General features: G+C 47.6%; 1 protein-coding gene across 1 annotated transcript; it reads left to right on the forward strand.

Moving 5' to 3' along the window:
• Positions 1-13548: 13548 nt before the first annotated feature.
• On the forward strand, positions 13549-86190 carry ADRA1D (adrenoceptor alpha 1D). Its single transcript, XM_005291501.4, has 2 exons — positions 13549-15530; positions 77756-86190. Exons 1-2 carry the CDS (start codon positions 14567-14569, stop codon positions 78319-78321), a joined length of 1530 nt encoding a protein of 509 aa, XP_005291558.2. The 5' UTR covers positions 13549-14566; the 3' UTR covers positions 78322-86190.
• The last annotated feature ends 27286 nt before the right edge of the window (positions 86191-113476 follow it).

Raw genomic sequence — 113476 nt, forward strand, 5'->3', positions numbered from 1 at the left:
TTATAATCAAACACTCCATGGTCAACCTCCTCTTTGTTTGAGCTGTGGACAATTTGATCTCTGAACTAGAGCCATTTGTTCTCTCCTCTCTATTCAAGAACGGCCTGACCCAAAGCCCATTGAAGTCAATGGGATCAGGTCCGAAAACACCATCTTAAGAACATAAGAATGGCTGTACTGGGACAGACCAATGATCCATTTAGCCCGGTATCCTGTTTTCCAATAGGGGCTGGTACCAGATGCTTCAGAAGTCATGAACAGAACATGGTAATTATCAAGTAATCCATCCCCGGTTGTCCAGTCACAGCTTCCAGCAATCAGAGACTTAGGGACACCCAGAAGAAGGGGTTGCATCCCTGACCATCTTGGCTAAAGCCATTGAGAGACCTATCCTCCATGAACTTCTCTAATTCTTTTTGGAACCCAGTTATACTTTTGGCCTTCACAATATCCCCTGGCAATGAGTTGACAGGTTGACTGAGTGATGTGTGAAGAAATACTTCATTTTGTTTGTTGTAAACCTGCTACCTATTAACATCATTGGGTGCCTCCTAGTTCTTGTGTTATATGAAAGGGCAAATAACACTTCCCTATTCATTTTCTCCATACCACTCATTATTTTATAAACCTTTATCATATCCCCTCTTAGTCATCTGGTTTCTAAACTAAACAGTCCCAGTCTTTTTAATTTCTCCTTATATGGAAGGTGGTCCATAGCCCTTGACTAATAGTTCTGAAAGTATTTACTAGAATTCATCCCACTCTCCTGTCCTTTCTTGCTTGTGTTAAGGTTCTCCCATTCATCTTTGTCAGCCCAGTGGAATTGTCTGGATTTACAAGGCTAATTGTGCCCTGTATTGAGAACCTAGATTTATTTATCTTGTGCTAGTATTAAGAAGACAACTACCATAGAAAGTCGTGTCAGTGCCTGGGTGCTCTTTGGGGTTCCTTGTTTCCCTACCACATTGATAATTATATGCTGAGAATTGGGTGTATTCCCAATAAGACAAAACAGTATTTATTTCCTTCTCTGCCATTCCCATCCACTAAAAACAATCCTTGAACTTTAACTGATTTTTTAAATTACATTACTGATGTTTGTGAAAGCCACATTCTCATTCCGTAGCAAAGCGGTAGTAGAAAGTACTAATCTCTAATCACAATCATTTCCAGGACACTGAAAAACTGTTGTCAAAATGTGGGATTCACTGGCTGCTAAAACACCTGTCCTGGATTATGGTAATTCTCTGATTGCTATGCCAATACAAGCTGTGATCAACACAACACTAAACTAGGAATCGGGCAGTATGCAGATGACAACTTCAGAAGGTCCCATAGCTTCTCAGTCTAGAAGACCTCCTACAAACTTCCGATCCAGAACTCAAATTTTATTAATGCGTCCTCTTTCAAACCCTACACAACATATAGTATATCCAAGTTCTTCCTAGGGATAAGGACTGTCTAGTCACTCCACCACTGGCCTAGGACTTGGGAAGTCAGATCAGTTCTTACCTCTGCCATAAACTCTGTCATCTTCAGCAAATCCTCACTTTCTAATCCTTGGCAGGCTGTACCTTTTCCTCCCACTGTCTGTTTACATTGTAAGCTCTTCTGGGCAGGGCATGTGTATCTTAACGCTGTGTGTACAGTGTCTATCACATTAGGGCTTCTTGATGCCACTAAACATAATAGTAATAATTAACTGAGCTCTAGATGATCCAACCAAGCTGTTTTTCCTGCCAATGCAGGGATGATATTGTCTTCTCGGAAATGGTTTCCATGAGTCATTTGGAAGGAGCGCTTGTGCCTGGTTGACTCATTAGCTTTTGAGATCCTCATTAGCTGAAATTAGAAAGATAGAGTCAGATAATGCCTTTCAGGACATGTCGGCTCGGATTTTCTCCTGACAAATAGTCATGGACAGGGACCCTCTGGACGTCAACCCAGCTGCATGCATTCTTACAGCAGGCGTGCTGATGCTTTTAGATACCTGGCTGGCATTTGGACAAGCAGCCCCATTTTCGCCAGCTTTTAGTGCCGCTGTTGTACAGACTGTCTGATCCCAAACATCTTTAAAAGAAAAGGTGTGTTTGAATAGGAACAGCGTGGCCATCTAATGAGGTGAGAGCCACAGGAAAACAAGCTTATTAAAATGTTAGCCATTTACACAGTGTAATCATTAGACTTTTAACAGGATATAGGTAAACACAGACGAGTTCTTTTATTCTCATCAATACAAAGTGAATGAGCTGGGGATTGCTAGCCTAATTAACGTGTCTTTGATACCCATGCATGAGTGGATTGGCTTGATTACAATTGTAATGCCTCTTGTTAAGTTGTTATGGGTCATACACAGGTTGGCTGGTCTGCCAGTGTCACAAGTATCTCCATGGAGAACAAATATTTGATAATGGGCTCTTCAATCTAGCTGAGAAAAGCAGATTCCACGGCTGGAAGTTGAAGCCAGACAAATTCAGACTGGACGTAAGGTGTACATTTTTAACAGTGAGGGTAATTAACCATTGGAAATGTCACCTTTCTGTCATGTGGAGGCGGCAGCATCAAGGGCCCAAGTTCAATATCTGGGGGCTCCTCTTAACGCTACAAAACAGAACCGGCTCGAGCCCCACCCAGTAATCTGGGAAAATTTAAACACAAGCATTGGGTGCCTCTAAGAGGCAATACTTCCCCTCTCAAAAGCACAGCCTGTGAATAGCAAAGAAAACTTTTAATAAGAAAGGAAAAGGAACCTAGTATTAATTTGGGAAAAACACCACAACCACAATTCAAAAGCATATCGCCATGAGCAAAACCCCAGCATACATTCAGCAGCGTCCGTTGCCTCTGTTTCTCACCGTGCAGTGTGAAAGTCTGACCACCAAATGTTCCTTTAACGCGCCACTTCCCCCTCCCTCCACTGCACCCCACTTGCAGTTGCTGTCCTTGGCCAGTGAAGACCCAGAGTTCACAAGGGCGTTCACAGGGGCGGGGCAGAAGACTTCAAGCAGTGCCTCAGTGCAGTGGCCACTGCTACACTGGCTCACAGCTGCTGCCATTCATTCTGCCATCGCTGCTGGCTGACACTGCCTTCTGCTACTGCTGTCTCTCTGCTGCAACCTCACGTTCTGAGGTTCCACCACTAACGCAGCTCTCGGTGATTTCAGCAGACAGTGGGGAACCTCACTGCTAGTGCAGGCTGTGCAGTCTCTTTCACTGCAACACTGTCCCACAGCGGGCATAAGGCTCAGCACCTGGTTATCAGTGATTTCAGCTCTAGAGATCACTGAACAAAACTAGGACTCTCAAATGAAACTTATCAGCTCTGTCTTTAAACAATGCGTAGGGAAGGATCAAATGATGTCTAGGGATTCTTAGACAGAATCCACACCACCATGCAGGAACACCCATCCCACACCCTTTCTTCTCTTCCCTGGGATTTGGCAGGCCTACTCTCTGCTTAGCAAATGAGGTTAAGTGTAGGGTGACCCCTCAATCAGGGTAGGCTACATACAGTTCTTTACTCATTCAGTAAGAAGAACAATGTTTCATTAACCCTGCACTCAATATTAAAGTGTTTTGTAACCCAGCACCAGCCAAAATTGATGACTTTGGCAAAGCGGTTCTATCATGCGGCGCGCGTAGGCAGAGTAGGTGTGTTTATGCAAATATGGTCTGTTCCTGAAATCTTTCCCCCCCTCCCCCCAGTGCATTACTAGATGTCAGGGGAGAGCTCCTTCAGACCCTGTTTCCAGAACAATTTACTAAGGGTTGTGGGGAATTCTTCATCACTGGCCATTTTTTAAATGAAGATAGGATGTTTTTCTAAAAGCTCTGCTCTAGGGATTATCTTGGGGAAGCTCTCCGGCCTGTGTTATACAGGAGGTCAGACTAGATGATCACAATGGTCCCTCTGGCCTTGGAATCTGTGAATCTATAACACGGTCTGCTAAATTAATTACCAGTGTAACTTCAGTAGGATTAGCCCAGGGATATCTGGCCCAGTGTGTTTGTATATGGCTCAATTCTTTTTATAACTGTTTTTTTTACACTTTTTTTTTTTTTTGCTTTGGAAAAGTGATGATAATGAATTAACCTGCAGTCACACTGAAGGGCAAAAGCTAATAGAGATTTTAGTGGAAACACCAGGAGCAGTGTTGGGAGACATACGTGCTAACTAACAGCAGCCACTGGACACATCACTCTGTGACTTGGCGTTAACACAGGGAGAATTGACAGGTTAAATTAAGCGAGCAGAGGATTCCAAGAGAGGAAAATAGAAACACGTTGGCTATTTAAAAAGGAAGAAAAGCTCCTGTTGTGGCTAAGGCATTGAAGTGGGAACAAGAAGATGTGAGTATAAGTCTTACTTCTACCAGATGTCTTCTGCAGCCTCAATATCACATTCATAGAATAGAATATCAGGCTTGAAGGGACTTCAGGAGGTCATCTAATCCAACCCCCTGCTCAAAGCAGGGGCAATCCCCAGACAGATTTTTGCCCTGATACCTAAATGGCCCCCTCAGGGATTGAGCTCACAACCCTGGGTTTAGCAGGCCAATGCTCAAACCACTGAGCTATCCCTCCCCTGCTCAGGGCTCAGTTTTCCTATCAGTAAAAATGGATAATAATGGGACTACTCATGCCTCCCAACACACCTGTGAGGGAGATTTTTCATTAATATTTGAAACACACTTTTGAGATTTTGAAACAGAAGGCCTGACATCCCCAATCCTGTATCCACTGACTTCAATAGAGCAAGAGCCACAGAAATGCAAAACATTGCCATTGTTCTGAAATATCCATAGCTTGGACTAGAAGCAGCTTGGTGAACCAGGAACGAAGATTGGGTTGCGTTTATGGGTCATCATTAGCGGTAAGAATACCTGATAAACTTAGGGTTCTTTTAGATTTGTAAAATACAAACTCGGTTAGTGCAGCAACCTGCATGGAACTTGGAGGGCGGAGCACAGGTTGCAGGAGGGAAGAATTTAGAGGAGGTGCTGGGAAGTCAGCCTGTGGGCACATGGCTAGAATGCTAGTTACAGTTGCAGCATCTCTGTAAATAGTTCTCTTAATAAAAAGCCACTTTAGTTTTACAAGCACGTAATCCTTTATATCACTTCCCAGCATGTGGTACAAGAAACAGATCCTCAGCATGTCTAAATTAACATAGGCTAGGTCTACACTACCCGCCTGAATCGGCGGGTAGAAATCGATCTCTCGGGGATCGAATTATCGGGTCTCGTCGGGACGCGACAATCGATCCCCGAATCGACGCGCTTACTCCACCAGCGGAGGTGGGAGTAAGCGCCGTCGACGGGGAGCCGCGGAGGTCGATTTTGCCGCCGTCCTCACAGGGGGGTAAGTCGGCTCCGATACGTTGAATTCAGCTACGCTATTCGCGTAGCTGAATTTGTGTATCTTAAATCGACACACACATCCTGTAGTGAAGACCTGCCCATAGCTCCATTGATTTCAACAGGAGTAAGAAGAGCAGAATCTGGTCCCAAGAGAGGCCAGTAGAAACCATCTGAAGGATTCTAGTGGAGTCTACTGGGATTTCCATTGAGGATAGCCACTTATTGTTGGTATTCTGAGCAGCAAGAGTAATATATGATGCTTTATCATGGCATTGCTTTTCAGACACCACTAGAGATGCAGGTAACTCCAGTGTAACTTGCACCAGGGCAATATTTGACCCACATCATTTTTAATGGCTATGACATTAAATGGAAAGGACAGAGATGAAGGGGGAAGATAGTAACAAAAGTGGTGAATAGTGCTATTAATGCGGGACAGTTTTCACTTTGGATCAGAGCCCTATTCACAGTTGGTACTGCCTTACTCCAGGAATATCCCATTGATATTTGCCAAATACTTGCCAAATCAGAGTGAGAGGGACAGCGTCTGGCCCTTTGTGACCAACAAATGCAGGCTTTGCCCCTCGTCAGCATGGCTGTGGCCAAGGCAATCCGTTCAGTCCAGGCAGGGGCATTAATGCTGCTCCGGGGGGCTGTAGTGGGGAGGAGGTACAGCCTGCAATTGTGGTTAACAACACCACAGGAGCTGTGTTTTCTGATCACGCTGACAGTTACCTTCAGTTTCACTCCATTATTTCCTGTTGGCTGCTAATTCGTTTGATCAGCAGCTAGACCTTCCCCTGCCCACTCTTTGCCAGCCTGCTCTGTGTCAATACCGCTCTGGTGGAAGCTCTACAAGTAGCTTGAAAACATTCTCCTTTCCCTGGCCTTGTGTACATTTTCCATCGTCCAGCTCTTCAGACCTTGGGATGCAGTCTCATCCGTACACAGGACAGGACCACTGAAATATTATCTTCATCAGCACTGCCTAGTATGTAAGGGCTTACCCTGACTTACACCTCTATGGCTGCATTAGCTTCAGTGAGCTTCCATCCGTTATAACTCAGCAGAGAATTTGGCCCTAATTCGCTAATAGTTTAGCCAAGTTCTACTGAATACCTGCATATTTCTTTTGCAATGGAGGTAAAACCAAAAAGGAAACCCAGACATCTCTTTTCCCAGGGTGGACTGATCAGAATTTTGACCCATCATAGGATAAGTGTAGAGTTAATTTTGCTTACTCCTAGAAGAAAGGACAGCAAATGTACAGAATCCAGATTGCGGTGGTTAATTATAGCCTAGGTCTCTGCCTCCTGTTTTCATGTTGTTTGTTTACGTGTGTTTGCATCTAATGTATGTTACATTAAATATTCACCATCTGAAATATCCTTATGTCTTCATGAGGAAGTGAAACTAAGTTAAGGGAACCTGTAAAATGTATACACGACAGCTTTATTTTAGGTAGGGTCTATGATGCAAACTGTATCTCCAAATGTCTTAGGACCCAATCTAAAATCCATTAAAGTCAATGAAAGGACTCCCATTGACTGCATCGGGCTTTGGATTGGGGACTTAAAGAGCTAGAAAAATCCATGCTTTGCCCAAGGCGTTAACAGAATCAGGATCATTGTCCCTTTAAGTAATGGCATGAAGAAAAAGAAATGAAGAGTTGGAGGCAAGGAAGCAAGGGAGAGAAGACAGTCTTTATTTAGATGGTAAGATTTGGGGAACTGTGAATGCTGTGAAGCAATGATGCCATTACTATTCCAGAGCCATAATGCAAATCTCTGGGCCAGATTCTGATTCGGCATCTTTTCTCAAAGCCTGAGGCTACATCACTGATTTTGGTGCAGACCGTTAAAGGTAGAAGGGCCAGCCATGAGCTTTCCAAAGTCCAAGAGTGTTCAAGATCCAGGCTTCTACGGTATCTATCCATTAGAGCGGGTCAAATCTCCAAACTTCCCAAGAAACAGACATTTCAACATTCTGAAAACTAAACAGAACTCATTCTGAATTGGAACAAAAAGTCAAGCTTTTGAAATTTCCTGTGAAATGAAATTTCTGGTCAATCATTTATATTTTGACATTTTCACACACACACACATATATGTATATTGTTTCTCTCTCTCTCTACAAAATATTTGATATATATATAAACTTGATAAGTGGTATCCTAATTGGTAATTGATTTGCTCAACCAGTATTCTACTTGGTAATTAGTAATTGGTATCGTAAATGATACAATATATGATTTTTGAAACAAGGCATTTCAGAACATTACTGCTTTATTTCTATTATCTTCTGTAGAATAGTTTGTGAAAATCAGCATGTTCCTGTGAAACATTTTGATTCCAACAAATCGTCATTTTCAAATAGAAAAGTTTCCCGTTGGAAAATTTTCAGCCAGCTCTTCTATTCATTTTATCTATCTCAGCATTGATAGGACACTCATCCCTGCATTGTGTGAGCTTCTTACGGAAACCCAAAAAACACACCAGTAGATCCTAATTTCTTGGTTCTCTTCCATTCTAGAACATATTCAAGGTTTTAGGTTTGGGGTTGGTAGTTTTCCCTACACTAGACTCTATCCCACCTATAGCAAGAGCTGATGATTTCCAACACAGCCACACTTCACTTTGGTTTATGTTACTTATTGGACAAGCTGAGTTCAGAAGCCTCTTTGCAAACTAATCCTGTTCTGTGCAGTGTCATGTTGCTGTCCTGGTTGTTTTATCCAAACTAATTCCTATTCAAGAGTATCTTAACTGTTAGTCCAGAGCTGGCTTAATACCGCAGTCTTCTAGGCTGCACTAAGAATGCAGCTTGAAAGTGTAATACCTCCATAGGCACCGTCTCCATAGGTACTCCAGGGCAGGAGCACCCACGGAAAAAAATGAGCAGGTGCTTAACACCCACTGGCAGCCAAGCACCCGCCCTCCCCTCAGTGCTTCCTGCCCACCGGCAGCCCCACTGATCAACTACTCCCCTCCCTCCGAGCGCCTCTTGCACGCTGCGGAAAAGCTGTTGTTCCCCAGTGTGCAGGAGGCACTGGGAGGGGAGGGGTAGGAGTGAACGGGGTGTGCTTCGTGGAAGGGGTGGGAAGATGTGGGACAGGGACAGGAAGAGGCAGAGCGGGGATGGGGCCTGGGGGGGGAAGGTGTGGAGTGGGGGCGAGGACAGAGCAGTTTTTTCAGTCTTCCCTCATAGGTCATGTTTTCTAGACCTTTAATCATTTTTGTTGCTCTTCTCTGGACTCTCTCCAATTTGTCCACATCCTTCCTGAAATGTGGCGCCCAGAACTGGACACAATACTTTGAAGGGTTGGGTCAAGGAAACCCTTGGGACTGTCAACTGATGTGCTGAGACTACCTCTGAGCCCGTTTTCTTTGCCAGTTTGGGCCTCCAGAACCCTGCCTTGTTGAGCCAGACTCAACACAGACTCAACTCTGCTTCAACACAGACCCAGGGTCTGAGCCACGCACCCCAAAGCTGTAGACTTAACTGAAAACGGCTTAGCAAGTGCTCCTGTCTCTAGCACCCAGACACCCAGCTCCCAATGGGATCCAAACCCCAAATAAATCTGTTTTATTCTGTATAAAGCTTATACAGGGTAAACTCATAAATTGTCCACCTTCTATAACACTGATAGAGAGAGATGCACAGCTGTTTGCTCGCCCAGGTATTAATTGCTTACTCTGGGTTAATTAATAAGCAAAAGTGATTTTATTAAGTATAAAAAGTAGAATTTAAGTGGTTCCAAGTAATAGACAGAACAAAGTAAGTTACCAAACAAAATAAAATAAAACACACAAGTCTAAGCCTAATACAATAGGAAACTGAATACAGATGAAATCTCACCCACAGAGATGTTCCAATAAGCTTCTTTCATAGACTGGACTCCTTCGTAGTCTGGGTCCAGCAATCACTCACACCCCCGTAGTTATTGTCCTTTGTTCCAGTTTCTTTCAGGCATCTCTTTGGGGCGGAGAGGCCATCTCTTAAGCCAGCTGAAGACAAAATGGAGGGGTTTCCAGGGCCTTTTATATTCTTTCTCTTGTGGGCTGAAACCCCTTTGTTCTCCTGTGCAAAATCACAGCAACAAGATGGAGTTTGTAGCCACCTGGGCAAGTCACATGTCCAGGAATGATTCAGCTTTCTGCAGGCCGACACCATTGTTTAGATGTTAGTTTGAATGTTACCAGGAAAGCTCAGATGTGGATTGGCATCTCCCAAAGTCCATTGTCCGTTAAGTGTTTCTTGATAGGACTATTCTCAGTAAATGCCCATTCTCAAGAAGCTGACCAAATGCTTCACTGAGGCTACTTAGAATCAAACACATTGAGATACAAGTACATAGCCAATATTCATAACTTCAAATACAAAAATGATATACACATACAGACACCATAATTATAACCAGCAAACTACAACCTTTCCATAGACACCCCACTTTACCTCCTCTGTACAAGACCTGGTGCAACCATAGGACCCTGGTTGCAATAATACGGTCTATACGGTCACAGTTCATTTCACTAACATCACAAATACAATACATGTTCAGCCCTATGTATTGTACATAGAAAAAACTGTATTCCCTTTTTAAAAATATGTGTCTGCTTTGTTTCCTCCTGTGGTGTAACTACAATACTAATGTTAATAGCAAATAATACCAATCACTTGGTGGTTTACAATTTCTTATTTTAATTTTAAAAGTTACCCTGTGCTCAAGAGTGCATTTAGCACTATGGCTCCATAAAATTCCAAATGTTATCAACAAAATCAACAGAAAGCTAGAGGAGGCTGAGGAAGTGTGAGACAACAGCCTTAAATGTCAAAGGAGGAAGCAATTGTCATTAAAACTGATCAAAACTCAGCATTTCTGTTTCACGGGATATTCTGACATTTCAGAATTTGTTTTCGTTAATTTCATCCATTCGCAATCAAAATGAAAACACATATTTTCAAATTTCCTGCAAAATAGAAATTCCAAAATAAAGTTTGTTTAGAAAATTTTGTTTTGAAAAAAGCTGAGAAATTTGTTTCAAAATGAAATGTTTGTTTCAATTTTTATTTTATTTTTTAATTTTCCCATTATTTTACATTATTTTATGTCATGCGAGTAATAGTAGTGAATGATGTCATATCATAATATGACATAATACAGTAGCTGAAATATTTTATTTATTTTGTATTTTATTTTTATTTAATTTCATTTAAAAATAAGCATTAAGGGAAACAGCTATTTAGTACAGATTGAAATATCTTAATTTCTAGATTAAAGTATCTTCTGTTTGTGTTATAATGAAACAATTTGACACTTTCGATAAGCACTCAATGTATTAATTAGCTGAGCTGCTGTTTTCAAGGTCCTTGTGTTAGCCTAAAATCATTTTTTCTAAGATAATAAAAACAGCTGCTCCTCTATAACAGTGGTCTCCAAACTTTTTTGATCATGCACCCCTATCAGTAAAAAATTTTTGAGCATGCACCCCCTGCCGCGCCAGCTCTACCATTTTCGCAAATTAAAAAAAAAAACGCTCGGACTCCCGCCCAAACTGACGAAGCGGAAAAAAAAAAGCGCTCCTCCTGCCGTGCACCCCCAAGGATCCTCTTGTGCACCCTCTGGGGTGCGCGCACCCCACTTTGGAGACCACTGCTCTATAATGTAACACATATATTACATACATTTCAAAATGTTTTGGTGCAGGACATTTTATCATACCTGTACGATGTTGCAGAAAAAATCACTTTCATTGATACGGCATTTTCTGACAGAAAACTGTTTCAACAAAAAATTTCCAACCAGCTGCAGTTGCAACTCCTTTGAATTCTTAAACAGAACAGATTGACTTGCACAGTGTTATGTACACACAAAGTGGCACCTGTTTAGTTAAATCAATTGAGTTTAACCAGTGGAAAACCCAATGTAGACACTCTTTTCTCTGCTAAAGAGTGGCTTATTTGGTTTTAGCTCAAACCTGTTGCTAATCAATTTAAATGAAACCAAATAATCCTGGTTTAAATTGAAATAAGTGGCCACACAGCCATTTGCTCCCGTTTAACTAAATTGGTCTTAAATCAAACATTCAGTTTAACCATTGCAACTCTGTATAACAACAAGCACCAAGGCCCACATCCACAAAGGTATTTAGGTTCCTAACGTCCATACCTTTGTAGATCAGGGCCACAAAATCCAGAAAATTAAATAATTTTAGGGTAAAGATTTAGTGTCATTTTGATTGTGAGCAACATTCTATTCTCTTCTGCTCTATGTAGGTTTTTAGACCACACCCACCACCGTAGTATCAGAGCACTGTCCAGTAGTACATTAAGCAGTCTGTCTACACATTCAAAAGGAAATTTAAATACTGCTTTACATAAAAAGTCAAGTCCTTAACTATGGGAGAATGTAGGGTTTTCATCTCTGTGCATACACATAGATTAGATTAGATATATTTATCGCGCGCAATAGACACAGTGAGATCTAGCTAAAGCTGTACAAATATAGCTACAAAATTTGTTGGGCTAAGATGATAGCGAACTAAACTAAAGGGAGAGCTCAGTGGTTTGAGCATTAGCCTGCTAAACCCAGGGTTGTGAGTTCAATCCTTGAGGGGGCCACCTAGGGTGCTCTGGGGCAAAATCAGTAGTTGGTCCTGCTAGTGAAGGCAGGGGCCTGGCTGGGGGGAGGGATAACTCAGTGGTTTGAGCATTGGCCTGCTAAACCCACAGTTCTGAGTTCAATCCTTGAGGGGGCCACCTAGGGTGCTCTGGGGCAAAATCAGTACTTGGTCCTGCTAGTGAAGGCAGGGGCCTGGCTGGGGGGAGGGATAGCTCAGTGGTTGTGAGTTCAATCCTTGAGGGGGCAAAAATCTGTGTGGGAATTGGTCCTGCTTTGAGCAGGGGGTTGGACTAGATGACCTCCTGAGGTCCTTTCCAACCCTGTTATTCTAGGATTCTATAAACTTGGCTTCTCAGGAAGAAACAAAAATAAATAGGACAGGTTGAAATATTTTCCTCAAAACATTTTCTTTTAATGAAAATGGCTTTTTGATGAGAACAGAAAACTGTCATTTTGCTTGAAAGGTTTTGTTCTTACCAAATAAATAAATAAATTATTAAATAAAAATCAGTTTGGGCATGTTGGGGGGGGGGGTTCAGGTTTTTGCCCTTGCCCCCTTCTTCTCCATTGGGGGAAAAAAGCTGGAATGTAAAGGAAGGAGGATGAAAATCTCCCTTTCAAAAATAAAACTTACACACACACACACACATACACAACATTCAAATGGAAGGAATTGTGGGGTTGTTGGTTTTTTTTTCATTCCCTTCAGAAAAACACACAACATTTTTGACCACTTCTGCTCATAACATGAATCAGCAGCCTCTGCTCAGGCTGGAGTTAAATCACTTCGCTACAAATGTTTGCGGCCACTGGGGGAGGGGGGGGAATAGTTGTTAAAATGCAAGATAAACATAATTGAAAGCAAATATTTCCTGTGTACAGTAGGAACTAGCTTTGGAACCATGCCAGCGAAACATACAGGTCACTGCCCTGCCATAATGTATGGAGGCAGGAGGGGCAGAAGGCTCGTTAGAAACAAATCCCTGGAAACGGGGCTTGGGTTTATCCGTGGGGAAAGTGACTGGATCAACAAGCCCCCAGGCAATGCCTAGACATTTTAACCACAAGCTGTCTTGCAAAACGCTTTACAGCACCGGGGGCGATTTCCTGGTCGCGCAATAGCCCTGCCCAAGTGCCTTTCTCCTGCCCTATACTTTTGGGGGGTTGGAGCTTTGAAGGCAGTGCTGCCTAGGTAGGCTTGCGCTCCGGCACCTGGCTGCAGAGGGAGGGAGGGCGCTCCTAGGGGGTTGGTTAAAGGAAGGCTGGGCAATACCTGGGGGTCAAGGGGAGTGGTGGATGGGAGGCAGCCGGGCTGGGAGCTCCCGGCAGGATGGGGAGGAGATGAGAGAAGCAGGGGGCGGTTATGGGGAGGTGGCAGTGCCAGGTAGGGGAGGAAAGGGGGCTGCCTGGCAGGGGGGGCTGCTGGATCGAGGCTAATGGGCAGGGGGCGCTAGCTGGAGGAGGCAGCGATGCTTGGGGCAGGAAGGGGAGCAGCAGGAGGGGGCAGAAGCCAAGCCTGCGTCAGCAGCCCTCCCCCGGGAAGGGGGTGTTCCCCCAAAGGGGCTCGGGACCGCTCCGCAGCGAGCCACGGGCACCACTCGTGTCTAGGGAGACTGGGGCAGGCCCCGAGCGGCAACCCCCCTGCAGAAGCCTGGCGCTGGGCTCGATCCTCCGACTCCCTCCCCTGGAGTCTGAGCCCAGGTGGCTCTGGCGGGAGAGGATTCCAGCCGTTTGCTGCCCCCTAGCGTTGGACAGGGGCCTCTCTCCTGCCTCGGTAAACGCTGAGCGTCGACTCGGTGCAGCTGCAGCAGGGGGTAGCGCGGTATATATTTAGCGGTGTGGTTGCCTCTTTCTTTAAAAATGCCCCGGAGTGGCTCCTTCCCCCAGCGCTTGCCCTGCAGAGAAGGAGTTTTTTGCATCCTCCTGGCGTGGAGCTGGACCGGATCCTCGTGGATGTCAGGCTCTGGGATCCCTTTTCTTTCCAAAGTAACAACTCCCTCCTCTTCCTCCTGCTCCTCCAGCATCCCCCCCTCCCCGATCAGCAAGGGAATGCAACAGAAGCGTTAGGAGGAGTTTGGAGAACTGAGGTTGCCACCACCCCGGGAAGCGAGGCACAGAGCTCGCTCTCTCGCTCTCTCTCAGCCGTGCCACCAATTGAATGCAAAGTTTGAGCATCCGAGGAGCTGGTACTTTCCGCCCCTCCCTCCGCCTTAGAGCTGGGTTTTCCTTTCTGCCTCCTGGACTGGGAAGGGAGGGGAGGATGGACGTGAAATTTACAAGCGCTCTCTTGTTGCATCCATCCGGCCAACTCCTGCATCCTCAACCGAGGCATCTTCTCGGATGAAGGCGAACCAAGGGTACCCCATGCTCTTCCTTTCCTTTTGCTCCCCCCATCGCTTCCCGGGAGACTTGCCCGTCTGGGGTGGGCTGGAAAGCTGAGACACAACCTCCCGGCTGGGGACTTGACTGGGGGTGAGTGGGGGAGGAAGAAACTCTTTGCGGTGCAAGGGAGGGCGGCGGGGGAACATCCCCGGCGTCCCTTTCACAGTGGAGCCATCCTCCATGGAGACCGGACCCTTTTAAAATGACTTTCCCTGATCTGATCAATGCCAGCTTGAATGGGAACCGGACGGGACAGGGCAGCGCTAACCGGTCCTGGAGGGAGTGGGGGCTGCCGGGGGAGGACGCGGAGACCAATGGCACCTCCCTGCCTTTGGCCCTGGATCTCCAGGCGGTGGGCGTGGGGGTCTTCCTGGCCCTCTTCATCCTTTCGGCCATCGTGGGCAACATCCTGGTCATCCTCTCGGTGGCCTGCAACCGGCACCTGCAGACGGTCACCAACTACTTCATCGTCAACCTGGCCATCGCGGACCTGCTACTCAGTACCACCGTGCTGCCCTTCTCGGCCACCCTGGAGGTGCTGGGCTCGTGGGCTTTCGGGCGCATCTTCTGCGACATCTGGGCGGCGGTGGATGTCCTGTGCTGCTCCGCCTCCATTATGAGCCTGTGCATCATCTCGGTGGACAGGTACATCGGGGTCAAGTACTCCCTCAAGTACCCCACCATCATGACCGAGAAGAAGGCGGTGGTCATCCTCGGGGTGGTCTGGCTCTCCTCCATGGTCATCTCCATCGGGCCCCTGCTGGGATGGAAGGAGCCGCCTCCCCCGGACGAAAGCATCTGCAGCATCACCGAGGAGCCGGGCTATGCCCTCTTCTCCTCCCTCTTCTCCTTCTACCTGCCCCTCATGGTCATCCTGGTGATGTATTTCAGGATCTACGTGGTGGCCCGGCGGACCACCAAGAGCCTGGAGGCGGGGGTCAAGAAGGAGAGGGGCAAGTCCATGGAAGTGGTGTTGCGGATCCACTGTCGCAGCGTGGTGGAGGACTCGCTCTCCAGCGCCCGGAGCAAAGGGCACAACTTCAGGAGCTCGCTTTCCGTGCGCCTCCTGAAGTTCTCCCGGGAGAAGAAAGCGGCCAAGACCCTGGCCATCGTCGTGGGGGTTTTCATTCTCTGCTGGTTCCCTTTCTTTTTCGTCCTGCCTTTCGGTAAGTGAACCCCGGCACTGCGCTGTCGTGTCCTCCCCAGCTAGGTGGAGGAGCGCGACCCCTCTCGCTCTTCGCGGTTGCTCTCTGCCATGAGTAAACTTCCAGGCTTCATTTCAAGCGCTGGTTGCAATGAAAGGGGGGCGGGGTCCTTCTCAAGGGCGGAATAATAATGCTCCTCGCCAAAGAACTTCGCAATCTCTGCGCGCCCTGTTCCCCACCGCCGTGGAGTGTCCATCAGCAGCTGGCGCTAGTCTGGGTCAGACATTGACCTAAGGGAGTGGTAAAGGGGGGGGGGGGATAACACGCGTTTTATGCTGTGATCCTTCTGAAACTGCCCAAACTGCCCGGAGAGCGCCGCATCATTTTGGCAAAGAGATACTGAGAGAATCAAGTTCTTTAACATGGTCTGGTCAGGAGCATCAGTGGTTACTTTGGTGTATTTCTCCCAAGTTTTGTGCTCTTGGATTGGGTTGTCCTGGTAAAGCCCTCCGGGATCAAACCTAGGACCTCTGTTGCATGAGCTAAAAGCCATATGGCCCTGAGCTAAGGCTGTGGCCGACTCATTTAACTCTAAGTGGTCTCGGTGTCACTAGATAGGACAGAACATCACACCCAGGAGGGGTGTGGGTTACACTGGTCCTTTCTCAGTTCCCCATGAGTCAGGCTCCTGATTGGCAGCCCTGAGCCTCATCACAATAAGTTGCCAAAGACTAGAGCCCCTGAGCCAATGTCCGCACAGGTCAGTGGGAAGCCGCTCCTTGACTTGGCTGGGCTTTGGATTGGGCACCACATTTGCAAATGAAGAGGGCAGACATGGGCAGAAGGCATCCTCCTCTTGACTATGGCTGCAAAAATATTGGGCTAAACCCGTGTCTGGTGTAACTCCATTGCCTTCAACGGAGTGTGATGCCAGGGGGGTATTTTGGACCATGAGCCAAAGTCTTCTCTAGAATGATAGCATTTTTCTGGGCGATTTCCCATGGCTGCTACCAGTCTCTATGCTGATTGCTGAGAGACGAAACTCTTGTTTTGTCTGCATTTCGCCGAGACCTTGTGATGGGCCATACTATTTATCAGGGCCTATTGAGTTCCTCATTCTCTAGCCTAGTGGTAGGAACTCCTAGATTCTATTCCTGAGTCTGCTTCTGGCTTATTCTGGTGCATTTGGCAAGTGATTCCACCTTTCCGTGCCTCAGTTTACCATCTGTAAAATGAATATAGTATAGACCCACCTACCTTAACCGGAAGATGTGAGGCTTAGTTCTGAGTGTCTGGGAAGCACTTTGAAATCCTCCAATGAAAGGTGCTGTAAAATGCAAAGCAGTATTAAGATTATCATCCCTGTGCCGCTTAGTGCATTTCCCCAGCCAGTATTCTAAGGGTTAAAATCTTTGTGCCAATATTGCTCTGGCATGCAGGCAGCCTCTGTAGTTTTGGGAAGAAGAGCTGGCAACCCCCTGCTCCAAAGCCAGGTTTCATTACCTTGGTTAGAAACACAAGTACTAGTTCACAAGGTAGGACAGAGGCATCTAGGCCATGCCAGCAGATCTTCCCCTTGGAGCAGCATAGTTAGTTCATAAAGAAAAGGGAGTTTAAATACCCCTTATTCTCTTTCAGACCCCCCAAAATATAGTTAGTGGGACAGCTCCTCAGCTAATGGAAATCAAAATAGCTCCTAGAAGTCAGTGTAGACTATCTACACCAGCTGAGATCTGACGCCGCATCGTCAACCATCCCTCTCCAGTCACAGACAACTCATTAAATAAACAGCTTTAGGGAAGTCCTAAGGGCCAGGAAATCTTACAGCCATTCTGCATCGGATTTTCTCATGCCCTTAGTTATTGTTGAGGGGGTGCTGGAGGGGTCAGAATACATCCTCTTGACACTAGCCAGACCTTTTTCCCATCCTGTTGTCATCTGAGCCTACAGGGAGGTGTCACGTGATCAAAGGCTGTGTAGCTGAGATTCAGATGACACGAAACGCCTCATTGCTTATTGTAGGCAACATAATAGCCAGATTTGTTTAATCCATTGGAAAAATCAATTACAAAAAGCATGCAGGGACACAGCCGCCCCGTCGGAACACTTTTAGAAGATATTTGTGGTGGTGGGTTTGTCCCTTTTAAAAATCATTTCTGGACTTACCGTTCCTAACAGCACTTTGAAAAATTGAGATTTAGTTGAGTAACTCATGGTTTAAGGTCATAGCAGGGAGCCAAGAACTTGTGAGCTCTAATCCTGCCTCTGGCCATGTGGCCTTGGCCAAGTCACTTATCTGCTTTGCCTCAGTTTCTCTTTTGTGATGATGATGGTGCTATTTTCTCTACCTCATCAGGATGTTGTAAGGATTAATTAGCTATATTTAAGAGCCAGTTCTCACCCTAAGTAAAAGAAGAAGTATAAGAACATAAGAACAGCCATATTGGGTCAGACCAATGGTCCATCTAGCCCAGTACCCTGTCTTCCAACAGTGGCCAGTGCCAGATGCTTCAGAGAGAATGAACAGAAAAGGGCAATTCGAGAGATCCATCCCCCTTTCATCCAGTCCCACATTCTGACAATCAAAGATTTAGCATGGGGTTGTGTCCCTGACCACCTTGGCTAACAGCCATTGACAGACCTATCCTCCATGAACTTAACTAATTCTTTTTTCACCCACTTTTGTCCTTCACAACATCCCCTGGCAAGGAGTTCCACAGGCTGACTGTGCGCTGTGTGAAGAAATACTTCCTTTGGTTTGTTTTAAACCTGCTGCCTCTTGATTTCATTGGGTGGCCACCAGTTCTTGTGTTATGTGAAGGGGCAAATAGCACTTCCCTATTCACTTTCTCTGCACCGTTCATGATTTTACAGAGCTTTATCATATCTCCCCTTAGTCACATATTGCATGTTGCTCAGAGCATGGGACCGGGAGCCAGGATTTTCATTCACTGTGTGACTTTAAGTAAGCCACTTAACCCTCTCTGTGCCTCAGTTTTCTATTGCACGAAATGGATATAATGTTATTGACCTACCTCCTGGGGAGTATTGTGAGGCTTCATAGTTTGTAAAGAGCTTTGAGACCATTGGACTCTGTGCTACGGAAATGAAAAGTTTGATTATAGAAACACGAGTGGAATAAATTCAATTGCTTTGTAGTTGACATGTGGTCACAACCTTATGCATGCCCCTTAGAAGGGCCCGGATGGTCGAAACTCCGGCATTAAATCCTACCCCAACTCTTTTGCATGCTGTTAATGAGCCTAGGAGATTGGAAGCTCTACTACAGAGTTATTTCAAATAGGAAACAGAAGGGAAAGATTGTCGAACAATATCTCTTTTTAATAAACATGTTTTCTATTTCCAGTTGGAAAGCTGGGCTAGATCCTCAGCGGGTGTAAATCATTGTCGTTCCATTGAAATCAACAGAGTGATGCCAATTTACACCCACTGAAATTCTGGCCCTTCTCCTTGGCGCGTATTTCCCAACTACGTTTGTCTTTCTCCGTTTGTGCAATTTGACAGTTTCAGTGTCAAAACGACTTTGGTGTCAGCTTCCCGGTGGCTTTTAGAGATGTTTTTCTAAATCGCACAAGTTCATTTATGGTTTGACTTTCAAAACCAGGCTGCCTTTGATTTCTTTTCATTGCGTTGCACCATTTCAAATGTGTGAATGCCTAAACAGTGCTTAGCAGGAGAGTTTTTGCAAACATACTGTGTGGCTTTACAGACACAAATATAGCTCCTCACTGGATATAGATCAGTAGAGCTCCATTGCATTCAATGCAGCTACACCATTTCCCACCAGCGGAGGATCGGTCCTCTGTGGAAAAGAGCAATTCTTAGTGATTAGCAGGAACCTCGCAATTAGGACTGGTAATTAACTTCCTGTGTGACCCTGGACATATCACTTGACCCTGCTGCTTACTCACCAGTGAAACAGGGATAATAGTTACCTAATTTGTTGGGGTTGGGAAGCTTAACTAATGAATATTTTAAAAGCACTGTGAGCGCTTTGATAACTCTGCATGTAAGTGCAGTGGTGTTATTCATTTTTTTGGTCCTAGACCGATCTGCAAAAATATTGCTTGAAATCGAAATGTATTCCCTAGTACCTCCATGGAGTTTTATCAGCTGAGTAACCTACACCCTTCTTGGTATTGTGATACATATCCCCAACCATACGATGCAATCGTCAAGAGTATTGGTGCAATTAATAAGAATATGTTTGCCTGGCTAATAAGGCACTTTAGGAAGCTGTTTGCCTAGCAAGGGACAAAACCCTAATCACACCCGGAGTGTATGTTTCCCTTTCTGGGCATGTGCAGCTCCTGTTGCTAGTAATAGGAGTTCTAGGTTCCGATGGAGAAGAGAATGCATGGACTCTGTGAAGTAAACCACTGGAGTTAAACTTACTCCCTGGCTGGATATGCCATAGCACCCTTCCCATTAGCAGAGATCCAGGTGAATGCCTTTTGAGGCTAGGGGCTGGATTTCTAAAGGTGTTTAGGCTCTAAAGATACAGATAGGCCCCTAAATACCTTTAAAACTCCAGCCCATAATCTGGATCTGATCTCAGGCCACCTGTGTAGTTCTGTATAGTTCTGATGCTCCCCGGGGTTTGGTTGAGGGGAGGCACCTCGCTACCACCTACCCTTAGCGTGAGGGAACCTTAGCTGCGTCCTGCAGAGGTCAGTTCCCTGACACCTCTGGGCACAGGCTGCACAAGCACGCCCCTCTGCAGGTAAGCAAGAGATATGCTCCACACACCCCAGCCCTCCAGCGTTCCCCTGGAGCGCACGTATTGCTCACCTGCAGCGGGACCATGGAGCCAGCCTGAGCTGAGAGGGGAAGGCTTCTGTTCCTGGGGCAGGGAGCTGACCCTGGGGCAGGCACAGACAAGGCTCCTTCAGGGCAGGTAGTACATTAGGCTCACATTAATTATCCTGCTTAAAGGGCAGCGTAGCCAGCTACCTTATCCTTCACGCGCGGAGAGGGCCCATTCCTGCTGTGTTTGTTTTCTAAAAGGAATGTCCCAAAATCAGTTGCAGGGTAGAGGTTAGAGATGGGACCAAACTGAACACAGGATCCAGTTGTCGGCCCCCACTCCAGGCCAGAGCAAAACGTGTCAACTGGGCCGATGTCTGTTTTTACCAGTAAAGGGCTAGATTCTTACCCAGGCTATGCACCCATTCAGGGGAGAGTAAGAATGCCCCTGCCCCCTTACATCCCTGCTCTATCTGGACCTTGGGTCTCTGTGCATAGAAGTAAATGGGTAGGGTTACCATATTTTGTGCCTCCAAAAGGAGGACACTCCACGGGGCCCCGGCCCCGCCCCAACTCCGCCCCTTCCCCAAAGTCTCCGCCCCCTCCCCTGCTTCCCCCGAACATTTGATTCGCGGGAAGCCTGAAGCAAGTAAGGGGGGTGTGACCGGTCCCCAGCCCGTCCCCGCACCGCCGGCCCGTCCCCCAAGTCCCCGGCTCGGCCCCGCACCGCCGGCCCATCCCCCAAACCCCCGGCCCGGCACCGCACCGCCGGCCCGTCCCCCGAGCCCCCGGCCCAGCACCGCACCGCACCGCCGGCCCAGCCTGATTTTCCCGGACATGTCTGGCTTTTTGGGATTTCCCCCCGGACGGGGATTTGGAGCCCAAAAAGCCGGACATGTCCGGGAAAATCCGGACGTATGGTAACCCTATAAATGGGGCCTGTCACCTGCTTACTCCAGCCCCGGGGCACATGGGCAGAGAGGGAGGGAATGGGCGGAGCCTTGTCTCCTACTCATTGGGCAGACTGGCTGATCCAGCACGGGTACTCTGCCAGCAGTACATTGCTACCTCCTGAGAGCAAGGACGGAGCGGGGTCAGGATCAGAGGCGTCTCTCTGAGGGCTTGGCTACACTTGCGAGTTACAGTGCATTAAAGCAGCCCCGGGCGCCCTAGCTCACTCCCCGTCCACACTGGCAAGGCACGTAGAGCACTTTGATTCTGCGCCTAGAGCGCTCCTGGTACTCCACCTCAGCGAGTAGAATAACGTTTGCTGTGCCCCCGCTGGAGCGCCCCAGCATCAGTGTGAACGAGGTGTTGCATTACTGCGCTCTGATCAGCCTCCGGAAACGTCCCATAATCCCCTTAAGTCAAGTGGCCACTCTTGTCATTGTTTTGGATATGCCCTTTGAAAGCTCCATTTGACAGCCGGCTTCTTATCTGCTCCGAGAAAAGCAACATTACTGTGGAATACTGGGTGTGAGAGAGAGCGAGGCGGGGGGGGGGAGGGGGGGTCTGTTGCTGTCTGAACTTACAAGACAGCATGCTAATATGCTCTCACCCCGCCCCCCAAAACCCACTCTTTCTCCCCCCACATACACACAACACACTCCCTGTCATACTCCACCCCACCCCCATTTGAAAAGCACGTTGCAGCCATTTGCATGCTGGGATAGCCACCACAATGCACTGCTCTCTGTGACCATTGCAAGAGCTGCTAATGTGGCCACGCCAGTGCGCTGTCAGCTGTCAGTGTGGACAGATTGCAGCACTTTCCCTGCTGCGCTCTATGAAAGCTGGTTTAACTCAAAGCGCTCTACATCTGCAAGTGTAGCCATGCCCTGAGTCACAAAGCTTCCAGGTGCTACCTCCAGGCTGTGTCTACCCTTACGGCAGCATTTAGAGTACAGGCACTACACATGGAGCTAAACACTGCAGGGAAAGACTCCAGCAGCAGAGAGGTAACAGGACCCTGTACTGCTAAAAATAGCACAGTAGACATGGGAGGCGCTGCTTGGGTGTGTAGAGAGCCCATGTAAGTGTTGGCCCTGGGCATTCAGGCATGTAGGGCACTGTACTCTACTCACCTAACCCGCGGCTCATTGTCTACACTGCTCTTTATACCCGTGCTCGCTGGGCTTGACATATCTGTACTCTACGCACAGCTGTAATGTAGGCGTACCTCTAGCATGATGCACATTATTCACTCTGCATTGCTCAAATCTGTGTCTAGAGCCACAGCCTAGCCCTAAATTTTAAACCATCTCAGTCCAAGTCAGGTTTTAGATTGTCATGTGTATTCTTTGGGTTGTTTCTCGATGGATTAAAAATCTACATATGTATATTAGACTGCTTTCCCAAGGGGTTTTGCAGAAAATCCAGGTTTATGGCACCCACGACTGTGGCTCTGACTTCAGTGATTACATCATTTGTAAATTATGTGACAGGGAAAAGGTATTTGTTTTGCAGCAAATCCGAGAAGGATCCTGTCAGTTTTGTCATGAAGGGGGGACATAAATCTATATTGGATGCCTGGAGGATTGTTTTTAATGGGGTTCAGGAAGGCTGTGGGAAAGGATGTATAGTTAGTATCATTAAGTATTACTCCGGTTTTATTCCCTTTTATATAAGGTGGTCATCAGTCCTAGAGATGGCAGAACTGGTATGGAAAACACAATGCACTAAGCTGAACCCTGGTGTAAATCAACTGGGCCAAATACATCCGTGATGTAACTCCACTGGCTGAATTGGGTTTATACCGGGGAAGAATTTGGACTGCTCCTTTGTCTAAATTAGAATCAAACCATTTTATGGACGCTATTGTAACTTACAGTCAAGTCTGCTATATGACCTCTTCCGTGCCTGATCCAGGGAGGATATAAGTCTGCTAGAGATACAGCTGGGGACTTAAGGTACATCTACACTGCAAAAAAAGGCCGCCAGCAACGAGTCTCAGAGCCCGAGTCAAGTGATTCAGGCTCACACGATGGGGCTAAAAACAACAGTATAGATGTTCCCACTGAGGCAAGGTGGGGCGGGTCTCAGAGCCCAGGCGCCAGCCCAAGTGGGAATGACTACACTGCTATTTTTAGCCCCAAAGCGTGAGTCCCCGAACCCACATCAGTTGACCCAGCCGCTGGGACTCTCTGCTGAGGGCTTTTGGTTTTTGCAGCGTAGATGTACCCTCAATCCTTCAACTCATGCTGTTGAAGTTCATACTTTAGCCCTCAGTTCGGTCCCTGATGAGGATTGAGGTGATGTTTGTTACAGCAGATCACTTGGACTTATATTTATGTATTTTGTTCCTGAAGGGGGGCTCCAAAGAGGATGGAGCTAGGCTGTTCTCAGTGGTGACAGATAACAGAACAAGGAGCAATGGTCTCAAGTTGCAATGAGGGAGGTCTAGGTTGAATATTAGGAGAAACTATTTCACTATGGGGGTGGTGAAGCACTGGAATGGGTTACCTAGGGAGGTGGTGGAATCTCCATCCTTAGAGGTTTTTAAGGCCCGGCTTGACAAAGCCCTGGCTGGGATGATTTAGTTGGGGTTGGTCCTGCTTTTAGCAGGAGATTGGACTAGATGACCTCCTAAGGTCTCTTCCACCCCTAATCTTCTATGATTCTATGATCATGAGAACAGCCATTGAGTCAGAGGGTATTTCTGCCTGGGAGCGAAAGAGGAGATGCCGAGAAGCCCATGAGAAACCCCCTTCTCTTGAGTTTTCCTGCTCCATTTTTCAGAAGCAGGAGGCTTGGATAGTATGGCTCAGCTCTAGACCTCTGGAGTCTGATCTGAACCAACCCCATCAAGACCTTGTAAACTTTTTGGAGGTTTATCCCACAATAAGGGCCTGTTGGTATAAGGCGTTGAACGTCCTTGATTCCCATTGACTTCAGTGGGAACTGAGGGCAAAGCTAGGCGAATAACTGATTGTTCAGTTCATTGGCCATTCAGAAAAACTGAAAAACAGTCTTTTTTGGGTCAACATGAAAATGATTTTTTTTTTCAAATTTCTGAAAGATCGAAAAGTTTAAAAAAATAGTTTTGGATTGAATTAAATGCTTCATTTGACCCAACACAAAACATTCTGGTTTGATTTGAGCAGGGTTTTTTGAACGTTTAGGGGGTTTTTTTTACATAAAATTGAAGGAAATTTCTAAACATAAAGTCATTTTGAACAAAATGTTGCATTTAAAAATATCAAAATGAAACTTTTTTTCAGAACTTTTTTAAAGTTTGTTTTTTTCCAACCAAAATAGATTGGCAAAAATCAACACAAAGTCACAAAAAGTTTACGCAAACCTGAATAGGCATTTTTTGCCAGAAAAAAAGTTTAGGTTAAAAAATTTTACCGAGCTCTAATTGAGGGTGCTGAACACTTTATGGGATCAGTTCCTAAAGGAGATACACCCAAGCCCTAAAAGCCTGGATCTGAACATACCTACCCAGTGCTTGAAACCTAAACTGAATGTTGCAAATAGACCTATTAATTCCATACCCAAACTCTGACAAACAAGGATGTTTGAAATCTGGATCAGAATCCCGCTCTTTCCTTCAGTTTCACTGAGTTCTCCTAGGCTGAAGCTGAGGATTGGCCCTGCATGAATGTCTTACACTTCACTTTTGAAACGGCAAATTGCCCTTTGTCCTTTTAGTAACTCATTTGGGCCTTCCCAAATAAAGAACGAACCCACTGAAAATCACCAGGCTTATTTCATATCTCCTGGCTGAAGGTTGGGAAAGAAAGAGCACCAGATGTTCTTGCTAAGGTTAGAACAGTCTGGGATACATTTCCCATGTGAAAACTCCCTGATAGTATTAAAAAAACAAAAGGGTTGTCATATATTTAATTATAGGAGTTTTGATATAAGGCATTCGTAAATGGTTTTTTTTTTCAATTTCCTTTTAGAGGGAAGGAGTATATAGCGCATAAGAATTGAGTATCATCTCTTTAAATAGTTTGGGGTCCATCCAGCGGTCCTCTGTTGTCGTCTGTCACATAAGCCACCGGAATCTAACAGAGCGGTGGTGTGTATATATATATATATATATATATATATGTAGTTAGGTTTTGTATGTTTGCGTATGGTTAGTAAAAATTATGTATTGTAAACCAGCTATATCCGTGTGCTTTCCTCCAATCATAATGTTGTGTAGAGCAGTGGGTCTCAACTTTTTTTTTCATTTGAGGATCCCCCTACAAAATTTTGAACGGAGCTGTGGGCCCCTTTGGAAATCTATTGTCTGTATAGATAGACTGGAAACTGAATGAACAGAATTCAACTAAGTCTTTTGTGGACCCCTTAGACATAGGGTCTGTGGACCACAGGTTGAGAGCTACTGGTGTAGAGAGCCAAGCTACAGCAAGGGTCCTAGTGGTTTTTATGGTCTCTGATTCTGCATAAAAGACTTGGCATTTAGGTGCCTAAAATGGACATTTATAATTTTGCCCAACTCTAGTTGGAACCAGGCTGGGTTGGGGACCTTGATAACAAGAATCCAGTGATTATGAACTATTTATAGTCCCTGTGCCCTGTCTAGTCCCCTGAACCATAGGGTGGTAGCCATTTTGCCTGAGGACATGGCTTTGATCTCATTGAAAACAGCGGGAGATAGCAGCCAACTTTATTAAGGGCAGCTTCACTTCCACATGCGGAGAGACTGTAGGGAAATGGCAGCCATCTTGCTGGCTTGAGCCCCATTGACAGTAATAAGAGATGGTGGCCATCTTGAATTTGGGAAAATTCATGAGTTGGCAACTTTCATCATATTTTCTTGAGGCAGATAAATAAACACCACAAAATTCCTAGAGTTGTGAGGACATCGCAAGAGTTGGCAATAAACTCCATCAGATGGCATGCACTGTGGTCCCATCCCCCACTGCAGGCCACTGGCTGGAAGAGCAGCAGTAGAAGGGCTGGGGAAATGGTAGTCTCTCTCTCCCAAACATCCAGTTTAGGCACCCCAGGTTGAACATTGGGTCTGCTTTGGCTTGTCCTAAGTGAGGCGCTGAGGCAGTGACAGAACTGGGCGTGGAAACCATCGAGTTATTCTGCCACCAGACCGCAGCAGCCAATTGCCAAACTGTCCCAAAGAGAGACAGTTAAAGCCAAATGGCAGTTTTAGGTTGGTGCCTGTCACTGACTCTGAATACAGTTTCTGTAATGGGAAATGCTGTACAAACAGGGAAAAATATAGAACCTGAAAGATTTAAAATGACTGATTCAGTGAGCAAAATCCCATAAACCTCTAGACAAACTCTATGAAACCATGGAAAAATGTACTCTGTTAAATAAACTATCTGAAGCCTGGATTATGCAGCACTCTGGACTCAACAAGCAGCAATAGAGCGGTTTTGCAGTATATAGGGTTATATGGGCATATATCAATTTAATTCATTTCTGCACCGGAATCTATAATGTCAGGCAACACTAGGGTTACCATTCATCCAGATTCTGCTGGACATATCCGGCTTTTTTGAGTTAAAAATAGCGTCCGGGGGGAATTTGTAAATGTCCGGATTTTCTCCCCCCCCCCCCCCCGATGCAGAGCGCGCACGGCTGACAGGGCAGCCAGCCGGATCGTGCCACTCGCACGGGGCTCTGACAGCCAGAGCCCCTCCTCCACTTCCTCCTCCTCTCCCCTGCAACTTGAGACCACTCCCCTCCTCTCTCTCCCTCCCTGCCCCTCCCTGCATTCGCAGATCGCCGGCCGGCCATTCGCCTTGGCCTCCGGCAGTCTGGAGCTCCTCCCCCTGCTCCCCTCCCCTGCTGCCCAGCGCGCCGCCCGGTGGCACTCTGTTCTGAGCGGCACGGTAAGGGGGCCAGGGGGTCAGAGAAGGGGCAGGGAGGTTCTGGAGGGGGCAGTCAAGAGACAGGGAGCAGGGTTGGATGAGTCGGGAGTTCGGGGGGGGCTGTCTGGGGGTGTTGATAAGATTTTGGGCAGTCAGGGTACAGGTAGGGGGTAGGGTCCTAGGGGGGCAGTTAGGGTGGGGGGGGTCTCAGGAGGGGGCAGTTAGGGGACAAGGAACAGGGAGGCTTAGGTAGGGGGTGGGGTTCTTGGAGGGCAGTTAGGAGCAGGGGTCCCAGGACGGGGCAGTCAAGGGACAGGGAGCAGAGGGGTTTAGATGGGTCAGGAGTTCTGGGGGGGGCTGTCAGGGGGCAGGAGTGGGGAGAGGGATCGGAGCAGTCAGGGGACAGGGAGCAGAGGGGTTTAGATGGGTCGGGAGTTCTGGGGGGGGGCTGTCAGGGGGTGGGGAGTGGTTGGATGGGGCGTGGGAGTCCCTGGTGTCTGTCTGGGGGTGGGGGTGTGGATAAGGGTTGAAGCAGTCAGGGGACAGGTAGGGGGTAGAGTCCTAGGGGGCCAGTTAGGATGGGGGGAAGGTCTCAGGAGGGAGCAGTCAGGGGACAGGTAGGGGATAGGGTCCTAGGGGGCCAGTTAGGATGGGGGGAAGGTCTCAGGAAGGGGCAGTCAGGGGACAAGGAGCAGGGAGGCTTAGGTAGGGGTTGGAGTCCTGGGGGGCAGTTAGGGGCAGGGGTCCCAGGAGGGGGCAGTCAGGGGACAAGGAGTGGGGGGGAGGGTTGGGAGTTCTGAGGGGGGCGGGAAGTGGGAGGGAGTGGAAGGGGCAGGGGCGGGGCTAGGGCAGGACAGGGGCGGGGCTAGGGCGGGGCTCCTCCCGTCCTCTTTTTTGGTTGTTGATATATGGTAACCCTAGACAACACACAGTTTCGATAGGTAGTATATTTGTTTCAGCAGGGTGTATTGGTTAACACTATCACATGTAATAGTATCAAGGACAAGGGCTAACGTAAATAATATGAAGTAAGAGCAAGACATGGGGCTGAAGCCTTAGCTGTGTATATTAAAGGCCCATCTGAGATAGGAAATAGAAAAGGTGGCTTTAAGTCACTTTTACATTTCCAGATCCTGTGACTGTCCAGGAGCCACTCTGGTCCCTTTGTAATCTAGAACAGCCTCAAGATTGTATCAGGCTGTTCTAAATTATGTCTAGTTGCCTTATGGACTGCTGCCATATGGACACCCTGTCAATGTTGTCTTTCTCCTGGGAAATCCCCAGGTAGAGGAGTCTGGAAAAGGGTGGCATACAGCCACAAGGGGGCTGCTCAGGGACCCACTGAAGCTGGCTTTCTGGCTGCTTTTTGCTGACAAAGTGTTGCAGAGGAGCTGGAGTAGACCTGAGAATCAGACCCATAGCTGAGTGAACTGTACACACGATTGGAAGTGAGAAATTCTCATTTTGCCTCGCAGACCTCAGCTAACCTCCCAGGAGTGTTTTGTAGATATATTTATTAATGCCTGTGATGTGCTTTGAAAATAAGGGTTGCTATTATTGGGCCAGACTCTCTGTTGACGTACAGATAGTGATGCTGTGACAGTTTACAGCAACAGAGACGTTTGCCCAGGGTAGCTAGTTTGACATTTTGCAGGGGAATTGCTTTGACACTTAACATTTCTTTGTTCCTGATCTTTCACCCTAAATATTTTGGATTTCTTATAAGGGGCAAAAAGTGATGAATTAAAACCAAACTGTGCTGCATAATAAATAGATTTTTTTTTAAACTGGCCCCGTGGCCTTGTTACATTCAAATGCATAGAGTTTTGTCCATGAGTTCATGGGCAGTCGGTGACCCGGCCGCCCAGGGAGACTAGCCCCCGGCCATCCCCTTCTGCCTGAGGCCCTGCCCCTCCCCATCTACCCCCTCCCCCACAGGAGCCCAAAGCACCCCCACAACAACCACCTGGCCAGTGCCAGGCAGCCACGGGGGGCAGGCCCCAGCTCCGGTGCACCGGACGGTGCAGTCTCAGTGCCCCCAGCCTCTGGGCGGTTTGGCCGCAGTGCTCCCAGCCCCAGTGCTGCAGGCAGCATGGCTGCAGTACCCCCAGCCCCATGGTTCCGAGCAGCCAGTCCCAGGGCTCTGGGCGGCCCCAGAACCAGCTGCCCTGAGTCCCTGCAGGAGGCGAGCTGGCCAGCCCCAGCCAACCTGGCCCAGCCAGGGCAGAGCGTTGGGAACAGCAGGAAGGGGGCCTGGCCTGGGGGCGGCACATGGGCGGGGCCACAATAGCCTGTTTGGGGAGGCACAGCCTCTCCCTTCCTGCCAGAGTTCTAGAATGGAGCAGTTAATGACCCGTTCCTTTTCCATTAACCCAAATTTGGGCCAATATTTGCTGATCACATCTTGTAATGTGGTTAATGAGACATGATATAAGCTTGATGCAACGTTAAACCTGGGTGCAGATGCACTTTTGAATGATATTACAGTGCAGCTACTTAATCATCTTTTATCGGCTTGTTTTGAATTGATTCTGCCAGAACAAATAGAATTATCTACAGCTACTAACGATGTTGTGGTGATAACAAGCCATGTAATAAAGGCATCAAGTGATGCTGTCTATAGCGCTGTAATTTTGGAAAAATTCAGCTAGCATGGCTAAAATTGCTCAGCCACTTTTGAGAATGAGGCTAGGAAAAAATTACATTGTTTTGCCCATGTTAAATTCTGGTGACTGTTTTAAAAAAAAAAAGACTTCAGTGCTACCATGCTTTGGCGCAGGGACTTGACATTTTGCAGAGGGGTGGCTGTTATGTCAGGGATGTGCCTTTTGCCATCCCCATGAAAATCCACTCAATTGTAGCCAGATTACAAGCCTTTGAAAAATTGCATTGTGCACTTGTTCAGTAAAGACTTCTTAGAGCGAAAATCTCGGAAGAGTCCATGTGCACTACGCATACTCCCGGGGGTGAGCAGGACTTTCCCAGCAATTGCTCATCTGGAATGTTTTGGGTTGTGCTGGGTCTGGGTCCCGGCACCAGAACTGAAGACAGGGTGTCTTTCTCTCCTTTGCTTTCAATGACTCCCTTGCTGGGCCCAGGCAGCTCGGAGGAGGAAGCTGCCTGATTTGACTGCAGAGTGGACAAGAGACAGACTTATAGGGCAGATGGAATAGATTGAGACCAGGAACTGAGGGAAGCAGGGCGGGGGACACTGAGGCTGGACAAAGAAGCCAGGGAGGGAGACTGGGAACCAGTAGGACTGAGAAGTATGGGCAGGGCACAACTGGAGGGCAGGGGGAAAGCAGAGAAACAGATCAGATGAGGAGCTGAGAGATGGGAAACTGGGACTAGATTGGGACTGGCTGCGTGAAGGGGGAAATCTGGGATAGCAGGGTGGGAACTGAGTCTTGGACAACTTGTCCAGAGAGGGAGATTAGGACTGGCTAGGCAAGGAGACTGGGACTGGGTTAAGAAACTTGAGGAGTGGGGAATTGGACTGGCTAGGTGAAGAGAATGGGAGTCAGATGAGGAGCAATAGGTTGGGAAGACACGAGCCTCTCCTAGGCAGGTTGGAGGGGACACAAGAGAAGGGGACAAGTTTGGGGGAAGGAGCAGAAGAGGTTGTGCCTCGTAGAGAATATTCCCCTCTAGAGCCTAAAATGGAATCCAAGATTCCAGAGTCTCATCATTCCCCTGCAGTCAGCAATTATCTGTGAAGCCTACTGGAAGTGTGTGTCTCATTCCCCTCTAGTGCTGGTCCACATAGAGGATAACAACTTACTACTGCTGTCCGTTACTCCCTAAGCTCAAGTGGCAGGTGTCTGTGAGGTAGATCTAAAGGTTTCAGCCTTGCTGTTGATCCATGTGGGCATGGGTTTGCTTTTTTAAACACCTAAGAAATTACACACACAAAAAGCTACACAAAAAGAACTTTATTAAGGTTGCAAAGTCAAGCACTTAGAAGTTAGGACATGTCAGAATTAATGTTTCCCAAGTAACCTTGGAAAGGGGAAAATGGTACATCATGAAAGTCTGGCTGTGGTGCATTATGGGAGGTGTAGTCCAATTGGGGAACCCATTCTATAGAGGAGAATGAGGAGCATGAGGCACTCAAACCACAACTCTCATAAGACACCATGGCAGAATTTCCAGATTGAAACATTGAAGCTGTTTGGGAAAATATCGACATTTTCACAGAAAGTGGACACTTTTCATACAAAATTTCACTTTTGACAGAAACCCAATTTTCTGTCAAATACAAGTTTTGATGGGAAGTTTTTGCCCAGCCCTAGTAAGCATGTCCCAGCGTTCTCCTCTCCACCCCTTTCACACAAAGTTTAGTCACCTTCTACCTTGGTAAGCTGCAGCAATTGACAAAGGCCCCAATTCAGTAAGGCACGTAACCTTGTTTTCACTTCAGTGGGGCTGCTGGCATGCTGAAAGTTGGGAACGTGCTTAATTACTTTGCTGAATCAGGGCCCAGATGGAGTGAGTTGTGATTAATATGATTTCTACTGCTGAGAAAACAAGCAGGCTTGATTTTCCCTTGCCTGGCATCTTGTGTCACCACGTGAATATAAAATGCTCCCATCATTGTAAACGAGTGGAGAATTCTTACTGGGTGGGTAATGCTAGCAGAGCAAGCGCCAACTCATGCCAAGGCCCATCCTCACTGAACACTGACAAATGCATAGCTGGAAACCAGTCTGGCTCACCTGTTGGTTAGTATGGTTAAAATGGATATTAGTGTTATAAGAACGTGTTTAGTTGTTAGACTTTATGGAATCCTTGTAGGATGCTGCATATATGAATCTCACTTATTGTGGTATCACAGGGTATAAAGTTATATTGAGCATTTGCATTGTAAACCTCTGTAACCGTGTAACTCACCAAACAGGAAAAGAAGTATTGATTAAGGTAAAGTGCTTGTCTGCACGCAAGATGGCCCATTGAAGGCAAACGAGGCATTGTGTAGCATCAAAGGACAGAGATCTTGTTGATTGTATTCCGAACTCCCTCCAGGAAAGGGAGACCTGCTCATAAACTCATCCCATCATCTTGGATTCTGCGGTGAAGGGAATTTAAAATCCCTGACAAGGAGAAACTGAGATCTTTATGCTGTCTGGACTCTGAGGGGGCAAAGATTCCTGAACGTAAGCAAGAGATCCCCCTGCTGCTTGGCCTGGGTCAGCCTTCAAGGACATATAGACCTGCTAATTATAGAAGGTTATATTACCTTTTTTAATCTAACACTGTAACTCATTTGTGTGTGTATGCTTCCTGTTTTAACATTGTAAATAACTCTCATTCCTTTTCTTAGTTAATAAATCTTTCATTAGTTTATTGCAGGATTGGCTACAGGTATTGTCTTTGGTGTGAGATCTGAGTACATAGTGCCTGGTCCTTTGGGACTGGGAGTAACCTGAATATTGTTGTAATTTGTGATGTCAAGTGACCATTCATCCCATAGTCCAGCTTGCCCTGGTGGCAAGATAGACTGGAATGCCCATGGGGACTGTCTGTGACTCCAAGGCTGTTACAGTCTTTAGGAGTTCACACTCACACTGGGTTGGTGAAATCTAATGATAGAACATACAACCAGTTTGGCGTGTCTGCCCTGCTTTTTGACAGTCTACCCTCAGGTTGGCAGTCATGGTCATGAGCCACTTCCAACAGCGTGACGGGGTGGTGTTTTGTGAGTGGAGAATTCTCATTGGGTGGTGTTTTATGTTGACTCTGCGTAGCTGTAGATGACCATATGAGGTACAAAGGCAGTGGAGAATCAGGTCCGTTCTGTCTCAGTGTCCACATCTGTAAAACAGGGATGAGGATACCAAAACATCTCTCTAGCAGGGTGGGAGATGCTGGGGGGAGGGGAGGAGTTGATCGGGGGGCTGCTGGTGTTCAGCACCCACCCTTTTTTCCCCATGGGCGCTCCAGCCCCAGAGCACCCACCAAGTCGGCGCCTATGTCTCCAAGCCTTTAACAGATATTAATGAATTATTAAGCTTCTCAGACACCCCTAGAAACTTCACTATTGTCACTTTGCAACTTGAAGTCTTTAGGTGATCATGGATTTGTGGCAACATTTAACTGCCTTGCAAGGATGTTGTTGTAGTGGTGTTGGTCCCAGGATATTGGAGAGACAAGGTGGGTAAGGTAATATTTGTTTATTGGACCAACTTCTGTTGGTGAAAGAGACATGCTTTTGAGCTTGCATGGAACTTTTCAAAAACGTGTCTCTTTCACCAACAGAAGTCGGTCCAATAAACAAATATTACCTCACCCACCTTGTCTCTCTTACAGGAAGGTTGTCAGGCTGTTCTGAATTTCATGGTGATAGAATTCAAATCTTCCTGCTCACAAAGAATGGGGCTTTACTGTTTGCGTTGAAGAAGAACTTCTGCTAGTGAGACCGGTTCTAGGATTAAAAGCATGCAGCACAAGGAAGAGGTACACATGCATGTGATTAATGTGCATAAGTCTTGTCAAGTACTGTTAGGCCTCAACCTTCCGGAAGTTGTAAGAAGCGGGTACAGTTGAATTCTGCAAGCATAAGCATAATCTATCTAGGAAGCTTTATAGACTAAAAAGGAAACTCTGTAAAGGTAGATACAGACTTGTGGTTACTATGCTCTGCAACCAAATACCTCCTTAAGCTTACTCGAGCATTTCTGAGTCTAGCAAATTGACCACAATTAGCCGCATAGAGAAGAGGTGAGCTGAGTACGGGTGCACAGTTCATAAGATCAAGACAACCGCAAATACCACCCTAGAACATTTGGCCACCTTGATTGGTTGACTTGTTTTGAAACATGGCCAGCAAATACTGTATAAAATAGGTGTAAAGACACAAGCGTGTGTGTGCGTGTTGACCTAAAAGAGATCACTCTTTGTCAGGCTCACATACACCCGCTTCACCAACTATCTGTGCCTGGCCAGTGCAGGAAACGGTCGACTGAAAGATAATGTATCTTTGGAAGAATGCAGGGTAAGATTTTGTACTGAAGAGGTCTGGTTGTGCTCGAGCTGGTTAATCTTAAGTCTGTATTAATACTATAGTTTAAGTATATTAGTAAATTGTTTAAGTTGTTTAAAAATAGTAGTAGTCAATAGTTAATCAATATATAGTAACTGTATATGTTTTGTGCCTTGCTGGAAGCAGGTACAGCACTAATAAAGTCAGTAGTTTATAAATCATAGTGGCTTTACAAGTCGCTGTGCCTGTCTTCAGTATAAGTTAACATCAAGTTTATCATAAAAGTCAGTAAAAGTTTATAAGTTGTTAAATAAGTTAATAGGTAGGTTAAAATTAGTAAACTATAGTTGATTAATGTATCAGTATTGCATATGAATTTGTGTTGGTTGGGGATGGTTACAGTACACATGAAGTCGCTAGGCACTTTCTGTCTGTGTTGCCTCTATGGTCATAAGTCATTAAAAACCTTTCTTGAGGAATAATTAGTTGTTTAGTTTCTCTTTTGCGGACACTACTCAACCTCATTACATCTGTGTTGGGTAGTGGGAAGTAGCAATCACCCAGAGCCCCATTAGGGTCCTGACGCGTGCCTCCTTCTTCCATTAATCTCCACAATGCAGACCAGCCAGATCTTTACAGCTTTTACTGTACGTAGTTTGCATCAGGGGAAACTGAGGCACGGCACGATTATTAGGTCACTGACGAAGTCAGCAGCAGAGCTGGGGCTAGCCCACGCCTCAGCAACCTCACATTCCCATGCCTTAACCACAAAGTGGTTCCCATATAAAAGTTGCCCTGCTGACACAGAATGCTGTATTTTATCATATCCGATATTCATTGGCATGGTTAGTGCAAGAATGGAATTACTGGAGTGGCTGGAGGATATGGCTCTTTAGCTAATCCTAATGAATAGCTTTTTGTTGATAAGAGTCCTTTGCTAATGCATTTGGTATGAAGCCAGAAAGCCGTAGGCTCCCATAGCAAAAATTTCCCTGCCAGCTCACAGAAGAGAGGTCATTTCTGATGCCTGTGATGTCCTAAATGGGCTGCCTGTCACAGATGAGGCATTAGAGGCTTGAACTGATCCTTTTCGCACTGTGAGAAAAATCCCGGCTGCTTTTAGAGCATTTTAGGGGAAGATTTACAACAGCACAATGAGCAGGTAGGGACACAATTCCCGCTGCCTTTGAAAATCTACCCCTTAAACATTGGGATGGCACAATACAAGACCGGGAGTCAGGAAGCAAAGGTTCTAGTCCCCTCGCTTGATGTTGAGCAAGTCATTTTGCCAGTCTGTGCCTCAGTTTCCCCCTATATAAAATGCAGATAATGAGACTCATCTTTGTAAAGTGCTGTAAGATCTATGGATTCAGCTAGTGAACAGGAGCAGCAAACGGGGGAGTTTGGCGAGGCAGTTCTCTGGGGGAAGGAGAAGCGACTATGTGACCCTTGTGGTGAGTTTGTTGTCTGTTGTTGTGTGCTTCTTTGCATGCCCTCTGCCTGCTTGTTGAAGTATATAGTGTGGTCTGCTAGGGGCATAGGCCCAGGAGTGGTCAACCTCCTGCTCTGCCCCACCTGACCCCTTCTCCCAAGCCTTCGACCCGCCTCTTCCCTGCCTCTTCCCACTCAGTTCCGCCCTGTCCCCTGAGCGTGCCTTGTCCCTGCTCCTCCCGCTTCCTCCCAGAGCCTCCTGCATGCCGTGGAACAGCTGATCACAGCAGCCAGGAGGTGCTGGAAGGGAGGGGGAGAAGTTGATCAGCGGGGCCACCGGTGGGCACGAGGTGCTGGAGGGGAGGGGGAGTGCTGGCTGCTAGTGTGTGATAAGCACCATTAATTTTTTTCCGCGGATGCTCCAGGGTGGGCACATGTCACCTCAGGATGGGCTGCAGAGATAAAATTTCTGGACATTGTTAATGACTATTTCTTGGAGCAACTAGTCCTGCAATCCAGGGGAGAGGCAATTCTTAATTTAGTCATAAGTGGAGCACAGGATCTGGTCCAAGAGGTGGCTATAACTGAACAGCTCGGTAATAGCAACTGTAATGTAATTAAATTTAACATCCTTATAAAAACCCACCACAGTAGCATTTAACTTCAAAAAGGGACTTACACAACATGAGAAGGATAGTTAAACAGAAATTAAAAGGAACAGTCACAAGAGTAAAATGCCTGCAAGCTTCATAGAAACTAATTAAAAACAACATAATAGAGACTCAAACTATATATATATATATATATATATATATATATATATATATATATATATATACCTCAAATCAAATAAACAGCAAGAGGACCAAAAAAATCCACCATAGCTAAACAATAGATTAAAAGAGAACATAAGAACGGCCATACTGGGTCAGACCAAAGGTCCATCCAGCCCAGTATCCTGTCTTCTGACAGTGGCCAATGCCAGGTGCCCCAGAGGGAATGAACAGAACAGGTAATCATCAAGTGATCCATCCCCTGTTGCCCATTCCCATCCCAGCTTCTGGCAAACAGAGGCTAAAGACACCATCCCTGCCCATCCTGGCTAATAGCCATTGATGGACCTATCCGCCATGGATTTATCTAGTTGTTTTTTGAACCCTGTTATAATCTTGGCCTTCACAACATCCTCTGGCAAGGAGTTCCACAGGTTGACTGTGCGTTGTGTGAAAAAATACTTCCTTTTGTTTGTTTTAAACCTTCTGCCTATTAATTTTAAACCTGCTGCCTATTAAAAAGGCCTCAGTGGGTCCTGGATTTCACTCATAGACTTTAAGATCTGCAGGGACCATTACGATCATCCAATCTGACCTCGTCCATCACACAGGCCGGCAGCTATGGTCCCATCCTAGGGGTGGTAACTCGATGGGGGCGGGGAGGGAGATGCAGCAGCACAGGACTGTAGGTATTCAGTATTGCTATTGTTAAAGAGTGACTGGTTGGACTACCTCAAATGTCACAATCCTGCCACCTATTATAGATTCACAGATTATACGGCCAGAAGGGACCACTGTGATCATCCAGTCTGACCCACAGTATAAAGGCCCTGGGACTTCCCTGAATTAATAACCAGGAAACAAAGAGATCATTATCAGAGGAGTAGCCGTGTTAGTCTGGATCTGTAAAAAGCAACAGAGAGTCCTGTGGCACCTTTAAGACTAACAGAGGTATTGGAGCATAAGCTGTCGTGAGTGAATGCCATTTCATCAGACGCATTAAAGAGATCATTCTAACTTTCCCCTCTAGCAATTTGCTCCTGCTTGATGCAGGCTTTGATCTCAGGCTTTGTGCTTCTGTAACCCAAAGGTTGGGAGGGGGGACTCTAGTACCAACATCAGTACTAAAAATAAAAATAAATAAAAATAAAGAAAGGTTAGCCTCTTTTTGCGGATACAGACTAACACGGCTGCTACTCTGAAAAATAACTTTGTGTGCATGCGTGCGTGCGTGGTGGGGTGAACCTCAGCTTGGAGTTATTCCCCAAAGTAGTTAGATGGTCTGATCCTTTGTGTAAAGGGATCCAGACACAACAGTGATGGGCACGCAAGGACTACAAGTCATACATCACCAGAGTGATATACTAAAGCACTGTAGAAAGGTTCTGGATGAGGAGATGAAAGGTGCATTGTAAATGTAGGCTATCATTTCCAGGTAATAAAAGTAACTGAGAAAAATGAATCTGACCCATATCAGGAATGGATGCATTATCAGCTCTCAGGCAAAGAGACATCCCTGCTGGTTAGTGCCAGAATCAGGTATGCGTGCAGCAGGGCAGCAGGGATGAATTATAAAAGGTATAGCTCAGGTCTCATTTCTGCCACTTACAATGGAGTCCAGTGGTTAGAGCACTAGGCTTGGCTGTGGGAGACCTGGGCTCAAATCTTGCTTTACCACAGACATCCTGTGTGACCTTGGCCAAGTCACTTAGCCTCTCTGTGCCTTAGTTCCTCGTCTGTAACAGGGGGACAATAGTAGTGCCCGACCCCGCAGCTTTTGTTGTTTTCCAAAGATCTGTAACTCTCTGGTGTGCTTTGTTACGAGTGAACAGCCTGTGGCTAACAAACTCCTTTGCTAGGCCTTGCTTTCCTGCCATGTTGTCACTGAAGGGGTTACTTGAGAAACCAGAGTTCCCCCAGGCGGATGGACTCTGGGGAAGTGTGTATGAGTGGCAGGAGGCTTAGGAGGACTGTGGCACTGGTTTTGGGATCTAGATGGCTGGGCTGTGGGATCTCGCTGCCCAAGGAGGGTGTCAGATACAGGAACTGCACCCGAGAATGCATCTGAGAGACCCAAAAGCTAGGAACAGTGACCAGTCACTGCTCAGACCTAGGGGGCTTAGAAGCATGTGAGATCTAGTCTACTCACAACAGATGGATGTCTGTCCAGACAGGGGCACCAGGCCAAGTTGTGACAGGAGCTATAGAAGTACCTTAGATAGATGGATAGCTATAGACACTTGGACATATTTCCTGTGTGATCTTGTCTCTCCTATTGGTGCGGGTTGATTAGAAACAGAAAGCTGCAGCGTGGTTCCGTGGCATGAGATTCCAAGTCAGGGGGACTTCCAGTATTTGCAGGCAACATCGGCTTTCCTGCTATGGCAGATCCATGCAGCTTCCATAGGCTTGCATCAGAAATCAGTTGGCGCTCCGTTCTGAGTGACAGTCCTTTGTACATGTGTGATGTCTTCCCTCTGAGTCTGTTAATAGGACCTGGCCCCTTCAAACACACCCAGATTGAGTCTCACAACACCCCTGTGAGGCAGGTGCATTGCTATCCCTATTTTACAGATGGGGAAACTGAGACACGAGGCGTTTCCCTCCATGCTGACTGAGGCAGCGTCCCAGGGACAGTTCGACTGTTGGAAGGGAGAGTGCAGTGGCACAGGGCACCTGCAGCCCCCACTCCACTAGGGGGTCGAGAAGCAGTCAGTGCAGCCCAAAAAGTGGGCGGGGCTGGCTGGAGAAGGCTTGTGACCAGTGCACCAGACATAGGCACCGATTCATCCCTGGCTGCCTTCATCAGTAGCTTTTCAGAGCTGAATGAAGTCAAGGGAGATCTGTTCATTGACTTCACTGGGTTTGGGATCAGGCCATTCTAAAGCCCCTGCTATACATCCAGGCTTCTGGGGCCTGGTCCTAAACCCACTGAAGTCAATGAATAGACGAGGAGTACAGTGGCACCTTAAAGACTAACAGGTTTATTTGGGCATAAGCTTTCGTGGGTAAAGCTTATGCCCAAATAAATCTGTTAGTCTTTAAGGTGCCACTGTACTTCTTGTTGTTTTTGTGGATACAGACTAACACGGCTACCCCCTGAGACTTGACACAATGAATAGACGTTCATCAGCTTTCAGTCCCCACTCTCATCGCTACCCCATGGGGACGACTCAGGCTGAGACAGATTAATTGACTTGTCCAAGTCACACAATAATTCGACAGCAGAGCTGGGATATGAACCTAGGAGACCTGACCCCTAAATCCCTGGTTTCACTAGGCCTCCCTGTCTCACTTATGCTTAGCGAAACAAAGCAGGGTTAGACAGGGAATGCTCAAGGCACCAAAAAAAAAAGACACCTCAGAAACAAAGAACCCTGTCACTTGCTTGGTCTTGAGCCCTATCTGAGCACAGCCTGTGGCGGTCTTGGGTTCAAACCCCAGCAGGTAGCTGCCAAGGAATCTATGCTTTTAAAGTGAAATTAATTAGGAGCCACATTTACAAAATGCACCAGGAAAGTTCTCTGAACTCCTGCTATTTCTGTACCTGGGGTTCTTTCTGTAGGAATTAGCTTGAAGGCTGCGAGGCAGCGTTGTGAAGTCGGGCTGGCACACCGCCACAGGCTTGCCTGCCTTCTTTGCTAACAAGATCGGACGGCGGATTTGGGAAACAAAATCCATTAAAATACAGTGTTTGCCTTCAACGTGCTTGTCGCTGAGACCAGAATATGCCGAGGCTGTGGGACGGAGTTCATCGTGAGTCATGTCAAATCTGCTTCAGTGCCGGCTTCTCTCTGCCACCGCTCTGTACTGGAAAAGCCAGAATGTTCTAAAGTCAGTCAGACACAGGGCCTCATTTCAAGATATACTGTGCTACTTTAGCACCAGATCTTGCACACCCTTACGTGAGTAGCCCTTACTGCCTGAGGACCTGATCTATCTCAGGTACTTATAGGACCCCATGACTGAAGTCCCTGTACGCCACACACTTTTTAGTGTATTTATCCTCACGATGTCTCTGTGAGGAAGGGCAGTGCTATTCTCCCCTGTGTAAAACAGGCTATAGAGCAGGGGCGGGCAAACTTTTTGGCCTGAGGGCCACTTCGGGTTTCCAAAATTGAATGGAGGACCGGTTAGGGGAGACTGTGCCTCTCCAAACAGCCAGGTGTGGCCCGGCCCCTGACCCCTATCTGACCCCCCCCGCTTCTCACCCCCTGACAGCCCTCCGGGACTCTTACGCCATCCACCCAAGGGATCTAGTGAAACAGGTGTGGAAATCAGGCAATAAAACAGAAGGCTTGAGCCTTGTCTCACCAGCACTTCTATAAATCAGGAGTAAATCCACTAGATAATTACAAGTGAGACCAGACACCCTGCAAGAGGCATTTATGGGATAGCTTTCCCACAGGGAAAGCTTCTTTCAACTCTCCCATTAGTTACATGTTGTTTGTGCCCTAAAGCATGAGATTTTGGTACCTGAATAATATCCTGTGACAATGAGTCCCACAGGTTAATTTTGGAGCCGAGTCATGAACAGCCTGAAGGCATAACTGCTGCTTTCCTGCCAGGCTGCTTAAATCGTTACACTTGTACCGCTGTGAAAGGAAAAAAGCACTAGGACTAACGTCTTGATGTACTTAGCAGCATGACTGCAAATACAATGCCAGTATGCTTTAATCTGTGCTTGAAGATACAGATGTGTATGGGGAGGGGGGAATAAGAAAGGAAGAGAAAACCATGCATGATAATTTCCCTGGAGCTTGAATTCTGTCGGTCAGCTCCTCAGCTGGTGGCGTTCTAGTGGGGCTGGGTTGAGTCACATCGGCTGAGGCTCTGTGTTTAGCAATATTGGTTTCTTTGCTGAGAAATGGTACTGGGGCACAACACTAGCAAGTGCATATCCTTTGAAATAAGATTGTATTCCGCAGAGTCCAACTATCTTGCCCCGTTTACAGCTTTGCTGCACTCTGCACCTGGTAGCACTGAGATGTGGAAACTGGGCCAGGAACCAGAGGCAGCCAAATGGGGCACGAGGGGGCTTCTCTGGTTCCATTAGCATCACTGCTCTCCCGACACACAAGGCAAATCACTCGGATTGCACACTGCTTGGTTACTTTGTGTCTCTGTGTAGAGATGGGATCAGGGGAGGTCCCATTCCGAACAGCCTCAAAGCTCAGGGGTGGTTTGTGTTCAGATCAGAGCTTCCCCAAAGTTTGGTGCTGTTTGGACTGGGGCAGGGGAGGGGAGTTAATTCAAATCTCTCTCTACTATCTTGAATATGCTATTCACTACTGAAAGAATTATTCTGCATTTTCAACTGGAAAAGGACTGCTCCCTCATGTTCTCTCCTGCACTGTTGTGTGGTATTGCTGTTGTAATGCATGTGAGACCACATATTTAAAGCCATTGTGGTCACCAGCTAAACCACCCACCTGGAGCATGGCTGATAAAACCATCCAGCTCCAAAACCACAGGCATCTGCCTCTTGATCTAAAGGAGAAGCTCTTTAAATGGTAATAGTATTAAGACTAGCCTCTAGCAGTTGACATAACCACAAACACTTGGTGAGGTCTGATAGTCCACCATGTAGAGGACAGCAAGTGGAAACATGTACACTCTAGCAATACACTGGTAAAAAGCAGCAGCCGTCCACCCCAGAGATGGCTGCATTTCAGTACTGCGTGAAGCGATTCCTTTGTAACTCGTTGGTAGAGCGAGTGCTTTGGGGTCATTGCGAATGAAAGGCCCAATAAACAAGCAAGATATTATCCTCCTAGCTAGCAAAGTGGATAGAGACATTGCCAGCTGTGTTTTTGACCCTGACACAAGGGTTGTCACTCATTTTCATTCTGCACACCACTTCCTACGAGCCAGCCTCTCATGGTCCTCGCCTCTTAACCCACCAGCCCCTCACTGATCCTTGCTTCTCCACATGCTAACCGGCAGATCGCTGCTGCTCTGGCATACAGATACCAGTGGAAATCTTTAATTTGAGACTCGGTGCCTTTGTAAAAGGGATGCGGTCGGTCAACCATACATTTTGGGGGCTCACTTGTGTAGGAAGGGGGGCCAGTTCATGGAGTGGAGTTGTAAGGCTTGCGTTCTGCCAGAGGTCAGAGTAGATGTCCATAATGGTCCCTTCTGGCCTTACATTCTATGAATCTCTTGAGCCAAAGGGTTTTGATGACCTCTGGAACCTGGGGCTGTACGGGAGAACAGTCCGTCATGCTCTTGTTATGATGATTAGAGGACGGACTACGCTTGCCCTCCTGAAGAGGGCAGTGAATTATGGCATTGAGCCAGCTGCGAGGAATGGACAATTCCCCACAACTCAATATAAAAGACACTCTGGCATTTCAAGCTTGATGCTTGGCCAGCACCAGCTTCTGGTTCCTGAGAGTGTCATCAGCTCACCCACAAAGCCAGTTACAAATCCCAGAGTAGAGTCCCTCCAAAAAAGCATGCCACCGCCTACCCCCAACATATGTGCTTGGAGGGAGGGCTTCAGATTGTTTATTTCATATGATTGCCTCTGCTTCCTAGAGTCTATCTGCTTACTGGGGTCCAGGCTTGTCCAGTCAGCAGCATTCTGCCTCCCTCCAAAGTCAGGTTTAAAATAGCTCTGCAAATCGCACAACTGAAAATACATGTCGGGGGCTTTTTAAAGCCTTCCGACTCCACAACAGCCAACCGTGACGTGCAGTTCATGAGGGGGAGGTGGATGGGGGGGGAAAATACTTCACTGTGTCTGACTCCTGATGCCGCATCAGAAAGCTGCCAGATGGGCGTCATCTTGTCTCCAAATCTCATGGGTACAATCACCATGGCGACTGGGTCAAGTGGGTTGGAAATCTGAGCTGGGAAAGTCAATTTTATTTTCTCCTGATTTGTTTGTTTATTGTCACTTTCACGTCTCTTTTTCTTTCTCTTCCTCTTGGGAGTGCCCCGTCCACCAAGGATTGAGGTGCATTTAATCCTTTTGGAAAGGCACTCGCTGATTAGCCGTTCTCTGCTGTTCACATTCTCAATACCTGTTGCCTTCCAGAGAGCATCATAAGCAATTTGCTTCTGAAGGACAGAGTGGCAGAGGAATTGAGAGCGCAGGAGAGATCATCTCTCCCAGATTCTGTCTTTCTTTGCCCTCAGACGCACTTGTGATACATTTGCCAGGTTGCAGATAGGATGTGCCACACTAGGTGGATCCACCTAGGCTCCTATCTTGCCTCTCCCACTGTCCAAGCTCCGAAGTATCAAGGAAAAGCAGACATGCTCACAGAATGCACCAAGACAATTTGTCCAATGGTATGCATGAAGGAGATAGCAGACTGTAGCTTTAGGACTGACACCCTGAAGATTGATGGGCATCCTGCCATTGTTGATGGCACCTTAATAAAAAAGGACCCCTCTCTTTCAGCTTCAAAATAGTGATGAGACAAAAGCAGGCTGGGAAGGATGCTTTTGTGGCTAAGGCACTGGTTTGGCATTCAGGAGGGACAGGGTCAGTTCTCAGCTCTGCCACAGATTCCCCGTATGAGCTTGATCAAGTCACTCAATCTCTCTGTGCGTAGAGGTTCCCTATATGTAAAATGGCGATGCGAATACTCCCATCCCTCACAAGAATGAGATGAGGCGAAATCCATTAATGCCTGCGAGGCGCTTATGTGACCGCCGCCATCTTGGCTGAGGCGATGCAGATTAGACTGGGGATGTGGAGAGCTAAAAGCATGAGCCGTTAAAGCACCAAGATTCAGTAGATGGGTCTGTAACAGAGTCATATCCCCTGCAGATCAGGCACCTGTAACACCGGTGGTTTCCACTTACATACATCAGCCAGGAGGCTCATAGGAAAACCTATAAATAAAAAACAAAACCGTCTGTAAAATGAGGAAAGGGCGGTCTTGGCTAGTTGGACTAAGCTCCTCGAGGCAGGGACTGTCTCTTATTATGGGTGTGCAATGTCTAGCTCAGTGGGACCTGATATCAGGCAGAGGCATTCCTCTAGGTACAGTAACATAAAATATAACCCTGCATGTGTAATGCCATTTGATAGGGTTTGTTGGCTTGATTTCAGATCCCTGCCTGGGTGATTTTGGTCACTGGTGGAGGTGAATTTCTCTTTCCCAGTGTTGGTTCAAATGCAGCGGACATCTTTCCAACCCAGGAAAGGAGGAATCTCGTGCAAACAGCTGATTTCATGACAGCTCTACTACTCAAGGGGGTGGAAATCTGGTGAGAATAGACTGCAAGATCTCAGCGCCATTCAATCCAAGTCCTGATTTGGCCTGAACTCTGAACTTGACTGGATCTGGGCCCCTTTGTAGCTTAAAGTGATACAGTATTTATAGTACTGGCATTTATTTTTCATTCATTTAAACATAATGATAAGTGTTGGACTCCTAATCACAGAAACAGTGATGGAAAAGACCGATTCGGCCATCTCATCCTGCCACCACAAGGTTGTTCTTAACCGTACATTCTTCCAGTTTTAAACATCCCAAGCAATGAGGCTTACACGACTTCCCTCGGGAGACTATTCTGCAGTTTAGAAAGTTTCACAGTTAGGAAGTTTTTCCCTGATTTTCTTTTTAATTATTCAATTTCATCTCTTTAACTTAATTTCTAGTGCAGAACAAATTGCTGTCCCTTTGCAGCTTTTGTACAGACCTTAGAATTTGGATTCGGCACATTTTACCAGATCCTGCTATCGGCGTAAATCTGGAGTGCCTCCCCTGACTTTACTCCGTTTAGCACTGATGTCACTGGGAGCGCAATTTGTCCCTAGGCAAACGTTTGAGCTGAGCACTGGAATGGTGACAAAACCGAGGTAAAAAGGTCTAAGCAAGTGAAAGAAGGAAAAGGAATTTAGCAATGATCATTTATTAAAACACAGAGTGTGAAAAGGCGGATCATTGGAGAGTATTATTATTATTGTTATTATTTACTTGTAGTGTGGTAGTAGTGCCCAGGAGTCCCAGTCATTGACCAGCTCCCATGACGTGCAAGGTGCTGTACAAACAGAACAGAAAGATAGTTCCTGCCCAAAAGAGTTTACAATCTGAGGCCTGGTCTACACCAAAAAGTTAAATTGACCCAACTATATCACTCCGGGGTGTGAAAAATCCACACCCCTGAGTGAGATAGATAGAGAACCCAGCAGTTCTCAACCAGGAATCCGGGGGCCCCTGAGGGGCCACGAGGAAGTTTCAGGGGATCCTCCAAGCAAGGATGGCATTAGACTCACTGAGGCCCAGTGCAGAAAGCCAAAGCCCCACCGCGCAGGGCTGAAGCCCAGAGCCCTGAGCTCTGCCACCTGGGACTGAAGCCGAAGCCTGAGCAACTTAGCTTCATGGGACCCCCTCTGTCAGGGGGCCCCAGGCAATTGCCCTGTTTGCTGCCCCCTAACACTGACCCTGGATTTTATAGGCACAAGTGGGTCATGGAGTTTTTATAGCCTTTTGGGGGAAAGGGCTCAGAAAGAAAAAGGTGGAGAACCCCTGAGTTAAGCCAACCTAACCCCCAGTGTAGATAGCCCTAGGGCAAAGGACGAATTCTTCCCTAGACAAAGGGCTGGTCCACACTAACCCCCCAGTTCGAACTAAGATATGCAACTTCAGTCGAAGTATCTTAGTTCGAACTACAAGGTACTTACCGCGGGTCCACACGCGGCAGGCAGGCTCCCCCGTCAACTCCGCGTACTCCTCTCGCGGAGCAGGAGTACCGGTGTCGACGGCGAGCACTTCTGGGATCGATTTATCACGTTTAGACAAGACGCGATAAATCGATCCCAGAAGATCGATTGCTTACCACCGAACCCGGAGGTAAGTATAGACGTACCCACAGCTACCGCCTCTCGGGGAGACGGAATAACTATGCTGACAGAAGAGCCCTTCCCATCACTGCCGTGAGTGGCTACATTGAAGCACTACAGCAATTTAAGTGTAGACACAGTGTAGGTAATCCGGAGTAGTCTCTGTCTCTGCCAAGCTGTGTGAAGAGGTGATCTCTCTGTACACACCCGTCTGTAAAGCTCTTGGTATTCCTTCTGAGTAAAAGGTGCTATGCAAACACCTGTTATTCTTAGTAACAACCAGCCTGTGATGCAGTATTGTTGTGAAATTTTAAAAGTTCCTTCCCCTTGACCAGGCTGGAGAGCAGCCTTAGCGCTCGTAACCTCTCAGGGCGAGAGGACAAGTTGATGAGCTCTCCAGACTCTGAAGTCACGGGGGAAACGAGCGGTTGGCGCCTATCCCATGCTGATTGGCCATGGCATTTCATGAGAAGGAGGAGGATGTGGGGGGGGATATTTATCTGCATTTGCCTCCTGACACCACACCAGAAAGCTGCCAGATGGGCATCATCTCGCATTTGCACGCTCTGCTGCAAATCCAAACCTAGGAGCTGAAGGAGGGTTGTGGGCAATCATAAGAGGGTCTCTCGGCTTTTAGAATGAAATCCGTGCGCCATCCTGTTTGGAGGGGTCAATGTGACATTCTTGGCTTGTGATGTATCTGCCGTCTTGGCTGTAAGAGCCATGAGAAATGCCAAGGAAAGCAGCAGCAGTAACGGCAAAAGCCTGGGGCTAGCTGCGTTCTGTGGCTACGCAGGATTCCAAGCTCTCTGCCTCGGCCTCACGCATGCTGGACGGAGAGAGATGGGGCTAGACCCTCAGTTTTGTGTACATGGCTGAAATCAATAGAGCTATGTAAATGGAGCTTAGCTAGCCACTGGCGATTCCCCCCTTCGTAGTGCCACTACAGCGGCTCCTTTGCCATCCGCCCTTCAGCCGTTGGTATAGGGGACCTGACTTAAGGGGAAAGAAGGGAAAGGGTCATAGCCGGGGTGTCTGGACACCCTGCCAATCCCCAGCTGCTGGAATACCCTCAGGAATCCTCTAGCAGCAGCTGACATAAATTAGAGCAGCTCTCAGGCTGCTCTAGTTTATGCCAATGACCAGCCAGCTCAGGATCAGGGAGGTGGAAAGAGGACATTTGTGCCATCCGTCCCCCCGCACACACAGCTGTAACAAGCCCTCCCAAGCCACAGCTGGGGGGTCAGGATATTCTTGTTGTCCATAGTATGTCTAATTCCTAGGCCTCGGTCTCAATGATATATTGGGGAAAGGCTTTCAAAAAAGGAGCATGGCTGGTGTGGAGTTCCGGGGGCTAACCCTGTGTGGTGCAAGACAGTTCGAGACCTTGCACAGGACTGGCCTCTAAAGGGGAAAGACCAACTCTCATCCTCTTCTCGAAGCCCCGGATGGATGGATCATACAGAGAGCTTTGACACACACACACACCCCGCCTCCATATCACTTTATCGCAATTGAGTTGTTCCTTGTGTCTGACTGAGGAAAACAAGGCTCTTCTGTACAGGGCCAGCTCCAGGCACCAGCCCACCAAGCATGTGCTTGGGGCGGCGCCTGGAGGGCGGAGGCGCGGCGCTCCGGCCCGAGATCAGGGCCACGACTGGGCTCGCCGCCCTCCCCCCGGCGCTCCGGCCGGTCGGGGAGAGTGGGGCCCTGGCCGGGCTCGCCGCCCTCCCCCCGGCGCTCCGGCCGGTCAGGGAGAGCAGAGAGCCGCGCCGGGATCTCCGCCCTCCTCCCGGTGCTCTGGCCGCCGGAGAGAGCGGAGAACCCCGGCCGGGCTCGCCGACCTGCTCCCGGCGCTCTGGCCGCCGGGGAGAGCGGAGAGCCCAGGCCGGGCTCGCCGCCCTCCCCCTGGCGCTCTGGCCACCGGGGGCTCTCCACCCTGCTCCCGGCACTCTGGCCGCCGGGGAGAGCAGAGAGCCCCGGCCGGGCACTCCGCCCTGCTCCCAGCACTCTGGCCACCGGGGAGAGTGGAGCTGCAGCGGGCTCGCCGCCCTCCCCCGGTGCTCCGGCCAGTCGGGGATTGCGGGCCCATGGCCGGGCTCGGCGCCCTCCCCTGCCGCGCTGGGGGGAGGGGCAGCGGGTGGTTTTTTTGCCTAGGGCAAAAAAAAAGCCAGAGCCGGCCCTGCTTCTGTACAACAATTTCTTTTAGAGCCTTTCTTTCCATTTTCCATTCATGGTAACACAAACTAAAGTTGTGCATTAGGCATGATCTCGGATTCATACTGTAAAAAGAAAGATTTGGGGTTTTTTCTTTTCATTCGATTTTCCATTTTCAGAGAAGGTCTGTTTTCTTTCCAGGAATAGGAGGAAGTGATTCAGTTTGAATCTATAATGATGTGTGATGTGTAAGTCTGGGCCCATATGTTACGTTGACAGTTTGGTGCGGGAGGGGAGGTGGCATTTTTATTTTTGTAATGAAAAGGGCTTGTTGAAGGTTGTGCCTTATAAACTTGTTTCAGTGGTGGGCGCTCAAACATAAGCGGTCCTTACGGTATGCCAGCCAAGGGATTGTTGTGTCACCAGTTTAACTGTTGTACCATTACTTCTCCACATTGTAAAGCATGATACTTATCCCCGGTGGAGGACAGTGTATGGTCCAGGACAGTGGTTTACATTAGACAAATGCTCTGAGATGCTCAATGCCCATTAAATTCAGCTGCATTGAGGATGCTCCTCCCCTTGCAAAATTAGTCCCTCAGGGTTTTACACAATCTGATCCACCTGTCACCACTTGCACCCTCAGTCAGCTGCCGGCATGGGGCAAAGAGAGTCAGCCTGCAAGCTCTTTGGGGCGGGGAATGGCTTTCCATGTGTGGGGACAGTGGCCAGCACATTGCAGGGTATGAAAGATAATGGTGACGGGCTGAGCAAAGAGAGGTCCCGTGCTCAGCTCAATGGTATTTCTCTTGGGAGGGTTGGATGGAGTAGGAGGGGGTGGGGCGAGGGGCTTGGTTTGAGGGGATGGATGGATGGATGGAGTGTGGGAAAAGCTGGGGGGAGCTGGTCAGAGGGACCTTGCTGGTGGGGGCAGGGAAGCTGACTGGTGGGAGCTGCATTGAGCCTGGTCCTGCATTCCTTATTCAGACAGAATTCCCTTTGATTTTGATGGTGAATTTTACCTGAACATGGATTTCGCATCAGGTCTGTAGTGCCCCAGGGGAGTGGTCAGGAAGGTCAGTGACCCATTGCTGACTCTTAAAAGACCCACAGATGAACATCCCCGGTGATCATTACACGTGGGCATTCACAGGAGTGAATAAGTAAGGGGGGGGGACATACAGTAGTTGGCTTTGTGAGGAAGAACATGAGAATTTCTCCACAGAATTTGGTTTGTTTACTGCTGGTATTTACTAGCAAACCAAAGGATATTTGTTCTTGACATGAGAGTGCAGAGTGAGTTCACGATTTCAAAAGACAACATTAAATCTCACATGATCCCTAATGACCAAAACATTCATTATATGCAATTAAACCTCTTAGCAGGGACATTTGATTCATTGTAATTTCTTGCTCACACAGAGTACACCCTAGTGTAAGCACTGTGAAGAGAACACAGCAAAGGACCTTGTGGTGGATAATAAGGCTCTGTTGCTATATATAATTAGAGCAGTTTCAGTAATTCATCAGTTGTGGTGAGCTAGAGTGATTGTACCACACTGCTGTTTTCCACAACTACCTTCCACAGCTCTTTGAACTTTGAAGTCTTATCTGTACCAGTTCTGTTAATTCTGACCACTAGAAGGAGTGGTCTAGCCAAAGCCAGATTCAAGTATTTTAAGACCAAAAGGGACCATTATGATCATCTAGAACATAACATAAGAATATAAGAGCAGGCATACTGGGTCAGACCAAAGGTCCATCTAGCCCAGTATCCTGTCTTCTGACAGTGGCCAATGCCAGGTGCCCCAGAGGGAATGAACAGAATAGGTAATCATCAAGTGATCCATTCCCTGTTGCTCATTCCGAGCTTCTGGCAAACAGACTAGAAACACCATCCCTGCCCATCCTAGCTAATAGCCATTGATGGACCTATCCTCCATGAACTTATCTAGTTCTTTTTTGAATCCTGTTATAGTCTTGGCCTTCACAACATCCTCTGGCAAAGAGTTCCACAGGTTTACTGTGTGTTGTGTGAAAAAATATTTCCTTTTGTTTGTTTGTTTTAAATCTGCTGCCTATTTAATTTGGTGACCCCTAGCTCTTGTGTTATGAAAAGGAGTAAATAGCACTTCCTTATTTACTTTCTCCACACCAGTCATAATTTTATAGACCTCAATCATATCCTCCCTTAGTTGCCTCTTTTCCAAGCTGAAAGTCCCAGTCTTATTAATCTCTCCTCACACAGAAGCCGTTTCATACCCCTAATCATTTTTGTTGCCCTTTTCTGAGCCTTTTCCAATTCCAATATATCTTTTTTTGAGATGGGGCACCCACATCTGCATGCGGTATTCAAGATGTGGGCGTACCATGGATTTTTATAGAGTTAATATGATATTTTCTGTCTTATTATCTATCCCTTTCTTAATGATTCCCAATCTAGTCTGACCTTCTACATAACACAGGCCAAAGAGCTTCACTCAATAATTTCTGCACCAAGCCCATAACTTCTGTGTGAGTTGTTTCATATCCTTTAGAAATACATCCATCCATCCAGTCTTGACTTAAAAACTTCAAGTGATCGTGAATGGATAAGTTGCTCCAGTGGTTAATTACTGTCACTGTTAAAAATATGTGCTTTATTTCCAGTCTGAATTTGTCTAGCTTTAGCTTGCAGCCACTGGATCTCAATATAGCATTATCTGCTATGTTCAAGAGCCATCTACTATCAGAAATCCCTTGTCCATATAGGTACTCGTGCCCTGTGATCAAGCTACCTCTTAATCTTCTCTTGGATAAACTAAATAGATTGAGCTTCTTTAGTCTGCCACTATAAGGCAGGTTTTCCAAACTATGACTCAATCTCACGGCTCTTTTCTGAATCGATTCCAGTTGTTTAACCTCCTTTTTGAAGTGTGGGCTCTGAAATTGGACACCCATTCCAGATGAGGGGTTTCCATTTTGTCCTCTTCATTGGTCCTGTTCATCTGTTACCATTCTTGACTTGTTACACATTATTCTGTGCTTTGGTTGTTATTTGCCTTATATCTGTACCATCTTTTATATGTGGATGTCAAAGAGCTTTTATAAACATCACCAGAGCTGGGCAAGAAAGGGTTTTTCCTGTACCATAAGTGTTTTTGAGATTTCACATTTTTTCCCATCCCTAAATGGGGCAAATGTCAAAAATTTTAGTGAATAAGCTGGGGGGGGAAATCAGATAGGGTCAATCAAAACATTTTGAAACATCCTATTTTGTTTTTGACCTTTTATATTTATCATTTTTTAAAAGTAGAAATTAACTAACATTTCAAAACAAAATGTTTCAAAGCAAAAAAAAATGAAACCCTTCATTTTGAAAATTTCAAAATATCACGTTTCAGCAATTTTGGAACTCTTTTTGCTTCCAAAATTGTTTTTGACTTGGGAGATTTGTCAGAGTCCACCCTTTCCCACAAACAGTTCTAGTTTTGACAAATCAGCATTTTCCAACAAAAAAATGTTTTTGTCAGAAAATTCCAAATCTGCTCTAGTGCCTGTCTTTCTGTGAGGTAGTTAACAATAGTCATAGCATCAGTCAGTCAACAGAACCAGCATTCAAAGGCATTTCTCTGAAGTGCCATTTTGCCCCGAGTTGCAGTTGAGAGAAGCTGCGGCAGATAGCAGAGAGTTTGTTCATTTCTTTCTTCTGACAATTCCTGAGGACAGACAAGATTCCTGGGAACCAGGTACTGATGTGTGGGCTGGGATTTCTCAAAGAGGGTGTTTCCTGCATGTCATTTGTGACTGCCTCTGTCTGATGTATGTGTGTAGATAAAGCATATCTCCACGTCGTGGAACTTCCTCCAATGAGAAGCCAACCTGCGAGGTCCCAGAATTCTGCTGCCACTCATCAGGGTAGCAAGATTGTCAGGGGGAGGGATAGCTCAATGGTTTGAACATTGGCCTGCTAAACCCAGGGTTGTAAGCTCAATCCTTGAGGGGGCCATTTAGGGAAGTGGGGTAAAAAACTGTCTGGGGATTGGTCCTGCTTTGAGCAGGGGGTTGGACTAGATGATCTCCTGAGGTCCCTTTTAACCCTGATATTCTAGGATTCTAAGGGTACGTCTATACTTAGCTTCTGGTTCGGCGGCCAGCAATCGATCTTCTGGGATTGATTTATCGTGTCTTGTCTAGACACGATAAATCGATCCCGGAAGTGCTCGCCGTCGACACCAGTAATCCTGCTCTGCGAGAGGAGTCGACGGGGGAGCCTGCCTGCCGCGTGTGGACCCGCGGTAAGTACCTTTAAGTTCGAACTAAGATACTTCGACTTCAGCTACGTTATTCACGTAGCTGAAGTTGCGTATCTTAGTTCGAACTGGGGGCTTAGTGTGGACCAGGCCTCAGATTGGTATAAGAAGCAGGAGACTAATTTCAGAAGACAGGGCAATAGAAGTTATAAGATTATGATGTTTAATTTGTTATCTGCAGTATGAGAATTGTCACAGTCATCTGGCTTTTAATATGGATGACTCAAGAGGCTGGGGACTGTTCCTTTTGAGTATTCAAACACTAATTAACAACTGAGGACACTTAATGACATGAAAATGTAACATGGATGCCTTAAGCAACAGAGGGTCCTGTGGCACCTTTAAGATTAACAGAAGTTTTGGGAGCATAAGCTTTCGTGGGTAAGAACCTCACTTCTTCAGATGCAAGTGAATTAGAGAACAGAGTAGGCAAGAAGTCTTGAAAGCTTGAAAGGCAACCGTGAGGAAGGCAGCTACCACACAGGATGCATTTAAATTGGAGATGGGCCCATGCCCAGATATACTGATGGAGCTTTGACCCTGTTCTCCTCAAGAGCACAGAGTAAAAAAGGGGTGGGGCATAGACTGAGAATGAATGTGCCAGTGAAGAAAAAGGCTCCAGCCTGACCTCCTCATGATAACAAGGCACTTAGCTACACCTTGCTTTTAGGCCTAACTCTTGCTACGAGGCTGAATTAACACGGCAGCGGCAGAGCACCCCTCTCCTTGTCACAGCATCCCTATGCCCTGTACCTCGTGGAGCCATTTACACCAGCGCTCCAGGCTACCTCATGATCCTCCTTCAAATCCGTACCAAAAACTTGGCAACCGTGAGGCTGCTGGTGCACGGAGACCACTGCTGATCGTGCTGTCCCATGTCATCTCATTTTTCTCTCTTCTCTGTATCAATCTGTTGTCTCTTATCGGATACTTTGTAAGCCCGTTGGGGCAGGGACCGTCTCTTTGCTCTGTGTTTGTGGAGAACCTACCACAATGGGATCCTGGTCTATGACTGGTGCTCCTAGCACAGTTGCCAACGTTCACGCGGTAAACAGGCACCCCGACTTTCACAATAAGCCAAAAATTAAGCTAATCCCATTTCAAAACAAGGCCAAAACAAGCCAGTCCCTAAGAACCCCAACACTCTATGTGACTAGATCCCCCTGGGGTGCAGTCTGGGACTGGGGCGGGCCCGCTGTGCACCCCTGACTCTCTCCCTCCCTTGCCCCTGCTTTCCCCTTCTCAGGCTTGCCGGGAACCGATCGAAAAGAAAAAAGAAGCTACAAGCCAAACAAGCTACAAGCCAAAAACTAGCCAGTGAGCAACTCGGAAGCCAATTAAGCCAAAAATAAGCTCAATTTCTGCCTTTTCTTTTCATGGGTTTGGCATGTCTGGCTCCTAGGTGCCATTGTAATACAAATAATAAATAATAACAACTGGATGTAACCAGGCCTGGCCTTAGGGAAAATGGAACTCTGGGTGAACTAGTATTTTGGTGCTCCTGGCCCCCGCTGCCTCCCCAGGCCACCTACCCATCCCCTCTGGCCTTTGCTGCCTCCCCCCTACCATTGCCCTGAGCTCCCTTCTGCGGCCTCACACCCCAGGCCCACCCTGCTCCTTGCCTCTTGACCATGGTGCCCCCCTGACCTAGGCAGTCACCCACCGTAAGGCCAGTCCAGGAGGTAAAGCACTGCCCAATCAGAATGGTTATATACCACCACTCGTGTGAATATCTGCACAAGGTGCAATGGCAAAGTTGGGCCTGAAGGGCTTGTTCCTACTGAAGTCCATGGGAGCCTTTCCACTGACTTCAGTAAGAATTGGGTCAGGCCCTAAATAATAATTATTGTTGTTATTATTATTTATTTGTATTACAATAGCATTTAGGAGCCCTAGTTATGGACCAGGGCCCCATTGTGCTACGTGCTGTACAAATCGTGTTCCATACCTTCAAGAGGATGATATAAACCAAAGCAGGAAGTTATTCAGGGCCTCAGGAAGTGGTCAGAGGTGGTTCGTCTTCTTCTTATTATTATTGTTATTATTAATTGGGATCACCTCAGAGCCCCAGTTCTGATGTTGCTGTTGTTATTTTATTTGTGCATGGTAGAGAAGGCTGCAGAACAGCTTCGTTTATAGTGACCTGTGTTTTGCCTGCTCCTCGTTGTCTGGAAACGTCTCTTTTGGGGCTTTGCAGCCATGTTGGTCCCAGGATATTAGAGAGACAAGGTGGGCAAGGTCATATCTTTTATTGGACATGCTTCTGTTGATGAGAGAGACATGCTTTGAAGCCACACAGGGCTCTTCTTCAGGTCTGGGGAAGGAACTCCCAGCATCACCGCAAAAGGCAAGATGGAGCAGATTTTTTTGGCATAAGTAATATTGTAAGGGACTATTCAAGGTAGAGTGGCCCGTTAACACCTCAGCAGTCATAGGACAAAAAGAGGTGGTTAATGGGTTATAGAGTGTTGTAAAAAGCCGTAAATCCATAAATCTCTCTCACCAACAGAAGTTCGTCCAATAAAAAAGATTACCTCCACCACCTTGTCTCTCTTTGGGGCTGTAATTTTCAGGTCTTGGTCTCAGCCAAAAGATTAATATTTTTTGGCAGTTTGAGAAATCGTCGTCCCATCTTTTCTGAATTATACAAGGTTGGCAGGGGGAGTGGGGGTGGATGGAGGGGACCAAACCACCAACACTTTTCCCACTGCAAAAAATGATGGGAAATGATGCACATTTTTTCACACAGACTAACTCAGGAAGGGCTGAACTTTTAACCTTGGCGACTCACTAGTGCTCGTTTGGAGAATACCCAGGGCCATGAGGAATTGCTTGGCTGGTTCTAAATAACCACTCTTGAGCACGCTCAGTAGGGATCCGCTAAGAGGTTTAGCAGAGCCTCAAAGATCCCGCCCCCCCTTCCTTTGTGACATCACAATGCCCATTCCCTCTGCCCATACCCAGGGCTTGCTGCTCTCAAGCCACCTGGGTGAGAATTTTTGTGCTCTAGGGTGACCAAAGGTCCCGATTTTATAGGGACAGTCCCGATATTTGGGGCTTTGTCTTATATAGGTGCCTATTACCCCCCACCCTCTGTCCCGATTTTTCATACTTGCTCTTTGGTCAGCCTATTGTGCTCTTACGTGACATTTACAATCGAACCACGGTGAAGGTGCAGGAGTCGAACTGCACTGGGAGCAGGAGCTGGTGACGTTCTGGCTGTTGAATTCTGATGAAGGCAGAAAGCCCCAGTCATCGTTTTCAGGTGTGCAGTTCTCTGCCGTCAGTAGTTACTCAGGAAACATTCACCCTAGAGCAGAGAGCATGCTTGAGGCCATGTTAAGGGCTGAAGTGGGGCATGGGGGTCATATACACTGAGTGAATTTCATCCAGGAAAGGCAGGAGAGGGGGTGGAACTCACCCTTCTCTTGTGAAGCTAGGATCTGGCCCCAGAGCGTATAAATATGCACGGAGGATATCCCAGTGGGATTCAGATACTCCAAAGCTGATCCTGCAGCCAAGTCTAAACTTCATATTTATGAGTGTTTAAACAGGAGCGGGGAGGGGGGGGTCTCCAAGTTCACATTCTTAGAAAACCAAGAGAGAAGACAAGAACTTCTGAGTTAGAAAAACAAAGAGTCGACTTGGGACAGGCCCAGCAAACACAGAGATTTTTCCAAGCATCCTGCGACTTGTTTGAGAATCTTTTATTTCCTTTTCCCCAGGATTCCCCAAGCTCTCGCTTTAAAAAAAAAAATGTTCTCCCTATTTCTAGCAGCTGAGGAGAGAGCTTGATTGCAAGTTACCTTTTATCATGGAGGTATGTTGAAACCAGACTTCTTCTGGTCTTCTCCTCAGAAAAAGCAGTGGTTAAATGGGGAGGGAGGTTGAAGAGCGTGTTAGGACCTGCACAAAGGAAGCCATTTGCAGGGCACCGCACAAAGTTTTATTGGTCCTACAAAACCCAGGAGCTATGTGCCAGAGTCTTGAGTGTCACCAACTGGCACCTTATCCGTTATCTATTTATGCATATGCAGGCACAGAGCACTCTTGTAACAGGGTGTGCCAATGGTCTTCTCTCCAAAAACCTTTGATAGCTTTCCAATTTCCCCTTCATTAAAATATGACTTCTGGTAACAGGCTCATAGGAGAAATCTCCTAGCTCTGTCTACTTATCTATGGGCTTTCTATTGCAGCTGTTGTCATAGGATGTAAGCATTTCTCAAGTAATTTACATGGCATGGTGTGCTTCTAGTGGACTTCCTGGAGTCTTCCATTCTTTTCTTTTCCTAAGGGAGGTTCTGCTTGGTTAAATACATATTCAGCCTAGTTTCCCTTCCACCAGCCTATACACACACACACTTTCTTCCATCCTGGTCTTTATTTATTGTTGGTGGTTCAATTATTTTTAAAAATTTGAATCGTTCCAGTTGTGATGGGAACGTTTTCTCAGAGAGGAGGATCTGGCAAAAGGCCCTAATGCTGGTTAGGCTCTGGATTAGTCTGCCTTCCTCTGGGAGTTTCCTCCACAGCCAAACCCACTCAGCTGGGAACACTTCATCTCTGCCTTCCACACGTGTCACGCTGGGCTTTGCGAATGGCCTTTTCCCGAGGAATGCGGCTGCCTGAGGGTGTCACGGATGAAGATGAGGCAGTCACTGATGTCGCTGAGCTGATGACTTTGCAGATCAGGTCCAAGATCTGTTACTGGCACTGGAAGCAAGTTGGCAGCCCACAGGAGGAACTGTGAGCAAGGGTTATGAGCCTTCTCCCCCATGCAGTTGTAGGGGATCTCTGCAGAGAGATCACTGCCAGCAAGACCTTGATGTAGGGGACGGCTTGATGCTGGTAAACCACTACTCTCCCAAGCCCATAACAGCTGGAAGAGGCCAGTGTGGCTGACTTTGACTACTCGGGTAGTAAGGATTTGGGGGATTAAACTGCTGGTCCTGGCAATGCTCTGGCTCAACGCTGGTTAGCTTCAGAAATAGGAGAGGATCACAACACAAGGCGGTAGAGCTACCAATGAACTGCAAAACTGTTTGGCCGATTTGGCTGAACTCGATCTGGCGCTTTCTTGAAGGTCAGCTGCTGGGAGCTAATAAAAAACAACAGGATCTCCCAACCCCCAGCACACGGGTAGGATACAGGTAGCCAAAAAAGGCTATTTTTGCAGAAGCTGCTGTAGCCCACAGACAACTTAACCCCTCCTATCTCCCCCACACCCATCCTGAAAGCAACATATGGAATGGAAGTTGCTTTATATGGAATGGCAGCAAACAATCCAGTTGTCAAGGGTAAAGTTATTCAGTGTTCTGGGGGAAATACACCCCTAGGCAGAGAGCCAGAACAGGGCCTAGGCACCAACTGAATCACATGTCAGCTTAAATGGAACTTAAGTGGTTCAGAGGCCTTTTGCCAGCCCTCTGCATAAGAGTGGATTACCCCCATGGTGCATTTCATAGCTCACCCATTGCACTCTGTCACTGCTGCCAATCAGCTTTGAACTAAACGCTCCCTGTCCCACTAGAGTTGGCTACAGCATCCCAGGATGTGGTTGCAAAGGATCAGACAGTCATGTGTGCACAGCTTCTGTGATCAGATGCTGCGAGTTCTTCAAGCACCGATGCTTAAAAAACACCAGAGCTCGCACAATGGAAATCTGCAGGAGTTGTAATGGAACGCTAAACTGTATCATTCTGTTCACCCACGATATGGCACTGTGTGTAAAATACCTACCGGACAGAGCATTAAAAGATCTTATGATGAACACATCCGGTGTGTATAAGCAAGCTCTGTGACCAGTCCATATCTGGTGCAGGAACATGACATGGTGTCAGGAGTAAACTAAGAACAGCAACAAAGAGTACAGCCAGAAGGAACAAAGCAACAAAATTTGCATGATCTCATCAACATGCCAATGCCCCCAGAGAACTTCAGCTTCAACAAACCTACAGAATGGACAAGCTGGAAGCAGTATTTTGCAAGATTTCAATTTGCAAACAAATGCCACAAAGAAACTGGAGATATGCGGATATCTAATTTATGCTATGGGGAAGCAAGCAGGGTATAGCTTTAAATACTTTGACTTTACTGAAGACAGTCATAAAGATGACTACGAAAGGGTTCTGGCTATATTTGACCCATACTTTATACCCTTCATAAATGTGGTTTATGAAAGAGCATTTTTTCACCAGAGAATTCAAGAACTGGGGCAAAGTGTTGAATGGCTTATAAGAGCTCTGCGTACACTGGCTGAAAATTATGATTTGGGGAATGCAAAACATGAAAATATCAGAGGCGGGCTGGCTACCAGAAAAAAATCTTTCACAGCAGCTACAGTTGAAAAGTGATTTAACCTTACCCACACCTATACAGATAGAAAGCATTCAGAATTAGTCAAACAACCGAATAAAAGGCAGGAGCAACATGAAAAACCTACAGATACTTGAGTATTAAAAGTCATAATTGTAAAACCCCTAAGGAAGGAGAGAGAACTCCCAGGCAAGAGGGACAAAGTCCAGCCTACATGCACAAGGTGTGAACAAAGTCATATTCCAAGAGACAATGCATGTCCAGCTAGAGGCACACAGTATAATAAATGCATGAACTATGGACATTTTGCAGCTGTTTGCCATTCCAAAGCAATCAGGGAATTGACTCAGATCCCAGAAACAAGGGCTCTTGTTTTTCTGTAATATATCACCTGTGATGGCATAGATCCTTCATGACTCATTTATTCTGAATCATCCTTATGGGCTCCTGGGAACATCATGCATCACTTGTGTTTATTCAGCCCCTGATGCAGATGGAATTGTTCTGAAGACCATTGAGTGCTTGAAGCTCAAGGCTCTTTGGCGTCACCCGGTGTCATCTGAGCAGATGAAATACAAGCCATCCAAACAAAGATCTTATAATAATCTCTCTAGTGCATATTTACCTTATATTAGTTCCATCCAATGACTTCTGTTCTTCTAGCCCTGTGACCTCTAGCAAGATGTAAACACTAGAAGATAACTCAATTATCTTGACTGTTCCCTGTTCTCAAGAGACAAATTATGTCTTTTATTTGGAATCCCCCGTTTTTCTGCACAAATAACAGTCACCCTGAGGCCTTTCCACAGATTTCCAGGGTGGCCAATTCTCACAAGTCTAGTGACCCAAGGGTTTTTCTGGCCCATGACTCAGGCTGTTTCCTTAGAGTCTCAGCTTTCAGTTAAAAATAAAGTTTCTAATCCTCCTGGTTGTGAGGAGAAGTTTAAAAATGTGGCCCTTAAACGGCTCCAAAATCAGAACTCAAATAAAAGAACCTCATTTTAAAAAAAATCTCATGATTTTTTCAGGCAGTCTCATCATTTTGGGGGGAAGGGACTGATATGATTTTTGATAGTGTGGGATCAGCGATACTGGAGTTGGTCTTGGCCATTACTAATGCTGTGTAACTAAGCACGCAGTTGTGACTGTTCCATAAAGTTATTGTTATTGTATGTTATTTGTCTTCGGATACAGACCACAATGTGCTAGGGGCTGCCCATGCACACAGCAAGACACAGTCTCTGCCCTCAGGGGCATACAATCTATGATTCTGTGGGCCTGATTCTCTGCTGCCTGTTGTCATTTCCACCTGTGTAAAGTGCAAGGCAAGTGAGTATAAAAGGCTATCCCTGGTGTGAGTGTGTGGGTTAGTGATCCTGACTATGTAGCATTCTGCACCCTCTTTTTACTAGAGTAAATGACCAAGTGCAAGCCAGTGCGGTATCAGGCACTGTCTGTATTCTTTACCCATTTCAGCCTTAACCCTTTTTAATTGTTGACACAGTTCACAGCAAGGCTGTTGCACTCCACTGCACGTGGGAGCACAGGTGACGGGGGGCACAACTACGATTGCGTGTTATCTGTGGCCCACTGCACCGAGTTGGAGTAAATCGCAAGCCCCTTGCAGGCTGGCTCCATTACTCTCAAGAGCACACATTAAACAATGGGTGTGTCTGGGGAGACATGCTGTGATCCTCAGCACGCAAATGAGGCACTCACCTGTACACTGTCTCCCTGTGCATGATTCCTGCTATTAAGTGTTTCATGTACCACACACTGGGTAAGAATATGTGAGGACTTCATGCTTATAAACTAAACTGGCTTTTTATTAAGAGAACTACATACAGTGATTTTGCAACCGCAGCTAACAGTCTAGCCATGTGCACACAGACTGACTTCCCAGTGCCTCCTCCAAACTATTCCCTCCTGCAACTTGGGCTCCTCCCTCCAAGTTGCATGCAAGTTGCTACATTAAGTAAAAGTAACACAACAGCTGCAGAGCAATGATCTCATAAAAGACTTCATCCTACCCAGCATGGGTGCAGGATTGCATGTATAAGCACAAAGTAAGTAGTGCTAAGGAGGTACAAGAGCACAAGGAAACCCAACTCTGCACTGGGACCACTGCATTGCACCGAGGCCAATCACCTGCCTAATCTAGCCAAGATACTGACATTTATAAAGTTTATAACCCTAGTGTCCAAACTGCATAATTGCACTAGGTCTAAATACCAAGTAAGGTTACGCGATAGGCTTGGCCCTTGGCGCTGAGCTCGGTCTCAAAGCCCTCAAATACCTACTCTGGGGTGACCAGATGTCCCAATTTTATAGGAACAGTCCCGATTTTTGGGTCTTTTCCTTATATAGACTCCTATTACCCCCCCACCCCCGTCCCAATTTTTCACACTTGCTATCTGGTCACCCTAACCTACTCCCTTACTAACAAGAACACAGAGACCCTGCCTGAAACTTGGAAGGTGGAGCAGAGGTTGGAGGAGGTGACAAGACATCAGGTTGTGTATACATGGCTGGGAATGCTAACCTGCAGCTGAAGTAGCTGTGTAAATAATAGCTTTCATAGAAGAGCCAGGTGAGTTTAACAAGAATAGCATCCTCTCACGTCATTACCCAGCACATGGTACATGACACAGGGTAGAAAAGAGATGTGGGGGAGACATGAGTCAAAACAGTCATCACCCTGCTAATGAAGTGCTTGCCTATGCTGTCCCCTCTCAGATCTCACTCACTAAGTGGAGTGATCTGATGGCGGTTACAAGAGTTGCAGATAAAGCAGTAAAAAGCAACCGAGAGTCCTGTGGCACCTTTAAGACTAACAGATGTATTGGAGCATAAGCTTTCGTGGGTGAATGCCCACTTCGTCAGATGCGTGTCTGTCTGGCTATGTACATGGCGTCAGTATATGCAAAGAGCGCTATCTAGTGGCAAGTAAGAGTAACAGCATGTGTTGTATCATTCATAAGTTTGTCTATAAAGTTGTTGTTGTTGTTCTACATTGCAAACAGCTTCCTGTGTGCAGCTCTTGCTGATGGCCATGCAGCAGGTCTCTCTTGAAAGCCCTCTGTTTGTAAAGGGTTTCCAGATCCTACTGGATGAAAGGTGCTGTCCAAATATGAGACCCGGAAGTTCTACATACTAGAGAAAAGGGGCACTAAACCAGGTGCTAATGGGCGCTTTAACCTATGGGAGAAAGACATAACAAGAACCAATGGCTGGAAGTTAAAGTCAGACGAGAAATGTCACAATTTTTACCAGTCAGGGTGATTAACCATAGGAACAAACTGCCAAGGGAAACGATGAATTCTCCATCTCTTGATGTCTTCAGATCAAGACTGGATGGCTTTCTGGAAGACATGCTTTAGCCAAACGCAAGTTTTGGGGCTCACGTTAGAGGGAACTGTGTGAAATTCTGTGTCTTGTGTTATACCAGAGGTCAGGTGAGAGGAGCTAGTGATCCCATCTGGCCTTGCAATCTATGTTCTGGGAACAGTTAATTCACCATTACAGTCAGACCGGCTCTAACAGTTTGGAGCGGCATTGCGAATCACTGAATTCAGGTATGGTTACATAGCAAAAAAACACAGTCGCAAATTTGAGCCCGAGGCACCTGACTCAAGCTTGCGGGACATGCCCTGCAGGGCTAAAAATAGCAGTGTAGACATTCAAGCTTGGAGCCCAACGTCTGAAACTCAGCGGGGAGGAGGGAGCGTCTCAGAGCCTGGGCTCCAGCCTGACTCCTAACGTCGGCGCTGCTATTTTTAGCCCTGCAGCCCGAGCCCGGTGAGCCTGAGCCAATTGACCTGAGACTCAGTGCCACAAGGTTTGGTTTGGTTTTTTGTTGGTTTTTAGTTTTTTGGCTCTATAGCTGTAGCCTGAGCGACTCGCGCGTACAAATCAGAACAAGGACCAGGAATTACACAATTGCTTTTGACAGCTAGCGTTTCATTTTAAGTGTTTCTGACAGTTCCTCGCGCTGGCCCCGTAAATGCACGGTTTCAAAAGTAACCAATTCTTTTTAATGTGCGCCCTCACCGCCGCCCTCTGCTTCGTGAGATGGGGAGAAAGGCTGTCACGGCTCTGCGTGTGAAGCTTGCAGATTAATGGCATGTGTAATGGGGGAGGGATGGTTTTGTGGTCACACCGCAGGGCGGGAAACCAAGAAATGTTGGTTCTGTTCCTGGCTTTTATACAGACCCTGGGCCATATCCATCCCTGAAGTAACTCCCATGGAGTCAATGGCATTACAGCAGCGAGGCAAGTTGGCCCTTCCTCTGTTGCCTTGGTTGAGGCATTCACCATCTCTGTGGATTAGACTTTCCATTGCTAACATCAGGGCAATGATACGTCCCCACGGCACAGGGGTGGAATGAAGCTTAATGTGTTATCCCAGCATTGTGCTTTGAGATCCCCAGCTGACATGTGCTGTGGAAGTGCCTGGTATTATTAGTGCAGTATCTTTTTGGGCCCCTTCTGCTGCAGCTTTCAGATCTTTGTCCCCGTATAAGAGCTCTGGTGCTCATTGTTCTCACGGACCAGTTTCTTTGGCTTGCACCATCCATTGCCCTGGGAAGTGATGTATCACTAGGTGGCACTATTCCATCACTATGGCTTTTTCTACCCACAAGGAATTTGACACCCTGTTTGGTCCCTCTAGCCCCGCTCTAATATATCTCACACACACACACACTGATGCTGCCAGTAGTGCACAAGCCATCACAACACTGGGTTCAGAGGAAGGCTAACCACAGAGTTGTCCTCCACCGGGCCAACACCCACCAGCACTGGGCCAGTGTGGATGGAGACCTTGGTGGAGCAGCCCCGACAGGGAGAATGGTTCTCCCGCTACCCTCCGTAGTGCATCGGTCACAGCTTCGGAGGCCCGTCTGGCCTACTTTCTGCAGTCCATTGCATAGGGGTACAGTTTGCTGGAAGCCCCTGAGCTTTACAGATAGCCCTGCCCAGAACAGTGAGCAAGGACTCTAGAGATCTATGGCTACTGTTCTGGGCTGATGCCGGGTTAAACAGGATCACCCATGAGCTGGGTGAAGTGTGAGGAAATGGAAGACAGGGAACAGTCCTGCTCTGTGGGAGGAGTGAATAGTGTCCCCGAGCACATGCACATCGATAATGCCGTCCAGCTGCGGATCTCAGCAGGCTTTACAAGCATTCATCAGTTTAGCCTCAGCTCCCACCTGCGAGGCAGGTGTGTCTTATTAGTCCCATTTTTTGGATGAGGAAACGGAGGTGCAGAGCAATTGGAGGCCCAGTCCTGCAAGATACTGAGTGCCTCCTAGGAGGGCGTTGTGCACCTTCAATTCCCATTGAAATCACTAGACGGACAATTATCTGGTGATTTTCTGCTGTGGACGGGCATCAGCAGGGAACTAAACTAAACTGCTCTTCCCCTGTTACCTGTGCCTTGCAGCACATTTGAACCCAGCTCTTTGGCTGTCAGGAGCTGCAGTGAAGTGTGGGCAGCCAGTGGGAGACATTCTGGCTGAGGACCTGGGGACAAACCCCTACTTGTACCACACAGTGAGTCAGGACTTTTAATGTTCATGCAGAGCAGAGGTGGCCTCTTTTCTTTAAGGTGTCATCTGGAAACAACACACCTGCTAAGCTGCCCAGAAATCATATGACAACGAAGGGCTTTCCAGTGCCCCAGCTGCAATCTGAGCCCCTAGATCCATGGCATATGCTAAATCGGCAGATCCCAAAGCATCACCTTCAGGGATAAGGTGGGCTAGCGATTAGGGCAAGGTCAGGGGACCGGGAGACTGGAGTTCCGTTCTGGCCTCCACCACTGGCTAGCTGTGTGACGGTAAGCAATGCGTTTGAACTCTCCCTGTGAAAGGGGGATAGAGACACCTCCTTACCACGCCGGAGTGCTTTGAGATCCCCAGATCAAAACTGACCAGTGCCGCTGCTGATGGCAATTTACAAGCAGCCGCCCATGGCTGTGGACTTACAATCACTGGGGAAGAGTTACATGATCCATGCTTTCCCGCCTCACCACAGCACTGAATTCGGGGAACGTACCTCTTAAAAGCCTCTAGTAAATGCCATGGTGGTTGAGTTTGTGGTGGCATGATGGAAGCCGTTTGTTGTTGTTAGATTGTTTATGGGGGCTGAGCTGCATCTGGGACGTTTACAATCTTTGAGGAATTCCAGTGCTGGGCCACTTGAGAGCCTAGCGCCGCTACCTCCAGCGAGCAGCAGCTCTCACCACTGTATACATGCTGTCAGCTGCAGCTTCCCCTGTTCTTCTCTGCCCTAGACGAGACAACTCCCTACTGCCACCCTGACAGTGGAGTGACCGCCACAACCACCCCAGTAGAAACGACCATCCCTGTGCGCAGTGAAACATTGGCCCCTACCAATCCCGCCACTCTCACAGGAGCTGGGAGGAAGAGGTTTTTAGGGGTTGGAGCGGCAGGTCGGTCAGGGTCTCCCAACAGGCAGGCGGGAGAGTGTCGGGAATTTTGACTCACCCACACCTCCAGAAACCCTCACTGATTCCCTGCCCTTGTGCCCAATTCTTGACTTGAATGTCAAGCCGGTGGGATGCAGGTTGGTCTGGAGCTCACATCCAGTGGGGACCAGCAGGACAAGGTGAGGCAGGTGGATAGGGAGTGAGAGGCACAGCCAGGCCTCCTTGGGTTTGGGGGATTAATAGGGCTAAGGAAGTCAGAGCAGGGGCATAGCCTTGTGGGGGCGGGCCTTGTGGGGGGCGGATCTGGGCAGGGCTAACACTGGGGCTGGAGACAGGGTCAGCAGCACCCGGTGCCAGCAGGAGGGGGACACATCCGGGCTGACAGATACTGAGCTTGGGTCAGGAAAGGTGGGCGGAGCTTGAGCCCCAGCCGGGCCCCCATCTGCCCCATGGGCATGCCCCACAGCCTGTGCACCCAGGTGCCTACTGAGCAGTAAGGGGGAAAGAGGGGAGGCAGGCCCCCATCTCTTCTGTCCCTCTCCCCAGGGCCTCCCATCTTTCCTGCTCCCCCTCCTCCCCCATCAGTGCCCACCCACCCGAAAGCCAAGGACCACCCAGTTTTCCTGTCCTAGTTATGCCACTGAGTGAGAACGCCCTTGTTCTGTTGTGGGGAGGGCGTGGGGGAGATCAGAAGGTAAGGGAGGCCCTTTAAAGTCCCTCCAGACCATTATCTCACCTTTCTGCTGGCAGGGTCACGTCAACTGGTACTGGGTCAGTATGCAGGGTGCTGTCCACCTGGGACAAAGCCCCTGTGCAGTGGCGAAGTGTCGGTATCCCCACTGGGGAAACTGAGGTATAGAGAGAGAGGTCAGGGCCTCGACCCTGCTTGTCTAGATTCTGTGTTGTGTTATCTGAGCATCTCGATACCACGGTGAAGGGTGTGGGCTGGATGGACAGATAGAGCTGATTTACCCAAGGTCACACCGTGACTTAGTGTTAAGAAGCTGGGGTTCCCTCTCTGATGTCTTTAGTAGCTCTGGGTTTGGAGCTAACACCCACTTGTGAACAGCAGTCGTCACGTGCCTGCGCCTGGAGACACTGTGGCATTTCTCTTCCGCAGTTATTCAGGGCATGCTGTAACCAGTGTCCTTGTGACCAACCAGTGTCCCCGTACCAACTGCGTCAGGAAGGAAGCTGCTCAGAGATTCTGGCTGCATCCAGGGAGCTGAGGCCAGAATTCGATTGGAGTCAGTCCATTTCATTTGTGCATTTGTCATTTTCACTGAAAACCGTGACTGGCAACTTACAAAACAATCCAATGGTAGCACCTTAAACTGATTCACTGCCTGGGGGAGAAGCAAAGGCCATGGGATGGAGGCAGCATAGGAAGGGTCCTGGCTGGTCAGTGTGTGAATCATAGAATCATAGAATATCAGGGTTGGAAGGGACCTCAGGAGGTCATCTAGTCCAACCCCCAACTCAAAGCAGGACCAATTCCCAGCTAAATCAGATGGATGGGAGACCTCCATGCGGGGCTACATGGTGAGCCAGTGGGTGACGCTCTGCCCATACAGGGATGGGAAACTGTGGTTTATAACTAAGCTTCCCACAAGACATCCTGTGAGACAGCCAAGGGGTACCCCAGTTGGGAATGTCCGCATGAGGTGTCCTCAAAACCCCATGCTAAGCAGAAGGTGAGGGTGTTCACCCATAAGCCAGAAGAAAAGCTGCTGGTGAGAAGGAAAACTAACTGGCCTCCTGAATGCTCTGTGAACATAATTCAGCCAGGCCTCTATGATGTAGGAAAATATCAGCGTCCTGATGGACAACTGAGGGGGAAAGTGACTTACCCGAGGTCACAAAGTGAGCCAAAGTGACAGCCAGGACTGGAGCTCCTGGTTCATATTTCTACCTTTAACCCATAAGACTGCAGCATCTCCCATCCACGCAAATTCATTTCTCTAGAGCACATTTGTCCCATTGCCGTCCTATGTACCATGCAGCCCTATGCCCGAGGCCTCAACCTGGGAGAGGAGGAGGGGCTGGGGTCAGCTGTCACTTTTGAGGGAAAGGTTGCTGCCGATGTAGGTTTTAAAACCATGGCACATTTAAATCAGTGCCTTTCTCCGGGCATTTCACTATGCAGCCATCCCACACATGGGCGCCACATCCACTGTGTAAGATCAGCCCTTATAACTGAAGGCTGCAGGTACACCGCAGTGTATTTTCAAACATTCGTTACTTTCAGATTCTGCACCCACATAGTCTCAGACTCCCCAAAGTACATACTCAGGACAGGCCACACACACACACACACAAATGTGTTTTTTCGCCCTCTCCTGACCCCAAAACACTCCAAATTCACCTGCAGGCCGAATCCAAACATAGCCCAAAGGTGAATGGTTTGGACAGTTAGGAGCACAAAAACAAGAGGGTTTAATGGAAACTGTTCTGCGGTTTTATTTATGGCAGGTACTACTGGAGAATAGGATAATGATACATAATTATAATGTATCAGAGGGGTAGCCGTGTTAGTCTGAATCTGTAAAAAGCAACAGAGGGTCCTGTGGCACCTTTGAGACTAACAGAAGTACTGGGAGCATAAGCTTTCGTGGGTAAGAACCTCACTTCTTCAGATGCAAGTCATGCAAGATGACTTGCATCTGAAGAAGTGAGGTTCTTACCCACGAAAGCTTATGCTCCCAGTACTTCTGTTAGTCTCAAAGGTGCCACAGGACCCTCTGTTGCTTTTTATAATTATAATGGGATCCCATCCTGCTGTTCTTACTCATGCAAAACTCCATGTTTTGAAGGACTGTACAAGGGTTGCAAGATTTGGGGCAAAAACTTCAAAAATGCCTAAATGCCATAGGCAGTTAAGGGTCAAAATTTTTAAAGGTAGCTATTGATTTCAGTAACAGTTATTTGGCCTTTAGTTGCTCAGGTGCCTAAATCTCACTGAAAATTGTCGGGATTTTGACCTTTTAGTGCTTAAATCAGTTTTGAAAAGGAGACTATGGCTCCTAACTCACTTAAGTGCTTTTGGAAATTTTTATCCTGGGTCCTTAGTGTATTCAATATTCAGTGTTCTCACACCATGCCTGAATAGCATCTGCAGTGTAACTATTATATAACGTAGACCCAATCCTGAAAGCCCTCCCTCTCCATGTGGCTATGTGGGTGAGAGAGAGAGAAAGGTAGTTCTTTTTTACTAATGATTTTTCTGCCCTATCTAAGACTCAGCATTATTCCTCACTACCAGACTGATGAGTGCTTAAATGTATATAGTTACTAGCCAAGGACATAAAATATGAGCTGCATAATCACACTGCAAGTGGTGGGATGAATTATGGATGCACTCAATATGTGTCTCTTTAAGGGGCATGCATATTTGCATACTAATACCGCTGCTAATGAGCCCCTGGGTTTGGTATGTACACAAAATTCTGCTGGGAGAAAAACAACCAGTGTTAAACTTCAGTGAACTCTCCCACTGCTTTTAAAATGCACAGCTTTTCCAACACTGCAAGAACAAGGGATAAGCTACAGTAGCCACATAACACCAATAGGTGATAAGTGTGCGGGGACGTGTTTTTTCCCTAAAATGTGCTATTGTAAGCATGAATTGATCTCTTAGCTGGCATGACTCAAGACGTAGGTACAGGATGCATTTTTAAAGAGCCGCTCCTTTTTTCTCTATTGTTGTAGCTTTGTGTTCTTTTCCTCTTTTTTTCCTTTTAAATAAGAACACTTTGCACTTCTACCACTCCTTTCATCTACAGAACTCACTGCACTCAACAAACAGTCCTGAAATAAGCCTCACGACACTGCTGAGAAGTAGAAAAAGATTGTTATCCCCATTTTGCCTATGGGGAAACTGAGGCACAGACCTATCGGGTGATCTGCTGTCACACAGCAAGTCAACGGTGCAGTCAGGAGTAGACCCCCACAAGATCCAGCACACAGGCCTGAGCGCCGACCACTGGACTGTCCTCCTACTCTTTGTATTTAAGAAACAGACACACTCACTCCTACAGAACCACATTCAAATTAGAACTGGGTCTAAGCTGGAAAACATGGCTGGGGCTCGAGAATTCGAACCTTCCAGAGGTTAGGGCCATCCAGATCTGGGGTTTGATTCAGTGCACAATAATGATGAGAAGCAGTTGTGAAATTCAGAGCGGGATCTGGGTTTGGAGTCCAGTCACCCGCACCAGCACTGATGTATTTAAAATAAACTAAGTGCAGGTGAACCTGCCTATTTCTAGTAGCTGACCTCAGCCATCTCACACCTCCAATCCCAGCCGCCTTTCTGCCATCTTAGACTCATTCCTCAAACCTTCGCCTCCTCCTGCCTCCGCTGCTCTCTCGGCACAGGATACCACTGATGTCTTTCAAGAGAAAATTAACAACATATGACATGACCTTCCCCGACCCCACAGTTTGCCTTCCCTTCCCCTCCTACAACGGTCTCCTTCTCCCCGGTCACAGACGCAGAAGGTTCTCGTCTGCTCTCCTCTTCTAACTCCTTCACATCTACTGATGTCCCTCCTGCCCACTCGCATCCCCTCCTGGCTCCTTGACTCTTTCTTCTCTTTAACCACGCACTTCCCTCTGGCTCTGTCCTCTCACAACAGAGGCATAATATAAGTTTCTCCCATCTTGGGAAAAACACACCCTTGACCCACTTCCCTTCAACTACCCCCCACCCCATCTCCCTTCTGCCTTTCCATCTCTAAGCTCATTGAACATACTGTCTAAAATCACTGTCTGGAGTTCTTCTCCTCCAATCCCACCCTAGACCCTCTCCAGTCTGGCTTCCACTCCTTGCACTCCACTGAAACTGTTCTCAACAATGACCTCTTCCTAGCCTAAGCTCAGAACCAATACTCCATCGTCCTCCTCCTTCACCTGCCAGCCCCCTTTACCACCATGGAACATGCTCTTCTTCTTGAGACCTTGTCTTCTGTGGGCTTCAGTGACTCTGTGCTCTCCTCCTACCTCGAATCGTGCCGTCCGCCAGCCCTTCAAAGGATCCTCCTCGTTCCCCCTCCAGCTTCCTGTGAGGGTTCCCTGGGGCTCTGTCCTTGGTCCCCTTCTCTTCTCCCTCAACACCCAACACCTCTGGGTAATCTCATCCGCATGCACAAATACAGCTACCATGATTGATAGATCTACCTCACTACTCCAAACTCTTCCTGTCCAAACTACAATCTCGGCCTGTCTTTCTGACATCTCCTAGCCACCAGCTCAAGCTCAACATGGCTAAAACAGAACTCTTAATCTTCTTAATCTTCTCCCTAAACCCTTACTACTACCTCTGTTCTCAGTCACTGTGGAGAACACCACAATCCTCCCTCTTACTCAGGACTCTAACGTGGGCATGATCTTCAACTCGGGCCTCTCTCTAGGACCTCACATCCAAGCATCTTGCAGAGTCTGTCTATGTAACGTATCTAATAGGGCTGCTGAGCCCCAATTAAAGTATGTGGGAGGAAACCCAGATTTCTCCTCCTCTTCCCCTCTCAGGTACCCCAACACCACTACCAGCCTGTTCTCCGGCCCATGTGCCCCTACACCCACCCCTTCCAAATCTGAGTATCATTGCAACCCGGCGTGCAATGCCACTCAGACTTGGGTGCAGGAGCTCATGGGTCAGGAGGTTCGTGAGGGAGGAGGGAGTGGCTGAGCCAGATCAGAGTGAGTGGCTGCTTGGCCAAATTTGAGTGAGTGGTGTTGCAACCAGGCACATGGGGTCACAGTGCCACTCAGTTTTGGCCTGGCCAAAAGGTAGTAGTCAGACCATGGTCCAGGTGGTGTCCCCGGCTCTGCGGCCTATGTCTATGATACAGCCTTTCCTATCCATCTGCACAAAACTTTCTTCCGGGCTCCCATCATCTCACGTCTCGATCGCTGCAACATCCTTCTCTCTGGACTTGACAAATGCAGTCTTGCCCCACTCTCATCCATTCAGAAAACAGCTGCAATGATGATTTTCCCAGCCTGTCGCTTTCACCAGGACACCTCTCTCTCTGCATGCCTCCACTGGCGCCCCCTTCTGGTCATATCCAACATAAGCTGTTTTTGTTCACTTTCAAGGCCCTTCGCAATCAGCTCACATTCACTACAGAGATGTCAAATTCCCACTCTGATCGGCCTGTGATGCCAGCCTACAGCACCCACTTGTTACATTTTCAAACAGGCATCTTCTTGCTTTCTCTCAGGCTGCCCCTCATCCTTGGGGGCCATCCCCCAGAAACACCCACAAAGCCACTTCATTGTGCTCTTTTCCATTCCTCCTTAAAACACTCCTTTGCCAGGATACCTACAAAAACACTTGACAACAATTACGTCACTGGCATGCCAAGACCACTGCCTGTCGTGCTGACCAGCATTGTCTCTGTTTCCTTGTACTCCCCCATCAGTCTGCATCCAGCTGGTGCCTCTTGTCTTATATTTAGATTGTTTGCTCTTTTGGTGTTTGTACAGCCCCTAGCACAGTGGGGTGCTGGGCATGACTAGGGCGCCTATGTGCCACTGTATCACTCATAATTGTACCAGGGTAAAACCCGGCCATTTAATCATAGCTCAAGTGGTTTTGGTGCTGCACATCTCTATTGACAATAGCGTTGCTTGTTTCAAAGAGCAACAAAAGCCTAAAACGTTCAGAGTTAACCGCTGTAAATCGCCACTTGGCCCCGATTCCGCACAGGGTTTTGGTCTCAGTTGAAAGCCTCACTATTCAGGCTATCGCTTAAGCACATGGTTAACTTTAAGCACATGCTTAAGTCCCACTGAGGGCAACAGAACTTAAAAACATGCTTACATTTAAACACATGGCTTGAGTGCTTTCCTGGGGTCTTACGCACATCCTTAACTTTAAGAACACGCTTAAGTCCGGCCTTCCCTGTCACATCACTTAAACATGTGCCTAACTCCCCTGGGCTTCGATAGGATGTAAGCACATGCTTATAATTTCAGCATGCACTTAAGCACATGCCTAACTTTAAGCGTGTGCTTAAATCCATCCCTATTCTGCCCAGAACTTAAGTACTTTGCTGAATTAGGGCCCTGGGTTTTACAGAGTATATTTTCGTCTATCCGACGATTTGGGAAGCTCCTCACTGGGCCATGGAAGGTTTTCTCCTTAACGCTGAATTTCTGGATCTCTGTGGCTTCACGCCAGACTCTCAACACCCTTTCAACTGTTTTGACACCAGGGCTATGTGTGCAGATAAAATAATAATGATACCCAGAGCTAATGATATTTACTAAAATACAAATTAACGCTCAGTCACACAGTGTCGTGATTTGTCATCCAGAGCTAAAATTAAAAGAAATTAAGGCTGAGTCAGAAAGTTATTTCAGGCTTTTTTGTGTAATAGTGAGCAGCAGACGCTGCGGGTGCAACAGTGCCACCTGCTGGCTACGACGGGAAGTCCTGGTCTTTTGTGTCAAGAAAAACATTAAAAACCAAAAAGAAGAACAGGAGTACTTGGGGCACCTTAGAGGCTAACAAATTTATTTGAGCATAAGCTTTCGTGGGCTACAGCCCACTTCTTCGGATGCATAGAATGGAACATACATTGAGGAGATATATATACACACACATACAGAGAGCATGAAAAGGTGGGAGTTGTCTTACCAACTCTGAGAGGCCAATGAAGTAAGAGAAAAAAAACTTTTGAAGTGATAATCAAGCTAGCCCAGTACAGACAGGTTGATAAGAAGTGTGAGAATACTTACCAAAGCTGCAAAGCATAAAGCAGTTATCTGTTTGCATTCCTTTGCAGTGATGCTGGAATAATGTTTAATTTAATCATGCTAAATTAATTATTAAGATATGTTAAATTCATTAATATTACATTCCTGGTCGATTCAATAACATTAATTTAGAGAGTGGTTGTCACAAGTGCCTACCTGAATTGGGATTGAAAGTCACTGGGACTCATGTTCCTAAATCCCTTTGGCACTTGTGACAATCCCATCCTTAAGGCTCTTGCTCATTGCATTGTATTTTTTTTTTTTTTTTGCTTGTGTGTTTCTTCTAAAGTTAATAAAGCAAACAGCAAGCAAAAAAATAACTGGGAAGATTTGAGAGGTTATATTTTGTTTGAATTTTTTTAAAAAAAGCTCAAGAGTGAATAACAGTCAGCACTTAAGTTGCAATTTTATATCTGCAGCTCTCCAAACGCTTTGCAAAGAAAGATCCGTACCATTTTGCCCCTTTTACAGATGGGGAAACAGAGGCACAGAAAGGTGAACTGAGTTGCACAAGGACAGTGCCAGAGCTGAGAATAGAAGCCAGGACCAGTGACTTATCAACTGCTTCCAGGTCCAAAAAGCACTCCAATAAGTTTAATTAATATCCAGTTCAAAAGACAATAGTGATGCTATGAAGATGGACGCCTAGAATCACAGCTGCTGTTGCAGGGAATTATCTCTCTCTGAATTACGCTGGAACTTAGACTGCACCCCGGTCTATAATACCACCACTCACCCCCTCTCAGAGTTTGTGCTGTGGGAGGCTGCCGCCATGTGCTGAATTGACATATCTTCTTGTCCTGCCCCCCTCCTGAACCAGCATCTAAGGCTTTTCAGGCTGGGCTGGACCCCCCATCTGGTCCACACAGTGATAGGGAAGTTGTGGCTATTCTGTGCCACTGCATTCTTCTCTTGGTGGACTCTCCATTCAAGGGCCATCGTACAGGTTATACATGGGTCGAAGCCAGTGTACATTCCTGTCAAGAGCTGGCCTATGATATCTATAAAAGCAGTCATTTGTTAAAATGGGCAAAGTAAAGAAGACATAATTAGAGGATAACTTTGTGCCCCAATTCCTTTTCCTATGCCAGAAGGGGACACACACATTCAAGGTATAAATTAGCAGTAAAACTGTGTTCAGAGGGCTCATGCTATTCACTTTTTTCTTTAAGTCCCAGCTTCTGGAGTCATGTGATTATGTGAGAATCTCAGCTTTCACTTAAAATAAAAAGTATGTTTCTAGCCCTTCAGGTTGGGGAGACAAGTTTGAAAAAGGGAACCCTACAGGCTCCAGTGCCAGATTGTAAATTAAAAGAACCCCAAATTTATTTATTTATTTTAAATCTCATGATTTTGTGGACCTGGTTCATGATTTTTGAAATTTTGGGCTTCGTAATCTTGGGAATTACTTAACTACACAGCCAACGTCATGCAAAAGCAGTGATGTCACAGTGTGATGCGTGCTGGGATGCCACAACAGAATGGGGAGCCAGCATCCTCTGTGATGGGGGGTGGAGAGAGAAGGTAACTTTTGGCTGTGCAGGATGCAACATAACCTGGTTAATGGTAGCATTTGGCACCTGCCTATCACAGAAAACAGAGCGACAACCTACCTCTCTGTGGACTTTTTAAACCATATTCTTTGGGTTTTTTCCTATTCAGCTCTTCAGGGCGGTTTCAAAGTTCTATAGAAAAGATTTCATTGTCTGTTAAATCATGTAAGTTTTAGAGTAACTTTGCAAGGAGACCTTGAATATCAGTCCCTGATAAACGTCCTAGCTGGTACGGCTGCCTCTTCTTTTTCAGTCCATTCTTTGTTTTACAGAAATGATCCGCATTTTGAAGGCAAATCTATTTTGGTTATGTATCCCTGGCCATAGCTCCTTGAGTTATTGGTGAGGTTCTGCCGCTCCCAACAGAAGAACAAAATGATTATCCCAATGCACCATCTACTGTAAATCTCTCCTGGGAGTTAAAAAGAGTCTTGGAATAGGCTATGTACAGCTAAACTAGACACTTAGTTACATCTTTCTTTAGGTTTCTTAAGTACTGTAGTAATAAATAGCGTGCACTAGTTAGGGTGACCAGATGTCCCAATTTTATAGGGACAGTCCCAATATTTGGGGCTTTGTCTTATATAGGCGCCTATTATCCCCCACCCCCTGTCCCGATTTTTCACACTTGCTGTCTGGTCACCCTAGCAGTAGTAAAGCACTATTCAACTCAGGATCCCAAAGCACTTTAGAAACGCTATTGAACTAAGCCTCATCAAACGCCTGTGAGGTAGGTTTACATCACTATCCAGATGGTTCATCTGGTGCCCAAATGGCCGCATGAGTCAGTAGCGGATCTACAGCTATACTAACCCAGGAGTCCCCCCGCTCCCCACCACACCTCCCCCACTTCTTTGCCATATATACACATTTATAGTTCACAACACTTTTTTTCCATTCTCTCTAGCTAGAATCCAAGCTGCAAGGACCTTGAGGATTGTATAAACTGGCCACGTGCCTCCGCTCTCCAAACAGGAGAGGAGTGGCAGCTCGGGACAGAGCTCTCCATAAAAGTCAGCGAGATCCTGTACATGCACCGTCCGTGGGTACAGATTAAAGTCTTCCCTCAGAATTTATTAGATTTTCATCTGCCTTGAAACGGGAACTGCTTTCAGGTTGATAACTGACTGCACTCTGTGGCTTCCCCAAGCACCTCAGTCTCGCTTGTTCAATTGCTCTCTTCTATAGATTGCAAGCCTGCTGCAGTGTTTGTCAGTGACTGACCCCAGCTGTCCCTTGGGGACGAGTTCTTTGTCTGGCGCTAGCATTGGGAAAACCATCAGTGTCACGCACAGCTGCGCTGTCTCTCTGCCTGGGTTCATATACCACCCTCACTGCTGCTGCAGCCTGGTGCCGCAGTACCCATTCTGAGCCCTGGTTCCCTGTTCTCATTGATCACAAGGGCTCGGCAGTTAACGTGGTTAACCTGCACATCGGGAGCCAGGGCCAAATGAGTGATATCCTCTAAGACATGCGGATAAAGACTCTGCACCGGGGAACTGGATGGCTCAGGGGATTGGTAGATCGGCCCTAGGAGAGTTGTGCCAGCCCGTGCCGGCATTGGGCAAAAAGCAGTTGTCCAGTGGCCCGCTTGGGCTGGGTTGAAACGTGTGTCTATCATAGAAACCTTCATCACAACCCGCTCGCCCCACTGTCTGGGAGTCTGTGGCCGGGTGACGACGTGCCGGCGCAGCGCCTCCTGCTGGTTGTCCAGGGAATTAGCTCTTTCCGGCCTGGAGCGCCCCCTGCAGGCCGGTGTCTCGCCTGCCTCTGGCCCCCCGTGTCCCTCCCGGACTCCGGTGCCCTCCTAGATCAGAGTTCTGCCCCCCTGGCCGTACCCCCTCAGTCTGGGTCTCCCCTCCTGGGGGAACCCCCAATCCTCTATCTCCACGTCGCCTCAGTGGCTACTGCCAGTCGTCGTTGAGCCCCCCGTTCACTGGGGCAAACTGCAGTCTCTAAACCCCTCATCATCCGCAATGGGGGTTGGACCAGCTGCCTCTCTGCCTATATCTGGGCTGCCCCTCTGCAGCCCTGGTACCCTTTTGTGGGCCCTTACCTCGGCCTGCAGCCTGGGGCTCTGCTAGGCTGGAGCTCCCCAGCTCCCTCTGCCCTTCCCCAGCCCTGCTCCACCCTAGATACCTTCCTCAGCTTCCCAAGCAGCCAGGTCCTTCTCTCTCACAAAGCTAGAGAGTGTCTCCCTCTTCTGGCCCCCAGCCCTCTTATAAGAGCCAGGTAGGCCCTGATTGCATGGGCTACAGCTGTGTCTGCTTTCCCCATCAGCCCAGCTTTTCCCCCTGCCACAGCCTTCTCCCAGGGCTGCTTTAAGCCCTTCAAGGCCGGAGCGGGGTGACCACCCCACTACAGAGTCTCCAGCTGGGCCGGGTTTTGGAGGCTCTTTTCTGTGAGGGCATCAAGGCAGCGGGTGGTCTGATGTGCTGCCACATCTGTTCCGTTTAGAAGACTTGGATTCCAGGCCTGTCAACCAGATACTTTCCTGAAACACCTAGTTTACTCAAAGATGATGTCACAGGGGCCAGATCCTCCGCTGGTACAAATGGGCATGGCTGCATTGACTTCACTTGCACAGTGCTGATTTGCACCAGATGAGAAGCAGGCTTTGTACCTTTACAGGTAAGACAGGAAACGTTGCCTTGTGGTCTGGATTGTGGCTTCTAAACCTGTCTCTCTATGAATCATGGGAAATGATTTAGGCCCAAGTACTGTCCCCAGAGCCCAGCCCAAGCAGCCAGGATGGGCACTGGGCAGGCATGTGGGGGGATGGGAAGAGAGAGATTTCCCTGACACTGAGCTCCTTCAGCAGCGCTGCTGTGGTGAAGCTGGTTCATCCCTGATGTTGTCCCACGGTGCGGTGGATGCTGTAGTTCCCATCTCCTGCACAGTCTGACTGCACTGTTACGAGCACCTAGGGCCCAGGCCTGCCAGCCTTGCTTCTGCCGAGCACGATCTCACTGAGCAAAATCACGCTGCTCAACCTGGGGCATCGAAACAGAGAGTCAGACCCTCAACTCTTGGTCTATGGTGCATGCCGATTTTATGCAGGGTTACCATCAGTTTCGCCCTTCCTTGCAGCCCTTGATATTCTGACCTTCAGTTCAAGTTCCCCAATGGCCTTCCTCTAACCTTGTTTGTCCCATTTCCTCCAAGGTTCCTTCTTTCCTTCCCTGAAGCCCTCCGACATGGTCTTCAAGATCATCTTCTGGCTGGGGTACTTCAACAGCTGCGTGAACCCCATCATCTACCCCTGCTCCAGCAAAGAGTTCAAGAGAGCTTTCATCAGGCTGCTCAAGTGTCAGTGCCGCCGGCGCCGCCGGCCCATCTGGAGGGTGTACGACAACCACTGGCGCGCCACCTCCATGAGCAGCTCGGGGCGGGATTCCGACATGGACATGGGGCCCAGAATCGCCACCCTCAACAGCTCTTTCATATTGAACTCCACCCCTCAGGAAAGAACCCCTAAGAGGCGAACGCTAAGCTTCAAAGGGTGGAAAATGGTCACCGCTTTCCAAAAACCATCCTCCACCCAACTGAAAGAAAAGATGAACAGCCTCTCCAACAAAATAAGGGGCTCCGGCAAAGGGGGCATGACCGCAGCTTATAAAATGGAGGTGGAGTCCGTTTCCTTAGGGATCCCTAATGACTTCATGGAGGCTATTGACTACCAAATGTACGATTTACCAGACTGCTGCGGGCTCAGAGAAACGGATATTTAAAGCCCAGGGACAACGATTTGTTTGTTTTTAAATGTGCATTACATGTGGGTAGAGGGGACGAAAACGGGATGCAATCAATACGTTTGTCAGGCAGGCTGGAAAAAGCGATCGGGTGTCAAATGAGCCACCGGCAGGTCTTGTGATCACCGCCCACTAAGGTTACAGGAATAAGGGTTTAGTATAAGGGCAATACTAGTGCTCTAATGGGATGCCAGAGTCTGATCCGCTGTATTGCCAGGTGAAGGAAGCAGTGGGACTGTGGGGTCTAGGGAAACGATCTGTTTCGTCTGCTGGGGTGATGGTGTTTCACAGCTGCTGTGCAATTCATGGGAAACTAGAATGCATCCTTCGCGATTACAAAAAAACGGAAAGGTCAACACCATGAAAGCCCCAAAGCTGGCTGTAATTCTCCTGTCTTAGTGCATGTGACCACGTCTCCTTCCAGAGGCTGTTCCCAGCCAGGATTCAGCGGCGGCTTAGCGACAGCTGACAGAGCTGTTCCGTTAGCTCACGGGTAAGGGCTTATGGTGAAGGGCCCAGGGTTTGATTCCTGCTGTCGACTCTGGGGTCTCTGATATATCTGGCCACAGGTTACTACATATGCGTAAGATGGGTTTATGCCTGACCAGTCCTCCTCACTTACACGCTGAAGCAAAGGGAAGTGCGGGTCCTTTTTCTAATCCAAATCTGAGCTACACCTCTCATTTTACTTTGAGTTTGAAAAGCGCCCTGAGCCTCACACAGCACCCACTGCCAGCACCATCGCTAGCACATATTGCTCTGGGTCAGCAGTGAGGAAACACTGCCAGACATGCTTTTGGATATGGGACATATCTGGCTCTTCGCCACCACCTCTTCCTCTCTCTCCCTCAAACTATAGGAGAGAAATGGTGGCAGCGAAGTTCAGCTCAAGACTCAAACTTCCCCATAGTTTGGGATGGAGGTTTCCATGTAGGCCCATCTCTGAGGTTAGTGTGTCGGCGCTAAAGTCAAACATCTCTCCATAGAGGTTGCCGTTCCCCCTTGTAATGCATCAGGGTTCTTGAGCTGAGGCAGTCCAGGATGATAGTCAGCGCTCTTGTGCCCTTCTGATACAATTCCTTGCCGAGCCGGCAGCGCTACCCAAGCTGAAACATTCAGTGGCCCTCAGTAATCATCGGTTTTGTTTGCTCTTGTTGTGGCCAAAAAGGGTAGCAATGATTTTTTTCCCCACCATGCACAGATCCAGATTGAACCCACATCCAAGAGGATGTAGTGGCCTTCAGTGCCCTAGACTATGTGGAGAAAGAAGATGTGTGACCCCCCCCAAAAGGGCAACATCGGTAGCACCAACAGAGTATGACCAGGCACAGTGTTGTGTGTTATGCTTTGTTGTATATTTGCACTCAGCCAATGAGTTGGTCAGGCCACACCCCGCTGTGTATTTCATGTGTCTATTTTGTTGCATCTGGGGCAGCTGATAAGCCCAGTATGCTCCACAAAGAATGTGTGTTAATCTTAGAAATAGACTCAGCCCACAATCCCTGAATTCAGATACCCTGGGGACTTGGGCAGAACGTGGATCTGAGTCTAACCGTCTTCTCTCAGGTCTGTTCTCTGGTGCCAATAAAAATATGGGAAAACATGCTCCATAGTGGAGACATGCTGTCAAATCCATCCCGGGTGTAATCCCACCCAGGTCAGTGCAGTCCCACCTGGAGCAAATTTGGCCCATTAAGACTAAAATGGCTTTCATTACTGGGGCCTGACGTATGTTTACCCAGCCGCTCTGACTAAGATTTTGCAAGAAGCGAAACCGAGCTGCCAGGCTCACAGTGTTAGGAAAACCGGGTGTTATGTTTTGTCCTCCTTTCTCTTTGTTTTCAAATGGAAAGTCAATATACAACGTGTAAAAAAAAGAAAGAAAGAAACTAATCTACTGGAGGCCGTGTATGGAGCGCGTAGTAGCTGAACTCTGCAATACCCTTGTCAAGCTGACACTGAACTAAATGAATTATTGCACAAGCAAGTCTGGTGTGTGTCAAACTATGTCCCTGCAGGAAGCCAACAATATCACGCAGCACCGGCCAATGGTGCACTCGCTGTGAACCACGTCTGGTTCATTATGGTGTGTGTGCAAAGATTGCTAATGGGCTTGCCAAAGAGCGCTCAGAAATCCCAGTCGGCCCAGTCCTGCCAAAATTCCCCAGGGGAACCAAGTTGGGCCGTCTCAGTGGGAAAAGCGTATTTCTTTTCGGGTTTGTAGGAGCCCTGCGGTGACCATAAATAAAGGCAGAGCTGAGAATAACCAAACAGCCCTTTAGCGGTGTACGAACAGTGCCTGCAAATGGTTAACATACAAAGCTTGACACAGGGCCTAACCCTGGCCCCTCCAAATTCCCACTGCGGTTGATGGGCGCTTTTCAATTCGCAGTTATTGTTTATTTACCGCTAATTGTTTGGGGCCCAATCCCCCGGCCATTCAAGTCAGTGGAAAGACTTCCGATGAGTAGGAGCATTGTGTAGCCACGCCCGGGACAGCACAGCCATGCAAAGACTGGAGCCAAGGAGCTTGCAGCTTAAAGGCACCGTTGGGCGCATAGCACTATGAGACAGCACCAGGCAGGCAAAGCCAGAGCGTTGTGTGGTCACTGGCGCTGGAATCCAGCCCAGAGCAGATGCTTGTCAGGAGCTCTGGAAGGAGAAGAATCCATTCACCCTGCCCTTCTCCCCCGACTCCAGACACATGTGCATGTATTCCATTGATGCTAAGGGGAGATCTGCACTGACAATGGGACTAATCCATTGGACAGCTAAGGTGCTGTATGGAAGCAGCTACCTCGTCTAGATCTGCTGTATGCAGAGGAAAGAAAGCACCAGGGGCAAAAGGTGCTTATAATCATGTGCCCACGTTAGTAGCTGTGGTAATTTGCGGACATTTAGCCATCTCAATACCTGACCTCCAGGTGCAATCAGGCTGTGAGTTGTACAAGTGATGTTAATTGCACCCACCAAAATGGAGGCCTAGTTAAGGGCATTTATGCGGGTAACTTCCCATACAGTGAGATGAGAATCCATCCATCCATCCGTGTGTCTATGTGTGTGTAGATTTATATGCTGCATATAGATATACACACCCATATATATAAATATATATATACCAGCATACTGTCATTTCCCGAATCACAGACATTTTCTCATAAACTGAAGATTTTCCAGGGCTGTCTAGCCATTCCTGGCAAGCATTTTATCAAATATTCCTCCCAAGTTGCTGAGGCTGTTGCTAACACTTCTGCTTGACCTTTTAAATTAGCTTCTTCTGTTTCATTATTATGATTTCATATACCTGAATTTATGACCTCTGATCACTTGAAAGCATTCAGCAAAGCAGTGCCTGATGGTTGGGTGTTTCACCGTTTCTCCCTCCGGGTTCTAGTCAGAGCCGCAGGGGAACGGAGGAGATAAAAGTAGGCTTAAACAAGCAAACAAACCCCACACATCTCCTTTGTTTTGTTAATTACAGCTGTCCTGGTGTTTGAATTAAGACAGCTGGAGATGCATAGAGCATAAAGTAGAATTATGTGGGGGCATTCACTATAAAGTCGTTTGATAATACCTGCCACTTGCTGTAGCCAAGTGCATTTAGGCAGCACTTTTGTTCTTCATTTAAACCAGGAATGCAAGTTCCCCCTAACAGGGATGGCTTAGTTTTGTGCAGAGAGACTGAATCCATCAGAGGAAAGGATTCCAACGCTGGCTGCTGTGCAATACTTTTACAGTGTCTTGCCAAATTCTGCCCTTCTGTCAACCGATTCTGAGATCAATGTGGGGATTAACTAAGCACATATGGAAGCTATAACACCATTCAGGATAGGCTGGGACATCATAAACTGTAGCTGCCCATGCTAGGGTGACCAGATGTCCCAATTTTATAGGGACAGTCCCGATATTTGGAGTTTTTTCTTATATAGGCTTCCATTACCCCCACCCCCTGTCCCGATTTTTCACACTTGCTGTCTGGTCACCCTAGGTGATTCAGTTCTATCTTCCTGGTCAGTCTGGAGCCAAACCTTAGCATTGGTTAAATATGGATTACAGAAAAATTTAACTTATTTGAGGGATTTTGACTATTTGAGATCAATAGAAAATAAGCATTTCTAAAACAAAAAAGCCAGCTCCTCTGCTGGTACAAATTAACTTCACTTCCTTGAAGTTGGAGTCCATTGGCGCTACGCTGATTTCTACTTACTGGGAGTCTGATTCAGATCTCGATTACACTGATGTAAATCTAGAGTCACTCCAGTGAATTCAGTGGAATTACATTAGAGGGACACCAGAACAGAATCAGGGTCATACGCTAGCCTTATCTCTTCACACAAAGCTCCCGTTAATATTAACATGCAGGATATCAGTGGGTCAGAATATGGGCTGGAGTGTTTCCTATAGATAGTTAGAGTCCAAAATTCCTCTCGAGACCATCCCAGTCTATCAAGGGAACCAATATCTTGGCTCATATAAATAATTATTATGAGGACTGAAAAAACACTAATGTGGGAATTTGGAAAGATGCAGGTTTTTTACCTGATTGGATAATGACTTTGATAAACACTTTATAAATGACATTTTCCTGTGACTGATTTAATTGCAACGTGGAATGACATATATTTTGGTACAAGCACTCATTTTGAAAATGCATCTTATTTACATAATTGATCATAATGGCTCCTTAGGAAGGGTTATGACGTATCCAGTTAAAAAAAAATAAAATCCAACACAGGTTTAGTCCCACATCAGAAAGTAGATATTTTACCCAATAAATTATAGGGGTCCATATGATATAATCTGTAAATCCTGTATTTACAAATTATTGACCCAATATACAATTGAATTAATGCAGCGGTCACATGTATCAAATTCACATTCAGTAAAAAATCCATGGAAACCCATGGAATATTTAATTAGCATAAGGTTCAGGCAGTCTGGTCTCCATGTTGTGGCCAACACCTGATGTTGAAAAGGAAGGAGAAAATAACCCCTAATGCATGTACCCAACTGTGCAACAATGTCCATCAGAAAAAAGTTCCTTCCTGACCCCTGCAGGGAATTATGCCCTGAAGCATGAGAGCTGATCATCATTATCCAAACTAGAGATGGACCTGAGCTGTAACATTTAGCTCTGAATGCAGTTTAAAAAAACAACACTTCCTCCAAATTTGAACACCCCCTGTGTTAGGACACAGAGGTTTTTGATTCAGACCCAGCTTAAGTTTTTCAAACAGCACTGTAAAAATCAGTTGGTAAAGCCTAAGGCCACCAACCCCTTGCACTAAGATCAGAGGAAAGTGTTGTTAGGCTCTTGGATTAAGAGGAGCATATGGCTCGGGCCTAACCTTCTCCTGCACAAAATATCCCACTGCAGAAAAGTCTTCACACACTCTCCACTAAAAAACTCTCTGACCTTGTTCGTTTTGTTGCTGTGCATAATAGGGACCCCATTCTCCCTGCCCTAGGGGAACAGTGACTCCACCAGCTGAAATTCACATGGTTTCTCTCTCTTTCTGTCAAGGAGACAGAATTTGTTTCTCCTCCCCTCCCCCCACACCCACATAAGGAGCCAAACACAAGGAACAGCAGACTCAGCTCCTGCTCTTCCCTTCCCCCCCCCCTTCCCCTCCCCGGCCCAAAGCACTCAGATTCTAACTATGGTGATGTGGGTCATATAAATACCTAGATGGCTAGAACCCTGCAGATCTTGTGATCTTCCAAAGGCAAGTGGCTTCCTTGCAAAATGGACCCTTGCTTTTCATTACCAGCTGCCCTCCACCTCCATCTTCTGGCAGCCCCTGGAACTCCATTGGCGTGCCCTCACCCCCCAACCATAATCCACCAGCACTGGCTTCCTTCCTCTCACGTTGAACTGAAATCCTGAACTGTGTCCTATCAGGCTATGATTGGCCATTCCCAAGCATTCACCAGAAGAACGTTTTTCAGCGTAGGCAGTTTGCAGGGAGAGAGGGACATCTAGATAGGGTGTCTATAGCCAGTGCATTGCCCTGTGATCCCGTCACCAGTGGAAACCAGCAGGGGCCCTCCAAAGAGCAGAACGTTTGGAGGAGACCTTTCCTCATTCAGTTTTCCTTTACCAGTGTGAGGAAATGGGTCAGATACTTAGCTGATGCCCATGTCACAGCTCCATTGACTTCAGTGGAGCCAGGCTGGACCCAGGTGAAGCTCTGTCCCAACATCTCCAAACCTTCCAAGTGGTTAATCATTGGGCCATTTCATAAAGCGCGCGCATCACTGGTGTCCAAGAGCTCTCACTTCATTCTGCTGGCTTTCTGGGGTCACTTTTAGCATTTGTTATATTTTGTTGCTTCAATGAACTAATGCTAAGACTGGTTGGCCGCAGCACGTATGTCAACAGAACCTCCCAGCTTCCATTCCTGGAGGGCAGAAGGTTTTATCTGCCATTAAGCTGAACTGAAGTTTGGTTACATTTCTATTGTTTACAGTGTGTATATAAGTGTACATTTCCTTTACCAACAGCTGGATTTTTTTTTTAATGTATAGATTTTTATTTTTCATCCTCAGATGTATTTATTAGTCAAAGTATTTCTGTTCCGTGATTCGAGGTACGTTGGATTGATGTAAAATCTACAAAACTGAATGCACATATTTTGGTTTGTACCAAATACACACACAATGCTGTATAAAAGGTGCAGTATTATTGTTAAGGTGCAGTATTGTTGCTTTATATAATTTTTGAAATATGGGAGGGAGGGTTGTGATAAAGCGCACATTTTTAATTCATGTATTTTCACCCACATATAAATGGTCTAAAAAGATTATAAAAGTTTGACCAGCTGGTGTGTACGATGGGAGTTTGAAAAGAAGCCATTTCTTCCTGAAATGATCTAAACTCAGGAATTCCCAGGCTGGGGATCACAAACAGTGTCAGGGGGCATGACAACCTCGTTCTTCCCACATTGCTGAATGGGGGAGGGCATGTTCTGGAGGGAGCGTGTGTCCTGGGGTGGGGTGGGGGCTCTGGTATGGAAAAGGGGACCCTAGTATCATAAACATTAAAAATTAGGTCTGGTGGGAAAATTTTCCATTGAAACTGTTGTTTGATGGAAAATTGGGGGAAGGGGTTAATGATTTTTTTCTGAAAAATGTCTGCTTTCCTTGGCAATTTTCAATTTTTGTTGAAAATGTACGAAAACTGAAATAGTTCCATTGTGAAGTGCTTCACGGGGCTTGTCACTTGAGTATCTCCCATTCTCCTTTATGACTCAGGCTCCCTGGCTGGACTACATCTCCCATGAAGCATCACGATCTCCCTTCTGGGTAAAGGGAGGCAGTGCATATATTGGCAGTCATATGGCAGTAGTGCATTATGGGAGATGAAGTTCAGCTTGGCGCCTAGCCTATAAGGGAGAATGGAATCATGGGGCAACCAAACTACAACTCTTGTGAGGCACCACAGCAGCATTTTACAATTGAAATATTTTGGATTTGGGGCAAAGTATTTTGCCAAAAAGTTGAATTCTTCTGTGTGTGGAGGGAGTGGGGGACCAAGTGTTCCAACCAGCTCTACTGAGAGCCTCTGTCCCAGGAAGACAGAAATAGGTCCTTACAATGCGAGTGATGAACGACAGCCTGAGTGGATCCCATGTTGCTTTAGCTGTACAAAAATCACAGATATTAGGGATGAAAAAGACTAAGAGGTTCAACCTTTTTAAAGGGGCTTCTTCTGCCTACAATTTAGTACCCACTTGTCGGGGTGAAATTTTAGATGCAACAGGAGCAGGGGAACACCCTTTGATTCCCTTTGTTAAATATTTGTAATGTTGCAGAGGCCTGGAAAAAAAATAAAGGAAGTTGTCATTGTCACATGTACTGTACTTAATAATCTTTCTGTATCATAGAATTTGCCTGGGTAAAATGTCCCATCTCAGCTTTCACACATGCCCTTCACCTTGCCTTGCCACTGCGTTTGTGAAACACTTCCTTTGGCTGATTCATGTGGAAGGTTACATACCATTAGCTGCTAAGTCAGAGGCTTAAAGGCAGATAGCCTGTGGCTGTCCTTTGAATGTAGCACGTCTGTCTGGCACCTGGGTATGTTGTGTGGTTCGCCTGATGCACATGGTAAAAAGAAGACAAAACTCACTCAATTCCCAAGAGCCTGCTGAAGGCAGTGCTCTGATTCCGAATGCCAGAACCACGTACACTGGTCAGCCGAATTAATAAGTGTTGGCCTGGTTCTGTGAAGAGCTAAGCTCCATCAGTTCCCATAGACACCATTGGGGCATTGGAGATAATCAGCACTTCAGAGGATTGGGACATATAGCACATCTCAATCGGCAAAAGAACTATTACGAAACTTATATCCAGAAACATCATGATTAACACAGTGTGGCAGGGGAAATGGGAAGCATCTTTTCGTTGCTGGCCACTGCGAGCAATAGCTGAAAGATGTCTCCGCTCAGCAAGATCCAAAGGACAGCTCCTGCGTGTTATCAGACCAAAATAATGAACATCTTTACTTCCCAAATGCCCTTTGGTTGCCAGCTAAGAGTAATAAAACCTCTAATGTTAATCAGCATCACTAGGGATCTCATGGCAGCTATATGACCAGCTATATGACTATATTATTCATTTCTTTTTTAAAATACAATTCTGTCGACACTAGCGCTAGTTGGAAAATGGAATTTCTGTTTGGGAAATTCCAACATTTCAAAAAAAATTTCCACCCCCAAATGAGGGGGAAACGTAAAAGTTTTCCATGAATAGAAATTTCAAGTTTTCATTTTAGAAAGATTGAATCATGCCATGCTCATAATATAGACCTGATTAATTTCAACAACGTCAAAACATTTCATTGGGCAAAGGTAACGCTGTTTTGTTTTGATAATGTCAAAACACTGTCATCGTATGTATATGAATTAAAGATATGCATACAATAAAATATTGAGATATTATAATGTAAAAGTCAAAATGAAATGAAACAGAACAATAAGGTCAAAGCAAAATGTTTTGACATTTTTTCACAACGTTAGACAGTCGAAAGGAATTATGTCAACCTTTTCCCATCGAAAATTTTGCTGAAATCAACATATTCCTGCAAAATGTTTCAATTTCATCAAAACTGCATCTTCCAATGGAAAACTATTCTGCCAAAAAAAAAATTGATAATCACTCATATAAACCAATAGTTGAGCTCAATGGCTCAGGGGTGAGTAATGAGCTACAAAGCCTTTTTCATGTAGGTCACTGGTTTGAATCCAAGTCTGGGTAAAAGCAACCGCAACCTCAACCTCAACAATTGTTCGGTGACCTATGTGAAATGGAATTGGCAATCAGGCCAGCAGCCAAGGCAGATATTTTCAACACAGTCTAGGAGATTTAGACACATCTATTTTAATGGAAGATATGTAAATTTATAATTAATAAATTCCAAGGTCAGAAGGAACCATTGTGATCATCTAGTCTGACCTCTTGATTAGCACAGGCCATAGAACTTCCCCCAAATAATCCCTCGAGCAGAACTTTTAGAAAAACATCCCATATTGATTTAAAAATTGTCAGTGATGGAGAATCCACAACAACCTTTGGTAAATTGGTCCACTGATTACCTACCCTCACTGTTAAAAATGTACGCCTTGTTTCCAGTCTGAATTGGTCTAGCTTCAGCTTCCAGGTAATGGATCATGTTATACCTTTCTCTGCAGATTGAAGAGCTCATTCTTGATTTGTAACATCAATGGTAGAGTTTCTGCAGTAATTGAACCCAGGAGTCCAGCCCTCCAGTGACTTCTAGATCACAATCCATTTTTTAGCACAGGGGAGGGCAAACTACCGCCCACGGCCGGATCCGGCCCATCAGGGCTTTCAATCTGGCCCACGGGATTGCCAGACCTGTGGCACAACAGGGCTAAGGCAGGCTCCCTGCCTGCCCTGGCCCCGCTCCGCTCCCAGAAGTGGGCAGCACCATGTCCCTGCAGCCCCTGGAGGTGGCGGGGGGAGAGGGCTCTGTGCACTACCCTCGGCTGCAGGGACCGCCTCCCGTAGCTCCCATTGGCCAGGAATGGGGAATGGCGGCCAATGGGAGCTTCAGGGATGGTACCCACAGGCGAGGGCAGTATGCGATGGAGCTGCCTGCCCCACCCCACTCCCAGGAGCCACTGCCGGACATGCTGGCCACTTCCAGGAGCAGCGCGGGGCCAGGACAGGCAGGGAGCCTGCCTTAGCTCCACTGCGTGCCGCTGCCACCCTGGAGCTGCTCGAGGTAAGCGGCACCAGGCTGGAGCCCGCACCCCAAACCCCTCCTTCACCCGGCACCCCCAACCCCCTACTGCCCCTCCTGCACCCCATACTCCTCCTCCACCCCAACCCCCAACCCCCTGCCCTGAGCCCCCTGCTGCACCCCGCATCCCTCCTGCACTGCCCCCTTCTGAACCCCATACCTCTCCTGCACCCCAACCCCCTGCCCTGAGCCCCCTGCCGCACCCTGCACCCCAACCCCCGGCCCTCAGCCCCCGCTGCACCCCACACCCCTCCTGCACCCCAACCCCCTGCCCTGAGCCCCCTCCTGTACCCCTCCTGCACCCCAACCCCTTTCCCTGAGCCCCTTCCTTCACGCCCCACCACCTCCCACACCCCACACTCCCTCCCACACCCCAACTTCCTGCCCCAGCCCTACATTCATGGCCCTGTGTGCAATTTCCCCACCCAGATGTGGCCCTCCGACCAAAAAGTTTGCCCACCCCTGCTTTAGCAAACTGCTAGTCATGTGGGATGTTTATGTGTTTCTACTGAGTTAGTCTCATCACAGACTACTGTTTAAAAAGGCTACTTCTTAGTATCTGGGAAGAGATTTCTGATAGATAGCTCTTGAGCAGAAAACCACATAAGATCCACGGAAGGTGAAACGAGACAAATTCAAACTAGAAATAAGACACAATTTTTAACAGTGAGGGTTATTAACCACTGAAACAAATTGCCTGTGGAGCGGGTGGATTCTCCATCACTTGAAGTCTCAGTCAGGACAGGATATCTTTTTAATTATATATGCTCTAGGTCAAACAGAGGTTAAGGACTTGATGTAGGAATCACTGGGTGAGGTTCTTTGGCCTGTGCTATGCAGAAGGTCAGATGAGATGGTCGTAATGGTCCCTTCTGGCCTGAACAATCTATAAATCTATACCTGGCCTAGGGGATGGACAGTACATCCTACTGAACACAGGACGCATTGCCCAGAAGAGCACGCCTGCTTTGCTCAACAGAGCAGACTTACCTGGCCTTGGGGAGTTACCTGCTGCCATTCTGAAGCTCCAGAGACAACTACACTTTCGCTTGATTTTGACAGAGTGTCAGTCGTTTATTCATTTATGTTTAGATTCTGGTTTTTGTGGTTTAAAGTCTATCCATCAAGGGCCATTGCAGCTATTTTCGCTCCTGGGAATTGGCCGCGGGGTTAGAAAAAGCGGTTTTGATTCATTGTATTTATGTCTGTAGTTTTCAGAGTGAGTTATTGCCAGGGAAAGGTGCCACGAGGACAGCCCTGGGGGGCCTCTCTCCCTCCCCCCCACCCTCCTGTTAAAAAACAGATTCTGCCTGTACCGTCACGATGGAGGCCACCCTGTACGGCCCCACCTACCGCTATGCCACATAGCTGCATCCTGGAGCAGATTACCCTTCAGACCCTGGCCCAGGCTGGTGTCATCTGTGCTGAGATCGCCAGCCACGAGGCCAGTGAGTGCCAGCTGTGCTTGTTCACTCAGGCTGGGATTATTCAAAAGGGCCTAAGGGGGAGAGGGGGAGTAATGGGCCTCCTCTGCCATTAAAAGCCAATGGGAGACGGGCACCTCCTTTCCTTAGGCAATCATAGAATATCAGAGTTGGAAGGGACCTCAAGAGGTCATCTAGTCCAACCCCCTGCTCAAAGCAGGACCAATTCCCAGCTAAAAATCCCGGCTTTAAGGCCAAATCCAACCCCTCTTGAGGTCAATTGAAGATTCCCACTGACTTCAAGGGGAGCTGGAAAAGGCCCTAAGCACTAGGCCGAGACCAACAAGCTCAGTTCACATAGGTCACCAAGACAGATGACAAGGATTTCTACTCTCCTGAGCTTTCCTGGATTCAAGCCATTGGCCTAGCGATAATGGGGGCCTAGCTTAAGAACATAGGAACAGCCACACTGGGTCAGACCAAAGGTCCATCCAGCCCAGTATCCTGTCTACCGACAGTGGCCAATGCCAGGTGCCCCAGAGGGAATGAACAGAACAAGTGATCATCAAGTGATCCATCCCCTGTCGCCCATTCCCAGCTTGCCACCTGTCCCCTGAACCAGCTGCCTGTGAGCCATGGGTGCTTAACCCTTTCCTCGTGGGCCGCAAAATGAAATGAGGATCAAGCAGCAGGGTTAATGGTGGGTTTGGCCAGGAGGGTCTTTCCCATTGCGGGTAGGTAATGACTTTACCTTGGCATCTTGCTCACCACAGAGCTTATTGCTGGTGGCCAAAGACGTAATGAGGAACAAATATTCCCAATGCAGTGGCCTGCAGACTGGAAAAAAAAAAAAAAAACACATCCCTATGGATCCATCACAGCCATTCAGTCCCTACGGGTGCCTAGGTCAAGAGGGCGTCTGAAAATAGAAGTAACGAGGCTTGTGATATGGACACTGCCAAAAATGCAGAGAAGCTGACCAGTCTTCCTTCTATTACCAAAGGGTGTGCGATGTTGGAAGAGGGCCAATGTTTAGGACAAAGTGTCTTTAAAAAATGCTCCGGGTCAACTATGCGGCCTGTGGTGAGGAACTTTTACAGCTGTGCTGCACTTTGAGACGTCAGACACCATCTCCTCGGCCAACAGAGAGCTGCAGAAAGGCGCCGCTGTCAGCATTCATATGGTATTTTTAGATGACAAGCACTGAAGTAAACTCACGGGATGATTTTGCAGCCTCACTGGCAGAGCGCTGTATGAACAGAGACACATGCAATTGGCACAAGACCCCAGAAAAACATCTTTCAAGAGTGGGAGCAGTTTCATTTTCCCCAGAGGGCAACGTACACCCAGGTTGGTATGTGCCATGCTACCACTACCCCTGTGGACAGACTCAGCCCTGCTCCGGAGTTATTAGCTCCCTATCCAGTGGCTGGGCTAGAACGAGGAATGAGCAAACATGGAGTCCTTAAACCCACGGTTCCTGTAATCTTTAATATGAGGATGGGGCCTGGGGAGACTACAAGTCCCAGCATGTATTGCTCCATCTATAATCTTCTCCAGTTCACGTAATGTATGTGATGACCTTTGGGCTCCTGACAAGCTGTTGGTTGGGCAGAATGTAGACACCTCAATATAAGCCCCAATACCACTGACTGCTGAGGAGAATCCTCACGAAGATTTCCTTTCCCAGAGCCTCCTCCAATGGGTTTTGCCATGAGAAGGGATGATTTGGGCCTCTATGATTTATTTCCTAACGTGTGTGTGAAAGTTGGTGGTAGAATGAAATGATCATTATAATATTAATATGAGAAAATGTTAGAAAAGATGCTCAGATACTATGCTGATGGATGGATGGATGGATGGATGGATGGATGGATGGATGGATGGATGGATGGATGGATAAATAGAGGTAGAGGCTGCCCCTGTTAAATGTTCACCATTAGAATTCTCATTAGATGAATTTCCAAGAAAAACCATTCTGCTGAGGCCCAGATACTAAGCAGCCTGTTTAAAAACAAATATCTGGTCTTGTCTACATGGGGATATCCAGGAAAATTAATCTGAATTAACTAAAGGTGTGAATTTGAAGTAGATTAGTTAAACTGCTTTAAATCCCTGTGTGGATGCTGTTAATCAGAATGAAGGTGGCCTTAATTTGATTTAGTTTAAGTGAATTAAGCTAAACCGAATTAAGGCTATTTTCATTCTGAATAGGGCTTTAAGGTTGAGGGGTTGTTTGAAGGTCAGAAGAGGGGATTCAGGAAAGATTTCTTCCAGGATGTCATCCCCTTCGAGTATGGGTTGTACCTGTTTAATGATACCTGTATGGGTTCCAGTGTGGGGTGGTAGGTGGCAATTGGGGTGTGCTGCCAGAGGGGGTGTACCTCATCCAGTGTACACAATAACAACTATGTCTGGTTTCACCCACAGTCACTATGCTCTTGAATGAACTCACACAGAAAAAGAATACAAGACACAAACACCCTATCACCCATGGGCGAACACTTTTCACAAAACGATCACTCACTAGCTGACCTCTTAGTCCTCAAAGGAAACCCGCACAATCCTGTCAAAAGAGAAGCCTGGGAGCTCTCATATTCATAACTCTACTCGTCACAAAAAATCATGGACTGAAAAAAGACACTGGGTTTATGGTCAATCATTACAACAATCTGTAACCCATTAACCTGCCTTTGTCCTAGCACTGTAGAGCTTAATTGCCCACTTCACCTTGAATAGTCTCTTGCAACATGTGTTAACTCCTTATCTGTTTTACCATCTATTGTGACAATCTGAGTACCCTTCCCAGGCCTGAAGAAGAGCTGTGTAATCTCAAAAGCTTGTCCCTTTCCCCAACAAAAGATATGACCTCACCCACCTTGTCTCCCAAAAAATTAACAGAGCACATATTAAATGGATTAAAAACTGGCTGACAGATCTCAAAAAGTAATTATAAATGGGGAATCATCATTGAGCAGATGTGTTTCTAATGGAATCCCGCAGGGATCAGTTCTTAGTCCTACACTATTTAACATTTTTATCAGTAACCTGGTGGAAAACATAGAATCATCACTGATAAAGCTTGCAAGTGATGCAAAGACTTAGGGCAGGTCTACACTACAAACTTGCACAGATGCAGCTGTAGCTTGTCTGGTGAAGACGTTCTAAGTCCTTGGCTACACTTGCAGGTTACAGCGCAATAAAGCAGCCCTGGGCGCCCCAGCTCACTCCCTGTCCACACTGGCAAGGCACATAGAGCACTCTGACTCCACAGCTACGGTGCTGCTGGTACTCCATCTTGGCGAGTGGAATAACGTTTGCTGTGCTCCCGCTGGAGCGCTGCGGCGCCAGTGTGAACGAGGTGTTGCATTACTGCGCTCTGATCAGCCTCCAGAAACGTCCCATAATCCCCTTAAGTCAAGTGGCCACTCTTGTTATTGTTGTGAAATCGGCTGCAGGAATGCGGAAATGCCTTTTCAATGCCCCATTTTGGAGAAGCCGGCTGCTTATCAGCTCCGAAAAAAAGCAAACATTTATTGTTTGCTTTGAGTGAGTGAGAGAGAGGCTGGGGGGGGGGGGGTCTGAACTTACAAGGCAGTGTGCTGACACACTCTCAGCACCCCAAAAACCCACTCTCTCTCCCCCCACATACACACATAACACTCTGTCACACTCCACCCCCCCCCCATTTGAAAAGCACGTTGCAGTCACTTGCATGCTGGAATAGTTGCCCATAATGCACCGCTCCCAATGCCACTGCAAATGCCGCAAATGTGGCCACGCCAGTGAGCTTGCAGCTGTCGGTGTGGACAGACTGCGGCGCTTTCCCTACTGCGCTCTATGAAGGCAGGTTTAACTCACAGCGCTCTACATCTCCAAGTGTAGCCATGCCCTAAGTAGACAGGAGAGAGCTCTCCCGTCAGCTTAATAGCTCCACCACCGCAATAGGTGGTAGTTATGTCAGGAGGAAAGACTCTCCCGTCAACATAGTGCTGTCTACACAGGGGGTTATGGTCGGTATAATTATGTCACTCAGGGGGTGTGGATTTTTCACACCCCTGAGTGACCTACTAATACTGAAGTAAGTGTGTAGTGTAGACCTGGCCTGAGGGAGTGGTGAATAAAGAAGAGAACAAGTCACTGACACAGAGTGATCTGGATCGTTTGGTAAGCTAGGTCACGGGCATTAAACAAAAATTCATGACCCATGACCTGTCCATGACTTTTGCTAAAAATACCTGTGACTAAAACTTGGTGGGGGGCTGCCCAGGGGCGCCGCAGGTGCTGCGGAAGGGCAGCCCCACTGCTGGGAATGGGGACGGGCGGCAGCGTGTGGCCCGGGACCCCGCTGGTGCTGGGGGTGGCGGTTGGCAAGGTCAGCAGGCTCCCTACCTGGCTTTGTGCCTTCCCCGCCCTACCAGCAGCAGAGTTTGGGTGTGGGAGGGGGCAGGAGGTTGGGGCACAGGATGGGATGAGGCAAGCTCTGGACAGCGCTTACCAGGGGGGCTCCCCGGAAGTGGCGACATCTCCCTTGCTCAGCTGCTAGGCGGAGGGGTGACCAGGAAGCTCTGCGTGCTGCCTCTGCCCAGAGTGCTGGCTTCACTGCTCCCATCGCAGACTTACTAATGGGCAATCAAAGCTGGCCTCACTGGCCAAGCAGAAGGGCCAAGGAGACAATGTGATAAGAGACAGATGAGTGAAATAGGGCGGCTTGCAGGATCGGAGCCCAAGAAGAGATCTGCTTGTGTCCTTGCATTGCCTGGCATCCTTATTGTGCCCGTCACTGTGGTATCTAAGAACCTCGGCGAGACAGATTAAAAACAAAATAAAGTGCTCAAGATTGGGGCCAGTGTGTGCATTTTTTCATAAACTTCTTTTTTTCATTGAAAAGCCAACACACAATATGTGCTTGACCTGAATTTGTTTCCCCTGGTTCTCTTCGCCATAAATGCCTTTGGAAATTGCTTTCTATTTTTAAAAGCCTTTTTGCCCAGAAATAGCATAAACTTCCTCGGTCGTTCAACAATAGGTTTCAAAGATTTTTTTCCCCAGCCACTCTCCTGTTCTGAATGTATTAATCCCTTAGTGAGTTCTTCTGTTAAGGGCATACCTGTGTTTATCACTCTTTCTTCGCCTGTCTCACTTTGCAAGGGTATAGAAATAGCCAATCTAGGAGAGATCAATCTTCCAGCTAGTCTGGGGTCCTGTCTCCAACAGTGAGCCATACAAGAGGTTTTAGAGAACCAGAAAAGGGCTAGCAAGATGTTACCAATGGAAGAATGGTGCTGTGTCATTCCATTAGGCACAGAGCTTTATGGATTGAAATCTCTCCAGGAAATCCTTGTTGCTTTGTAGAGGAGTAGCACGTAAATATTTCTTCTGTTTCAGAAAGTTGCTGTCACGACCTGGGCTTGGACAGTCAGGTCTAATGGTCAGAGCATTGGCAATCAGCCTAATAGTTAGAGCAATGGCAATCAGAGACCAGGAACAGCACCAAAGGTCAAAGCCAGGAGCCAGGAGCCAGAACCAAGGTCAGGAATATGAGCGGAGAGGCAGGTCCATCTCTAGGTGGGATGGGAGGGGAGTCCACCTTCTTGCATGGACACTTCTTGGAATGTCTCCTGAGCTTAAATAGGAAGCTTGGACCAATCAGGGGCCATACAGGAAGTTGTCAGTCTAGCCTTCCAAGGCAGTACTTCCTGTGAAGTTTATCTCCCCAGGGTCTATGTGATAATGCATACGACTCTATCACGGCGGTCGGGTAGTGATGTGGAGGTGTTGGCTGTTCCACGGACCCAGCAGCTAGTCCCAGCAGAACCTCACAGTCGCACCCAGTTAGAGAGAGAGAATGGGGAATACCACAGGAAATGGAAGGAAAGCTTGGAGTGCATCCACCATTGCTTTGCACCCAGAGCGGTGCCACTAGACAATAGTTGCTCTTGGGGGGTGGGAGGGAGGATGTTTTCTTCACCTTTATAATATACACAGAGAAGATTTCTTAAAAGCATCATGCAGCAATCAGTCAACTCCAGAATGGAATGAGTTCTGTAGACACTATCTTCTCCACCCTGTGCCTTCCATCCGTTGCAGGCCATTTACATACCCCTTTGATGTACGGGAACAGAGTGTGGGGAGAGGACGTGTAGGTGCCACCATATTGATGCCTTACTAGACCATCCACAGAATGGCGAGCTGGCTGTACCACGCTTTCCCTTAGAGAGATCAGAAGCTGAAGAGGTCCCTTATTCTCCACAAGTGGACTAATGCAAGAGGGGCCTCTGCCCTGGCAGAAGTAGAAGTGATCCCTGACTGCAAACTGGAAGAAGGGCCAGTCAGGCCATGGCACGAGCCTGCTCCTCACCTCACCTCAATTTCCAAGCCCAGTCCAGCGCGTGACCACCTCTGTGCATTGAGTGTGAATGCCTCTTGGGTCACCCTTCAGCTGACATGATTTACAAGCGATCCCCAGTCTACCCCAAAGAGCTATCATCTGCATGAGCACCGAAGTCACCTAGGACCAAAAGCCCTATGGACTCCAACATGAAGCCGGGTAAGGACTCAGTCGGTTCACCAGGGGAAACCAAGGTGCAGCAGGGTGGCCAATATGACACAGCTGTTCCTAAGCACTGTCCTGTGACTTATCCATCAGCACAAACAAATCCATCTCTGGGAGGCAGCTGCTGTATTTGTCCTCAGGCTTTTCTATTTTGTCTCTATGTACAGAACTGAGTCATAGACATTAACAATGGAGAAAAACTGCTAAGTCCCGCACTGCTCCCCCATGGCAGTGTGCATAGGCGCTGACTTTTGTTTTTGCTGGTGGGTGTTTTTGAAGACGTGTGTGTTTGTTTGGAGGGGGAGAGGGCGCTCTGCCAGTTTTGGGAAGGAGGCTATTTTCAGCATATTTCTATGCTTCTTTCATGTTCTAGTTATTGAATGTGTCTATCATTGGTATCTTTGCTATTTTAATAATAATTAAATGGTTATGAACTATATAATTACCAGCGGTGGCTCCAGGCACCAGCACACCAAGCGTGTGCCTGGGGCGGCAAGCCGCGGGGGGCACCCTGCCGGTCGCCGTGAAGGCAGCAGTCAGGCTGCCTTCGGTGGCATGCCTGCGGGAGGTCCGCCGGTCCTGCGGTTTCGGCGGCAATTCGGCGGCGGGTACGCTGAAGGCGCAGGACCGGCGGACCTCCCGCAGGCATGCCACTGAATCCATGTTACCAGCGGATCTCCCTCAGGCATGCCGCTGAAAGCCGCCTGCCTGCCGTGCTTGGGGTGGCAAAATACATAGAGCCGCCCCTGATAATTACGTTACATAGAATCATAGACGATTAGGGTTGGAAGAGACCTCAGAAGGTCATCTAGTCCAACCCCCTACATGAATTACAGTATACTAAAATCATTGCAATCACCTACAAGCTGTCTTCACTAACGTCCCAGTTTAAAGACATAATGTCTCACTATAGCTTTCTGGATGAAACTGTCAGCAATCCTGGTATGGACGTTCAGTTGTGTCTGTCCCATTGATGCCTGGAGATAATTTTTAATTCTTCTGAAGCTGGAGAATGAGCATTCCGCAGTGCAGGATGATACAGGCACCGTGAGAAGGATTCTTATAAATTTGCAGAACTCTGGAAGCATAGTGCTTCCAGAATACTGCAAATGACTCCAAGATCTCTTTCTTGATGGGTAACAGCTAATTTAGGTCCCATTATTTTGTATGTATAGATAGGATTATATTTTGCCATGTGCATTACTTTGCATTTAACATTGAATTTCATCTGCCATTTTGTTGCCCAGTCACCCAGTTTTGTGAGATTCCTCTGTAACTCTTTGCACTCTGCTTTGGACTTAACTATCTTGAGTAATTTTGTATCGTTTGCAAATTTTGCCACTGCACTCTTTTCCCCTTTTGCAGATATTTATGACTATGTTGAATGGCACTGATCCCAGTACAAGCCCCTGGAGGACACCCCTATTTACTTCTCGCCATTCTGAAAATGGACCATTTATTCCTACCCTTTGTTTCCGATCTCTTAACTGGAGTTCCTGGCAATGCTTTCAGGATCATCTAACGCTCCTTAATTTAATTTAAGGACAAGCCTTTTGTTATCTTTATAAACAGAGGCAGGGTGATTACCCCAAGGGCAGAAGCTGTTAGCAGCACCAAACTCATTACATTGCACACTCAAGCTCTGGTTCCTGCGCATCCTCTGGCCTTGGCTACACTTGCGAGTTACAGCGCTGTAAAGCTGCCAACCGCACTGTAACTCACTGACCAGCTACACTGGCAGGGCACGTACAGCGCTGTATCTCTCTGGGTACACCGCTGCAGGTACTCCACCTCCCCGAGAAGCATAAGAGATACAGCGGAGTGGCTACGACTCTCCCCTGTGAGCGTGTATCAGGAATCAACCTGCAGCGCTGTACTGATCACCTTGTCAAGTGGCCAATCCTCTCCATTGTTGTGACCAGCTGCAGGAATGCGGAAGTGCCGGTTTCAAAGCTCCTACCACAGAGAAAAATGTGAGTGAATGAATGAGCAGGGGGCCGGGAGTTCGGAATTTGCAAAATACAGTGCTGACACGCTCCAAAAAGCACTCTCTCTCCCCCAACACTCCCTGTCACACTTCCCTCCCCCCCCCCGTTTTGAAAAGCACGTTGCAGCCACATGAATGCTGGGATAGCTGCCCATAATGCACCACTCCCAACACAGCTGCAAATGTTGAAGTGTGGCCACGCCACTGCGCTGGCAGCTGGCAGTGTGGACAGACTGCAGCGCTTTCCCTACTCAGCTGTACGAAGACAGGTTTACCTACAGTGCTGTACAGCTGCAAGTGTAACCAAGGCCTCTACTTTTTTCCGTGGGTGCCAGAGCCCCAGAGCACCCATGGAGTCGGCACTTATGCCAGTGCGGGATTGCTCCCTGGCTACATGACAAATAACAGTGCCAGAAGATGACTTAGCATCAGGGCCGGCTCCAGGCACCAGCCCAGCAAGCAGGTGCTTGGGGCGGCCAAGGGGAAGGGGCGGCATGTCGGGCTCTTCGGCGGCAATTCGGCGGCGGGTCCTTCGGTCCCTCTCAGAGGGAAGGACCTGCCGCTGAAGAAGAAAGCGGCGCGGTGGAGCCGATCGCGATTGCGGCTTTTTTTTTTCCCCCGCCACTTGGGGCGCAAAAACCCTGGAGCCGGCCCTGCTTAGCATGTACGTAGCACCTTCAGGAGCAGATCTGCAGCTAAAACGGCATATCCTCGTCGAGCTCAGTAGCATTATGCTGATTTATCCCGGCTGCAGACTGCCTGGCCCTCCATCTCCAGAGCACTGTCAAACATTTGATCATTCACATCGTACATTTTCTCGTGCTTTAGCCGCCTCGTTTTTGCAAGTCAGGAGGTTTCCACCACTTCCCTTCTGTCAAGAAGTTTCCCTGGATGTTTATGGTCAAGTCCTCAGCTGGCATGACTCAGCAGAGCTCCGTTGAAGACAAGCGAATCATGCTGATTTGCAGCAGCTGAGGACGTGGCCCTTAATCTACAGCCTCCTTATTTTAATTCCATCCCATCACTACTAGCTCCCCCTGGCACTGCAATCAAGAATGCCTCTCCTTCCATGATGTGAACGCCCTCCAAATGTTGTAGGCCCCTCGTCTCATCCCTTAGCTGCTGCTCAGTCAAGCTGTAAATATTTTGTTCCTTTTCTTTTTTAATCTTCCACCACAAATCCCTCCAGCTCCTTCGTCATGTCTGTTGGGTTTGCCTGTCCGTGAGGTAATGCTGCTAATTCCAATTTGTCAGCCACCTGGCTGGGCTCCTATTACACAGGAGAACTTGTTTATGGTTATTTCGCCTGGGTACATAATAGTTTTCGGACCATTTTATCTCTGTTTTATGTTGTTTTATTCAGTCGGTTCATTTATTTTCCAGATACCAAAAGCAAACAAGGCAATGCTGAAGTGCCTAAGCTGAGCCCAGACAGGAAGCCTCTTTAAAGTCATTAGGACAGGTTGCTTTAGGCATGGATTTTGCATTGCTTTGAGTAAATGGGAGAGAAAGGCAATGGATTGCGGCTCCTGAAGAGGGAAATCCTCTGTTGTCGGCAGGTGGACAGCAAGTTTCACCTACACTGGCCTGCCACTGTTCTCCTGTCTGGATTTGGAGGGCACCACATCTAGGGATAAGAGCATAGGCGTGCGCAGCACATTTCATTAGGGCGTGCACCCAGGGAATTTTTATTTTTTAAAGGTGAACATTTATTGAATACTCAATCATAAAGGACTTTTTTTTATTCATCAAACAAACTAAAGAAACTAAAACTTGACTAAACTTAATTTTTTTTAAATTAACAACTAAACTTTACTTAAAAAATACAAACTTAAAAAATGAGACACAAAATACCAAATTTTTGCTGTAGTGATAACCAGGCATATACAAAGATACAGTCAATTTTCATGATCTTTATCTTTAACCAGATAATGAGCTAATCCAAACTGACCAAAACAGATTAAGGTTTCTTCATCTTTCTGTCCTCGAGACGTTGCTCACCAGGTGGACTTGCTTCCAGAACGAATCAGTGAAACCATCTCGAATCATGAACATGCTCGGCACTGCCTGACTATTATGTGGTTATAGATTCATAGATTCATAGATTATAGGACTGGAAGGGACCTCGAGAGGTCATCGAGTCCAGTCCCCTGCCCGCATGGGAGAGATGACGCTGTGAATATCAGCACCTGGCACAAGAATCATTTATTTGCAAATAAACAGCTTGACCCAAAGCCCGAGGAATTCATGCTCGACTTGACTCCCGTTGTTTGGTTTTTTTTTTTTTTTCATTTTTGTAACCAGATCTCATAGCTATCTACATTTGCCACAAGATGGCAGCGTTCAGTCACTTTATAATCCAATTAACATGGCTGTAATAGGTACCTTTGGAGCCTCTAACGGGAGAGATGGAAAAGACCTATTCAGTCATTAAAGCCCTCTCGTAGCTAGTGTCAGATCGCTCCTTACAGGACCGTTTTAGTCCAGGCTGCCTTTAAATGTTGTTTCAACTGGAAAAATCAAAACTTTTCAGGTCAAAACTGCTGAAACGGGACATTCCGAAAATGGTAGAACTCCTTACACACACACACACACACACACACACACACACACACACACACACACACACACACACACACACACACACACACACACACACACACACACACACACACACCCCGATGACATTTCATGAATAGTTTTGGTTTTGACAAATCAGCATTTTGGGGCAATAAAACCCCACAGTTTGTCCAAAAAATTCGCAAACAACCCTAAGAGCAGCCCGACATTCAGCAGATGCAGTCCCCAGAGGATCTCCACAGGTAGGGGGGTGCTCAGGTGTAGCAGAGATGCCAGAGCAGTGCCCACAACCCCTCCCACAGCCAGCTTTTCAGCCGGCCCAGGAAGCATGTGTCACTGCACCTCAACAATCCCCAGCTGCTGTAACAGCCGCTTGTGGCTAATGACAGCTGGTACAGGTTAGAGACGCCCCCCTCCCATGCATCGCCTCTGCTTCGAGGCCTTTTCAGAGTCACTGCTTTCCAAAATTCAGTCTCCAGCTTGTTAGTGTGACCTATGTGCTGTTTTAAGTATTTCCCCAATATATAATTTATCAACCGCAGAACTGCATTAGTGCCACTAATTCAATACATCGGTGTAGTGAGGCGGTGTGGCTCCCCGCCACCACGGAGAGGGACGAGCCTATCCGGAGGCCGGGGTGGGCGGAGCTAGGGAGCTCTGAGCCCGCCCCTCCGAGGGTCAGGCGGCGGCTCGGAAGTATAAAGGCTCGCCCTCATTGCGCAGTAGAGGGCCAGACACCAGGGAGGCTAGACGGCCGGCTTTAGGCACCGCGGGGCCTGATTCGAAGGAGCTGCCGCCGAAGTCCTGCTGCTGTCTTCGGCGGCAGCTCAGTCGCTGCCGCGGAGGAAGGACCCTCCGCCGAAATGCCGCCAAAGACAGCGGCAATGATTGAGCTGCCGAGGACAACAGTGCCGGGACTTCGGCGGCAGCTCAATTGGCTGCCGGTGCCTTCGGCGGCACTTCGGCAGAGGGACCTTCCTCCGTGGCAGCGATTGAGCTGCCGCCGAAGACAGTGGCGGGACTTCGGCGGCAGCTCCTTCGGGACATTGCGGGGCCCTCTCAGGGGCGCGGGGCCCGATTCCGGGGTATCGGCTGAATCGCCCTAAAGCTGGCCCTGAGGCCAGATGCCTCCAGCCTAGCCCGCAACTGGGAAAGCCCCGCGGCCCAAGATGCCCGCCAGGACTGGCCAGTCCTGCCCTGTGCCCGCTACCCAGAGGAGTTGCTAGGCCTGCCGCTCGCCCACTACCCCGAGGAACTGTGACTCAGGTACCACACGAGGGGGAGGTAGGAAGTAGCCCAGGGGCAGCCGACCCTAGTCTGGCTGCAGCACACCCAGAGCCGATGTCAGTATGTTGTGGCCAGGATCCCCACTGACCCAGCAGCGGGTCTTCTGCCGCTGTTAGGGCCCTGGGCTGGGACGCAGTGGAGTGGGCGGGCCTGTGTCCCCCCTGTCACCCAACGTGCCGGTGGCCGTCTCCCTCTCTCCCAGGCCTTTTAGAGGCTTGGGCCTACTGTTATTGCTCAGCCCTGTCTAAGGGCCTGAGCTCGTGACTCTTTATGCCCCCGCCCTGGCCTAGGGCTGGGGCTCACTACTGTATATATTGCTACTGCCATAGCGTTATTGCTCAGCCCCTGCCCGAGGGTCTGAGTCATCGTTGCCCACCCTGACCTAGGGCCCCATCATAACTGCACTTATTTCTGCCTCCACAGGGGCCGCCAGGGAAGGCTCCCGTGGCCGGACTAATTCCCCAAACCTCAGCTGTGTGCAGTGAGCCGGTGTGGCTCCCCACTGCCCGGAGAGAGTCAAGGCCCAGCCAGCATCTCTACACTCAGTTTAAGATCCTCCCAGCTGTACTGCCTAATGCTCTCCAGGAGATGGTGCTCAGGGACTGCTTTGCTGAGTGAAGGGTCCGATGAAGCGGAATCCCAGGAAGGCAGCGCTGATATGGGATCCAGTGGATGATATAACCAGGAGGAATGAGAGAGAAGAAATGAGAGGAGCTGGATGAGAGACGGCTCATGATATGACCTTTGCTTTGTAGGCCCCCTACTTAGGGTGGCCAGGAACAGGGGTAGGTGGCAGAGTCTCTCTGCAGAGCAAGAGACACCCCCAATGTGATACAAGAGCACAGAGACTGACCCACAGATTAGAAGCATCCCCCAATAGACCAATTAGCCTGGTAGCAGCCCTCGCCCGGGCAATGCAGTGGGGCTAGCAGCGCCCCCGAGAACAGACAGGTGGGGGACTGAGTCCACGGCTAACCCCAGGGACCTGGGGGGCTGCTGAGGTACCCTAGAGCTGCCAATCAATGGGGTTTGCAACCCAGCCAAGGAGACTGGCCCCCACAAGAACAGCGAGAGTCAGCGTGAGCCAGGAGAAACTCTGGCTTCTGGGGCCAGGCGTCAGGTATAAATCACTTCTACCCTCACATCCCCTCTGTGTGGAGAACACCCTGCCGACAGTGGGAGCTCACCTCCAGCCACAGGGCCCGCCTTGAGGACCCCACACCTCTGAGGGGATGGCACACCCTGGGGAGAGCAGTGTGTCAGCCGTACCAGTGCACAGCTGGGGACGGTGAGGGCATGAACCGTGGGCCTTAGAGCATGAGGAGGCCAGAGGGGAGTGAGGGGGCGGGGGAAGGTGGCAACAGACATGAAACCCCTCCCCCACCTGAGGGGGGATATAATTGAGGCCACATTAGGGAAAACCCAACACTCGGATCCCAGCAGGACCCTGAAGTCTGGGTCTTGTTCCGCTTGGGCCCATCCCTCCCACGAACCCCTCCAAAGAGCAAAGACCGCGGCGCGGCGTCCCTGCAAACAGGGCCAGCTAAAGCAGAAGCAGCAGCCAGGCAGGCCTGGGGTGCCTGGACTGGGATGCTGCAGTCGTGTTAGCCGGCACAGGGTGGGGCTGCTGAGTGTCCGGCATCTCACGTGACGCTCATGCACCTAGCAGCCCTGTCCATGTTCCTGCCGCCCAGTTGGACCCTCCTGCGGGAACTGCCGTTTGGCCACCAGAGGTCACTGAGGCAGCTGGTGCAGATAGCTGGGAACCTCTACGCGCCCTTAGGGAACCTGGCCAGCATGGAACCCCTAGGTGGGGGAGGTGAAATGGCATCAGCAGTGACAGTGGCTAAAATGGTGAGGAAGGCCATGGGGGGGGGTTATGGGTTCCCCAGGCTGTAACCTAGAACTGGGGTACCACTGAGCCCTCTGTCTCACCAACCCGGGCTCCCTCTCACACTGTGATGCTGTGGCAAGCTGCAAACCCCTCCAGGTCCTGCATGTACACAGACATCCACAGGCAAGGACACATCCAACTGAGTTACATGAATGCTTCTCCCAGCCACTCATGAACCAACAATAGAGAAGACTCCGGCCAACTCCCCCAGCTGCCCGGCCTAGAACCCCAGAGCTGTACTGTCTTGCCCTGGTCAGTAGCCTGACCAGTGTCCGCTTATTACCCAGTCACCCTCACTAAATAATCTCCATAAGAAGTCACAGATGAAGCTGCACCAAGCTGTTAGCCAAGGACAGGAAAGGAGCAGCAGGCTGGCCATTGGAGGGAAAGGCGAGAAGAAGGGCACATGGGTTTTGGAAGGGCCACAGAGCCGGCTCGGGACAGGCAGCTGTGTGCCAACAAAGGGCACCACAGCCAGGAAGTGCTGCAGCCCTTTAACCAGAGAGCCACAGGGGGGTAAGTTAGAACATCTGGAGGGGCTGGCTAGGGTTTTTAGGCGCATCCAGCACACAGAGATTGCTTGGTCCCTGGGTTTGACTCGTAAGCCTGACAAAGTGGGGACACTGGCAGTATGGCCAACTCTTGTGCTTTTATTGTGTGTCATGCAATGTCTCCTGTTGTCTTTAAAAGCCCCAGATCTTGGAGTCAGGTGATTACATAAGAACCTCAGCATTCATTAAAAAAAAAAACAGCAGAGAAAAACTTGAAAATGTGACACACACACTCACCCCGAAGGCTTAAAAACCTTTCTACGAACAAAAATCACCAACATTATTCATATAGATCTCATGGTTTTGAGGCAATTTCATTATCTTTTTTCCTTAGGCCTGGCTCGTGATTTTTTTAACACTCAGAGTTGGCGATACTGTTCTGGTATAACTCCCCAGAACTTTGCTCTTTTCAGGGGAGTTATTCTGGATTCACACCACAATTTGGCCCTCTGCTGTCAACAGAAAGACCCAATAGGAACTAAGGCCTGGTCTACACCTAAAACGTAGGTCTCCATAGCTACATCACTCACACCCCTGAGAGACATCATTAAGCCGACCTAAGCCCTGGTACGGACACCACTAGGCCAATGGAAGAATTCCTCCATTGACCACACTACTGCCTCTCCAGGGGGGTGGATATACTGCAGCAATGGAAACATCCCTTCTGTTGCTGTAGTAAATGTCTACACTACAGTGGCGCAGCTGCAGTACCATAGCTGTGAAGCTGTAGCACTAGTAATGGAGGCATAGCCTAGGAGAAATTTCCTGAGGAGAAACGGGGTGAAGCAAAAGAACAATCGATTTAAAAGGAAAAGAAGAGTTCAAGTATTTCTCCTCCTAAGGCAGGAACTTCGCAATATCCCTTCCTCTCTCTCTCTCTCAACACACACACACACACACACACACGACACCTGCACCAGCTAGATATGGCAGCAAACTGAGCCACATTTCCCATGTCTAACTGAAATGGTTAGGCCCAGAGGGGTACTCACTCTGAACTCTGTACTTAGGCCTTGTCTACACTACATAGTTAGGTCGACATAACCTGCCTCGCGTCAACCTAGCTGTGGAAGTGTCTTCACTTAAATTTGGCTCCCATCAACGCTGATTTAGTAACACCACTTCTTCGAGCGGCTCAGAGTCAAGGTCAATGTAGTTAGGTCAGTGCAGACAGTGTGTTCTTACGTCGATTGTTACTGGCTTTCAGGAGCCGTTCCACACAAGAAGCCAAATGTGTGCACACAAGCCATGTAATCACTGCGGAGGTTGTGTGCCAATGTAAGCTCAGTCGACATAAATTTGTAGTGTAGACATGGCCTTGGTTACTTGCTGCAACATGTGACTCGTGTCTCCCAGATAATTCCTCCTATTCAGAAGAGGCTCCCTGTTTACTGGCCCTTCCTATGATGCCAGCGTGGGCTCATACCAGGTACTCAGGCTTAGATGCAATCAGAACATATAGCTGCAAAAGACCCTACCTGTTGTCGCCTAATGTCAGTGGCAATTCAGAACAAGAGGCCAAAACCAACACTCCACATTAAGAACATAAGAACAGCCATACTGGGTCAGACCAAAGATCCATCTAGCCCAGTATCCTGTCTTCTGTCAGTGGCCAATGCCAGGTGTCCCAGAGGGAATGAACAGAACAGGCAATCATCAAGTGATCCATCCCCTGTTGCCCATTCCCAGCTTCTGGCAAACAGGCTAGGGACACAATCCCTGCCCATCCTGGTTAATAGCCATTGATGGACCTATCCTCCATGAATTTATATAGTTCTTTTTTTAATCCTGTTATAGTCTTGGCCTTCACAACATCCTCTGGCAAAGAGTTCCACAGGTTGACTGTGCATTGCGTGAAGATATACTTCCTTTTGCTTGTTTTAAACCTGCTGCCTACTAATTCCATTTGCTGACCCCTAGTTCTTGTGTTATGAGGAGTAAATAACACTTCCTTATTTACTTTCTCCACACCAGTCATGATTTTATAGCCCTCAATCATATCCCCCTTTAGTCGTCTCTTTTCCAAACTGAAAAGTCACAATCTTATTAATCTCTCTTCATGTGGAAGCTGTTCCAGACCCCTAATCATTTTTGTTGTCCTTTCTTGTAACTTTTCCAATTCCAATATATCATTTTTGAGATGGGGCAACTAGATTCCAGCCCCACTGAACTTTGGGGAAATTTGGATCCAGAGCCAGCCTTGGTGGCTTGGGGCCATCTTGATATTTACCCATCAAAACCAAAACTGCATCTAGCTATTGAGATCAAACTGAAAGTCTCCTCTTCCAGCCTGTAGAATGAGCCAACAATCAGGTGCACTACATATTCCACCCAGCAGAGGCCAGACACACAAATCATTCATCACCAGGTGGTGCTTAAACCTATCAGTTCTGCATGCTGCAGAGGGAGTGAGATGTAGGCGTTGGATGATTCCATTGACAAGTGACACATCAAGCAGCATTACAGCTGCCTGGATCAGTTGCTGTCATTTTTTAGGTCAGCTTTAATCATAACGTTATACCAGCTCGAAGGCTGACAGCAAACAGCCATTGGAGGCCCAGCTCTGACTTTGTGTTGCTCTTCGGAGTTAGTTACTAAGGGAGAACTTTCCCTAATTATTTCTCTGTAAGCGGGGGCTGCTGGGAGATTGCCTGTGATCAGAGCCATTATCCCTCCTTTTCCTCCAGTGTTTGGTTCAGTAATGAGTGCCCATCTGGGTGAGTCTGTAGGTTTGTTTGTCTGCTGTGTGTATCTTGGATCGTGTAGTAGGTTGTAGGGAAGGGGGAGGGGGAGTTGTAAGGTCATCTTTTGTTAGGTATTTCATGCCCACTGACTGCTGCAAATGCTCCTCAGGGCCTGTCTGGAAAAACCGGCTACATTTAGGGGATCAGGATAGGGGTGAAAACATGTGAGATTACTACGGCTGCTTGGGGGAAGCAACTAATTGCAAACAAGAAATTCCGTTCAACGGGAGGCGGCCTGGGACAATGGACTGAACACAGGACTGGCACCCAGGAGACCAGGGCTCTCTTCCCAGGCCTGCCACACACCTAATGTGAGGATGTGTAACTGCATATCAGGTTCCTCGTCAATTTACACCCCCGGAGCTCAGATTTCATGGCACGGAATCAAAGCCTGAACAGACCAGGGGTTCAGCTGCGACTGTCCAAAGAGGGCAGTGTTGCTGGAGGGAATTCAGCAGGTGCCGTACTCTGAGGCGGGAGGCTACTTAGCTGTAGCTTAGCACTTGTCTACACTACAGAGTCCTGGCCAATATGGATATGTCAGCAGAGACCCCTAGTGGATATGCAGCATAAGCCGACAGAAGGAATTCTGCTGTCATAGCTACACCACCTCCCCAGAACCAAGCCCACAGAAGCACTCTTCTGTCAGCATAACTGCATCTGCGCTACATCAGCTAGAGGGGTGCTAATCAGATCATAGCTACCTCTTTGGGTATTACTGCACAGGGATTTCTCTCTACTTGTTGGTCCAAGTGCCTTCTTTCTTTGCAGCTTCTGCCATCTGGCACTGCCTTCCTGTATCATCATCAAGCGCAGCTTTCTTCACATCTCACAAACCACCACCATCTTTCTTTCTTTGCCTGGCCCTCTTCATTTCCAGGTCCTGTGCTTTGGTTTGGTAACCATCTGACTCCGCCAACCAGGTTGGGTTACACTGCAGATAAAGAGGCTACGGAGTATTGCATTGCAGACAGATATCAGGGGGTAGCCGTGTTAGTCTGTATCTACAAAAACAACAAGGAGTCTGGTGGCACCTTGAAGACTAACAGATTTATTTGGGCATAAGCTTTCGTGAGTAAAAACCTCACTTCTTCGGATGCTGCATCCGAAGAAGTGAGGTTTTTACTCACGAAAGCTTATGCCCAAATAAATCTGTTAGTCTTTAAGGTGCCACCAGACTCCTTGTTGTTATTGCAGACAGAGTTATTTTTATTTCATTTAGAAATGCACTCATCACACAGTCGTAGAGCTAAAAGCTGTGAAAACAGACAGACAGACCGGGCTGTCCCAATGTCTGCACTGGAAGACACTTTCTAATAAACTATTGCAGGTTCCACCCACCCACATGCCTCTGAGCTGTACACCAGGTGCAGACGGCTAATTGGTGGATTAGTTGGGGAAGCAAGTTCCAGAGCACTGGCTCTCCATTAAACAAAGTGTCTCCAGCCCCAGACATTCCAGATGACCTCAGCTGCCACACTGGCAGATGGGGAAAGAGCCAGGTACCTAAGGCCCAACCAATATAGGGCTTTACAGGTGAGAGACAGCACCATAAATTGCCTCCAGAAGCACAGAGGGAGCAGGTGCAGTCTTTGAATGGAGTCAATATGTTCTATGCGGTAGCAACTGAGTGTGCCCCCTGCAAACAGCTAACTAATCACCAGAGACATGATGCCTCTCCACACTGTGTGTTCAAGTGATGGGGCTTCCACTACTTCATTTGGGAGATTATTCCCCTCTAATAGATCTGACCGCTAGGAAATAATCCTAAGGCGTCATTGTGACGTACAGAGCGTGTCATGTGCGGAGACGATAAACTCCCCAGGCGTGGCTTGTTCCGCTCTTCTGCTGGCCTCCATATTAGAACGGGATGAAATATTCATCGTGGACATGTCTTGTTTGTGGAGCTCAGTAGAATTAGTTTGTTTTTTGCAAAACTCCTGCAAAACTGGAGCAGCCTTATGAAATGGAGACATTTTCCAACTTCATTTTGCAAGGGGTATTTTTCACTATACACATACCCAGGAAGAATCGGAAGGCCACGCTATGTTGCACTGCGCTGCGACTCAGAACTTCACAGCAGAGGCGTTATTTACCCACTAGTCACAGAAAGTTAGGTGCTTTGCAAAAAAGCATGAAAAGACGATCCCCATCTAGCAGAGTTAATAGTTTAAACTCCTAATCCTGCAAATATGTGCCCATGTGCTTCACTTTAGTGCCAAAGCATAATCCCCTTGTCCAGGTAGACAGACAGACAGTGGACAGAATGCAACAACGAGCTAAGAGATTAAGCAGGGGCACATGGCGTGTGTCCTTTGAGATCCACATGTTTTGTTTAGAACAGCATTTTTGTTCGTTTTAAAGATAATCTCGTGTCTATTTTTGTTCATTCATCTTTAAAAAGAAAAGATGTATAGTTCTCAGAAAAACAAAATGATTTGTACTCCAAAATTACAGACCCCGGGGTACATTATTTCAATATTCATTACCACAGGGTTTCTTTCACCTTCTTCTAAAGTATCTGATACCGGTCACTGTCAGAGAGACAAGATACTGGACTAGATGGCTCCTAGGTCTGTCCCAATGTGGTCATTCCTGGTGTTCTAACCCAATGGCAGAGGAGACTGGGGGTGGATGTGGGTGTGTGATTACCAGAGTGACAATATAGGCTTCAACTATAGATTTTTGGTTTTGCAGTAAAGGGTCTAAACCAGACCCATTTAGCCAAACTGTCCACAGAATTCAGGGGAGCCGAAAAACCCTGAATGACAATCTGCCTAAACCAAAACCACCTCTGCATTTGCACCCAGATCCCTGTTCAGTATTTGCTGAAAAGTCGGGCTTTGTTTTATGGCCCATTTGTGTTTACAGTATAAAAGGAACATATGCTCTGGCAAATATTTGCTTTACACAAATAAGGAAAAAACTTCAAGAGAAGTAAATGACACACATAGGCACACATATGCTTCAGCCTGTTGCTAACGCTAATCCCCAATTAAGCACATTTTTAAAATAAACAGTGAGTTTCTTTTTGAGAAGCCTAATTAGACCTTAGGAGAATTCTCTGTTAAACTGATAAGTAGCTCTGGGGATTTGGCACAGATGGTTTCTACTAATTATGCATTTGGTGCCCTCCTCCTCATTTCACAGTGAAACAGATTTTCATGGTCCAGACTGCATTGCTGGAATACAAACTACAGCTGGAAAATCCGATCACTGAGGTGCCCTTTCAGAAACCATTTGGTACACTGAGGAATGACTGTGTGTAGAGACCTGCAAATCTGCAGATATCTGCGCACCATTGTTGTGGGTCGCCGATCGGATGTGGATATAAATGTTCATAGAATCATAGAATCATAGAATATCAGAGTTGGAAGGGACCTCAAGAGGTCATCTAGTCCAACCCCCTGCTCAAAGCAGGACCAATTCCCAGCTAAATCATCCCAGCCAGGGCTTTGTCAAGCCGGGCCTTAAAAACCTCCAAGGAAGGAGACTCCACCACCTCCCTAGGTAACGCATTCCAGTGTTTCACCACCCTCCTAGTGAAATAGTTTTTCCTGATATCCAACTTGGACTTCCCCCACCGCAACTTGAGACCATTGCTCCTTGTTCTGTCATCTGCCACCACTGAGAACAGCCGAGCTCCATCCTCTTTGGAACCCCCCTTCAGGTAGTTGAAGGCTGCTATCAAATCCCCCCTCATTCTTCTCTTCTGGAGACTAAACAATCCCAGTTCTCTCAGCCTCTCCTCATAAGTCATGTGCTCCAGACCCCTAATCATTTTTGTTGCCCTCGGCTGGACTCTTTCCAATTTTTCCACAGAGACATGTTGTCTCTGTGCAGGGCTCTATGTGTTACACTGACCTCTCCTGGACGCAAACAGAACTGTTCAACTGTATGTCATATGGTTTATATGGCTAATTGCTAATGGAGATAACACAAGAACCAGCGGGTCACCCAATGAAATTGATAGGAGCAGGTTTAAAACAAACATGAAGTACTTCTTCATATAACACAGAGTCAGTCGGTGGAACGCATTTGCAGAGGATGTTGTGAAGGTCAAAAGTATAACTGTGTTCAAAAAAGAATTAGAGAAGCTCATGGAGGATAGGTCCATCAATGGCTATTTGCCAATATGGTCTGGGCCACAACCCCATGCTCCAGGTGTCCCTGAACCTCTGACTGCCAGAAGCTGAGGCTGGGTGACAGGGGATGGATCACTCAAATTACCCTGTTCTGTTCATTCCCTCTGGCATTGGCCACTGTTGGAAGACAAGATACTGGGCTAGATGGACCATTGATCTGAGCCAGTATGGCCTTTTTTAGGTTCTTACGAGCTTCTCCTTTAGCTCAAGTAGGAAGGGTCCTTTTGGTGCTGGAAAATTTAAGTTCTAGCTCAGCTGTCCTTGACGTTTTGAGAGGCCCATGGTGCAATAGATGGTTGTATCATTTTTCAAGCTCTCTCCCTCTTTAATTACATTTTCAAGGCTTTGTCCTGTGGGCTAGAAATTTAATCTAACTTCAGTTTTAACCATTTTTCAAATAAGCCAAATGTGGCTAGGACTGAGCTGTGCTGGATTACTACTGCTGGTATCATTGCCTTGGGATGCTCCCCTGATAAAAGTGTATTACCCCAGTCAGTGCCGGACACCAGGGTCAGACATGCAAGAAGAAGGAGACAGAATACACCATAAACAAACCTTGGCAGAGAGATTCCCTAATCTTTTGCATGATGTTTAGGCTCCTCATGGAATGTGGAGTTGGATTGTTAAATCAGTGGCAGGCTCTCAGTCCGAGGCATAATGGAATAAGAGCTTTCAATAAAACAAAGGTGGGGGGAAGGTGTCATGCCATTGTTTTATCCGATTGCTCCAGAACCTAGGCCTGTTACAGAAAGCTGGCCTCACAAAGGGATCACCGAGACACGCAGAAAACAAAATCCTTCTACCCCCACATATATTACAAAATTAAGCTAGGTGGCAACCCAAAGGTGTTTGAAACAGTTAGCCCCAACCTGAGTGTGCAGTAATCATCCGCCGCAAACAACAGAGCCCAAGCTCTGTATTCTCAGATGGGTACCGCCTACAGCGTATGAGCAGAATATTCCTTCTCACAGAGCCAAGGAAATTAGAGATGGAACAGGCCGAGGAGGGAAGCTGGTCCCTCCCCTCTGAGGATATGCTGTCTCAAATGTGCACAGGTAGGCCGGGGATGCAAAGCTTGGACCTGGCCTCCTGATGGTTAGATGCTGGGGATCTAGCTCAGGTCCATGTCTACCAGTGTATTTGGAGCATTCAGAATACTTTTAAAAACACCTGGTTTTGTTATAACATGATTGGACCCAGCCATCCACAATCCTGCAAACAACTGCTGCTGGGCATGGCCTTTACTATTGTGAGAAGTAGTCTCAGACTTCAAATGACTTTGGGCCCTTGTCTTCTTCTGTTTGGAAAGCGTATCTGGGGCACTGCCACCAAAGAAACAGAATTAAGTATCTGTCTTCACTGCAGAGTTAGCCTGGGCTCTTTCACGGGTGTTCCCCCTGACCCTGCTCCCATCCACATGCAAAACGCTCTCACCTGAGTTTGGTGGTGCTTTAAACCCAAGCTAGCTGGGGATATAGGCTAATACTGCTTTCACTCAGGCTGATAACCTGACCACTTTGCCCTGTGGATACAGGCTAAACCACTCAAGTACTCGAGGGCCTTCCCACAATTCCCCCCGGGTGCCCAGAAGGACAGACAAGTTCTCCCACAATTCACTGGGAAAAATCATAGAGCAGCTCACCTTATGGCAGCACAAAACCCCATGGGATATGCATCCCCAGAAGTCCAATGGGAGTGC

This window comes from Chrysemys picta, chromosome 5, assembly GCF_011386835.1.
Source record: "Chrysemys picta bellii isolate R12L10 chromosome 5, ASM1138683v2, whole genome shotgun sequence".
Classification (NCBI taxonomy): Eukaryota; Metazoa; Chordata; order Testudines; family Emydidae; genus Chrysemys; species Chrysemys picta.

What these genes read in the sequence shown, in the direction of transcription:
- ADRA1D (XM_005291501.4), top strand. Translation starts at nt 14,567, where the DNA reads ATGACTTTCCCTGATCTGATCAATGCCAGCTTGAATGGGAACCGGACG. An exon ending in CTTTTTCGTCCTGCCTTTCG is followed by an intron (nt 15,531 to 77,755) that starts GTAAGTGAACCC and finishes ATTTCCTCCAAG; the next exon opens with GTTCCTTCTTTCCTTCCCTG.